General features: G+C 41.7%; 3 protein-coding genes across 6 annotated transcripts; 1 reads left to right on the forward strand and 2 right to left on the reverse strand.

Annotated features, from left to right (window-relative positions):
• Positions 1-4: 4 nt before the first annotated feature.
• On the reverse strand, positions 5-8,782 carry flii (FLII actin remodeling protein; the record flags this gene model as incomplete). The annotated part of the gene is made up of 24 exons (XM_062566211.1): positions 8,362-8,782; positions 7,296-7,406; positions 6,630-6,701; positions 6,395-6,475; positions 5,983-6,230; positions 5,717-5,820; positions 5,362-5,537; positions 4,970-5,127; positions 4,674-4,758; positions 4,285-4,432; positions 4,017-4,144; positions 3,819-3,926; positions 3,597-3,701; positions 3,313-3,492; positions 3,051-3,133; positions 2,741-2,815; positions 2,495-2,578; positions 2,230-2,401; positions 1,591-1,698; positions 1,301-1,492; positions 854-952; positions 589-678; positions 349-488; positions 5-185 (listed from the first exon to the last, which is right to left on the reverse strand). Coding segments are annotated over exons 1-24 (2,991 nt in total), but the record flags the coding sequence as incomplete, so codon positions are not given.
• A 173-nt stretch (positions 8,783-8,955) lies between these two features.
• On the forward strand, positions 8,956-14,161 carry LOC119220819 (desumoylating isopeptidase 1-like). The gene is made up of 6 exons (XM_037477073.2): positions 8,956-9,176; positions 9,512-9,533; positions 9,793-9,862; positions 10,675-10,784; positions 10,915-11,037; positions 11,439-14,161. Exons 1-6 carry the CDS (start codon positions 9,086-9,088, stop codon positions 11,527-11,529), a joined length of 507 nt encoding a protein of 168 aa, XP_037332970.1. The 5' UTR covers positions 8,956-9,085; the 3' UTR covers positions 11,530-14,161.
• An 18,190-nt stretch (positions 14,162-32,351) lies between these two features.
• LOC119219801 (protein shisa-8) lies at positions 32,352-109,409 on the reverse strand. 4 transcript variants are annotated; one of them, XM_062565830.1, is made up of 6 exons: positions 108,826-109,409; positions 98,188-98,313; positions 83,580-83,695; positions 72,378-72,500; positions 47,685-47,801; positions 32,352-38,122 (listed from the first exon to the last, which is right to left on the reverse strand). In XM_062565830.1, the coding sequence occupies exons 1-6, from the start codon at positions 109,392-109,394 to the stop codon at positions 37,626-37,628; spliced, it is 1,548 nt and encodes a 515-aa protein (XP_062421814.1). In that variant the 5' UTR covers positions 109,395-109,409; the 3' UTR covers positions 32,352-37,625. The 4 variants fall into 4 exon arrangements, with proteins under 4 accessions (XP_062421814.1, XP_062421815.1, XP_037331102.2 ...); XM_062565831.1 differs by lacking the exon at positions 98,188-98,313; XM_037475205.2 differs by lacking the exon at positions 72,378-72,500.
• Positions 109,410-110,241: the final 832 nt, after the last annotated feature.

The following is a 110,241-nucleotide window of genomic DNA, read 5'->3' on the forward strand; positions in this document are numbered from 1 at the left end:
AGAAAGTGAAGGTGAGCCAGCCCATGTTGGAGGCCTGCCTGCCTTGCCAGAAATAAACGACACACTGGAAGTCCTCTTCGGGCTGTTTGTCTTCGTCATCCTCTGCTGTTGATTTTCGTCCTTCACTGGCCCCACCCTCTTTCTTCTCCTTCTCCTCGTCTTCGTACTCCACAGGCACCCAGTATCTAGAAAAGCAGAGTGAGATTAATGCTAGAGACTCACTTTGAAAGTGCAGATCCAAGTCGGTGGAGCAGTGTCTGTGAATGTGTAAATGCAAATCTTTTTTTAAATTATTTTATTGAAAACGGTACACCCCTGTAGGATCGTGGAGAACATGCACCTCCCTACCTGCAGAGAAAGACGTAGCAGTCCTGGGTGTGGAAGTGGCCAAACTCCTCCTCGGGCAGGCGAGCAAACTTCTTTCCCTCCAACACAAATCCTTCCATGCCATCCAGATCCTCGTTCCATTCCTCCATCAGCTGTTCAGCCTACACACAAAAGATGAATATGCATGAAGTGAAGGTGTAGTTTGTTCACCGATCAATAATGACAACAAAAGGAAAACAATAACGCCGCATGGGTTGTTACCTCAGTAAGGGGCATGGCTGGCTGCCTCGGAAGGAAGAGGGCTGTGAGGTCAGCTTTCATCTGGTCTTTCTTCTCAGCGTCCTTCTTCACCTGAGAGGGAGCGATTACACGTATGTAGAGTGACACACACACACACACACCTTTCTGGTTCCTGGTCAGTGGATATTTGAAATTACTATTCTATGGGTCACTGGTAGCCATTAAATGACAATATCAACATTATTATCCTTTTTTTTAACTAAACCAAACTGACACACACACTGACCTTGCCCTGTAGGTTGTCGTTCTTATGCACAGTCTCGGCTGCTCTGGTATAGTCCACCTTCAACACATCATCCCAGTTCTTGAACTTGGATTTAAACACCTGTGGAAAAAGAAGAGCACCTAACATTAAATCATTACATACATGCATATACATGCAGAATATTAAACTTAATAAAAGCCTTTCACCGATGGATTTACCATTGTACTGGAACTAAAATACACAATAATAAAAATAATGATATGCAGGTTGTAGTTGATTCTATTCCTGGTCCCCTGCTGCTGAGTCTGGGACATCAAATACCTTCTTTTACAATTAGAAATCGGCACAATCGCACATTGAACTTTTAGCCCACATTTAACATTTGAAGAGCAACATTGAACTTGGCCAGTAAGGTTTTCTTCCTGCAGGTAAAGTGAGTGTCATGGATTTGAGGTGGTGGCATATTACCTGGCACTCGGTGCCCTCCAGGTTGCGGGTGACGCACGCGTGTTTGGGCCGGTGCAGCATGGAGCAGATCTCCTGACCCAGTTTTAAGGCCGCGGCTCGGACGAGACGTGGAGACTTCCTCCCGATCCAGATGAACACATCGGACCAGCAGTCCAGGATGTACACGCACTTGGTGTCCAGCAGAGATTGCACCTAAAGAGAGGCGTAAAAAGTGAGGTGGGAGAAATACTTTTTGTGGCATTAGTTTGTATAATAAAGCTTTCCAGGGAATATTTGGCTGATGAACGGACCAGTCTCATCTCGGGAGAAGTGTCCAGTTTGATCTTGTGGTCTTTGTGCTCGACCGACAGCTTGTAGTTAATCTGTGGCAGTTCCAGGTAGCCCAGACCCAAGCCCACCTACAGGACAACGATAAGGGGAGGAGCAGAGAATTGAGTTTAGGAATATCCTCTCCAGCAATAGCAGGGTGCTCCTGTCCACATGTCGCATGGACATTTTGATTTTGAATAACATGAGCATAGGTCAAAAGCAACACGGCCTGTTATCAACTCTGTTAAAGAGAAAACATTAAAAAGTATGATGAAAACACCACAACAAATGCATATTAATTGAATTTTTCTACCTTTTTCATCTTCACTTGAACTGTTAACTCTGACATAACAACTCTGACATAACAATAAAGAAAAGAACAAAATAGGATTCTATAACATGCAGATTCTACCAGTCTACTGTGAGTTTAGTCAGTTTCTCAGACAAGTTACTGTAGTGTCTAGGACACGGATGTGTGTGTGTGTGTAATTAGCCAAAACATTACACTGCATTATTATGTGGTTTCGTGATGAGTGCCTCTTATTGATCTTTTGTGGCAGCGTCTTGGGATTCCTGTCGCCAATGACAGGCTTAGGACTCAAAGCATTGAAAAGGCTTACCTTGTATAGTTTAGGTCTAACGGGAGTGAAGTCATCTGGTACGTGCTTCTTGATCTCCTCTGGTTGTCCTCCCAGTACCTCCCAGAAGCCCGGAGGCTCCTGGCCGTGCATGAGGGTGGTGATCTCTGCCTTTCCCTTACGCTCATTCTTATTGATCTTTTCTGCAAATAACCTGAAAGACAAAACCGAGTCAGGATAAGTACAATAAGTGTAACATTTACATGGAAACCAATAAGTCGGGGCTGCTTATGGCGTTTTGTCCTACCTCGCCTTAGTGGTGCTGCTCAGAGTAGCGTTGGCTCCTCTCCAGATGAAGATGTCCAGCCCTGTGTCCGACAGGAAGACATACCTGCCAAAAGGAAAAAGACAGGATGTCATAGACACAATAAAGCAGCAGAATAAACCACTAATTCTGAGGAAGGATGCAAAATATTACAAAGCAGTTAGCGGTAAACTATAAACGTGTACGCCATGTGGTGTAAAAAAGTCAGAAAGAAAGGTAGAGCGTTACCGCGGGTCGAGGGAGGAGGCCTTCACAGGTACAGACTCTAGTCGGATGTTTTTCTTACCATAAACTCTGTACAACCTGATGGACACACAAAGTGATTAAAACATGATCTAAAAGACATTTCCAGACAAACAGCATCTCATTCATGTGAAAGCTGATGATATTAATACAGACACAAAAATAAACTTGATTTGGATCAGCGTTTCAAAACAAAGTTGCAACCAAGATTGCAATAAATGGAAGCCAAAGAAAAATGATGATATACATTTGAGACAACCTAAAAAATAAAAAAATAAAAATCCTTCTAGCTTACTTGACAGTATAGTTTGTGTCCTCCACAGTGTAGAACCCGCTGGCTGTGCCCCCCTCGATGTAGGAGATCTCATTGTTGAACACCTGCACATGAGCCAAAATGCAATAGATTCACAACTAAATAGATGCACAGTTGTAAAGAAAATAAGGACTCATAGTTCGTTTAATTGTGAAAGATCGATGCTGAATTTGAATTGATCAGAAGTTTCTTGGTAGTTAGTTATTAATGTATAGCACTGCATGCACAGTATATTTATACATACAGCACTGAACTCCTCGCTCTCGTCTCCCATCTCCTCCCGTATCGTCCTGCACTCTGCGCCAAGGAAGTTTCTGAGGTTGACGGCGTGGATGGCAGAGCCCGCTTTCTTGTCGAGCGTGGCTTCCTGGCCGATCCAGTAATAGATATGCCAGTTCAACGCGCCGTTGTCATCCAGGAAAGTCTGCAAATTGCAAAGAGACGTCTGTGTTTAGTGATAATCAAAGTAATTATGGCCTGTTCAAACTATTGAGGTTGAGTTCAGTTTATCTTGTGTAAACGCGTTACCTTGAGGATGATGTAGCAATCGGCCTCATAGAACTTGCCGTTGAAAGCTTCGTCCACTTGCATTGGAACAAAGTTCTCTATCTGCCACACTGTTACACCTGGAACCTGTAGGATGGGGAAACAGTGACCATAAGTACACAGATATCCGTGGATACCATTGATATGGTATCCAATGAAAAGAGAAGAAATGAAAGAGCAATTTGGCCAATTTCGACAGATTACCTGCCCCACATCCTCCATATAGAACTCAGAGTAGTCCAGTTGAGGTTTCTCTAGGCTCTTGTCCCAGCGACGGACCTTTAAATCTCCATATTTTGAATCCCCGCTCTCCTGCTAAATTTGAAGATTTCTTTGTTGATGAAATGTAAATCCATATTGTGTCTTTTCTTTTTTAACATCCTTCTTTATCTTTTCCCTTACCTCCATGTTCTTGCCCTGAGCAACGTCACTCATGCCCTTTAGCACCTGCTTCGCCTGGTCGTCCTGAGAACTGTCCTTCCTCCTCCTCATTCTCATCTTCCTCGCCAGGGGATCTCGTGGGCTGGCTCCTGGACACATGTACACACATATAGAGATTCAAGCCATCCCGAATAAAATCTTGAGAGGGAGAAGGGGATAAAATGGCACCGATACTGTAAGCATTCATGGACCTACTTCAGGTACAGTCATATTGTGCATACACCCGTACCTCCTCCAGCAGCTGCTACAGTAGCAGGTGAGGCTCCGGCTAGTCGCAGCTGGTTCTGCAGGGAGAAGTCAATGTTGTACCACTCTGCTGCTCTGTCCACTGGTTTAGGAGGCATCACCAGGTTAGGGTTCTCCCGTACATCCAGAATCTACACAGAAAAAGATTAAGAGCTACATTTTTCTTGTAATCTTCTCTTCAAACAATGAGAATTAGTGCAGGTAATATTCAATTAAATAAATGTTTTAGACAACAACACATCTCTTCATCTAATGTACCAACAAAAAGTTTGACACTTTGTAATTAAGTCTGCATTAAATGGTTTATCCAACATAAATGCTGTTCAAGTAGCGTATTATTTGACCACTTTACAAGTGCCTTTAATACTGTACCTCTAAATCAGTCAAGAAGTGGATGGCCTCAGGCAGTGTTACCAGCCGGTTTTTATTCAGCACCAGCTTCTTCAGCTTGCCACACCTACACAACACAGAAAGATTCATTCACACAACTATCTGTTCAATTTTGAACTTTGAACTTAACTGAATGGTTCTTAATAAAAACTCAGCCTTTTAAGAAAACACATAAAAATTCCAAAATATTAAATTGAATTGTATCAATCAAACAAGATTGCATTATTCAACTGGAGGGTCATCAATCACAGCACCCTCAAACTTTGTGTTGAACTCACCTGCAAAGTCCCTCTGGGATTAGTTCCAGGTTGTTATTAGCGGCCATGAACTCGGTGAGACTGGACAGTTTGCCCACGCCTGGCGGAACTCCATCAAAGTCCAGTTTGTTGGAGTTTACGTACAGCTTCTTCAGTTTGGTCAGCTTACATATTGCAGACTGGAGGAAGACGCACAAGCAGACTTAAACAATTAAAACATTTTTACAAAAATGTTTTTAAAAAAGGCATTGCATATAGATTTTGAGATATTCATATCTCCCATTTCCACCACCCAAACGGAATAACATTCCAGTATAATGTTAAAAGAAACTCCAGCTACACAGCTTTTTAATCACTGGTAGTGAAAACAACATGGCTTCTAGAGAGAGGTGTATAATTGTTATTGTCCTTACGGGGAGGGAGGTGAGCTGGTTGCGGCTCAGGTTAAGAGTCTCCAGTTGAGTCCACTGGTCAATGCAGAGGGACAGTTCTGAAATCTGATTGCTGCTCAGGTTGAGTCTTTTCAAACTGCTCAATGAATAGAGGCACTCCGGCAACCGAGTCAGGTCGTTACACGACAGATCAACATCTGGGAGAGACAGGAGGAACACATACTCGTAAACACTACTTTTCTCTACACAAAAATATATGATGACCTCCACAAGCAACAGTTTTGTGAAAATAGGACCACATTGCACAGTCAACGCCCAAGTCCCTAAACAAGTGGAAGAAAGAATAGAGTGACAGTAGTGTGTGCATTTCTGATACCTGCTAGATGTGTCAGACCCTCCAGACTGGTTGGCATGTTGCTCTGAGTCCTCTGTGTGTTCCTCAGGTGGAGAGTCTGTAATGCTACCATGGCCGGCAGTTGGCTGCTCAGAAAAACAGAGTTAAGAAGAGCATCATTAATCAAATGCATATTTTGGTTTTCAAAATACATTTACCACTAAGATGTATACCCAAGATGGGGCCTACAAATTTAGCATAAGGGATAACAGTAACCCAAATAAAAAAATTAAAACATTTCCCCATACCGCAACTGTGCATGCATCAAGGGGTTGTTGTTCAGTGTGAGTGTCTGCAGATGAACCAGGCGTCTCATCTGTGGGGGAAGGCTGTCCAACTTGTTGTCGCTCAAGTCCAGATACAGCAAGTCCGTCAGGTTGATAAACAGCTGGTTGGGGATGGAGTCGATGCCGTTGTGACTCAGATTCAGCACCAGCATGTTCCTGCTGTTCTCAAGGTCTCTGGGGATCTCTGACAACTGATTGTAACTCAGATCCTGCAGGAAATGGATCGTTTTTTGTCATTAATTGACAAAAGAGAGAAGGTAATGTGTGTAAAGTTATGCTAGTGGACCAGAAATAAAGGAAAGGAAGACTGATGTTGGAAGACAATGCAAGTATTTGATAAGCAGAGAGAGTTGTGTGAGATATTATTATGTACCAGCACAGAGAGGTCATCTAGCTGAAAGATGTCATCGGGGACACCAGAGTTTTTCAGGTTGTTGGCTCTGGCTACGACCGCCTGCACATAGAGAGGGACATTTAAGCATGGATCAAACATACATATCGGTACAAGTAGAAACAGACCACAGTCAAAGATTGGAAGTGCTATAGCTAGTGGAAGAACTCAGCATGTGCTTAATGTGTATTTTCGCTGCATGTGTGGTGTTGGTTACCCGAAGGTTCGGTAGACTGGACAGTTCTCCATGCAAAGTGGTCAGGCTGTTGTGACTCACTGAAAGATGCTCCTAAAAAAATAAAAATAAGCAGAAGTTTTGTTTACAGAGTGCACTACAACAACAAAACATTATGTAAAAACGCATGGAAACGTTCTGCACTGTTGGGCAACAAACGGCGTTGGTGTCTCCAAATGTAATGATTTAAGAACAGGATCAAATCAAGGACTATAAACAAACCCCAGACACTGTGACTCCTAGCCTCGATAACAGACTAATCTTGTTTACCTCCACCTGGTAAGATCAAGCATGTAAGCATGGATTAACTTCTTTGGGCTGTTGATTGCAGCGTTGGTGGTTCAGATAAAATAATCCCATCAAATATATTGGGGATTAAATTATGGCTGTGTGTTCTAAAATCAGGAGAGGTTTTGCACCAAATCTGCTGATGTGATTTCCTTTGTTTCCCATACATCAAGTACAAAGGGTTTAAAAATAAGATAGTAATAAATAGTCCATCAAATCAGATGAATATAGATTGAGACCAAAACAACTAAACAATTAAACTAACCTTTGACAGATAACATACAACACGGTGACTAAAATATGGTCAAAGACTTATATATTTAGAGATGTCCGGATAAGCCAATGCGACAAATGCCTCACCAGCTTCTGCAGAGAGGCCAGCTCCTCTGGGAGGTAACACAGTCCTGTCCTGTTCAGCTTCAGCCATCGCAGACTGCTCATACACTTGACATGCTCTGGGAAGTAGCCGCCCTGTAACGACAGACAGGGGAGAGAAAGAGAGGTAGGGAAACGGACATGAAGAGGAGCAAGGATGACTGCTGACATCAGTAATACTGCTATTGACTGTATTTATGGATGAAATGTCCAACTGTGAAGGAGTTGATTATTATCCAGATGCATCAAACGCTGCCCTTATTATTTTCCATTGTCATTATGGAATCTGTTATGTTCTACAGTCAGGATAAGAATGCTGACAGTTGATGTTATCATGTGCACAACTTGTGTGAGGAAATTACGTTATTCTACACTTCCTGAAATTAGAAAGAACATCAACCCTTGACTAACCGAAGAAGAAGAAGTTATTCATACACCATATCTGTATTAGACGGTGCTTAGAACGGTACTGAACATGGGAAGGTTACAAATGTTTCAAACATATGCCGGATGATCCAAACCTTGACTCCGTCATCTGTCTACCAAACTGAGCAAGCGAATTGTGGCCAAACCTACAAATATGACGACATTGAGTCAAAGAGCTCGTTAGCTGACGTTGACGCTAATAACGATGACAGGTTACTCTTCTGATCCAGACATCGGGTTAGCCGACATTAAAGCTAACGTTAGATTAGGTCGCTTTCGTGACGTTGGAAACAGGAGCTGTGTTATCACAAACTACCTATAAGTATCTACCCGCTCGAAAAGTACAGAAGTGGCGTCATGTTGCCTTAAATAGACGCTTCTCTTAACAGAAATATGTAAACCACAGACACTCCTGGCAGAAACCAGACGACTATTTTGTAACGTTATTACATGTCAAAAATCTGACAACTGGCTAACGCCCAATGCTAGCAACGTTAAGCTAGGCAAGTATTTTAACAAGCTCACCCGTTACTCGTCGTGAGCTAACGTTAGCTAATTAAACGTGTTAGTTGTTCAACACCGATGGCTTTTTAAAAAAACAGCACATATTTCTCAGGAGCCTTACTTTGAAGTCGTTCCCACTGAGGTCTACCCCCCTGATGAAGGGAAGAACTCCGGTGGAAGCCATTTCTGGTTTGTGGGAGCTGCTCAGCCCTCTACTGTCTATTTTGGTCTCGTAGGGAGGCGTCTGAAAGTCCTCTTCTTCTTTGGATTATTAGCGGTGGTTGAATACAGCAGCCTAGCGTGCGTTACTGCCCCCCTGGGCTTCGGAACGTGTACCGTCGATTAGAATAAATTATGTTACGCGCCCTCCAGTGTTCATCGGAGGTTACAGCATATACGGGGTTGTGCGGGTGTCCCCAATTCTGTTACACCTGCTAGCTGTTCAATACACCATGTTATTTTACTTTTTCTGTCTTAACTGTAAGGAACACTGAGTTCGCGTATTTACTCGTCACAAGATCGTTGATTGTGTGACACAATGAAATCAATACCGCGGCCATATACAATTTAAATGTTAAGTCATTCAAGGGGGAAAGGGAGAAACCGGAATATATAAAAATGGATTTCAAAATAAAACGGCTTCCGCTAAAGCTTACAATGGTGTCACCGAGGACGCCTTTTAATAAAGCTTTGTTTTGAAAGCAGTGGAATGGGAAGTGCTTCACGTCGTCTTCAACGTGATGACATAATTCCGAAAACCTCACTGTCAGCTGTGCCATTCTCGTTGCTTAGCAAGCGAAGATAAAGATAGATAAGAATAAAATAGCTATTTGTAGGTTTACATTATGGACAAGAATGTCACGCGATACAATGTACAACTATATATTTATGATTTATCGAAAGGAATGGCTCGCAACCTCAGCCCCATCATGTTAGGTAAGTATACAGATAAAAAATCCGATGCAGCCAGGCCTTGGGGACTAATAAGTGATAAGAACACATAGAGATGCTTTTTAAGGCTTGTATGGTTACGTTGATTTTATGCCGTGCAGTGTAGCGGTCTTTGTTTGACTTATCAAGGTCTAAGGTAAGTTATTATCAATACATTTATTTTGAAAATACATTTCAAAGCGTGAGTGATTTATGTAGTTAGATCATAAGGAATGGTTCATGAGGGTCGAAGTCAAACTATACACTTGTGATCTACAGCTCCACGAAGCTGCTTGCTGAGAAGATCATCTACCTCACTACTTTTTCCCTTTTTGTTACAGGAAAGCAACTGGATGGTATATGGTACGCTTCTTCTTTCTTTTACTATGACAGCTGGCTTACGATCCTAAAAAGATGTTCTTCTCATGTAATGTGTGGAGCCATATACTAAGAACCCATTCTTTGATCCCAGAGCAGATATGCATTAAGACCCCTAATACAACCCTGCTAAAACCGCTACTGACAATATGTCTGATGATGCTCTCATTTTGATATAAAGTGATGCTTAAAGTTGAACTGATCTGAATTTAGTTCTGTGTTCATTTTTTGCTTTTTCTACCAGGCACACAGCCATAGTGGCATACGGAGATGAGTTCTTCTTTGGAGGGGAGGGGATCTCCAGCTGTCCTCCGGTAAGTCTGTAACAAGGGGATTAACTCCTTTTGTTTACGTTTGAGACGGGTAGGGACTAATGAGTGTTAATATAAGTTTTCTTCTGGTCTTAAAGCTCAAACACCCACTGTTTAATGGTTTTATCGAAAGCAATCTCCCTACCACCATACAGGTAGGCTGTTTATAATGCAGCACAGCTATATTGAACAAGTACACTACAAGTATAGGGAGTAGCAAGCCAGGTACAGCCTGGCAAAGCGATAGTGTTAATTCTTAATTGTTGCCTACAAATACCCCCAAAAGACAAACCTTAAATGGTTTATTGCCAATCAAGTTATTTTACTTCTGTTCATCAAATAGTAATTTCCTAACCAGTTGGGCAGTGTAGTTTTTATCAAACTGGGTGTGCATTAAGATACATTTGGATATTTTGGAGGATGCAGGATTGACTCAAAGTAAACTTCAGCTCCTAAAGGATTAATTCCTTCATTAATTGTTATTTTGTCACTCAGTGTGGCAGTATGGCTTATTGCTTTGGTTACAGACAATACTTCTTAGTAGGATAATCCATGTTTGGTTTTGGTCTTTACTTGAAAGACATAGAACAAAAAAAGATTAAAATAAATAAAATAGAGAAATGGAAAAAATCTCAAAGCCATTTAAACCTACCCTTGATTTAATCTATGTTTTAGCATTTATCAGAGAAACACCTCCTACACAAGAGTATATGTTCTTTTGACTGTTGGACAACGACTTTTTTTGTTGTTTATGACTTTCGACGACTGTCAATGTGTGAATGTGGTGAACCTTTTCCCTGCTGCGTGTTCTGCAGGGTGGGACGATGCTGGGCCCTCCAGACACAGTGGTTGAGCTGGGCGAGACAGAAGTGTCCGAGGAGATCTTCATGGATTATCTCTCTTCCCTGGGAGAAAACGCATACAGGTGGAGTTGCTGGAGTTTGCTAATGTGTGGCTAAATTCACAAGTGTAACCATACTTGTTTTTCGACAAGCTAAAAAGAAGGTAAGCTGTTATCTGTTGCATTAACTCTCTTCCATCCTCTCCTTGTTCAGAGGTGACCGCTATCGTCTTTTTGAGCACAACTGCAACACCTTCACCAATGAGGTGGCTCAGTTTATGACGGGCAGGTCCATCCCGTCATACATCACCGACCTTCCATCGGAAGTCCTCTCCACGTGAGTGTGCCACTCCGTCCGTCTTCAATCGATCATCTTTGCCTGTTTAAACATTTGTAATGCTGTCTTCCACTGAAAACTCACAGCTAAAATGTTCATATAATGCTACTTTACTCTCAGGGACATTGGGAACGAATTAATTATTGTGATGTGTGAAGCATTGACTCTGTATTTCTATGTCAATCTGGGGATGTGCAATCTCAAATGAAGTTGCACAAATTTTAAACTTGTTTACAGTGTAAAACACAAATTGCATTTCTAGGAAACAACCTGATACAGAACTCTGTTAACCAACACTGGCTTTAGTCTGTTAATATGCAGTGAGATATGAACAGGGTTGGTGGATTGGTAGGCTTATGTTTTAGTCTAAAATAATTCCAATCTTTTGCCCTAATCTCCAGACCGTTTGGCCAGATACTGCGGCCCATTCTGGACTCCATCCACATCGCCCCTCCAGGGGGTAACGTCATCAACGGCGGGAGAAACATGTAATCTGAGAGAGCAGCAGGGTTACCGAGTGCTCACCAGGTCACTTTTATAGTAGTCAGGCAGTAAAACTAATCATCTTTCTTTATTCTTACTTTTTTTCTGTAAATAAGATACACACTAGCATTAAAGCTAAGGGCCATTTGTAAGCTGTAACTGATAAATGACTATAAAATCCCAAAAAATCATCATATAATTTCCTCCATAAAACCAAGTGGGTGAGAGTTTTTTTCATGAGGATTTTTAAAACTCAATTAACCACAAAGTACTTACAAAACATGTGTTTAGGGTTAAGCTGGTACTTTCCAACAACAAACAAATTCTATAGAAAGTCAAATTTGCAATTAAGCTTTTTGGAAGTGAAATGTAATTAAATTTATTAAGATTTTTGGTACTGCCATCCTATTTAACAATTCTATTTTGGCTTCCTGGGATATTACATTTTCAATACATGGTTAATGAGGCCAAAATAATTAATGGTAACAATATTATCCCGTTATCTACAGTCCATTATAGATCTTCTAAGGAAAACTAAAATGATAATGTAAAATTGATCTTCGTTTGTTTCTGTATTTTTTGCCAAATGACCCTAACCCTCAAAATAAGTGTGTACTGAGTGTAAAGAGACTATAATATTTAATTATAATTCAAAGAGGTGCTGGATTATTAAGACAATATCATATTTCTATTGTTATATCAATATTTTAAATTCTAAATAGTATGGTTAACTTTAATGTATGTCATGACAAATCTAATTTACATTTCGCAACAATTTATACTTTTACTTGTCAATATAGGCATATTGCACTTTTTACACCACTGCTATATCTGATGGCTGTAATTTAACCACCTACAACATTAAAATACCTCTTGCACATTTGTGCATAATTCAGCTTATTTATCGCTTCAGCTTTTGTACTTAGTCACAAGGCACGGATCAATTTTGGTGTTGCAATCTTTATTTAATATAGAATAGATTTCTTTGTTTGATGAGTTACTTAAGTATTTTTTTCTTTTTTAAAAGATTACTAATACATTAGGTTCCCCCAAATCTGCAGTAAAAATTAATTCATTTGCTGTTGACTACAATGTAATTAAAGTGTGCACTTTTAGATACTTTTTACATATTTGGACGCTCGTTGATGAAAAATAAGAACATGTCAAACATAATTCAATTTTGCACCAATGTTTTTTTTTTGTTATTTGCTAACCTGTAGTTAAATTCCCATCAGTGATCCTTTTAATACCTGTAACATTTGTCTTAACTGTGTAATGTGACGTTGTCATTTCAATCGTCACATAATTTATTGATATGACATGAACAGGTGATTGATGCCTAACTGACCCTCGTGTTACAAGATTAGACGTAATGTAAACCATATATATGTATATATACCTATATATATAGTGTACAATCCTGTACAGTTTTCTCTGTCAGGAAAAGGCAAGAATGTACAAATGACATCTTCTCTCTGCTCCAACTGTAAGCGAAGTGCATCACAGCCCTGTTATATGACATACGTCCTGCCTCTCGGCCTCTCCACATGGAGATGCGGATCAGACATTTTCTTGTCGCCATGTGGTTAACACGTTTAGACAACTGCTCATTCACAGTTTTTATGTAGATAAGTATCAGGGAAATGTCCTGATTATCATCTTAAAAACCAACCTGCTCCTTTAACATCCACCAGAGTGTGTTGGATACACAATACACCTCTGTGCCTTCATTCCCCTGCTTGTCTACAGTCACACTGTTGGTAGATGGCATAGTTATCCCATAGCACAGATGGTAACTCGCTGTGCAGTCTGCCTTCAAATCTGCCAGTCAATTTATTGTGTGAAGGTCCAAATTATTCACAGTGAGGTATGAGCAGTTGAAAATATATAGATATAACCTCTGAATTGAGAAACTCTCACAGCCTAAAATCTCAGTGCATTAAGTACGTCACTCTGCCATCAGATGATCAATAGATGACATGTTTTTCAGGTTTATCTTGTTATGACAATGTTACACACATGGACCTCACAGGCCTGAGCTGAACAAAGAATCAAAGCACAGATAAACATGAAATCTCAAAGAATGACCAAACCAGCATCACTTCCATTGTGTTCTGCAATAAATGAACCTCACACACATTTCACTTTTAGAGCAGACACTATCACATTTCTCTCATGTTCCTGCGCCTAAATATCGGCTGTGCAATTTAAAACCGGTTTTTCAAACCCAATATTTTTAAGCATTTTGCTATTTTGTGTTCATTTCCCTTTTTAGAGGCTCTGGGGCTCAGGTGAATCGGGGTTATGTTATTTTTAATGTCTGCTGAACAACAAAGTGACATGCTAACCCGACCAGTGAAATGTATTATTGCACAAGTCACCCTTTGTTGCTCCAATAGCTTGTGGCGATGCTGGCTGCTACATGTAATGTGAATTTGCAAGCTTGTGATGGATAGTAATACCTATTTAAGTAAGTAAACCTACAGTAGATATGTTTATGCATATTGTTTTATTGTTTTGTGTATTTTTTTTCTACTTATAAAGCCGTTGACTGTAAATTCAACAATATCTGATGTTTTTGGCCATTTCTAATGTAATTTAATTTAAGGGATAAAATAAAACGGTTGGTTAGTTGTGTGCATACACTCTACATAACATAACATCAAGTAATTAAGGTATATTACATATAACATCACATAATCATCCAATTATAATCATATGGGTAAAAATATCTTTGTTTCAAGGAAAATTGGTCAATCCATACACACAATATTCAATAAAAATGTTAAACACTAAGTTCCATTCAGTAATACTTTAGTAGTCATAGTTAACAAGTTAAAAGGACTTGTCAGAAACTGTTATAAGTATTAATAGATTAAATCATAAAATTAGAAATACAGGCATATTCATATAGGCAGGTTATTTTCTATGTATACATATAGATCCAAGGGGGATACTAATAATATATATGTATGTATTATTAGTATCCCCCTTGGATCTATATGTATATAATATAATAAGCACCCTTGAGTGTGTATGCTTCGAACAAAAGTGTGGCTCATCATCTCAGGATAAAATTATATATATATATATATGTACTGTAATTTCAATAATAATTTCAAATCCAGTAGCAAATTTTTTTTGGTGGTGACAGCCGATTGTCAGGTCAGTCTAATAAACATGTGATCTTGCAGCACTGTATATGAAGAAAGCAACAGACCATTTTACTCAAGGTATTTGTTCAAAACACCACATGTTTTAGTCATGTTTTATTTAATCATTTCATTTCAACATTTCATCACACAAATATAGCAGATCTTGTCAACAATATTTTGTCAACTGAATTCTTAGGTGTCGACCATGATACCAGAGAAGGTAGGTGACTTTTCCAGATGGCAGACAGATGTGAAGCATACTTGGACCATGGCCTTTAATCAAAGATTGGATAATAGATGCAGACAGACTTCGCCTGTCCTTGCGCCCTGCAGCTGAGTTGCTGAATCAGCTCAGTTAGCAGCACAATAATGAGTGTGCACGTGACGTTTGACAAACATTAACCTTCTCTCCACTACAAGGGTACTGTCAAAGTGGCCAAAGCTGTAGTTGCTGCAGATAAACCCCAGTGAGTCACAGCGACCCCCCTGCTGGGGTCACAGATCCCTCCATGACACATAGGTGTGACTGGACCGTTCTTCCTATACGCGCCCATCAGCTCTGGGGTAAAGTTCATCTTACTTTTAAACCACTTGGAATATGAGTAACCTATACTGTCATAATCACCGTAGATTTACAAAAGTATCTTACAGCCAAGGAGCACATTACAGGCAAGGTTTCATGTGGTCTGTTTCATCACATCAGGCTTATTAAACTAGTAAAGCAGGCTTTAAATTGTAAAGTTACTCACCGATTAGAGTTTGAAGATGTAATGTTGGTTACTGTTGAGTATTCAATGTAATCATGCATGCTCACACTAGACTGTAATTACACTTGAACAATACTTGAATAATAATAGTGAGTGGAGGCTGTGTATGACCCGGAGCACATGAACATGTTGATAAAAAGGCTACACGCATTCTCAGGGTCACGTCCATACATGGGACTGGGGTGACAATGGCTCACACGCCAAACACCCTGAATATGCAGTGAACCTGTTGCTAAAGAACTGCACGCACTCTCAGGGTCAAATGTTGAAACAGAATATTGAGACTAACATGTCTCACACACAAAACATCTTAAGTATCTTAAGCATCTTAAGGAGTGAACTTGTGAACGGGAGATGTGATGATCTGACAGCCCGAAGGGATGGACATCCCTGTGCTCCAATGGGGCTCTCCTAAGGTCATAAACAAGGAGCTGCCTCCATCACAGTAAACCAATCAAAAATGCTCTTAAAGACTATATAATCCGAGTGCACTTTGTATTAAGCGCCCTTTCATTGTTGTTGCTAGACAGCTTTGAAACAGGTGCGTGCACGTATGACTGCAGGACGGAATACTTCTGTCACAAATAAACATTGTCATATTGCTTTGATTAAAGTCTCAAGTCTGGTCCTTGCTTTGCTCCTGCGACATTACCTGACTTTGTTGTTTTTTGTGCAATTTTAAAGCCGACCGTGAAACCAAAAAGCAGAAGGACTCTAATGTCTCTAATGTGTGTCTCTAAGACAATGAACCGTCGGCTCACGTCATGTGATTAGCGTCATGTAAGTTGCACTTACATGTGTAAAATGTGTATAATTATTCATTTTCCCTTCAAAAATGCAGTATCCCTTTAATTTTGGTGTCGATGTGTGTGAATGTGAAAGAAGAAAAGTTGTTTTCTTTGAACAGGTACATTTTTCCAAACCTGATTTTGATGGTTCGCCCATTGCTTAATGTTTCATTCAGCACTGGTATGCATAATTAAGGGATTCATGTACCATTTTTTATGGAAACCGTGTCACTTTGAGCATGGAATAATTACATTTTGCACTCTACGGTTAGCAGAAAATCTGCAATTTGTCATGTTTCCTTTCAGCTGATATTGCAGCAAGATATTTTTCAAATCTGTGTGCTGCGTGTGTATATATATTAACACACACAGACACATTTCTATATTAGCAGTATCTCATGTCTGTGGTATGTTGTGATTATGTTAAAGTCATCTGACACAAAGTGTACTGTCAAGCAGCCATGTGACTGGACATTAGTCCATAGTTGGTTTTTTGTACGTGTAAAACAAATTTGACGTCAAAGCCGTTGTATGTGGGTATTATAATGACAATGAACCAATGAGATTTCTTAATTTGTGCAACATATTTTAGAAACCCCTACTTCTTAAATTGTACTGAGGTTAAAATAATTTAAAAATGCATTGCTCACAAGAAATGACCACGGCAACCGCAATCTCTTTTAATTATGTTCAGTCTCATATGGGTCTGTAAATGTGATAATTATTCTTGTCCAATCACGCCTGCTCCAAAAAGGTTTTATCTCTGCTGTGGATGTCAGTTTGAATGACTGTCAATCCATCCCAGCAGTCTCTTTCAGCGTGTACAGAAAAAAAGACATCCTCCTTTGCCCCCTTTAACTCTCACTTTGTTCCGTGCTCCTCCACCTAACCTCATACGGCAATTTTCATCATCCCTTGGATCTTGTCCTCATGCTACCTCTTTAGCAGCACACTTTCTGCAATAAAAAAAGATATATGCTTACCCTCTCCTTTGATTTAACACTCATTTCACATGAATTTTTCTCTACTAATCTTTTCTCCTCTCATACCTTTCTCAACATCCTTAATTACCCAGGGAGTTTCTGCTTGGCTGCACTCCCTCCGCTTTCCAGGCCTCCTCTCATTTAGTTCCTTCCCTCCTCCTGAGACTTTCCCGACCTTGTTCCTTAACCCCTATCATTTGTGATCATCCATTTTGCTTTCTAGTTGTAATGAGCTTAGACTTTGCAGCTATCACAGAGCACTCCATTGTGTTTTACTTAAGCTAACTAAAATAAAAGTGTACTCGGACCAACTCCATCTCCATCTTCCATTATTTCTCCCTCAAACTTGTCAGCTCCCTCCACAGGCAACCGAGCCGGGACGGCCGACCAGCTGGACAGGTCACTCTTTTGGAATCGCTTGGGTCTACAGCTTGCTGTGTGCTCCTTGTCTGTGTCAGGCCAAGTCCAAGATGACTGCCTAATGCATAATCACATAGATGCATAAATACATGGAGAAATGTTAACTGTCCTCCAGACCTTCTGTCGCATCAGCCACCATTTGCTGCCGTTTCAAGGAATGCCCTTGGGTTGTTCCATCTGGACAATGTGTGTGTGCATCTGCATACATGTATGTGTGAAAGTGACAACTTATCCTGCCTGTTTGCCCATTCTATTTTGAAGTTTAAGAGGCCCCTTTGTGGGATCACTTTGGAACCGAATGACATCTTGGGAAATAAGCGTCTTTTCTTTTATTGGAGAGAACATACCATTTATCTGTTTAATATGAAGCTACCAATTGGCTTTAAGACTGACAACCGTGGGGATCCGGTTCCATTGTGTCGTCCAAAAGGTAACGAAATCCACCTACCAGTACCTCTAAAGCTCATGAATTATAACTCTTTGTTACAAAAACCAAAGCATTAAAACACAATATGTGTTATAAAGCGTTAATGCTACACTGCAAAAGCCCACAATAGACAATTAGTTACACTCTTAGTTTGGATAAGATTTTGTATATATTTCAATCAATCCAAAAGCTTATAACCATGTAGCCCTGGGTAGGAAATTGCCTTCGTACACACACACACACACGCACACACACACACCAATGTACTGTCCTAACCACTATAGAGCCAATGTTACAGTTGAATTGGGGCTGCAAACTCAGTTTGTCCCTCATTAGGAGAAGTGTGTAGTTGCAGTGCTGTGGTGTCTGAGTCTACAGGAACCTGATCTGGTGCCATTAGACCTGCAGGCGGAGAGGGAGAGACGGGGGGCAGAGAAGAAAAGTTATAAAGGAGGTTAAGGAAGAGTGAAAAGAGCAGAAGGTAGAGAAAAACCTATTACCTGAATACAAAGGGTTGAATGGTCCTTAATGGGCATATTGACTTTTCAACAATAAGGCCTTGCTGTTATATTTGATCACAGAAAGTCTCCCTGCACACGGGGCCACCCTCCTGAAAATAGCGGCACACGGAAACGTCATACATTGAGATTGTCTCAGTCATGTTGGCATGGTAGCAATTCAGAATGGGATGTAGCTCTCTAAAATTAGAACAAGCCTGAAGGCTTTAAATTCCTCAGTAGCAACAGAGCTGGTTTGTAATTTTGCATTACTCACATTTTCCACTTGATGGCACCAGCTCAGAACACATCCGACTAAAGTGATATGCGGCTGTTGTGATGGTCATTTCAGCTGAACGCGCTCGTTTTTCTGGCACATATGATAAGCCCCAAGGATTCTTTTTTTGAATCCTTGTTTTGGTTTTCTTAACATGAACCCGATGTAAACACAGTTCTACATAAGAAATAAGACATCAGCAAAGCTAGTTTCTGCTTCTTTTAATTAATGATGTGGAATCAAAATGCTCTTATTCCCACAATTTCCATTTACAATATATATATATATATATATAAATTATTTTGGGTTTCCAATTGTACACACACAGTGTATCCTTATTTCACTATAATTTGGACCTTCAGTTTATCAAAATTCGAGACAGCCTGAACACAATGTGTCCACTGATGTGGAGATGTGGAGGCTGTGAGAGCAATCCCTTTGCACTCATGAAACCTGTAACTAGGAGATGTCACTACGGATTTTAGACCATGAAAAGACGTGGCACTGGAGCGTCCACTTCAATGCTTCACATAAGTGCACACTGGAGTGTGAGCAGCGAAGATGCTTTATGTTTTAGGAGGACAGGCACACCGACGGAAGGAATAGGTCCAAAGCCCAGGGGAAAAACAAAAGAAAAAGCAGTTGCTAGTTAATAATGTTTGTATAATTTACAATCTGAAGCCATCTACTGAGTGCACATTCTTACAGGTAGATTAGGAATATTTTTTAATCTACCTAATCTATAAACTGATCAGATCTCTGACAGGAAGCTAGCAGAGGATGGACAGAATCCTCTGGGACAAGCCAGCTGGCAGTCCTTATAAAAGACAATTTTCCATGTCCCACAAATGTCTCCAAATAGAATCAGTATCCACAACGGCGACCTTTTGTCCTATGAGATCAACAAGGAACACGGGCTACCAAAACGATCCAATTCTGAGAGCTGCCAGGTCTGCTGGTTGTAATTATAGCACTTTGTTGGGTGAGAGGAGCCAGCATGAGCCCATTGGGGGAACAGCGCACAACCTTTTTAAACCTTTTTAGGAATAGAGTTGGATTGTATTCTGGTGGCTAATGCTAACCCTTTCGTTTTGGTATCAGCTGTGGAGACACAAGCCACTACAAAGATTTTGGTCGTTAAAATGCAGCTCTACTTTTTAAAATTAGGTCGCAGAATCTAAGGAGGCCAAATACACCGTAACACAGAGAATAATAATTAAAAAAAAAAAAGATACTGCAGCACATCTGTTGATAGATAGCACATCTGTTGATAAATGGAGCATGTTTGCTTTTTCCTTCCACATCTGCCGGGGACAGAATCATTTTTAAGGTGCACATATGCACCACACATTCGCTTATTAGCTTTTTGTGTCGTCATGAACAAAAACAAATTGCAGCAAATAACATTCCTAACGGAATCTGGCTCATATCTGCTAGTTCATTTCAAATAATTAACTGTCACATTAACAAACAACTAATTGGGATGTGCTGATCCAAAAGTATTGGCACTAGGGCAACACTGGCTGGCCTGGTGTCTAAACACTAAAACCTAACCTTAAATAGATCTTCACCTAAATTCTAATCTTAACTATGAAACAGTTTGACATTTGGGAAAGGAATTCCTTTCAAAACAACTGGTTTTTACTCTTTGTGTTTTGTTTGAATGAAAGAAAATATAACATTCTAAAGAATAAATTTGAGAAGTCTCTCTCTCTTTGACACACTCACACGAGTCACTATCGTGCAGTTTGAGAAAGGACTAAAAGGAAAGGGCTTGCATGGTCAGGTGTGCACTGGAGCGTTTTGGAGTCTGCCCATCGGTGAGACGAGAGTGGGACACACAACAGCATCCTGACACACTTGGTCTCACCTGGTTAATAGCGAAGCCTGCGGCAACCCAGCCCGGCGTGGGGTGAAGGTGAGATGCTCATCGATTGCTCACGTGTCCTGCCTACAAAGTGCATTATTTAAATGCCCAAACATGCTGTTATTTTAGCCTTTGAGATGTGATTATGTGAGTAAATTTGGTTGTCGTGCTGAAAAGCCTTTGGATAAAAATGTTGAGTTACACCTCAGGGAGACAGAAGCGACAAGTCCAGAAACAAACTATGAGGAGCACCAGGTGTCACACATGGGGACATTCACACATTTATTTTACAAAGTAAAAGTGCGTAGTCAGTTGAACATAAAAAAACAACTTTAAAAAAATGCATCCATCGACTGTCACATGTGATTAAGGAGCAGATAAAGAACAACAGCAACCAAGCAAAAAGGAAGAAACAGAGAAGCTTTAGTTTGCAGTGGTCTGGTGCACAGGTGAACATCTGTCCTCTTTGATAGTAAACACTGTTTTGCATAATCATTGTGATAAAATACAAATGATCCATAGGACATTATTTTAAATAGTCTCAAAAACACTTGCAAACATGAATGAGTGCTTATCTCACTGCGGTACAGAGACTAAGAGAGAGGCATGAAGAGAGACAAACGGAGACACAGAGAGAACATTCACAACAACTGATCTCTCTGGAGATATCTTCCTTCACCTCTGAAGAATATACTTCCAGGCACTCAGAGGTATGGCACCTTTTTAAACCGAAAAGAAAAACCTTTTACTGTGCAACTAAACGGTTCCATGCACAAGCCAGAAAACTAGCCCTCCACCAATGGCTTGCATTTTACAGTGATACTCTGTTTGATGCTGTCACGACACCACATGCACTACTGACAAACCCATCGCAGGGAAACCACCACAACTGGTGTGATTCCACTTTCTCTTTGTTGTGCATGCATTGACACAATGATACATAAGGGACAAATTGCTGCGTGTCAATTCTGCACAGATGGCTCCACATTAGATGTTTCCCTTCTAGTCTCTGATAGTTGAGAATGGGTATGTTCTTTGGTTAGAACATTTCACCTCTCAGGTGAAATGACCCACTGCCACATACTGCATATATGCAAGAATAACACTGGGTGAAACATGAAAATATCTCCCTACGTGATACATTCTTTCCATAATCCTCTAGCCAAGACGTTCTAGACGTTTCAGATGGTTTAAAAACTTGCGGGTCAACTACAAGACGCTCCTATGTGTTTCGACAATTCCTTTTTCAGGGAGGAGATTTGTCCAAAGGGACAATTCAAAAAGCAAAAGATAAACCCCCTCCCCACCCCCCCAAAAAAATCATTGTGCGTGAAATCATTCAAACTGTTGTGCAGCTGCTCAAGGTGGACCCAATTAAAAGGTGCGTCTATGGAAAGCTCAGATGTTTTTGGGCATTTGAGTAAAGAGGCGGAGCGCTGCAGGCAGCTGAGCCCTGCACTGTGTGGTTGACTTTACTGATGTGCAGGAACAAGTAGCCCTGAGCAACTAAGTGACGGCGGAACGAACAAAAGATATGAAGCCACAAAGAAAAGAAACAACAACAGAGGGCTGAGTCAAGAGAACGAGAGGAAGGGGACACAAACAGATTTAGATAGAGGAGACACAGCGAAACAGACCTGAGGGGAGGGACACACATGAATAAACACAGCCAGTATTGCAAAGATTAAGATCTTTATACTGTTATGCCAACTATCTGTCTGCATTCATGCTGCCATCCACACATTTTCCGGTGTGCTTTTAATTATTGCAAAATTTCACATCGCCTCGTCAAATTGATCTACTTCCTTTTTGCCATTTGTCACACCTTCACGAGGCCTTGCTAGGCCCCCTTTGCATATTTCAGATTTCACACAGTGTAAAAATTCATACCATTCTTTTATTTATACGAATCTTGCTTTCACTTGTTCTTTGTAGCCATGTGCGGCATTTTTCTCCCAACACACATAATGAAAGATTGATCTCATCACAGCAAGACAGAGCGGCGGCAAAGAAACGCAGAGACAGAATTGTTTAGAAGGAAGAATACAGGCCACTGAGCTGCAGTAGCTCTCACTTTGTGTTGTGCTGCTGTCTCGTGTGGTCGTTTTAATTGGAGCCAAACTCAGCACCACCCAGCAGTGAACCACAGATACTCACACAGAGGCACACAGCGATAGACAGACAGGACAGCAGAGAAGTAAAACGAGAAATTACGAGAATCAATGTTCATTCATTCAACGGACAACGAGAGTATGTCCATTTTGATCTGAGATCTTTATGAGCTCTGAGCTGAAAAGATGGTGTCTGATTTACATTATGTATTAGCTCTACTCTATATTACTGTCAATCTCAATTGATAGAGACCATGTTATTTTTGTTAATAGTTTCAAATATTGGAGTGATAAGTCCAAATACTCTGCATGGTTACATTCCTTAATCCTCCACTAGAGGAAACGGAATTAATTTCTCCTCTAAAACAATGTTGATTATGTGCTCATTTGCCTTGGCATTATTGTTTCTAATTCAGCAATCACAAGCAAAAGATATTTTGAGTTAAACTCTGGTGAGTGGGATCAAAATGTCTATTGTGGCACAGAAGTAGGGGCAGCCCAATTAACCGCAAGCTTGAGTGGAATATATTCATTCAGCTGCTTACTAATGTATTGTGGCTGATTAAAAAGGTGGGACACACATGGGCAATCAGAACAATGGGGCTTTCGCAAATCTAAATGTTGATCTAGTCTGACATATATTTAAATAAAAGAGACCATTTTTAATGAAAAAGGATGGAAATGGTTTACTATGAGCCTGCATGCCTAAACTCATTTTCCTTTTGACCAGTGTTTTGTATTCTTACTGGAAACATTGTAATTGACCTGCACCTCTTATCTATGCAGCCAAAGCTACTGTGCATCCCTCTCTAAGCTAATCATTGGGTACATTTCTCACAATGTTTGCCTTGCTCCAACTTAGTCGTCAGTCGGTTGATCTTGTATTTATGCATTCAAAATATTATCTTTATGCATATTTTTTGAGTAAAACGAGATTTGGGAGACAACCTCCAACAAAAGCTCAAAACAACAGTCCACCTGAAACAAGATCTAATCTAGTAAACAAAGAAATCTGCAGATGTGTGAGATGTTGGTTGAACTTGACATAATATGGATTTAACTTGTGAGAAACATTGAAAATGTCTTTACATCAGTGTCTGGGTTTTTGGCACTGTATAATATTTGTTTGGTTCTGTACTGTCTTTACCAGAAAAGAGCTGCTTGACTGAACTGCAATGGTAGAAAGGTTAGTTATTGTAGATGCAGAACATCAACGCTTTACATGAAGCAGATTAATGCAGAGTATTGAGTAGAAAAATGGGAGCTTATGCAATCATAAGAGACTGTACTCGTGTTGAAATAGATTTGTATAAAGTGTCAACGGGAGTATTGATGGAAAATGAGTGGATTCAATTATAACCACTGTTTGATTGCTTAATGATTTGTACTGCATATGGATTCTATGACTAACTCGGTATTAGGACACATCACACACGGATACAGAACTGATGTACATGTGTGGAGGGGGAAGTAGGATATTGGATACAATAAATTTGTTTTTCTTCATTACAGCTGACGGATGCATGGGAAATTTTGACAGTTCAGTGTCTCCCCAGTGCCTCTGAGGTTCTTTTTTTTCTCCTTGAGGCAAATTTTCGATTGAAAATTCACTGGAATCTTAACAAAAATTGAAATTGGTGGATTATATAACATTGAGTTTGATTAGTTAGTGGTAACAGGTAAGCAGCTGGGCGGGGAATGGTCATGTGACTATGATTGTAGAGAGAGAGGTTACTAAGCATGGGAAGGGCATGCATAAGGGAAGCATGGGCTGGAGTGGAATTGTCGGTTCCTGACAGACCCGGAAGTAGTGTAAGTGGCTGCCATGATAAGAGCTTTTCAAATTATCTAAATGTTAAGGAAAGGAGCTACAACGCTTCCCTACTTAGCGCTTTATCATAGAAACAACTTTACCATCCTTACTGAAGGAAAAGGAAATAATTCAGTCGCAGCAGCAACATTTAAATAGTGACGTGTCATTCAGTTGTTTACGAGAACTAATGATGCAGAACATGTAGGTAAGCTTTGGCATTGCTCATTTATATCACAGCCTTGTTAATGCTTGGACCTGGTTGTTTTATGTCGTCTGCATGACTCAGCACTATAACAACACATGGACGGAGGCATCGAAGATGCTTCTTAGTAGTCCATCTTCAGACAAATTGTAGTTTTGCTGCTGCACACTGACGTCACTAACATCCAAACTATGTAGCATCGTAAACATGGAGTCAGATTCCTTAAACACCGTGGTGGTCTTTTCCTAAATCCTCATGTATTCTCCTAACCATCTTTTCCTTGACCTTGAGGTCAAGGAGTAGTGGTTACAAATGAATGTCCCTCCAATCCCTCTCTCTGCAATTAGGATGATTATTTCCTGAAGCAACACGCTGACCTCAAAGCTGGTCGGTGGGCAACCGCAGCTAGGCTGTTAAGGAAGATGCTGCTGCAGGAGCAAACTCAGCAAATCTGCACTGGAGAACATTTGGGCGGCAACGTTCCCAGAAAACACTCACTGATTCATTGTGATTGATTTCTGGTCAGAAGGACTACTGTCTGATTCGCCTGCTACCTGATGAATGACTGATCTGCTCGATAGGAATGAGGTACTTCACTTCCAAATAGTTAATTTAAAAGTGCAAACACAAACACACTCAACGACATTTCATTTTCCTATTCACAAAACCCCCCTACTCTGTATCAATACCGCCCTCAACACACACACACACACACACACACACACACCGCACTCACAAGATCAAGCCAGCGTAATTATAGATGTGTCCAATCACCATGAATTTCCTTAAGTTTAATTAATTTTGTGCAGTAGATCTTGGCTTTATCTATCCATCAGGTTTTATGTGCTGTATGCCGCCCACCTCTCCATCTCGCATCATTTCCCCTTCAAAGCGCATGTATTGATTGAGCCTTGTCGTTGCTTTCTGAAGAAGGCTTGAGCGCTCTTCTCTGTTTTTCTTGTCTTCGTATCCCAGTTGTTCTGGTGCTGAAAGAAAGTGCCATTTCACTACCCGCAGTAATAAAAACGGCATTCCCTTGACATAAACTGTCAAATTTAGCTGTTATTTTAACAAAGCGCTGCAATGATATTGAAGATTCAAGAATCAAACAATGCTGGGAATTTGGATGAGCTTTATCTTTATCTCTAAGTCATCAAAAATGGGGAAAATAAAAGGTGTAAATGATCAATAAATAGAAGTCAAATGTAATCGCTTTTTATTGACTGTGACAACAGAGGCACTTTGTCCTGCTGTTCAGGGAAAGGGGGCAGAATTACTGGTACAAATGGTAGATTTCCTCCAGATTACAGGGGCAGGGATGGAGGGTGAGATTCGGACAGATAGATGGAGAAGGAGAGTTTTCCTCCTCAAGAGGGCTGCAGTTTAATTGAGTTTATGAAGCACTGGACAAATCAGATTGATGGATCATATCCATCTAATAGCACCAAGATGTCAGGGGACTCTCTTCTCTCTCGGTCTGCATCTTTCACCTGAGCTTTTTACTCCCTTTTCCTTTTTACTCTTACACTATTCATCTCACTTACTGTCACCTTTCTTTCCGTCTTCCTCCACTCTTTGTTCCTTGTATTTTTCTCCTCATTTATAGATCTTTCTTTCTGCACCCTTCTATTCACTATCACACACACAAACACACATACACACACAAACTTTCATACAGTATGGCCAGATCCTTCCCACACACATCCCCCCAATCTCATTTTATTTCTCATTTTGAACCTCTCCTTTCTTCATTTACATCTTTACCGCTTCCTTCTTAGGACATACTTCCTTCTCTGCTTTTGCCTGTATTGTTATTAGATCTCTCTACAACTTCCTATATTTCCTGATTATTTCTATATTTCAAAATAATGACTGCAGAAATCTGTCATCATTCTGCTTTGAATGTGCTTTTATCAGCAATGTGTTAGCATATGAAAAATATCCTGCAAATATACAGTTCTTTGCCGTTTTTGGAGTATGAAAGACACGTGACAAGTGTTTGTGGATTTTGATAAATGCCTCGATTAAATGCATTTTGTCTGAAAGCAATGAAAAATCATTTACAGTTAGGTCCGTATACACTTGTGTGTCGCTGAATGTGTGAGTTTTGAAAATGTGGTTTGAGTATTGAACAATGCTTGTTAGCAATTGAAAAAACGTGAAAGCTTAAAAGTAGAAGCCAGGAGACACCCTGATGTCAATGCTTCACTTCATGAGCAAAATCTTTTTGAAGGTCATGTAATTTGGAGATATATGGTCTCTATGGGATGGGAATATAAACATGTAAACATATTTTGGATGCAGAGCATAGTGAAAGATGTGAAATTATGATGCTAATGAATACACATGAATAAAACAGCAGAGCGTGAATATGAGTTTAAATGTGAGTGTGCACCAGTGTGTACTCTTCTTTCCATTTACAAATAAATAGTCTCTTTTAGTCCCTGATGACACCTTTTATTACAATCATACACATCTTAATGCCCCAATGGTTTTCATTTAACTCCAAATTAACCACTTCAGTTCCACCCACTGACTTCCTGCTTCTGCAATTTATTAACTAATCAAGGCTGCTTAGGCACAATTGGACAGAATACACCAATAATAGTAGTGACAACAATAGGGAATAGGTTTTTTAACCTCTCATGAGCCGTGGTGGGTTTTTCACATTAAGTCTCTTAGTTTGTCTGCTGTGCATCCTCCGTCTTTAATGAACAAGGTCAGTATTACGCTACCTACTGCAACCCACTGGCATGTATTGAATTGAATTACTTATCCAACCACTATGTTGACACTCAACCAAAAAAAAAAATAATGTTTTTTATTGACCAATTAAGTTACATTCACTGCATTGGGGCCATGGGAATGTTCAACCAAAGTAATGGAAAGATTTGACCAGATGGTGGCGCTAAATGAAAAGTCAAAAGTGCACTAAAGTAGTTACCACTCATTCCGAGGGGCCTCCAACGTCTGTAGCAGATTTCTGTGAAAATCCAATCAGTTGATACTGGGACGATTTATCCTCTGGGGACCATGAATGCCAATGCCAAATTCCACAGGAATCCATCAAGTCCGGACCAAATTCAGTCAGGACCTTGCCACCCCGAAAGCATTTAGCTTGGCTAACACCTAAGAAAAGCAAGGGTGTAGCGGCGTGTATTGGCTTCGCCCACTGGCCTCCGGTTGGAAATGGAAACCAGTAAAACCCACATGCTTTTAGTCCTCCTTGTCACTTAGCCCATTAAACCATCGGGCTAAGCACTTCCTCAGCTCTGCGTGTCCCAGTTTGCAGCTGCGAACTCTCCAGTCAACTCCAGCATTAGTTGGATTAACCTCCAGGCTCTTTCTCCTGCAGCACCAGACGTAAAGCTGCTGTCCTTTGGCTCTGCCTCTGCCCATCCAGCTCTCTTTCTCTCTTCACAGCTTATGTTAAATTCTGTTAGTTCTCGTTTCTCTCTCCATGTGATGCTGGAAATGTCATCTCCCTTTTCTCTCAGATTCCCTTTGTTCTTCCTTTCTTCTCTTGGTATTTTCTATCTCAGTCTCATTGTTACGATCGTTCTCTTATTGACAAGAGGGGATACTTGATCCCATTTTCCCTCGCCCCTCCTCCTCGTCTGGCTTTTTTGGGGTGTTTTTTTGTTTGTTCCTTGTCCATTTGAATGCCTTGTCATTATCCACTGCAGCGAGTCTTTGTGTGGCAGTTCCTGTCTTATCTGGTTCTGCCAGGTGTCGGTTGAAATCCATTCATGCCAATGAGGCCCAGAGGTGGGCTGGGAAAAGGACATTACTGCCTCCAAACTGCAATGGGATTGCAATTTATTAGCTGCACACTGTACAGCCCTCAAACTGTGTGGTATGAGGAAATTCAGAATTATTTTATTTCAAGAAATGTATTGAGAACATTCTAAAGTACAAAAGTACAATGTACAGACTGCTGTTAACTCTCATAAAACCAAGTGCAGATCTAAGCTCAACATTTAGCATGCTAAAAAAGTGCAAAAAAGCTGTTTTGAAAAGAGCAGGCTTATTGCAGCCACTAATATGGATAAAATGTGTTTAGTATCAGTATCAGATGACTCATACATATTATCACAATTTTTTTTTGTTATGCACACGCAGCACATTATTGTTGTTTTGAAAAGATATGCATTATAAAAGTCTTTATTGCCTATATTTGAAGAAAACAGGTTAACTACAGCAACAGTAAACTATTTTCTACTACTTTACGCACCAACCTACTTTTGTTTTGATTTTTTTTTTTAATGGAAAATAAATTATATTTTTGCCTAATATTTGCACAGATAGAACTTTATAATCAATTTTCTAACAAGATGGTTGGGACGTTTATTTGTTTTTTATGATGTAGTAATCTGGTTTACCTGAAAGTGATGTGTCTGGAAGACATGTGAGTCACAAAATGTTATTTCAATAAAAATGTACAATTTTGTTGCAGCGTAAACATTTTTCTTCCTCCAAAATGGATCGTCAGAGAAGGGTAAGCCAAGGTCCCAAGTCTTGCCCTCCAAACACCTGCTGATCAAATTGAAGGAGTCCTTAAATTTTAGATCGTTTGTTCCTGTTTAAAAAAAAGAAGTTATTTATCTTTGTCAATAGTTTGTTTTTTTTCGCCACTAAAGTAGTAAACTAGTATTAGCAAGATGGCTTAGTAATGGTAATGCAATATTACAGTATCCTCTGACCCGAATAACAACATTTATACACTGGTCCTTAGCCCCAGGATGCTCGCCATGAGGGAGAGAGGGAGAGAGAGCGTTTATTTTGTTGCTCTCTGTGATGGATTTGGTCCAAACCCTTGAGACACACAAATGAACTGTGACATTTATGACAGCTGGAGATGATGCCCACTGCCCTGCCTGCTCTCACACTCTCAAGCACACACACACACACACACACACACACACACACACACACACACACACACACACACACACACACACACACACACACACACACACACACACAAAGCCCAGTGTGTTGCAACCTTGGACAGCTGTTTCCAGTCCAAATGAAGCAAATTCTCTCCATTAAATTTAATGGATGTGCCATTTTTTCTATTATAATTTATATTATTGTATTGACCTTTTTCTGCAATAATAAAAAAGAATCGTTTCAATAAAGTGAAGCACTTGCATGACTCCTAGTGTGTGGGAGGGGTTTCTTTGTAGCTTGACTTGGAGCATGACAAAAGTCACTAAACTCAAGGTCCAAGTCAAGGTTTATTTCAGACGTGTTTCTAATGCATCATAAATTCGTGCTGTTGAACCTCTTGGCTCGTTTTTTTTATTGACACAACACTTTTTCCTTCGTAATTCTTCTGCAATGTGTGTTCATGTGAACATCTGTTACTCCTCTGCCTCTTACACGTTACTTACTTTGTGCACATTATTTATGCTTGTTTTGCTCTATTTCTTTCATGCATGTGCATAAAGGAGAGCATAAGCCATTCAAAGGCTTGTGCGTACAAAATAAAAACAACACAATAATATTTGTCTCCGACTCACCCCAAGTTGTAACAATTGTGCCACTTTCATTAAAAATATATGATTGCTGTTCCAAACTCTACCTCCTTTTGTTATATCCCTGACCTTGGAATGTATTCAACAACCTACTCTTCACTTCCCCCTTTCACCTACTTAAAACGTTATTCGTGGATAAAGTTCCAATTTTGCATTCCAAACAGCTCTCTTTATTCCCCTTGTCTTTGTCTACTTTGTCTGCACACTCAGAGTAGCAGTACAATTTCTAATTCACAGCATGTCTTCATTGCAGGACAAATGGGCAATCATATTAGTAATGTCAGAACCAATTAAATATCCCATCTTAAAGATGTTAAACGTGGGCTGCAGGTGGAAGATAAATGGAGTCAGATTGCTGTGCAGACATTTATAACTGAATTAGTCTATTGATCCAACCGTGAGGACGTCGCAGCAGTAGCAAGAAATAATTACTTACAGTCGCTCAATTAGATACGACGCCTGATAAAATGTGTATAGTCTCTCTCACTATCAGTATTTAAAAAACGGTTAAACTTTACCTCTGTTATGCTTGCAGAAGCTATTGGTCCTTTAACAGGCCGCAGGAAACAAGGGAATGCTAAATTATTTTTTAACATGCTTTCGGATGACATCACACACTTAGGGGCTCTAAAACACGCGCTGCCAGCTCGCCCAAAACCCAAGGGAAAGACATCTAGTCAAAACCTGATTATGTCAGAACAAATTAAGAGGACACACGACTCTTTGGGAAGATCCAGACTTTCAGCTCAGGGGTACAAGGACACAGGAGGAGAAAAAAAAGAAGAGAAATAAAGAGAGAGTTGTAATATTTCCCCTGTCCATCTGAATAAAGGTGATGTTAGAGGATTCCCTTCTCCTGGTTCCTCACATTCCAACCTTTTAGTTTTTCTTAAATGTGGTGACTTTCAGTACTTTCTGTTTCACTCTACAACACTTCACAGTGAACCTGGAGGCATATTGTGTAGGGCGTTCCACTTTGACACTCTCTAACTGGGTCGTATTAAAGCTTAAAGCACATGTTTTAGGCTGCATTTTGTAGGAGGCGGCATATCCCAATTTAGCACAACCACCAATGTTGTTGTCACAACCATTTCATTTAACCGATTATTTGGGGAAACCTTTATTCATGGATGGACCTGTGCTTGTTTGTATCATCAGTCTATAAGACAGGCATAGCTTTTGGGCGTGTCAACATTTATCCTCCTGTGAGATGTGTATTTTTCCGTATTTCCCTGGATGTTGTTTGACAACCTCCATGAAGCCTGAACATGGTGAATTTCAGATCAAGCTTTTACCTGAAATGTCATCAAAATATACTGTTGCTGTACTCATTTTTAAACATTTCAGGTGTTAGCCTTTTTTGTTGATGTCCTGAAAAAGTCTCAAAAACAGCAGCTGACTGGAATAAAGGGTATGTGCGGTCACAATAAATTACACAGCTGCGCACCTAGCTCGCTGTAATCATTTTTCTGAACACATGAGTTCATTTGTTTACTTTTACTGTCACTGTGTTTACTTATTTGGCCCCAGGTACTCTCTGGCTGCACTTTACCGCGGATTCGCGCTCAAAGTCGCGGCCACAGCTTTCCGTAGACGTCGCACAGCAGCTCGCCACAGGCCGCACTTCCCTTCTGCTCTGGTGGGCTTTCGGCACATAGTGTCTAGTGCCGGATCCCAATGTTGTGTACACACTTGGTTAAGCATGCCATTGTGAGTGCATAAGTGCGTTCACACTGTCATGTAAGGCAAAATGTGGTCCACAACGTGTACCTGGAGGGTGTAGTTTTAACAAAGAGTTGAGTGTGGACTCCTCTCACCATAATGGCTGCCATCCTGGCTTTCAATTTCCAACAGAAATAAGAAGTAGAATCTGTAAACAACCATATTACCCCCAAAATGTCAGAATGTACTTTTAATGATCTATTTAATGCTGTCACAAAAACCTGTCTGTCCTGAACAGAAAAAGCCACTATTAACAAATGAATGCTATATTTCTCGAAATATTTATTCAAACGGGACACATGGGCCAACATTGCATGTTTGCCTATAGACAATTTAGCTAGTTTGTCAGTCAAAACTTTATTTATGTAGCATTTTGTATGCATGGAAATTCTGTTCATATCCCGTCATCCCTAAAAAAAAAAAAACTCTATAGAGAAATTTGTCTTGAGTTACAGAGAGTGATTGCCCTGTCTGTTTTTATATCTATAAAAAGCCCTTATATAAGCTGAGTAGTCAACAAATTTCACAGCGGACAAGTGGTACAGCATACATATATACACAATTAGTACATAGCAATCCAAGGCAGCCTATTGCTGCCAATTACAAATTATCATGAAACATTGCATGATTTTTTTTTTGTCATTTTTCTCAGAAGCAAAAGCTGTACAAGAAATCACTGACGCTTCCTTTCATCTTTCAGCTAATGTGTTGGCAAAGCACTTGAATACAATGCAATATTTTTTAACATTAATACATGAGTGCATGTATACCATACAATGTAACTCAAAAAATCACAAGCTTCAAACATGACATCCTCTGCTGGTAAAGGAAGGTGAGCAGGGGGAGGGATGAAGGGTGCGCAGCCGTCTAACATCTGGAAGCACTTTTAACCTTCCATTGGTAAAATTTACTTATTTTTTTGTTTTTGACAGGAGTTTAATCCTTGAAAAAACACATTACAAAAAAATAAACTGACAGAGTACAAAGAAACAATTGAACCATACACCATAATCTATATATTGCTAGGGATCATGGAGCCAAAGTATGTTTACCAGGTTGCATTCGGATAACCCTTGGTAGAATACTTGCATTGTTTCTTTTATAGAGAGAAAGTTTTACAAACAACAGTCAGTTAGCTCTGAGATGAGCGAGTGACGCCATAGTCTGTCGTTAATCAGGAGAAATTGAGTAAGTGCACTCTAAGCTGATGATCCAAACAGTCTCATCATGTTCACTGTTCTGGATATTAAAGCATCAGTTAGGTGTACTCAGTTTCCCCTGATTCAAGGCTTTTGGTCCTGTTGCGTACCACAAAGTTGTGGACATTGTACAGAAGATATATAATTACTGTGGCTCTTGACTTTCGTTTTGTGTGTATGTATGTGCGTGTATGTTTTGCACGTGTTGCAGTATCTACATTGTCTACAACAGAGGAAAAACTGTGGCTCATCGAAAAAGCTGTTTCAGACGAATTTATTCAGCTTTACCAACTGCTTTTCCTGACAGTCTTTTGTCCATTCAGCATTGAGAAAAAAAATCACTGTTCCTGGATGCCTGGCAACAGGGAAATGAACATTAAAAAGTATTATCCAGCACATCAGCAAGATTGTGTCTTGGGATTGTGGCATGTCCGATGCACATCTCCCAAAGAGAAAGAAGATATTCAAGAATCTGCCATTTATAGTGCTTGCTGTTCAGACTCTGTCGGGAGAATCGTTGTCAGCAACGTCAGCCAGCAAAACTTGAGGAAAGTCGAAAAGAAGTTGTCAGAAGTTTGCTTTAGCCTGTCCCCAGGCTCTGTTTGTCCTCAAGGACTCACTGCACACTCCTGCTATTGTAAATCCTGGAGCAAGTGTTGCCATTGTGTTAAACCTACAGGGCTGTTTGTTAAGTCAGAGTATCGTCCGAGACCCAAACACAACTATGGCTGTGATGTTGAAATTGTGCAAGTCCGTATATATAAAAGACCAACATCCCATTTCAGGTACAGTCACACCATGCTCTGGAAAGCTGGTTGCTTGTATGCATCACAGAGATAAATCTCAGAAATTACGTTTTTTAGAGGATCCGAATAAATCCAAATCGGCCGTGTACCTGCAACACCGCTCAATCTTTCGCTCAGGTCTCCGATCGCTCGGGTTGAAAACCCAAACCCGCATAAGCAACCCAGCCATTGAACTCCGAGGAGGGCTCCAGACACACAGACTGAGAGAGATAAGGATAGGGGGGAGGACAGTTGGACGCTTATTGCTTTACCGACGCATATTGCTTGTTTACTCATTCCTCGTTTGATCTCCACATCTAATGCATTTTGAGTGATCCAGGACAGACACCTTATATTTATGGTAATGTGATATAATAATTTGGTAGGGCTGTTGGAGGCCAGAATACTTTTCATATGGAGTGACCCACTTAAAGTGTGGCGACCAATAAAAGTCAAAGTGAAATGGAAGCCAAGCAGGAGAGACTTGCTGCAACTTGGTTAATTACGTACAATGCGGTGATGGCGAGAGTATAAGCGCGGATGATGCATATTCACAACATGCATATCCCATTCATGCTTTTGTATTTATGCTCCACACTCTGCGCTGATCCCTTATTACAAAAGCATGGCAGTCGCTTTGAAGCTTGTAGCTGAAAGTGGAGAAGCCATTGCAGTATTACAAGTAAGCATTATATTGCTCAGTTATTCTTCCCTAGCTAAAGTTCTTTTCCATCGCTCGCTTTATTTTCTTGTGTACATTTACAGCTCTATTAGATTGAGATGCAAGATGCTTGGAAGGAAAATCATTGGAATCAAAAATTGGCACGAAAATCCACTTAGTGTGGTCATTCCTGCCGTTGTTTGGGGATGCTTGAGTTTACTTGTGCACGTGAGCACGAGGTTGCATAAGGGAGTAAATCGGAGGACCCAGTGAGAATACCATGCTTTACAACAGCCTGGAGCACCGGATAGCAAATAGCACACAAGCGCTTGCTGTCCATCGCTCAACTTTCCATGGACATGGCTGCACAGAGGGAGGTTGAGGGGAGTATAAAACTGTCAGGAAGGTTGTCAGGAAATGGAAAGAGAGAGAGAGAGAGAGCGAGAGAGAAAGCGGCGGAACGGAGACCAAAAGCGAGTCGGAGCTGGAGAAGTTGCTAAATAATGTGTGACTTCTGGTAAGCGCCGCTGTTTGATTAGGTTCCACCACCTGTCTGATGTGCTGCAGCATGCGGCAGGCATTTGCAGTGCGGCATAGCTGGTGTCCTCGCGATAACAAATGAAGGTGAATTCAATCAGTGAGTCAGAGTGCCTGTTGGGCTGTTCTGAATGGTGGAGGAGGGGAGGAGGAAATGTGGTGTAGAGGTACGAGATATTAAAGGCGGAAAAGCAGCTGAAGCCAGAAATGAACAGTTTCAACGGGTTGCTTGAAACATGTAATATAATGTCATGTATTACTGAGTGGAAAGCTAATAGCTTTACTAATTAAGTAAACAGTGACATTACTGAGATTTTCACATTGCATAGTGAGTCACGTGAGACTTTCACTATGGTGATACTGTATAGTAAACTCAAAAAGCTAAATGCAATGGAGAATATAGCATTGATGGGTGCTACCAATGCACTAGGTTGATATATAACAGAACTGTATATCAGAAACATATTTATTTTTTTATTTAACCTAGCAGAAATAGAATAATAGATGTTCAACAAAGAGCCTGCATAGAGTTTCGACGTTAGCGAGGCAGCAATGAAGACACAATATATGTTAATAGCATAAAAGCAAGAAACTAGTTGCGTTTACTGTGTTGGATTAAAAGTAGGAATTAAATGACCTGTTGTTCACTGAATGCAAAAGGATAGCATTAGAAAGACTGAAGTGCAATGCAGTGCACTTAAAAGTGGCCTCCGCCAATCAGAATATGTTAGCATTGCAGTAGGAAACACATGCGTCAAACAGCTGTGTTTAGGAATAGCCTTACTGCGAGAAGTAACGCATCATTGCTTCCTTCTTCCATAAACACTTCATGTTGTTAACCATGAAGTGTTTTATTATGAAACCATGTCCCTGCCAACCTGCTCCTCTGTCCGCTAAATGGAGTAAAAAGTAAAAATGGGTGTACATGATCTATATTCAGAGACCGTAGTTTCACTTTTTGGTACAACTCGCAGCATTGACTGACATTTCTCAAAAAAACAACTAGTGTGTAGAAGGATAAGAGGAGAGAACGCAATGACTTTACAATGACCTCTCCTACGTTTCTTTCGAGCTTAATATCCACAGCCACACAAAAAATGTTGACTGAAGTGAATCAGCTCAACGAAATATTACTAATACTAACATCGCGAAAGACGAGTGTGTGGAGAAACAAGTGTGTTTGACTGTCATTGGGAGGAGTCTGTAGTTTTTATGTGCTGTGTGTGTCTGTGTGTGTTTACGTGGTTCAGATCCTTCTCCTCTCATTTGCCCCTCAGATGAGATGAATAACCAACCCCCCCCCTCTCTCGCTTGGTATGAATTGCCAGGCTGATATCTCACTCCCTGGAGGTGCTGGAGGGCGTGGGGAGATGACAACACAATCGCATTGTCTCTGCTGATGGGGATCCAAAGTTTCATGGGAAACACCCCCCCCCCCCCTCCCCAACAGCCTCTCTGACAGCAGGCACTCTAAGGGGGGGACTCCCAAAATGACCAAAAGGCATCGGTTGACCTGACATCCCATTTCTCCATATCCTAGTAGCAGAACGATGCAGGGAGGCAGAGGGGTGGTCAAAGAGAAAATGTTTGTCTTGTTTGTCTGACTCATTGATCCTTCATCTCACTGAGGTCTGTGCAAGTTAGAATCCATGGCTCCGACGTTATGGCTCTGAAACATATCTGTGGCCTCCATCGGCCACAGCTGCACCCCATTCCAGCTGTGCCGAAGGCGCCGAAGCCGATTGTGGCCACTGTAGACTTGATTCGATTTCGTGAATCGACCTGACCAGCCTCGGTGGGTTTAGGAGGCGTTCCTGTGTGCACTGTGTGTTGTAGTGATGAATCCAGGGCGCTGTCCTTGGTGCTGAAGTAGCAGATGGGTGGCGTGCGTCTGGACTAGTTTGTGGGGTAAATAGTGGGTGTATGTGGCATTTGAACGTTTGTGCTGCAGAGCGGTTCAGAGTGTCATTGAGGTGCAAGGGGTTTGCAGAAGAAGGGGTGAGCTGTGCCAACACACTGAGAGGCCACTCTATTATTTAGGGGAGCGGCCAGGTTCAAAGAGTCACAGCCTGCCAATCCACCACCTTCAAGGTTAATCTTCTGCTGCTGTTTTGATCCAGTGTTCTTGAAAGAACACAACTATCACTCACATTATTATTATAATTATTATTATTGTCAACATCAATGAGGAAAATGTAAAAAACAAATCATAATCTGATTATACACGATATTTGCTTTCTCTCCTCCCGCCATTACGGCTGTGGATATAAAAGATATCTGAGCACTTCTTTGAAAGTTGCTTACAACTCCACTTGGATCTCCTCTTCTGTCCATTCGCCCGTTCGTCCCCATGTTCAGACGGTGACCTCCGTCTTGCTGTTGGTGGGAAGTCCCTTGTGCTTGGGGTGCACGTGCGGCGAGCGGCTGTAGCCCAGCGGCTGCGAGAAGAGCTCAGGCAGCGTCTCAATGCTGAACTGCCTTTTGTTGGAGTAGGCCAGGCGCCGGCTGTTCTGCTGGTGCAGCGGCTGGTGGTGCTGCTGCTGGATGGGGTGGTGCTGCTGCCCCTGGAGGACCATATGAGTGGCCACCGGGTGCTGCATGTGGCTCTTACTGGGGTCCCATGCTTTAAAGGCCGAGCTAGAGGTCAGAGGGTGGGTGTTTGTCTTGGAGATCTTGGGCTTGGGGATCTGGGAGGCGTTAATTGTGATGGCCAGTGGCGCGTGGATGTCCGGCGGCGGGAGGAAGGGCTTGTCCTTGGGGTGGAAGTTGATTGGCTGGAACGTTGGAGGGGACTGGCGGTGGGTGTAATCCACCATCGGGTAGCTCTTGTAGTAGTCCCTTGCAGTTGTGTCTGGGTGATAGGGGAGACAGTGGAGTAGAGACATGGTTAAATTATAATAATGAAAACCATGGTATGCAATAAACGCAATTAGTGGTCACCTTCATCTCACACCAATGTCTTGTGTATTTGTCATTTGAATTTGTGTATTTTGGGGCATTCATCCCATTCTGACCCTCAACATATTTGGACAGCTCATCTGGTTAAAGTCAGGTTAAATAGAACACATCACATATTGCACACACACACAGTGTCAGGTAAGCACATAACAAATAAATCCAACAGGGTGTATAGTATGTGTGAGTGTCCATAGAGATATTATGTATTTGATCTGATCCCTCTACACACAGAAAGAACTGAGAGCATGAGGAAGAAAGGAATAGTGGGAGCGAGACTGCTATCCAGAAAATAGTCCACAAAACAGAAAAAAGGGAGGATAAGGGAGTGAGTGTCGGACAAAAGCGTAGATTTGTTGGGAGTAAAAATAGAGTGGGTTCGGCGTGTCGAGTCAGATTAGTGTGATCTCCCTGAGAGGAACTCGACTCTGCTGTTCATCACCACTGCCCCCCACCCCCCCAACCACACACGCACACACACTGCCCTAAAGATACTAACAACCTTGTTTGCTCAGTTATGCTTTATTGGTCCGTTTATCCTGCAGAGGAACTAACACATTTGTCTCAACATTTATCTTTTTTGCATTGCATTGAATAATACTGCCTCTTAAATTTGGTATCTTTCAATTTCTCAACATCCGTCTTCCTCATGAGGTAACAGGACGCAGCTGCTATCAGCTTGTACTACATGTTTATGACAAAGTGCATCTGTCATTATTTTTAATCTGTGTGGCTGTGTGTCTTATCTTATCATTATTACACTCCATACAAGAACACAATAATACGATTGTGTCAGGTTCGTGTTGTGAAGATTTACGACCTGTTGAGTTCAATTTTTTGTAATGAATGTCAATGATTGTTGATTATTGTGCCTAGATATTAATACATTCATGAGAGAGAGAGAGAGAGCGAGAGAGAGAGAGAGAGAGAGAGAGAGAGAAAGAGACTTAACAGCAATTCCAAAAGACATAATCTGAAAGGATATTTGAGGTGCTGTATTTATTTGCACCACTGAATTGCTTGAGCTCTGAGTTTTCTGCTTACAGCTCCAAGCAAATAGAGCTTTGCACAGAGAGGCAATATTTGGACAATATTAATTTAATCAAAAGCCATGCATTGGCTTACTGAAGCGGATTGCAGATTTATGTTTTCGTGTATCTACTGTATTTGTTAGAAATCAAGAGTTCAGCAGAGCCCTGTGGTTTCCACTTAATTGCTCTTGAATCACTCCTCATAATTTACTTTAGTAAGAGACGACTGAGATCATCCATTCATATATTTGTATTTACAGAAATCACCTGGAGGATTAATCTTACATTCCCTCAAATTAAGAAACGGTCCAGTGATATGACTGTATGGTAATAGGTCATTACAGTTTTTTACAGTCGCTAGGACACATTTCTCAATAAATAGATCACTTTTTCAAAACTCTTCACACAGTTCTCCTAACCAACCTTCAGCTCGCCAGAGCAATTCATTTCACATTTAAAATGCACTAAAACTACCAAAACACTTCATTCATGTCTCAAATCAACTCATTCTTTCAGAACAATAGCAAAGGTTGACAGCCAACAAACACACTTTGTCACCCACAAAACAATGACCTAAAAGACACTAACAGCATTAAACAATGTTTTCTTGTGTAAAACTGTCAAATTCACTCAAACCAACAAAACACTTCATAAATGTGTCAAAAAAAGCTTGTTCCACCGATCACTGGAAGCAGATTCTCATTCAGTAAACATGCACGTCACTCATAACACACTGACCTAAAAAACACCAGCAACAGGGAGCATTACATCAATTATGAACTATTATTGAAAGTTTGAATGAATTTTCACATGAAAATGATTTCATTACAGACTAACCAATTTTTGATCTATTGAATGTACTAAAGCATACTTATGGAATAAGAATAAATACGAAAAAAAATGTTTTCCTGTACATTTGAAAAGTTTCAGCCTCTCCCTCCTCTCTAAGGCAACTGTAAAAGACAACAATTACTGTATTGTAATAGGTTTCAAAATGTAGACTATGTATCTTACTGTAACATGTATCATCTCACCTGTTGTTCTGCCTAATAAAATGTGTACTTTTGGCGCAACTATTGAGAGGTGCAGACTTGGCTGCAGCCTCAGACCCTGTTCACAACATTTAGTGTATTTCATCAGATATCACCACTCTTGGTCTTCCTCTCCTTTGTCCTCCACACACTCTCCCTCGTACTACTCCTCTTCTGTGATCTGTATTTCCAAACAAAATCAGTTCCAAGCCATCACCTTTTACTGAAACATGGTGACGAGAGTAAAGCAGGACACCTGGGTCGGCTTTGAGCTGAAATTAGCTTGGACTGACAATTCTTTGACTTTCTCCTAAGATTTTCTATATTTCAAAATAATTACTGCAGAAATGTTTGAAATTTGTCATCATTCTGATTTGAATGTGGTTTAATCAGTTTTGAAAGCAGTGTGTTAGCATGTGAAAAATATCCTGCAAATACACATTGTTTTGCAGTTTGTGGAGTATGAATGACCAAAGTGTTGGATTTTGAAAAATGTGGTGATTGAATGCATTTTGTCTGAAAGCAGTGAAATATTGTGTGTCTGTATACACTTGTGTGTCGCTGAATGTGTGAAGAGTTTTGAAAGTGTGGTTTCAGTATTGAATAATGCTTCTTAGCTTTTTATTCATTTTTTATTTTTTTGCACTGAGTGATATAAATATAAATAAGTATAATATATAAAATACTATCATTTGTATACATACCATCCACTGATACAATAGTAATGCTAATCTACTCGGTCTTCTCTATTTGGCCACAGGTTCTCATCCACATCAGATCTTATGTCATCTAGGGCAATACACCTACGAAAGAACCTCGTGGCCTGATCCATCCCTGGCAATCTTCTGCTGATTTGTCCAGGCATCCAGCATTCATTGCATCCAGGAGGGACATTTGATCATGCGGATGGTGGTCATAAACCTTCCACCTCCATGAGGAAAAGAATTCCTCTATGGGGTTGAGGAATTGAGAGTAAGGTGGAAAAGTGAAACCATTCTGGGATGGGCTGCAAACCACTCGGTGAAATGCCACATTGTCCCGTACAATTATAAATGTAGGCTGATTTCTTCTCTCTGCATCCCTTTCCTCACCCAGCACAATCCTTCCTTAGAGATCATGCAGGAACACAACGAGACGTTCAGTGTTGTATGGCCCAATTAGTGGTTTGTGTAAAAGCAGTCCATCAGTGGCTATTGCTGTGCACATTGTGATGTTGGCACATCACAATCTGGCCCGGGACATGCACTGTGGCTCTCTTCCCGATCACATTCCTTCCTCGTCGCCGTGATTTGGCCAAGTTGAAACCCGCCTCATCCACGAAGATGAAAATGTGGGGTCATTGCCTGCATTCAATCTCCATGACGCTCATAAGCTGTTACAGTAGTAAACATTACCTAAAAAGATGTCTTTGTGTGTGTTTGGTTTTGTTCAAAAACAGTTCTGTATTTTATTATGATTATGATTACGGAGGAGGAACAATTAATTAACAATGAGTGTTTCCTATGGTTTGTTTGTGCATAAATATGTTTTCTGGACTTTTATTGTCTCTCGGTTTTGCATCAGTTATGAGAATCGACTTGGTGAGTCTTGCGTTACTGCAACTAAATTAGATTTTTTTTTCATCATTGGACAAGCCACGAGAATTTGGGACGGCACAAAAACATGAATTAAACAGAGCCGTCCTTCTCGTGGTTCCACACATGTTGCGAGGACGAGCACCTGACAGCAAGGTCTGCTGTGACAGAATTGTGCGCTTTCCTCCATCTGTTCATTCTTTCCCTCACTCTCTTGTTATCCAATCTTTATTTCATTTATTTTGTACTCCTCAAAAACATCAGCTCCTCCTCTCCATCCAACAGCCGCCTAAAGCAAAGCCTGTGGGCACAATCTGGGAAACTGCATTATGAGTACAGATGGAGTTTGACAACAAATTGTAATGTATTTTTTTCCGACGGATCTCATCAATCCTCAAGCTTTTGCCTCAGCGGAGTGGTTTGACTATACAAAATACATTTGATTGAAATTAAAACCAGCCATATGTAGTATTGCACTGGTATTTGAACCCAAGATGCCAATGGTCTTCTGACTGCCCCAAAACCTCAAATAGAAACATTCATTGCAGATTTCTATATAATTCAAACTGACATATTGGGGCTGTAGTTTGAGATATCCATCCCATCTCAAAAAATATAGTGAAGAAAGTTAAAATGTTTCCTGATGTACAGGTACTCCACTGATCATTACTTGAAAAGACTGAAACGGACAATACATATAAAAAATAGTTTAAACCACTGACCACTTTCCTTCAACTTCAGAACTATCTTTTGAGGGATATAAGATCAGTCCAGGTCATGCAGCCATAAAAGAAATCTTGTTTTGACCAATCAGATGATGAATTTGAGTCACCAAGTAGGTCTATACACAGTTTATAGTTGTATATCCCTCTACCATGTTGTGTTTTCCTTTCTCCTTCATCGAGTCAACTGAATGGACCTATATGGATCACAGTATTTTCTCATATTCAGTAGGGCCAAACCAGAGCATCCACATTCTGCATTGTAACGTTGTCTCTCTCTCCTCTCGCTCTACTCTCCTTCTTTACTCTGCTTCTTTACTCTGCTGCTGTCCTCTCTCTCACTCTCTAACCAATCACATCTTCACCCAACATGTTTCTCCATCTTGCAGTCCACCTGTCCTGCTTTAATCAAGACTGAAATATAAAAGCTGCATGAGCCCGAGTCCTACTTTCACCTCTTGCGTCTTGCTTGTGTTTTAAAAAACAGACTTTTCAACCGCTGCATTAAGCGCCAATGGGTTAATAAAGTTTTGAAAGTAGCTTAGTCCAGGTGCCTTCTGTTTCAGCTGGCAAATGCTCAGCTATTCCACCCAAATCGTTGTGTGTCCTAGCCATGACTTTGTGCGCTCAGCCGGGATCCCTGGACCTGGTTCCTGGTTTATCACTCATCTAGGGAACGGATAAACATGAGTGAAAAGATGATTGGCCTGGGTGTGCATTACTACAGATAATGCAAAAAAAGAGTTACAGACTTACAACTAGCAATAATATAAATAAATATGCTGTAATGTTAGTACACAAAACCTTTTTAAAGCATTTTCATGCTCTGCTATAGATAATTTGATTGATAATCAAATATATTTTTCAGAGATGCCAAAGTAACAATGAAAAATATATATAACTGATTTTTTTAAATGTATTTTTACTCAAATTCAGAGTAAAGGACAAATCCCAATGTAGTGTCTGCGGGCTTCAACTGTAAACAACATTCTCCAAAAACCTCCAGCAAGAAGATCATGCAGACTGCATCAAATGTCTCTTTGTGTATCCAATGAAAAACAATGCTGGATTTGTGTGTGTGTGTGTGTGTGTGTGTGTGTGCTTGTTCTGTGTGTGCTGTGAGGTAAGTCATTCAGCGCATGTGGACCCACAGATTCAGAGGATCATTTTTCTGATAGCAGAAAACACAACACGCAAGAACTGTGTAGAGAGAGAGAGAGAGAGAGAGAGAGAGACCAAACTGAATCCAGAAATGTCAAAAGACGGGGTGGAAAGGAGCGTTGCACCTCAGCGTGTCAGGAATTTGTTATTCAGCGTAGTTTTTCATGAAATGTCGCTGACTTTTCACACTCATCACTGAGTGGTTGGGGGGAAGCTGCTGCTGCAATCGGCCTTTGTTTCTCACTCACTGAGCAGAATAATGAGATGACATTTGCCCTATTCTGCTTTTCTCTTCTATTCCATCACTTTCCACATCATTTTTCTTCCTACTGTCTTGACTAATTGGACAGCATAGGTTTATTGTGAAGAAGAATGAAAAGAGGAAACTTTTCATTAAAAATAATACTTTAAGAGATTTTAAGTGGCCCTCAAAAAGATCTTGAAAATAATCTTAAAATTGAAGCAGAATTGGAAAAATAACTAGATAATTAAACAGAATTACGTGTAACAAAAAAACTAAAAAAATTGGATTAGATAATAAAAGACATGCACATACAGGAGATTATACTCTGAGCAAACAAAATTATAAAGGTTTGAAACCAATTATATAATAGAGACGAGGCATTAATGAATGTGGAAAGATCATATGGATCAAACGTTTACATTTAGAAGTAAAAAAACGTGTTTTGATTGGTAAATAGAGGAAAAGGGTACCATCCAATACCATACGCTGGTTTTAATTTACAATTAAACTGCTGCCAATGTAGCTTTCTTCTCCTAATGTGGACGAGCACATTAAGAATGACTTGGGGATTGAAAAACTAAATAAACAAATCAATTGTGTTTAATAATGACTGAGCAGCCTGTTGAATCACACAACTAATGTCTCTTGTCTTGCCAGATACTGTGTAAACACTGGAATCATGTTGCAGCTCTGTGCATCCTCCAGACAGTCAAGTTGCAGTTTCTATCCATATCAAAAATGCCGTCACTTGATAGCCTAATTAGAGATGTGTTTATAATTGTCATAATTAGCATATTAAGTCTTGAACTATGGTCAAAAACATGTTTTGTGACTTCCCACGGACCTTGATCTTTGAACCTCTGAAATATAAGCAGATCATCCTTGAGTCCAAGTGGATGTTTGCAGCAAACAAGAAGTCCTTCCCTTCAGGCCCCTTGTGAGGCATAAAATGGCCTGTTTATGACTGCTCATCTGTGGGTGCTGGTTAGAAATCAGAAGCCAGCTTTGAGCACCACGTGGGAAGTCTAAGGAAAAGGATTGCTTAAAATGTTTTTCGCATGAACTGCATTATTTGCCTTTTTTTTAAAAAGCGGCAAAGGCTGGTTTCAATTAGCATACAGTGAACCGATGCTTTTCTCCTTAAAGGTGAAAATTCCACTTTGATTGAGTGCATCTACACGTTAATGTGGCTGTCTGCCATGTCTACCAACCCCCAAAAGCTTGTATGATTCTTGTAATGAATTCATACTAACAAATACAACAAATACAACCTACAAGCCCTCCCCCATCCACGTCCCCCCCACACTCCGAAGCACTCAACCCCAAAACTCGCTGTAGTCGGCTGCACAGTTCTGCACATTTCTCTACATGGCGTAGCGGGGCTTAGAAGGCACAACAACAAAATGGATTCATTTCATATATGAAGACCAAGTCCTGGCAAGAATTGGAAAAAAGCTGTGGGTTTGCACAAGTAATGTTGAAACGGACTGGTTTCTCAACCTAGGGGGGCTTAAAGAGCCAGGCGCTAAAACGTTTCAGACAGAAGTTGAAAACAGGGATATTTAAACCCAGTGGTTCCCAAAATGTTTCTGTTAGAGAAAGATTATATGCTTTTTTTTTAACATCAAAGCATGTGAACGAGGTGTAAACCCTAAATACAAGCAATGAGTCTCAATACTTTTCATGATATGTCTCCTTTAAAATCGCTCAACGGGTCACGCTCTTTGTTTCCCGTCTCCGCCCCTCTTCAGCGATGACAGGCGGTCCTGTCTCTGTTTGCATATTGTGTCAATGAACATGTGCCAAAACCGCCAATCCACATCATCATCAAAGTGCAGGGACCCGACGAACAATGCTGTATATTTGTGTGTGCGTTGGTTTATGGACGTGTTAGCAGTTTACATGATGTATACACACATGTGCATTTTCTTGCTCCCCCCAGTTTTGGAACAACGGTATGGAAGTAAATCTGTGCCATCGGGGGTTGAAATAAAAAGGCGATTGAATTTCTAAAGCCCCGTTATTATTGGACATGGCTACAACCTTTTTTTAGGTTGAATTTTTTCGCCGTGTTTTAATGTTGAAAAACATTCAGTACATCATTTCAATGCATAAATATTCAGTGCTAGAAATTCAATCACCTTTTTATTTCAACCCCCGATGACACAGATTTACTTCCATACAACGGCTTTATATTGAGAACCAGTTGAGCTACCAGTCCAGCATTAGTATGCCTTCATCAGCAGTGAATTTATACTATAATCACACACGTTTTTTTTCACAGCTTATTCACAGTAACCATCAACAGAAAGGCAAGTTGTCATTAACTATCAGCCTCATAGCGGCTGTGCTTTAGGCAGATGACCAACCAGCCCAAAACAAACAGCAGACACCAGGGATTTCTGTAATGAAATACAATTTTTGCTTCGTTCAATAAAAGGAATCCCCAGTTACTTTAAGTATTATTAAAGAGATTGTTCACTCAGCTAGAAACAATCATATAGATATACTGTGCATACATATTGTACATCGTGTACTGTACACACATTATATGTAGTTGTGTCTATTGGTTTATGCAGTCCATTGGTTTTAGTGCAAAAAGGAACAGCTGCCATGTTTTAGATATCCATCGACCTGCTCATCTGCTGCTCCGCAGTGAGAGCTTCTCAGTGAAGTGTGAGATGTTCATCTGCAGAAGACCATATAAGAGGTAGCATCGATTCTTCACCTCCGTGCTTCACTTAAGTATCTACACCTGCACTTGTGGTGTTTATTTCACCAAAGAGAGCTTTGCAAACATTTTTCCATTAATGCCTTGACTTATGACCTGATTATTTGTTCTCTATTTGCTCTGGCAGGTTTTTGTCACAGCATTAGTTTACGTAGTAGTTGTAAAGATATTCAAGATATTAAATATATTAAATACAGTATATTCTCATTGTTGCAAACAAAGATTTGTTCCACTATTGAAATTAGGTTGTAGTGGTTTCATGTGTCTGTGACCGTGATACCAGTGGCCCAAGTACTACGTGTGCAGCTAATGAAACGCAAACTATTTGCCAACTTCCCATTGTGCAGGTATGTTTAACACTTGTATGCACCTCTAGCTGGTTTGATAAGAAAAAAGAGACAACCAAATGGATGCTTCTTTAGAGGCAACGGAGATCTGGAATAAATATTCTGAATTTGAATATTTATCATAATAGTACATTTGTATTTGATTATGAAAAAACCTGCTGAGATTGATATCACACTCAAAAAGTCACCACAACAGAAGCTTGCAGGTGTTCACATGGAGATGCGAGAATTTAAGGCACATAATGTTCCATTTTGAAGCCCTAAAATCCTTGCAGAACAGACATGGACCTCCAATTGTAGCATGAATGAAACCACATGTTGAACACAGTCATATTTACATTACATTAATTAAACAAGCAGCCAGAAAACCGGTATGAGTCATGCGTCAGCATACATGGGAGTGAGACTCATTTCAAAACCATCAAGCTTAATTAGCGCTTTCCCTTCCCACTCAGTGTGTCCAGCAAATCAGGTCTGTTAATGCTGTAGAGTGTTTGACTTCATTGACCTGATGGATAAAATGTGTGCCGTTTGTCCTTCTAGATACGCGCCACTGGTTTTGTCCATTGTTTCTCCATGTAGTTTTTGCGTGTTTGTGTGCGTGAAGTCCTACTCACCCACGGCCTTGAGCGAGGTGTACTTGTTGAAGCCAATTCCCAGGTTGTTGTGAGGGTGAGACAACGCCATGGCAGGGCCCAGGGGAGACAAAGCTGCGTTGTTCAAATGGTTATGATCTGAGTGGGAGAGGAAAAGCAAATCCTTAGATGCTTCTTCTCTAACTATGAGAATTTTCTCAAGAAGGAGTAAAAACATCACAAGTCCTCTATAGCTCTGGTACATCGAAGGCTTTTTAGGACTGATTCTGGCTGAACATAACATTCATGTTTTTTTCCTCTAAACACAATGTTTGCACACATGTCTTTTTTTTTTTTAGAGAGCATAATGCTTAGCTGAGGGTGGACGACCATTTGCGCAATCTCTCAGCCTTCATTACACACTGTTTCTGCTTTCATGCATACAGGTTTTAATGAGCCCTTTAGCTGTGCAGGTTACACAGGACAGAGTTTATGTAGGCTCACTGTTACAACACACACACACACACACACACACACACACACACACACACAGCTGTGTTCTTTTTTTATTTTCATGGAAGTTCTGAATTGGTTCCCTTTGCCGCCCCAGAACATACATACAGTTTCAACACTGTTCTGCAAACTAAACCTAACTTATTTATTTTTTACTATTACATTAAATCCAGCGCATTTTCTGGAAGTTTATCAAGCGCAGGTTTTATCTTTTTTTATTAGATATTTTTAATTTTTCTGTTGTATATGTCACCATATGTGTTTTTATACTGCTCTTAAGATATGAAAAAGAAACACATTCAAAAATGATGTGCTTTAGATCATTGTTTCGGTTAGAAAATGTTACATTCAGTTCACTCTTCTAAAATGTGCCGCATGCCAAGCATAAAGAGTTAGTCACTAGCAGGTGAACGTTAAGGACGATTTAGAAGCATAAGAGCCTGATCCCCCCCCTTCCCCTCCCTGAGTGTCGGTGGAGACCAAAACAGAGCTACAAGCAAAAAGGAGAGTAAAAATCAATGAAGATTTCATGAAAAACAAATGAATAAATGGAAATATAAAAAGTTTCTGCAATAGAGCGGGAACATGTTGACACATAAAGTAAAAAAATAAAAACTCTTTCCCACTGGCTTTGAAAAAACCCCGTAGCATTCGCACAAACAAACCCACAAACATGACTCCCAAGCCCACCAGGCCCATGATGACGGAGCGAGGGGGGGTTCGGGGGGGGGGAGCAAGGCGCAGAGGGAGCGAGCGAGGCAGGGAGAAAGCCAGGGAGCGAGGGATGTGACACCAGCGCTGACTGATTGAATTAGAAATAGATCTTCACTTCCCCGTGTAATTGATACAGAGTGATGATACGCTTTGTGCGGCATGGTGCGCAGGGATGCATGACTGTGTATTGTAATTTAATGCGTGTGTAGCTGTGAGTGTGTGTGGGTGTGTGCGTTGTTATTGTCTTTTGTGAACTGCTGGTACCACACGCTCTCCTCCCTCATTCACCTGCCCACTCTTTGAAATAAAAATAAACGTAAAGGTCGAGTAATCAAACACAAACACATGCAATGTAAGCAATAATAAATCGTTTTTAGAATAATTTAATGTCTTCACTCAAAAGGGTTGAATTCCACATTCAGAGTTTGTCCAAAATGTTGGGGTATGGATCCCAACGCATTGGAGACAGGTGAGCTGGCTGCTCTCAGCAGACGTTGAAAACAGACACAAATGACGGCACCAGTATTGATAGAGCGAACACTGTTAACAGCAGGTGGGAATAAGTTTCCGTGACGACGCCGTGGGCTGTGCTGGCGTTACCGGAGCTACCTGCGCATGAGCTCAAGGCGACTACTGGTACTCCCATGCAGGTGGCGAGACCTTGTTCCCTACTCAGATTAATTCACTGTGTCTTTAGAAGGACTAAAGTTGATTGCAGCTAGATCGGGGTTCAGTAATGCAGAATTGTAGGATGTCCCTAGAAAAAAAAGGTAATCCCCCTCAATCACCACTTATACCCCACTAAGTGAGTGGGGGTTCTTATATCTAGACACCTCTGCTTAAACATTCTCTTTTCCTTCTAATATCTTTGCGAGTGGGTTGTTTCTTCACATCCACGCATTCAGACCACAAAACCCCCCAAAAAATTACGGCGAGTGGACAAAGTTTAAAACATTTAAAACATCAGCTTTTGCTCTTTAGGTGTCCTACTTTTTTGTTTTCAAGCGTTCTTGCACCAAGCCAACAACAGTGGAAATAATGAGACAGAGAGGGAGAGAGAGAGAGATAGAGAGAGAGAGAGCGAGAGAGAGAGAGAGTTGAAGGCAAATAAAATCAACTAATTGATGGAAAGCTCCCTGGCCGGTCTCCAGTTTGACCACAGGGCTGTTCCTGGCATTGTGTGTGTGTGTGTGTGTGTGTGTGCTTGTGCGCGTATGTGTGTGTGTGTGTGTCTGCGTGTGTGCTGGGGAGAGAGCGAGAGAGAGAGAGAAATGGTCTCATTATATGCGTTACATTTGATACCGAAGAGTAAGTGCAGACATTTTTTAGTTCCAAAAAGATGTAACCTGACTCAACTATAATTTCAAAACAACATAGTCTATTTATAATGGAATAGGTGATTAGAACCATGATGTGCATGTATGGGGAGGACGAGTGTAGTAGATTAGAAAAAATATATGTGCCCACAAAATTATTTTTCTCAAAAATAAAATTCATCATTATCACAAATAAAATGCAATTTTACCTGTTGCTTTATGAGTGATACGCATGAATTAGTAACACGCCTACAGTATTCCTAATTCAAATTAGGCACTTATTTTAAATAACTCCGCTTGGCGCTTGCCGCTTGGGTGCAGCAAAATTAGCTGTAAACACAACATCAGTTGATTATGTTTTATGTGTTAGCCAACAGTGGCCTACTTACCAAAAGCTATAGAGAAATATTAGCATTCATTTGAAGTCGTTTTTCTGTCCACCTGCTGAACATAAATCTAATTTTCACTCAACTTTTAGCTCTATTTTTTATCACTTCCAGCTTTTCATAGAAATATCAGCAGCCTGTTTTAAGTGATGCCTGTCTATTGTTCCTTAAGTAGTAGTGAATAGTTCAGTATTGGGTTGTCAAATGTAAGCAATGAACTTTGGCTTTTGTCACAATTATCTATGGGATTGTCACCTTTTGCCTTTTATAATACCATCTTACAATTCAAATATTACAGCTTCAGTACTTAAATTAGGTTCAGCAGACATGAGGAGCGCATTCAGGGCTGAAAATGTTTTTCTTTATATTATTTGGAAACTGTAATTCCAGAATCCCATCATTTTGCAACTGATTTAAATGTGTCTGTGAACAGTGTATTTCCATTTGAACACATCATATACATTTCATGACATGTCAGGTCAGTTGCCACTTTTTCATGTGTTATTAAGTAGGCCATCCTGCTTTAGTCACTTTTCTACTATTCGTACTGAAACAGCAACAGAGAGCAAATTGAAAGGGAATAAATTCTTCCCTGTACTCTGTATTCTTGAATAAATTCTCCATGAATGTCCTACATTTTCCCTGTGTGTGTGTGTGTGTGTGTTCATGACTGTTTCTGCATTCTTTGATGTACTATGGTATGGAGGCCTCAAAGGGGAGGCACTCATAAGAATTTAAATGTTTATTAAAGAAAAGCAGAAAAGGAAAGTATATAAATGTAGCTCACATGTGTGTGAGTAAGAATACTAACATTTTCATATGGTTTGAAGCATATTATTAAGGAATTGTGAGACCTGCATGGCTTATGCTTGTGTTGTTGTGTTGCTGTTTTGCATGTGCATGCATGCTACCAGCATCCATTTTTGTTGTTTGTTTGTTTGTGTGGGTGTGGGCGCGTGGTGTGTGCAGCAGGCAGCAGAGCACCGCTGGGTGATGGCCTAATTCAGCAGGGCTCAACATCAAAGAGGCAGACTGCTGCAAGGGCTTCAGCCAGCCTTACTCTGACATGACTACTGTCACACACACACACACACACAGAGAGGCAGAGATGGAAGGAAAGAAGAACACGAGGACATAGATGGAGGGAGTGGCATGGGTAGCAAACAGGGAGTAAGAGACGGGACTCCTGTGTTGTTTAATGCATCGTGCACAAAACTCACAGGGTGAGAGTTGGACTTTTTACCAGATTTGTAGGCTAAGACGAGTGCACTTATAGAAGTGTATAACACACTGGGTGAACAGCCAAGTGGCGTATATGTCACATCATTTCATGACAGTGTACCAGAGAAGGAGAGGGGCTGAGAAAAATAAGTAATGAGAGGGCCGACAGGTGGAACGAAGCTGTGAAGGACAACTTCTCTTGAAATGTTTCTCCATGGATTGCGCTAGTGACGGCACATTCTCTATAATACAATAATACAAAGAATGTTCCTAGAGTAATGAACCAGCTGTTTAGGCGACCGGCCTCCATGTGGGGCAATGTGCATGTGAAATTATTAGAGCAGAAGCTACAAAGTCACACACGAGTCCCCCTTCACGGCATTACTCTCATACATTTAAACTCATCAATTCTTGCAAACCTGAAGGTCTTGCTGCAAAAAGGAAAAGAAAGGAATTTTTCAATAATGTCGGCATTTAACCTTGTTTGCCAAGTGTTCGATGAGAAAATAAGTGACACTTATTCCGGTATGCTAAACATGAGGAAACATATAGTTAGCTTAGCATGACGGTTAATACATACTGTATGTATCTATTGAATCTACACAAAAACAGAAACATATACACATAATACAGATAATATATCAATTAAAGACACAAATTGTCACGGTTTGGTCCCTCTTCCTGTTTTAGTTTGAAGTTTCATGTTCCTTGTGGTCCTGGGTTAACTTCACTTCCTGCCTTGTCTTGTGGTCGCGTCATTGTCTATTGTCGGTCATCGTTGGTGCACGTCTTTGGTTTTGTTTGGATTAAAGAGCACTCGGTTCAAGAAACTCTGCGTTTGAGTCCTCCCTGCAGCCTGCACCAGCAACCATCGTGACACAAATCACAACATCTGATTCTGCCTAACTGACAACAAATGGAAAGATGAATAAATACAACATGGGTGCTGTTCAACTTGCAGTGAAACCCTATATACCAACTTGAATGAGGATAAAATAATTGGGACGTGCAGCTCTTTTAGATTTTCAAAATTTCCGCGGACAGAATTGAATGATAGTTGATCGAGTCGGTTCACGGTATCAACGATCTATCCGTGGGCCAGTGAGCCCAGTGCTGGAACACGCTCTCATGACGTCACCGTGTTGGTAAAGACCAGGTCGGATGGCCTTTAAAACCTTGATGGATTTTTTGGACAGTCCACCAGCCGATATGCCAAATGGTCAGTGCACCACTGTTTTCATTACAGTGAATGGTGTAATGATCACTCACCTAAAATGCCAACATATGTCTTTATATAAAGGCAATGTCTTTTGTCTCTAAATGTGTACATCAAATGTGATCTCTAAAACAACTTTGCTTTATGATCCCGCACCTCAAAAAATTCAACAATCGTTTACACCAAATTTTGTTTTTAGTTATAAGGGGATGAATTGTACATGCATTTATAGCAAATCTAGAATTACTTCAACAACCTTTAAAGCTGTAACTGTGTATTATATACACAATAAACTGTATACATACCCACTGTATATTGTCACCGTATATATTGTCAGTCTGCCCTGATGGCAATATGCAAGTATGTGTAACTATTTCATACATAATGGTTGTGACAGAATTGTATAATACTTCACTTTTCTATAACGACATCAACTATTTTATTTTAAATGGTGTCAGCTACTACAATATGTAAAACAATGGTGCATGTTAAATAACTGCGCTTTTTGCATGGTAACGCTGTCATTGAGTGGCGTGTGTGTAACATGTTTTCCTAGTGTGCTGTGACAATACACATGTAAAGTATATCGTGCTGCAGTTACTTTAAATCAGGCAAAGAAAACATCTACAGCGTATGAGCAGATGCTGCTTAGCTGAGTGCTTTTCTTGTTCCTCCTATTCTCTATCTGTGCGTCTTTTTATTTTCATCTCTCTTTTTGTGCATCACCTAGTTTTTCTGTTACATTTCCTGTCACATGCCGTTTCCGCTCATGTCTTTTCCTCCCTCCACGCTCCGTACCTTACTCACTCACTTGTTAATTCCATAACTCTTATCTTGCTCTTTTATTCACTCTCCCCGATTGTGAGGCGGGCCATCTGTTGTCTTGCAATGAAGCGATGAAAGCTTCGCGTGGGGCGCACTCATCCGCCTGTCATTTTTAAAACCTCTACCATTTTTCTCGTAATTAAAAGATGGACAAACAGGCAGTCTTTTTGATTCTGTGGTGTTTGCAGTGTATCTCTCAAAAATCAGCCGCGAGAGACTGACATTTTGTTTTTCTCAATTGCCACATTTAACAAGCAGTAGAATTTGCCATGCTGGCTGTCTTTGGTGAAGAAGGCTTTCAACTGTACAATGACAAATGTCACATGAAGACAGGGATGAAATAACTAGAAAGAGCTGTTGCACTGCTCACACACTCGTTCAATGCGTCTCTCCAACTTTCTTTCTTTCGTCTCACTTGTGTGGGTTAAATGGAGTAAATGGAGATATTTCAGTAGACTGAGTGTAATGAGGATGTCTCCGTCATCCCCCTGCCTTCTTCTTCCATCTCACACTCTATTTGCAGGGTAAACAAGGGCTTATCCCAGGATAACACCATTATTATCCGACTTCAGCCCTCACATTGGATGCATTGAACTCTGACTGTCAGTCTGCTCAGCACTTAGTTACGTAATGTAGTGGACCGCTTGGTACCTACACACGCAGAGGGACACACACACACGCACACACACAATGGAGGGGTTAGAAACATCGAGAAGGACTTTTACTTTGAACACCCTAGTTGGAGAGGGCAAAAACAGAGCTAGGATGAATGAAGTAAGGCAGAAATTAATAAAGTAGAATTACTACTATTACTATTAGTGGTAAAAGGCACATGGTGAACATATAACAGGCATTGAAATGACAGTTCCATATTTACACATGTACACATGTGTATTTGGTTGGTGAAATTTCTGGGCACCTGATGGACGTATTTAGAATATTCACTCTAGATGAGAACAGCAGTGAAACTAACCCAACAGAAAGCTACTAAAACCCTTCGCCGTGTTGAAGGTAAGGTAATGTAGTGTAGAGAGCTATATATATATATATATTATCTGTTGCTTTATCCACTGTTAATTCAAAAAAAAGATTTTGATTAATACAGCTTTGAGATAATTTATTGCTAAGGACGAAAGATAAATACATTTGGTAGATTAGAGTAAATAGTGTTAATGATAAATCACAAAAGTAGATAAGATGGGAGCCATAAAAGCTAATGAAGGGAGATAATCGAGTGATATGAGAGACATCGGAATACAAAATAGCTGAGGAGGTCCATCATTGTTTTAATAATTGCCAGAATATAGATTAGATGTTTTTAACACGGGGGAGCAATCAAGTGTCCCACTGAGATCTCAACTGGTTCTTTTCAGCACCACGGACAGAAGAATTTGCCTAAATTCCAAACCGCACCGCACCCATCACTCCTGGGACTTGAATGGACAATCTCAATTTTATACATTTTCTCCCTCGTCTTGCTTTTGTCCTGTTTCCTCCATTTAGTCCCTCACCTTTTTTCCTGCATCTCAAATGAACTGTCGCAGTTGCACTACATCTAAATTCACAGTCAGGAATATCTAAAAATGAAATATTAAGTTTCTTTTTACAGGCCAACTCTTTGTAGCTGTATGATAATGTGTGTTTGATAATGATTGCATGGAGGTGCTTTCATTATTTTGTGTTATGTAACATGAAGTAAAATGTGTGAGTAAATCTCGTTATTCCATTATTTCTTTTTCATTATCTACAAAGAGCTTCTGAGACTCTGACAAGCGTCTGAAGTCCCAGAGCCCTCCCTCCCACCCCTCTCGCAAAGTCACTATGACTCATTCTTTCTCCCCCCCTTGTCTCTTTCTCTCTATCCCCTCCCCCGTTTTCTCTATAATTGTTCTTCAAGGAACAACAAAGCAAACCCCTGGCCACTGCCTCTTAACTTCTGAGGATTCAATTATTCAAAAGAGGTAATTTTACTGCACAGTCATCTCAAACTCACTCGCTGACCCACAGACGCTAACTGATGTTCTTGTTTCTTTTATGCCTACGTTTGTAGGCAATCTTGCAACGTCATGCATCAAATATAAAATAAATATGCAGATGTTTGGAGAGGCAAACACATCTTAGTTATGAAACACGACTCAATTCTACATTAAGCCTATTTGCTTGAACTAATCTTTCATCAATTGCCCTCGGACTCTGCAGGGTTGTTGCACTGCAGAGGTCAAGTGAGGGTCATTTGTATCTCAGTTTACTGATGACATATCTAGAGCAGCCATTGTCTCTTTCTCATTTTCTGACACTTCTAGGGGTTTTGACCCATTTAACCCACTACACAGCAAATTTCAGAGAGTTAAATTGGCTCTGTGAGATTCAATTTGAACTCTAAGGTGTTTATTTTGTCCCAATCTGTGTTAAATCAACATGAAACGAAGTGTTAACAATTTAAGTGTCAAAATAAATCTGCTCAGTGTTGAATACAACATAACTTAGCTGATGCTTTTCTCAACGCAACTTGCATTTTTAACAAATGGTGTTTACATTTTAGCCCAGGGAGCAATACAGGGTTAGGTGTATTGCTCAGGGACACTTTGACATGGAACATGGGTAAGCCAGGGTTTAAACCAACAACCCTGTAGTTCCAGTCGCACCGTCACCAATCCATGTGCCACATTACATGGAGTTTAACCTGATACCAAGAAGTGTGACACTGTACAGTTGCATTTCAATCCTATCAAAGAGTTAATTTAACTCTACTAAGTGTTGCAAATTAATCTGATCTTGCCACTGGATAATGACTTTTCGTACAATTGACTCCGTAAGAGTTGAATATTTTTGTAGTGTGATTTCAACTCTGCACTTCAACACTATTGCTTAACACCAGAAAATTAACTCTAAGGATTTTGCGTGTAATGCATAGCATGATGGAAAAGTGGGCACAGTGAGCGCTTTGGTTCTTAATCTTGTTGTGAATTCTACTACTTAATTTGTCATTCATCCTTTAGCATTATTAGATTTTAACAAAATATTTTTTGAATCAGAAGCCAATTAATGTGCTTCATCGTGGGCGAAACTAACTAATGAATTAATCATCCTAACCGATCTGGTAGATCAGTGTTTGTGTAAGTACATCCTGTCTGTGCAGTGGGCACATACAGGTACCCTCTTTCCTGCTGTACTTAGAGAACCTGTGAATTATTGAGTTAATCTCAGTGATGAACATGCCCTTTCATCACAGGGACAAAGCCGCCCCCGCAGCTTTACTTCACACTCACAAACCTCTGAAACTCCTCTCAAAGACGTGCTTCAAGAGGGTCAGACCATTTCAAGTCGCAAGAGACGGGCCTTCTGCAGGGGTTTCAATTTTGTACTTAAGAAGTGAGGAAAGAAAGTAATTTATATATATATATATATATATACTGTATATATATTTCTCTCCAAATCTAATTTATTTTGTGTGTCTGTCATAGTGTAATTTCTTTTTTAACTGACTTTGTAGCTGTCCAAGGTCCATAAACACTGTTGAACCGAAGCTGCAGGTGGGAAACCAACATTATCAGCAATCGGAGGTGTGACCAGTGCAAACCAAGCAGGTGGGAATAATGAATCAGTCATAATACAGGCAGTTAGGCTTTGTTTAAAGAATAATTTGTTTTCACTTATTGTTTAAAGAGTACAAAGAATGAATACTTGCCGGCAGAAGAAAACAACAAATATTAAATCAGGATGCTAAAAAAATGACTTAAAGAATTTAAAAATCCAACCCAAATGTTCAAGGTCAATGTATAATACAACATATGGACACATTCTCTCACCTTCCTCGCCAATTGTTGCCAAGCTGTGTGAAAGGAGATAATCAAACATGGACTTAATTATGTATGCATGCATCCAGAGAGGAAGAAAGGGCACGGGGTGGGCATATTAGTCACTGCATGAAATATTAGTGAATCGATCTTTAATGCAGCCGAAGTGATGTAATAAAGGTGAGAGCAGAGGCGAAATAGAGGAAAATGGAGGAGAAAATAGAGGAGAAAGCGAGCATGGAAAGAAAGACTCAGTCAGCGGTATGATGGATAGTCCCAAAAGTTTGCTGGAAAAAAGTGTGGAAGAGTTTCAGTAAGAGAAAGTAAAGTGAAAGAAAAGGAAAACCGTTTCTGACGTGGTTACGAGGAATTGTAGCTGCAGGGAAAAGCGTGTGAGTGTGCATGGATGTTGTACATGCTACAAGGCTATCATTACGGAAGAGCTGCCCTCCATTAGTGTCACTTTAATAGTTTGGCCTCTGAATTGGGCCCAATCTCTTGTGTTGTAATTTGATGTATAATGGGGGATGACAGTGAAACCCAATGTGTGTGTTTGCGGCTATGTGCGAGTTCGTAAGCTCCTCGGCACGTTAGCGGGATTCTCCCGATTTACTGGACAACCATCCAAATGGATTCATTCACCCACGTACATCGGTGCCTGATATACAAATACGCACTCACCCACCCAATTTAACACTTTGAATGACTTGTTAGTAATTCGTGATAATAATAAATGCAGATTCAGCACCACGGTGACTGTTTTACATCTTAATTTTCAGAGGAAAAGAGAGAAATCAGAGTGAGAAAGAACATCTATAAACGTACACGAACACGTACACTGTGTTTTAACAAAAAAGTCAAAATACTGAGGTACATTAACTATATTTCAAATGGCACTCTACTTTTTCATAAAGTGGGTAAATCCCGCTTACATGGAAGAACTGAGGAAACAATTATCCACATTGTCATTTAGTTGATTGACAGAAGACAATAAAAGTAAACAACCCTTTTCAACAAATAATTGTTAAAACTGTCTTTTAAAAAGCTGCCGTGTCTAGGTGGGACCTTGCAGTGAGGTTGCAAATTGCAAGCAACTAAAACTGCTCACGTCTGTCAAGTGTTTTAAGAAGAACTACGACTGCCGAAGCAAAGAAGGTGAAAATGCCGATGGCCCTGCGTGGGGGTCTCTTAGTGAAATGAACTTCATCAAATGCAAATGCATTTCCCTCAAAGAAAAAAAACATTCCTGCAATTCATTTCCCGCTTTCTAACTTGAAATATATCTTTGGCTCTTAAACTGTTGGTTGGACCCAACCAGAATCTAAAGATGTCCCTTCCAGCTTGGTAAACATACTGTATCATATACGCTCTTTTTGACTGATTTAATAATCATTAATACAAATATATATGTATAAAATGAAAATTTTATTATCAAAATAATATAAAGTGCCCGTAAATGTAATTGTCATAGATGTTGTGTGGAACTGTGTGTGTTATAGAACCAGTTTCCATGTATGTGCATGAATTTAAATAAATGTGTGTGCATTCGTGTCCTGCTCGTTGACTCTGCGTCCTCTCAGCACTTTGCTATACTGGTGCTCCGTGGATAATTGTGGCAGGACTGTATGCGATGAGCCTCTCTCTCGGGTTCAGTCTTTTCATGAGTACTGTATGTGTGTGCATCTGGTGGGATAATCTCATACATATTCTCCAGGCAGAATGTAGTGGAAGTGAAATTGCTCAACTCACTTACTCTACGCAGAAACGTAAGATAAAAACAGCAGTCGGTAGGGCTTGTACTTTATTCTTTGTCTCCCACGACAATACCCAGCAAAGGGAGACTGATCAAAAATAACTGCAAATCTACGATGGAGGAAAAAGCTCATGCGGCCTCTTAGAATTTACCCATGAAGGTCACACAAAAAGAAAAGAGACAGATTTTCATCTTTTCATGTAGTGCTAAAATAGCTTTTTAAAATCCTCCACTGAGGCAATCATCAGAGCACAGCCATACCCAACATTTATGCTGCACACATGTTCCTGCAGCATTTGACCTTGGCAGTTATAGACGTAGCGTATTTCACCTAATTAAAACATCCAAGTAATATTTTCCCATTGGCCTCCCAAGAGCTTATAGGGGGAGCTAATAGTGGAGTAAACACTGCCTCAAAAAATATCACAGACAGGTTTGTATATGGGATGTCATTGAACCTTTATATCACTGCCAGGTAGACCGTTTATTCTCCGCTGTCTCTTTTTCCCCTTGCTTTGAAACCACTACTCCCTATGGCTCCTGTGCACAAACACACACTCACAGGAACCCTACAAGCATACAGTCTTTCACCTGCACAAATACACACACCCAACACCACCAGATCGGACATTTGCTTCTGTTTTTGGTCTTAATAAAGCTGTAATTTTCCCCAAGGTATTAAGTTCTGTCCTTTCTCACCTACCGTGTCTCTCTTCATTCATCATAAACAGTTCACATGATATATTTGCTATATGGCAGATGTAATACTTCATGAGAATTTGTCATGTCCACCATCATACGGAATCTAATTGTTGACCAGATGCCCAGTGTCTGATTGAGGGGGTGAATCCGAACAAAGGAAGTGCAAATAAAGGATGGAGGTAAAATTACAACACAGAAGTATCTTATGAATAATATTACAACTAAAACCTGAGAACAGGAAGCAACACAATGCAGACAGCTGAACTGTTTTGAGAGATGCTTTGCGCTTCAATGAGCTCCTTCTCATGCGGCTGGTTTTACCCTTCTGCCACTTCCTTCAGAAGAAACACACAAAAACACCTCGGTCACGTGGAGTGCCCATGGGGACTGACACACAATGTGCACTACAACAAACACACATCATGTGGTCACTCAGAAACACACATTGAGCTGGCCCTTCCCTCTGTCGCTTTGTCTTGTCGGATCAGGAGCCAGCTCCTCTCTGTCTTTCCTAAAGCGTGAATCTCTTGCTGGTGTGGCCACCCGCCGTGTCTAACAGTGATGGATGCTCCAAAGACACTCAGATAGGCCTGGTGTGTGAGCATGGGTGTATGTGCGTGCATGTGCATGTCTATTTTTTGACCTTCAAATCACCTTCCATTCAAAGAACCCACCAGCACCACTTCCCAACCCCCTTGTTGGGGCTTACATCTTGGTATGTTCTGTCCGATTCACATGGAAGACTGGTTCAGGGCTGCAAAGGCCACCTGAGGGGGGTGGGGGGGGGTTGCTTATCCTGCACTGACTGCTAATTGGCTGCTATATACCCTGGAGAGGGGGAGGAAAAAGTTGAAGGACATGATGGGCAGCAGCAAAGAGTAGAAGAAAGGAGAGGAAAAAAAGAAAGAGAGAGAGAGAGAGGGAGAGCACGTGGTGCATCTTGGGATATAGAGGTGTGGTGGGATGAGATGGGGGAGGCAGAAAAGATGAAGGGGAAGAGAAGCGTCTCATGAAGTGAAACAGAGGGAGCAGATGGCTTCCAAAGAGAAACGGATGATGTGAGAGTGACAGAGGAGCAGAATGCTTTATCACTCCATCCAGACTCTGCCCACTTTGTAATGTCGAACACATGTTTTCAGGAATGTCGCAAACTCGATCACTCATCCCAAATTAAAAAAACGGTCCTTGGATGATCATCGTTCCAACTGTTCTGACGTGTTTCGGACAATGTTCAATTTTTTCATCTTTTTATAAATACTCCCCTATCACTCAGCAATCTGCCCATACATCCCGACCTCCTCCCCCTGCCGCCGCCCCTCTTTCTGCTCCCTCAAGGCTGTGATTTGTGGATTCTGTCATACTCTGGCAGCTGGATCTCCTGCCTGTGCCCCCTTAGAGAAAGATGAGAAGGAGACGGAGACAGAGAGAAAAAGGGGAGGATGAGAGGAAATAAGGGTCCGGCCACCTCCGAATAATTACATGTCCTCTCTCTCCACTGTCATCCTTTAAACATGGTGAAATGTAGTCTACTAGACTAAAAATAATCTGGGCTGTTGAGATGGTTTCATCTCAATGACTCCCCCATTCTTAAAAAGATTGGATTCACTTCCAAACTCCCACACAGGGGAGTCGCTGATAAGACCTCCTCTTAGGATGAGGGTCTGCGGAGCTTTGTGCTGCGTTATTGTGTTGCCGTTCTGGATTCAGCAGATGATGGATTGACTTGTCTACTCATACCAAGGTTGCAGGTTGAAATTACATCAACGCCCGAGATACCTGACGATTGATTCAAATTTACAATAAGTAAAGCATAGGCTCACAATCTCTCTCATAAACCATCGCTTTTTTTTCAAAGAGGATGTTTAAATGTGTCACAGCGGGAAAAACCAAAAAGTGAACCATAGAATGAACAGATTCAGTGTCATTGTGAATGCTGGTTCACGTAGGCCCCCGACTCACTGGAATGGATGTGACACACCTATATAGTATAGAATGGGACCATAATTAATGTGATCAATTTCACCTGTTTACCTTGCTTATTGGGCAGTATTTGTGATTAAAGTGTGTTATCAAGCAGTCTCAAGGCCCATTTACTGCAGCTGTTCATAGTATTAAGGGATATTTACGTTTTTGGCCAGTGAGCAGTGCTAAGGAGCCAGTGTGCACAATAAGAAGTGGCGATTACACACTTTAAAGGATTGCTCTCATTTTAATGTTATTAATTAAACGTGCTGCGGAATGTCAAAATGTCCAAAAAAAGGTCATCCCATCCCCTAAAATTGGACCCGTCTGTGCACTTGCTAAAAATAATAAACCTTGATATATGGAAATTTCTCTGGCCCTCATTCTATTGGTTCCCCTGGTGCACCAGCAGAGGAAACAGGTACACGGCCGTGTCGTAGCCTATTGATCCTGCAATGGATGAGGCACTATGAGGCAGGTAGCTGTACTTTCTGGGCCGGGACTTCCTTCGCCCTCCGCTGCTCGTCTCTTACCGTCCGATAAGGCACTTGAGATGCGAGAATGTTATTGACCAATTTACAAGCAAGTAGATGCCGGATGCCAAGATTAGGTGGCCCCAACTGTATTGCCCACCCGTTTTGTTGCCACAGCAACATACTGTATATTTATATATTTACCTTTTTCTGAAGTAGAAATTTCCATTTTTAGTGCAATTATTTAGTTTCAACAAACCTGTTGACACGCAGCTTAAAATATTGTTGTCTAAGACCACATTTACAAGTTTGATGTAACACCTTTTACCCAAGCAGCTCATTCGTCATGTTTATCCACTTTAACAGACGATTTTCACGGCAAACTTTCTCAAAGCAGGAAAGTGCAATTAATAACATGAACACTGACACTTATGGCCCAATAAGCCAACCTGTTGATGCAGAATATGCACAAAATGAAGTAACTTAGTTTGGAAATATAGCCAAGTTCTTACCGGTAAAAACAGTTGTATTTGCCTCAATGCCAAACCGTGTCAACACAATCCAACCAGCATGCGACACAAATTGAGCCCAGCCGCCTGCGCCCGACATCGCTGGCCTTTTTGTAGCCTTTATTTGCCCTGGGATCATTTTTAACCATTTTGTCCACCGTTCTGCTCATTTTCATTCAAAGTGTTCTGCACCGCCACTCCGGAGAGCTGCTGGAGATCAGCTCCAATGGAAGAAGCAGAGGTTAAGTGACCCGGTTTTCTCCACAACATTTACTCAAGGTTTCTGATTCAAATCTTCTGTTCGCCCCGTCTGTCCTACACGTGAAACAAATACCACAATGAGTCAACGAGGAACAGATGTGACTGCATATGCCTTTGAAATGTGTAACTAGTGATTCAGCTTATTATTGATGGAGACAGGCTGGGTGAAGTGTACCACCTCAGGGTGTGTTATAAAAAACTCACACTGAGGTACATGGCGGAGCTAAGCTCACATGCAAACACAATAATATGTACATCAATGGAATACTGACTGATATCAATACATTTAAACAAGTAATGTTCGTATCATATCCTCTGTAGTCCATTTTCAATACCCAATGCCTGTATGCCTGTACACAACTGGTTCACAGACAAGCTTCTAATCTCATCTAATTAATTATACTGTGACACACACATACACACACAAGGCACTTCATATAGAACAAACATACGCACACATAGTGAAGTACGTCAGAGGTTTTACTATGCTTGATATTTGTGCAGACAGCATATGTAAGCGGTATTGTTGCATTACACAGCGGGCGGGGGGGGGTGGCTGGAGAAAAAAGGACAAAATAAAGAGGTAATTAAGGTATATAAATGAGTGCAAGGGAAACAGGAGAATGTTTTGAAAAGGTTCAAACTGGTTATATTACCAGGCACACAAAACATGTTATTCCTCACTGGATGCAGTCTTACCTCCCATCATCCTTCTCACTTTCTCCTTCTAGTTTCACTCCCCAAGTCCCACCGTGTTTCTCACCTAATCGTCACCCTATTGCCTCCATCTGTCACGCGTGCACGCACAAGCTGCCACATTGCACTTTCTCTCCAATACCTCTTTATTTTTTGCCACCTTGGCTTTGCCGTCCTCTCTGGTGCTCTAATTTGCTCCTGTACATTTTCTCATGCTCATTGCCCTCGCCTCCCCCCCTCTCCTCCGCCTGTATTGATCCTCCTCCTTTGTCTCTCCTGTGCCATGCTGAACGATTGAGATGCCAGAGCAAGAGACATGTTGTGATTGAAAATCCTGTTTAGCGCAGTGTGTTTCCTTCCCTTCTGTTTCTCCTCTCCTCACCGCCCCCTCTTCTCCTCCTCTCTCTCTCTCTCTCTCTCTCCTGCCCCTAAGGCGTGCGTATGTTCCAGCATGGTGGCCAGCACTGGCCTCCCTTTGATGCCCCATAATGCATTGTGATGGCAGTGTCAGCGCTCAGCCTGATCTCAAGCAACAAGCTAGGATCAATAGCGCCGTCTCACCAGGGGACCGTTGTCTCTGTTGGTCTCTTCGCCCTCTCAGTCTCTGTCTGATTATCTCATTCTCTCACCATACCTTCTTTTTTTTCTATATGTTACCTCTTCGTCACTTCTCACAACCTTTTCCACCCCGCACAGCGCTGCTATCTCGACAATGCTGCTTTTTGTGATTTATTTATTGTCGTTTTCTCTTTCTGCGGCCCACTCTCTTCCTGCTCCACACGCAGGAATGCCTCACTGCACATTAAATGTGGTTGTTTAATAAAAAGTTAACAAATCCTCTCAGTGGAAGGTTTTCAGAGTTAAATTTGCCCTCTGCGCTGGTGTTTGCCCCATATGTATATAAAAGATACCATAACCACATTTTATATACAAAGACAAAGGTTGGGGGACTTTTGATGCGGATGGCAATTACTTATATAGGCAAGACTGACATGAACCACTTCCTGCAATCAGACAATAATACATTGACACTGAGTGCCAGGACAAAAAATAGGCAAATGGAAAATGTAATAGTGGATATTAAAGTGTTTAATCATAAGGCCTTTTGCCTTCTCCTCATTGCAAGATATTGGTCAGGCTTAAAATAAGGGTCAGAGTAAGTCAGAATAAAAAAGGACAGACATTTTGGTTTGAATGGGAAAAATCTATTTAGCCACGGATAACTACTCAACAATGTCTTCATTTGAGGCTGCTGGAACAATCATTCATTTAGAATTACAATTCATCCTGAGGGGCGCATGGAAATCGGTATTTAAAGTTGTGTCGATCCAGTCAATTCAGTTTTTAGAAAACTACATAAAATTGTCGCATAGACCATGAAGCTGCATAACAAAGACAGCACTATGTTTTCTTAATCAGATAGCCAGACATTTATTTTTTTTAAACTTGGCCCACATCCCACGTAAGCCGAGATACTGTGTATAAGAATGCACATACTTTTTAACTTTACACAAAACAATAACCTATGCACGTTCATTTAAACATATTCTTTAATTACCTTAATTAGATAATGAAATAATCTTTTCTATTTCATGAGGATATGACATGTTTGTGTTTTAAAGTTCTGGGTTAGGGTTACTACTGCAATGACATCACCAAGACAGTAAAAGAAAATCACAATTGTCCGTGGATCATAAGAAAGGAGCCTGATGAGCGATAGCAGCCTTTGGGTTAAGAGTGACAGTTTGATGGTATTACAGAAAAAGGCCATTGTGCTGTGTTTCTGAGCAGCATTGACGTCTCTTCTACCAGACGAGCTCATATTAAAAGGACTTGTCAAGCCATCTTGCCTCAAGAGTATGAATTAATAATGAGTATTTATGAAAAATCCACCTCAGCGTGGCTACATTACAGCGTGTATATAAATATCAGGTGTGAATACAAGGACACTGTCGAATCAATGATTTTCCAGATCGAGTTCACGGTTTAATGTGAGTTATAAACGATGTGATGATGACGAATCAACACGTATTTCTTTCCTGTTGTAGATTGATAATTGGCAGCCAGGGATTGCAGCAGTATGTTTGGACATATGGTGAGAGGGTTGGGACCGGGATGTTCACCATGAGAGGGCGATCGCCATCGGGGGGGTGGGGGGTGGCGGTTGAATGGTATCCAATGTGGCATTGAATATATGTAAGGAGATTAATGAGTCAATTAAGAGAGATATTTGTGTGCGTATATAGTGTGTGTGTGTGTGAATGAAAAGGAGAGTGAGAGCGCACTTCTCTTGTTCCACAGCGGTTAGATAAATGATATCTGTCACTCACACTGTATTATACTGGAAGTGGTATATGGCTTCACTTTGATTTACGATGGTATCACCTTGTCTGTCATACACATGCACACACACACACCCACACAGTCAAGGTTTGTTTCTATTGGTTGCGGTGATGGATTGTAACTGGGCTCTTTAAAGCCTAAATTGTCTTCCTTTCATACTGATCATTAAACAGACTGTATTGAAACAGTTAGCTGGCCTCCTTGTTTGAACAAAATGGACAAAATCTAAAATGGGAAAAGAGTTTCTTCAAATAAATGATTTCTTCTTCAGGTCTCTTGTTAAACAAATCAATTTTAAACTAAATGACTAAATAACAGTACTTACTACCAGCAAGGTCAGCATGACCAATGCATCAGGTAGGTATTAGGCCGCTAATCCGAGATTTAAATGTCCTGTATTTGATCATTTTACAAATACAATGAATTACGACAATGCAGTTCTCCTTTCTGTGCTTACTTTATCCTTAAAGCGGATTATCATTGGTTGTCATGACCTCATACCAGTCCCTCTGTATTAAACATCAAACCAGTAAAATAGCTGTCCCAGAGATTTGCACCAATTAGATTATCAAAAATAATGAACAAAGCGCATCCCTTCCTAGTTGAGTGAAGAACTTTCCTTTTTAGTTTCCTTTTATTGGAAGACTGTCTATTATGGGACATTTGGCAACCTTCAGGGAGTAAAGGAGGCTCTGGGGTCTGTTTTTTAATTAAACTGCAACAGAGATGACTGTCTTCTTTCATTCAGACTCTCCTGCCTTGGTTTGTTGTCCTGCCACCATTATCATTACCACCACCGGTGAGCACTGAATCACAGCCACCACTGTTACAGTGAAGTAAATACATCCCAGGGAGATTTCATCGGACGACTCTAATCGGACGTGGAGCCGGATGTGTGTCCGCTCAGAGGGAAAGCAGACACGAATGAATCACAGAACTAGCCACTCATTTTGCCTTTCAGTCTTGTTTATTGTCTCTTAGTGCGTCCACATGTCCGCCTCTGCTGTTGTCCTGCACAGGTCGTCCTCTCGTGGGGTCTGAGGTGCGTGTGAGTATTGAGAGGTGCTGGGCAGTGCTCTCTCAACCCCGTGGCCGTCACCCAGCAGACCCGCTGTCACAACAAACCGGACTCTCCCTCTGAGGACCACGCATGGTTGAGTGGGATTAGGTGAAACACGTTGAAATGACATGATTTGATGAGGCGTTGGCGTGTGTTGGAGAGAAAGAGACATTTTTATGTGCAGTAATCAAATGTGTGTTTTGAGATTCTTGAGGTGTGTGCTGCTCGTTGTGGTTCCTTGTTCTTTTTTCGTGTGTGTGTGTGTGTGTGTGTATGTGTGTGCATGGGCCAAGGACTCCGGGGCTATTTACCCGGAGCTTGGACTTGCAGATGTGAGTCTGATTTCAATCAGCTATGTTACAGCATCATACACACATACAGTACGTTTACACACACGTATGCAAGCAGGGCTCAGCCACTGTTTCTTTTGTAATAACAGCATCAATTTAAGCTCCCAGCAGAGGGGCAACCTTTCCAGAGAGAAAGATATATCATTATTAAGGACATTTCCTCCACTGTTAACTCTGGTTGGTGTTACACATAAAGTGTGTCTATGAGTCAGGGATGTCTTGTAAAAACCTGTCAGCTTTTATCCTTCTACAACTTTTGTGACTTCAGTCCACTCATGGAAATAAAAGGCTCTCGAAGGACTCTTTTGGCTTCATGTGATGTGATGTTTACATTTATAATGGCGGGATTGAGCTTGAACAAGCTGGTTTAATGGTTGAACATGACTCTAGGTGAGCATGAAACATCACATGTAGTAAAAATAAAAAAATGACACCTATTGTTAGTGTTTATATTACATAACACCTGTGACTGTTCTAACATACCCAAGTACTTTCTACACTTCACAATTTGTTACGGACCATTAAAGGTGCTATTTAAGAAACTTGAAGGCCGTGGAAACGTTGCAGTGGCTGAGTTGCCTACAGCTCTAACTGTCATCAACTGTAACAAAGGGGAGCAGATCGAATGGGCAACTGAAGGGTTGGTTGCGACAAACTAACAATTAATTTATATCCATTTTTAGGGACAACTTAAGCTTCGTTTGAGAGTCACAGAGTCTAAATAAACCCCTTGGTACTATAAAGCTAAACCGATTCATTTGAAGTGTTAAATGTTAGAGATAAAATTGTATATTTAAATACCCATTATCACAAAAACTCAAATATTAGCAAGCAGTCGGTCTTTGTAGAAATGAAATGCTAATGAACAGTCGGTTTCATTCTGCAACCGTTCTTTTCTGCTGACAGATGATCTCCGTCGTCTCTGCTCTCTCTCTCTCTCTCTCCCACGCCCACCTCCTTCATCTCCCTGCCTGCTAGTCAGCACAAGTACTTTCCCCTGGTCTGATGCATTAACCAGGAAACCATTGAGCCCGCTATGAGAGGGGTTATGCCTCATTATGACAGAATAACAGAGTCAAAATGGAGCCCGATCCCTCCCAGCTGCTCCATAACAGTAATACTATCAGTGAGCCTGCAGCAGTCGAGGCTAATCCGGGCCATTTAATGTATAGCCACACACTGCACCTCACTCAGAGGCTCAACAGTGGCTCATATCAGTATCCAACAGACACACATATACACACACATTCACACACTTCACATCCATAGAAATCCAAGTTCTCCCTTTGAACTGCCACTCATTGCTTCTTACACCGAAAAATGTGTTCACCCCCTACTTGCACATACAGTGCTGCTTTTGCATGCAAAAACTCTTCCTCTTCAATGTGTCATAGAACTACCTAACAGGAATCACAGTGCTTCTTTTGCTTTTTGTCGCCTATTCTGATATATTTAACTCTTGGAGATCTTATTGTTCAGGAATAAAAACAAAAAAAGCAAACAGTACACAAAACAACTGTGAGTTTTGTTTTACCTCGGGGATGGTTGGAGGAAGAGGAGGTGACAACTACCCACAGCCAGTCAGCACCTCTTGCCAACTCCAAGGCACATAAAATGAACACATATGCATTTATGTGCGCAATACACAACCCCAATGAATCAAGGTACCACAATGACAACGCGTGGCGTCATTTGTCTCTATTGAGCGGTAATTTATGAAGTAGTCTGTCTCTGCTTTGCCTAATTGCGTCATTGCTGTGTGTCGTTGAGTGTGTATGTGTATATGTGTGTCTAAGGGGCCGTCATGACTGCTTGGCGCGTCGGTTCTGCTGAGTGGGGGCCTGACGTCCTTCAAATGACTGGGAGAAAACATCCCCCTCTCCTCATTGGATCAATTCATGCACACACAAACAGATGCACACACACACACAAGCATCCAAAAACACTCATTCAAAAGCATATTTTTTCTTCATGCACATCTAAATATAATAGCAGAACAGATATGCCTGAAGATACTCTGTTGTCCCTCATACATGCTGTATACATTATAAACACATCACCTATGAGTCCAAGGTATATTAAGTATATCAAAGTCACCCAGACCAGAGCACAGAGATTGTGATGCTGAATAAACCAGAAATGAATTGTCTAAATCCATGAAATTGAAATCAAAATAAGATAGTTATTTGACCAACTGCCTGGTGCTGTTCATCAATATTTCTCTGTATCTGCAATTGGATTTTTTCTTCTAATACTCCTCATGCAAAATAAAATAAATAAATAAAATCTTCCAGCCTGTTTCCATATGTGAAGGAAGTCTAACACTTGTAGCCGTGATACAAAAGAAGACCTACACACGCTGTTGATCAGCTAACACGTCATGTTATTCACTGACCTTCTGTCTCTGCGACTGTCTGGCAGTCAAAGCCATTCTTTTGGAAGCTCACTAAAGCCGTAATCTGTCGACGCCCTGGTTTATTAATAAGCCTATTCTGGATATTCCCCCTCTGTGAGTTGGTTGACTTTCAGCAGAGGCATTTTCAGAGAACTAGAATAAATAGAGCGGCACCATCTGTGTCTACTTCAGCTTCTTGAACCCTATATGCAATATAATATTTATTTTCCTTTTATTTAAATATACATCATCCTATTAATGAGCTTTTTAAACATTTTCAACCAGCTCTTTATTTGTTATCTTTGTTTTTCTTTGTATTTTTAGTATGTTGCCTCTAGATGTTCTCCCTGCAACCCCGAAAGTTTGCTTTCAACTCAGTTCAATTCAACTCTTGAACTCCTAAAAACACCAAAAGGAACATCGGGTCTATTTATTGTAGCTCTGTGATCATTTTGTGGTGACTTCAGAGTTCAGTCAGAAATTGAGGGATCAGACAGCTCAGTCTGCAGACACTTGGGCTATGAGGGAGAGGGAGAGGGAGAGAGAGACCTCAAAGGAAGCAGGGCTGTGAGCAGAAACAATGCAGAGGATGAGAGGAGGTTGGCGGTTAATGAGAGGACGCCGGAAAGGCTGAGATGGGAAAAGAGATAGTGGGAGCGCAAAGCAAGTGGTGCACCAGAGGATTATCAGTCAGATTTACACCTGATTTACCAACCCTAAAGGCGGGATCTAGTGGGAAGGCTTCACATGGGTTGTATCTTTTTCTGCCCCAAATGAGTCCGAGACAGATATATAACACTGAACATTTAAGATGGGAATGGCAGATTCGGAAATAAGAAATTCAATGCAAATAGATACATTTAAAAAACCTGCAAGTAAGAGAAATATTTTAACTGGAAAAAATGTAAAAAGAGGGTTTTTTTTTTAATATCCAGTTCTTTTTTTTGCTGCGTCAGTATGGTTTTGGTGGAAGGAGGGATATAGATAGTTTGGCCTGAGGGGGGAGAAAATATGTGAGAGAGATAGCGAAAAGTTAGTTGGTGTATAGAAGAGGAATGTGGACCGATATTTCTCCTCTCCAAGTCAACGATTGCAAGATTGAGAGAAAGATCCAGGCGACGTCATTCCAGAGGGCAAATAGGGAAATGACACACAAAGGTCAAGTGAGATCGGGAGAAGAGGATAATGGCTATTATGCAACTTCGTTTCAACTAGAAACATATGTACAGTGGACTTGTCTTACCAAATGCATCAACTACTGTCTTTAACAATCTTAAGTTAAGTCAGAAATTAGTTGTTGAAAACTGATATTTACAAATGGATCATTCAGAATGAAGTGTTTGTTGTGTATAAACAAGGCAATTTGTATAGCACATTTCAACAACACTTCATGTAAGTGCTTCATGTAAAACCCTTAAAAACACCCACACATAAATCAAGGAGATTTAAAAACAGTTGAGAACATTGAAAGATAAAGAAAAAAGGGTCATTTAAAAGATGAAAAAGACTAAAAATACAATAAAATTTGCAGTGTAGTAGATTACCGAAAGTCAGGAATGCAGAATTGGTCGATTAAAGGCAGCAGTAAATAGAAATGTCTTTTAAAAGCAGCTGAGGGACTCTGCAGATCTGCAGTTATGTAGAACAACCCGACTGAAAGAAAATGATCCCTCTGAAATACTGCCAGATAAGAATCAAATTAATCACCAGTCATTGGTAAAAGAAACAAGAAGGAAAATTTGAACAGCTTCTTTCATGGCAATGCGCAGGACATTGTTAAGATCATGGGAGTCTGAACCAAAGTGGTACTTCTAAAAATGATTTGACATCTATTGGTTGTGGTTTTCTGGTTGTTTGCAGCTGGAATAAGGAATGCATGCACCTTTATCTCAGGTTGATGTATTACAACTGAACAGTCTGGTAAAACACACTATTCTGTTTCGCAATATTTAATCTGGTTGTTTTAAGCCCCGGCAGCCAATACATGGTCAGCGTGGTCCGGATCATTCATTTCCGGCTGACAAGCGCATCCCTTCAGATGCTAATTAGGAGTACAAACACCCATAGAGCAGCAAACAGATTGGCAGGGAGACCTGGGGTCCTACAACCTTTATGCCATTCAGACATAATGGTGGGAATGTAACTGGATTAGAACACAAGTTGGCCACCTGATGGGCAAACTGTATGATACGTTCATGCATGAGAGCATGTTTTCATGCTTGAATGAACACACATATACTCACATATTCTTAAAGCATATTTGCTCTGTTTGACTCCCCTCCCTCCGTCTCTCTCTCTCTGTCTCTCTGGTGGGGTGTCGTTGACGAGCTCAGTGCGGATATAATTGGCACTGGCCCCATGTGGCACTGTAGTGAAGAAATCAAGGGCGCACAGATGTAAACAAACACTCTCTCCCTTTCTCACAGATGCTGGTACACTCCTGTACACACACACACACACACACACACACACCCCAGCCCTCTGCCTATAGTACGTATTTTCGCTTAGCACCCATCCTGCAGGCTCCCATGGTACTCATTTGCGTGTTTTGATTTCAATGTCACAGCGATCGTATGCCCCCCCCCCCTCCTCCTTCCCGGTCTCCTGCTCTCCATCTCTTCCTGCATCAAACAAACACCGCATATCTGGCCTTCTTCCCCTTGCACTACCTCCTCCCTCCCTCCCTCCATCTCCACCTCCCCCGTACCCCCCTCTCAACGATGTTTATATTTCCCTCTCTCGCAGGCCAGCAAACATGCAAATTATGCCCCACAAATGCAAATCCTTCCCCATCTCAGATGAAACCTCCGGTGGAGACGGGGAGTCCGCCCGGCTCACATACGCCCCACTCAAGTCTTTCCTTCCATAACCGAGGGGCGTCGGTTGTTTGAAGCTCACTCATCACAACTCCCAAGATGAAGCAGTTCATGTGATTATTGAGACAGTCCGTGGCATCATTTTTCAATGAGTTTTAAATGTATTATCGTTGTATATGTTTATGTGTAACTGTATGGGTATATAGCTAACATCAAAGACATTTCTATACGGCTATGCTAAGAAAAGGAGGAAGACAGCCAGCGTTTGATTAGTTTTTGGGAGGAACCGTCTCAAACCACAAGGAGGTCTGCAACTCAAAACCAAAGCGGGTTCCCACGACGGCGTGAGGATGCTACGTCATTGAATTCCACCAAAGGATTGTTGAAATGTCTACAATGCTTTCATTATAACCGAGAAAACTCTTTGGAGAATTTTCAAAAGAAATGCCTGTGAATTTTCAGCGCCTCGGAAAACACCCACAATCCTGTGTGCGCGATGCCTTTCTTGTCCCCCAATTTGGAAACATTTACATGCCCTCGCAAACTTTATTTTTTGAAACTTCGCTGTCCGCCAGATTTGTTTTCTAAGCAAAAGAAAACACAACAGTTATAACAAATCCCCCTGAAGGTAACACTAAATCTCATGTCAACGCATCCAACAGCTGCCGAGGCATGTGTAGTTGTGAACGTTTTGGGGGGAGTTTGATGGAAAGTCAGGGGATCACTAAAGTCACTAGAAGGTTCATGGCCAGAAAACCCTGAGGTCTAAACACTGAAGTTATGACTATTATTGTGTCTAATGCTGGAGTTAAATGCCCCCTATGCACTGTGCTTCATGCGTTGTTTACGCATTGTTCTCTGCTCTTTGCTGCAGTCGGAGCTACAATTAGAGGCCATGCTGGCATGGCTGACATTAGCTTAAGTGATCTGAGAGTGTTCCTGCGTTCTCCGCTTCCCGTCTTCCTTCCCGCTCTTCCTCCTGCCATCTGTTCTCCTCTTCCCTCGCCACGCTTTCTTATTTACATCCCACATGCCTCGTACCCGCTCCATCTCTCACTCTCATTTTTATATAATAAATCACGGTGTTACTTCTCTGCTTATGTTTTATTTTTTAACTCCCTTCTTCTGATTCGCAGTCCTCTGCTGCTCTCCCCTCTATCTCTTCCTTCCATCGGCCCTTTCTTTCACATCGTTATTTTTGTCTCCCCCATAATTTCTTTGCTGCGTTTCACAGCTCTTGTACCATCTCATTGAACCCCTGTAATCTCTATCTGCACAGTGGAACTCAACTAAATGTGTGCTGGACTGTGTAACCCAGTCTGTGTGTAATTTGTTTATGTGTACACATGCAACCTTCTGCATGTGTGTGTGTGTGTAGAGCAGGGTGACTGTCCCCAGGGCAGCTCTCCACACCAGAACAGAGCCGAGCAGCAGCTGACCAGCTGTCGCCCCCTCGCAGCTAGCAGCATGTTGTCTCTTCCATCCATTCTCTCCATCGCTCTCTCCATTCGTCCTCCCTGCCTCACGCTCTCTTTTTTTTCTTGTATCCAACTCTTTCTCGCACTCTCTTTTGTTTCCCCACAGTTAGACCCGAGCTCCGTCACACACGCTCCTTTTTTTTTTAAAGTTCCTCGCCACCCTTCCCCTCATCGCCCCCTCTCCTCCCTTCCTTCTTAGCAGGGTTATTTTTAAGATATGTCGATTTTAACCTTACATTGTTCTTCGACTTTGTCCAAGAACTTCTCTCCGTCTTTTTTTCAGCATCACATCAGCGGCCTTTTGTAACCACACAGAACAATTCTCCGTCCTCCTCTTTCACTGATTCGATAATTGTAACCGTTGCATGACCTCAATACTCCTTGTGTTTTCTGTTCCCCGCTCCTCTCTGTCTGTCTGTTATTTCGGTGTTAAACTTTATATCCTTACTCTTTTATTCCTTTGTCTTACATGACAGGTCATTCTTTTCTTAGAGAGTAAACATGAGGATTTCACTGCTGTCTTCATTAGGGAAAGAGCTCGGGACGTTTAATGTATTAAAATCCTATTTTCCTGTTTGCACTCCTACGATTGCAGTGAAGATCTATTGCGAGCCACAGTTCACTGATGCACTAACAGTGTGTTGTATACATGCATAGTGATAAGAACAGCAAACTGGTCAATCTTCTACATTGTTTCTTGCAGTGAGATTTACTTTTACTTTTGAAGAGAAATGCTTGTTTTTGATTCTCGTGGTTAGAAATGAGTTTTGAAAAGCTGCATGGACAGGCAATAAAGTGATCATAAAAGTTAAGGACCACTATTTTGTGAACCTCCAAAGTGAGAATAATTAAATGCCAATTAATAATTCAAAATGCACAGTAAGGAGACAAATGAATGACAGATGAGAGGTCTGATTCAAATTATTTACAGGTACATGGTGCGATATGTGATATGTGGTGCATCATTAAAATAAATAATTAAAACTACGTATAAAAGTCTATTTGTAAGACTGCACTTTAGATCAGCAATATAAAATAGACTAGACAGATAAAATACAGAAGCAAATTAAATACTAACATGATTTTTTGGCAGGTAATGTATTTACCTATTTTCTGTGTATTACATTAGTATGCTAACCAGAGGTAAACACAAAGTAAAATCAGAGTCAGATAGGATTTTGTCTTCGAGAAATTACTGAAATAAAAAAAAAACGACTGCAGAATCCATTTCAAGATAATATTTAAAGTGCCGTAGACATCCTTTTTCCATTAAAAGGCAATAACGTCATTATAAGTGTGCCATTTTGCAGAGGGTCCTTTAAAAAGTGGTACATTTTGTCATACTGCCTTTAAGTGTCGTGGATGAACCCTAGAATTCCCATCATGGAAAGGGAGAACAGCTTCGTTCCATCGCCAATTCCCTTTGAAGTACTTTCTTCCAACCTATGAAGGGATATGCATTTCATCTACACTGTCGTGGTGTGATTTTTGATACTTGTTGTTTTTTCTGTTCTTCCATTTTCCTGGCAGTAGGAGACGGCGGAGGGCGAGGTTGGTGCTGAACGAGACACACCTGGTTCCCGTCCCACTCAATCACTTGTGCCATAAAGACAGGCTCTGCTCGTCACTCCATTGCCAGAGTATCCCCGCTCGTACCCGCTGTAACTCGTGGCTCCCGGCTCTTTTCTCCCGTGCTCGACTCCAGCCCAGCCAGCTCAACCTCCGTCGTCTCCTCAGTTTCCAGCGCCTTGTGTTTTTTGTGTATCCTGCTGTGAGGATTAAACCTTTTGAAAACCATCTCGTCTCCTGTCTCTGCATTTTGGGGTCCACCGAGAACCGCACCGTGACAGAATACTCTGGCCAGTCATGGACCCCGCAGAGACTGACAAACTACGGCAGGCGTTATCCATGCAAGGCACCCGAGTTGGACAACACGAGCAAGTAATCCACGAAATCATGGAAACGCTCCAGAAACTCTCCTCCGGGGTCACCCAGCTCAGTAGTCGTCTGGATCAAGTAGTCACCCAGATCTCCTCGTTGGCCCCCACTGGAGATCCTCTGGTTTCGGCCGCGGCAGCAGCAGTGCCCTCAGCCCCGCTTCCCAGCCCTGTCCGTGAACCTCACATCCCCACCCCAGACAGATATTCGGGTGAGTTAGGGACATGCAGTCAGTTTTTACACCAGTGTTCTCTAGTCTTCGATCAACAATCTGTGACCTATGCTGCTGATAAATCTAAGATAGCTTTTATTATGAGCTTATTGTCTGGCCGGGCCTCTTCTTGGGCGCTAGCCATCTCAACCAGGGATTCTGCAGTTACAAACTCCTACCTGGCTTTTGTGTCTGAGATGCGCAAAGTATTCGATCACCCGGTGCAGGGTAAAGAAGCCGGTAACCGGCTCCTTTCCCTCCGCCAGGGTTCGGCGTCAGTCTCTCAGTACGCTATTGATTTCCGCATTTTAGCAGCGGAGAGTAATTGGGACGAGGCTGCACTACAAAGCGTTTTTCTAAAAGGTTTAACTGATAGTGTTAAGGACGAATTGGCCGCACGTGATGAGACCCAGTCTCTCGACGATTTGATCTCCTTAGCCATACGGCTGGATAATCGGCTACGAGAGAGACGTAGGGAGAGGCTAGGCAGACAGGGAAACCCCCTCCCCTCCTTGCTGAACTCACTGTCTCCGGCCGAATTCCTACAGCCATCTCCGGTCACCGTTCCTGCAGCAGCTCCAGGTCCCAGTTTTACTTCCACCCCCAGTCGTGAAGAACCCATGCAGTTGGGAAGGATGAAACTGTCCCTGGCCGAGCGGGAGCGCAGAGTCCGGAACAGGCTGTGCATCTACTGTGGGCAGCCCGGACACTTCCTCGCCACCTGCCCTCAGCTGCCAAAAGGGCAGGCCCATCAGCCACCGGAGGGGCGCTGGTGAGCCGAACCACATCCCCCTCCACACCCTCCAACCGCATTCTTCTCCCCGGCATTCTCCGGTACGCCCAGAACTCCTTGCCATTACAGGTTTTTGTCGATTGTGGGGCAGATGATAATTTTATTGACTCTGAACTATGTACTCAAGCTAACCTGCCAACGGAGACTCTCTCTGAGCCAAAAGACGTTTTTGCATTGAATGGTCAGTTACTCGCTCATGTTACTCACCGTACTGCTCCTATTTCCCTCCAGCTCTCTGGTAACCATCAGGAGATCATATTTTTTTTTGTCATTCCCTCGCCCACCTGCCCTCTGGTCCTAGGTCTCCCGTGGTTAAGGTTGCACAACCCCCATATTGACTGGTCTAACTCGACCATCACCAATTGGAGCATTTTCTGTCATTCCCATTGTCTACATTCGGCTATCCCTTTCCGTACCCCCTCACTGCCAAACCCGTCTGAGACCATTGATTTGTCCAACGTCCCCTCCGCTTATCACGACCTCCAGGAGGTGTTCAGCAAGGACCGTGCACTGTCTCTCCCTCCTCACCGTCCTTATGACTGCTCCATTGAGTTACTCCCCGGCTCCCCCCTTCCCTCCAGGAAACTGTACAATTTATCTAAACCCGAAAGAGAATCTATGGAGCAGTACATTACAGACTCATTAGCGTCGGGCCTTATTCGCCCCTCCGCCTTGCCGGTGGGGGCGGGTTTCTTTTTCGTGGAAAAGAAAGATAAGACCTTGCGGCCGTGTATTGACTTCAGGGGCCTAAATGACATTACGGTTAAAAACAAGTACCCGCTCCCCCTGATCGATTCCGCCTTTGGCCCCCTGCATCATGCTACAGTGTTCTCTAAGCTGGATCTTCGTAACGCATACCACCTCATCAGAATCAAGGAGGGGTACGAATGGAAAACTGCCTTTAACACACCACTCGGCCATTTTGAATATCTGGTCATGCCTTTTGGGCTGACCAATGCCCCCGCAGTTTTTCAAGCCCTCATCAACGATGTGCTTAGGGATATGCTCAATCGTCTCGTGTTTGTATACTTGGATGACATTTTGATTTTTTCCAGAGACCTGGAGGAACACGTGCAGCATGTAAGGCTGGTGTTGAGAAGACTGCTGGAAAACAGATTATTTGTAAAAGCCGAAAAGTGTGAGTTTCATGTCACCTCTGTCAGCTTCCTTGGTTTTGTGGTGGAAAAGGGACAGCTGAAGGCGGACCCTGCCAAGGTCCAAGCAGTGGCAGAGTGGCCACCCCCTTCCACCAGGAAGCAACTCCAGAGATTCCTGGGATTTGCTAATTTCTATAGGAGATTTATCCGTAACTACAGTCAGGTATCAGGACCACTTACCCAGCTGACGTCCTCCAAACTCCCCTTTGTGTGGTCACAGGCAGCCGAGACTGCATTTAGACGTCTTAAGAACATGTTTACCTCAGCTCCTGTGCTCTCTCACCCAGATCCCTCTCTTCAGTTCATCGTGGAGGTGGACGCGTCGGACACCGGTGTTGGAGCAGTGCTCTCCCAGCGATCCCCTGTTGATCAACGAACTCACCCCTGTGCCTTTTTCTCCCGTCGTCTGACCCCAGCCGAGAAGAACTATGACGTGGGTAACCGGGAGCTTCTGGCTGTTGTCCTCGCTCTCCAGGAGTGGAGGCATTGGCTGGAGGGTTCCACACACCCGTTCCTAGTATGGACCGATCACAGGAACCTCTCCTACCTACGCTCGGCCCGTCGTCTGAACTCGCGCCAGGCTCGGTGGGCCCTGTTCCTAGGCCGCTTCCAGTTCACCCTCTCCTACCGTCCTGGGTCGCGGAATATAAAACCAGACGCCTTATCCCGCCAGTTCTCCTCCCCTGTGGAAGACCTTCCCGTGGAGACCATCCTCCCTGCCTCCTGTGTGGTAGGAGCAGCTAGGTGGGAGGTCGAACAGGTGGTCCAGGAGGCACTACGTGACCAACCCGCCCCGGAGAACTGCCCCCAAGATCGGCTGTTTGTTCCGCCCACGGCCAGGTCCTCCGTGCTCCAGTGGGGACATGCTTCTAAGATCGCTTGTCATCCCGGTTCTCACCGGACCCTCACACTTCTCCGGCAGCGTTTCTGGTGGCCTACCATCGCAGCCGACACCAGGGAATTCGTCTCAGCCTGCTCCGTTTGTGCTCGCAGCAAATCCTCCCACCAAGCGCCCGCAGGTCTCCTTCGCCCACTGCCGATTCCCCACCGCCCCTGGTCCCACATTGCAGTAGACTTTGTTACTGGACTCCCACCTTCGGAGGGTAACACTGTTATCCTTACTATAGTTGATCGTTTCTCCAAGGCTGTGCACTTCGTCCCTCTGTCCAAACTCCCCTCGGCTCTAGAAACTGCCAACCTCCTCGTCCTACATGTGTTCAGACTCCATGGTATTCCTCTAGATATCGTGTCGGACCGGGGGCCTCAGTTCGCCTCTCGGGTCTGGAGAGCCTTTTGCCAAGCGTTGGGGGCGTCTGTCAGCCTTTCGTCTGGGTACCACCCTCAGACCAACGGCCAGACGGAGCGGGTCAATCAGGACCTCGGGTCAGCTCTCCGGTGTGTCTCTGCTAGACACCCTGCCTCTTGGTCCACCCATTTAAGCTGGGTTGAATACTCTCACAACTCCCTAGTCAGCTCCGCCACGGGCATGTCTCCTTTCATGGCTTCCCTGGGTTTCCAACCTCCCCTTTTCCCCATTCAGGAGACCGAAGTGGCAGTCCCCTCAGTCCAGGAACATCTCCGGCGAGCCCGCCGGGTACGGCGCGAGGCCGGTGCGGCCCTCAGACGTACTGCTGCTCGCAATCAGCGGTTGGCGGACCGACATCGCTCCCCAGCGCCCCCATATCAGCCTGGTCAGAAGGTGTGGCTCTCCTCTCGGGACATCCCGCTCCAGACCGTGAGTAAGAAACTGGATCCCAGATACATCGGCCCTTTTGAGATTGAGAGAGTGATCAATCCCAGTGTGATGAGACTCAAATTGCCTCCGGAATTACATATCCACCCTGCTTTTCATGTGTCCCTATTGAAACCTGTCTCCACCAGCGATCTGTGCCCTCCGGCCGAACCCCCGCCACCCCCCCGGCTTGTTGACGACCATCCTGCTTACTCGGTCCGGCGGCTGCTGGATGTCCGCAGGCGCGGCCGGGGGTATCAGTACCTCGTGGACTGGGAGGGGTACGGTCCTGAGGCGCGGTCGTGGGTGTCCCGCTCGCTCATTTTGGGGCCGGACTTGTTGAGGGACTTTTATCGGGAGTTCCCCGACAAGCCTGGTAGGCCGCCAGGAGGCGTCCGTTGAGGGGGGGGTACTGTCGTGGTGTGATTTTTGATACTTGTTGTTTTTTCTGTTCTTCCATTTTCCTGGCAGTAGGAGACGGCGGAGGGCGAGGTTGGTGCTGAACGAGACACACCTGGTTCCCGTCCCACTCAATCACTTGTGCCATAAAGACAGGCTCTGCTCGTCACTCCATTGCCAGAGTATCCCCGCTCGTACCCGCTGTAACTCGTGGCTCCCGGCTCTTTTCTCCCGTGCTCGACTCCAGCCCAGCCAGCTCAACCTCCGTCGTCTCCTCAGTTTCCAGCGCCTTGTGTTTTTTGTGTATCCTGCTGTGAGGATTAAACCTTTTGAAAACCATCTCGTCTCCTGTCTCTGCATTTTGGGGTCCACCGAGAACCGCACCGTGACATACACATTCCTACTGTACTCTTTCCCTTTCTATCTGTCTTAATTTTGCTCACTTTTCTCCATTTTTTTTCTCTCTCTAAGTGGCCTGAAGGATTAAATGTGTCTAATTAAGAAGTGATTATGTGTAGGCAGCAACAAAAAGGGATTGCATGTCTCCATTCCATCGCCCTACCGTCATCAGCCTGTGCCCTCATTCCACCCTTAAATTACACACACACCTCTTTATCCACCTTTTACACCTCTCACCTCTATACTTATTTTCTGGCTTTTCCTTACTTTTCTTTTTCTTAATAATTTTTTAATCTGCAGAATTAATTAATCTTTTGTCATTTTTGCTATCCAGAGTGGTATAGTACTTATGAATAATTATTTCCTCTTTTGATTTCTACGTACTGGCATTTTACACCATTCATTAAATTATCAAATCAAGCAGGTACAACATGGGCAGAGAGATGAGGAAAATAATAGTGTTTATTACATTGATAAACACAACAACAAGCTGTGTTAGAACTACATGTAGTATATTTTAGTTTAAAACGGAGCTCCATCTCAGATTCAGTTCTCTTTTTTTAAAGTGTGATTCCGCCTGAACCATCAGAGGTGATGAGCAATATTTAAAGGATAACTATCAGACCAATAAATCACAAGTCACACAAAAATGCTATCACATAGAGCCCATACTTTAGTATACTACCTGCTGTAGGTACAAAATGGTCTAAAGGATGATAAAAAAAATTATGTTGAGGACTACTAAAATTACCAAGGCAACATAATGTGAGAAAGCAGCTTTAAAAAGAGTAGATTTAATAGCAGGGGAAGAGCGCAATTGAAGAAGTGAGCCAACAGAAAAAGCACAGTGCTAATAAGCGCAGTGTGGGGTGAAAAAGAGGACAAAACCATGTTTATTGCAATGGTGGGAAGATGAAAGTTGGGGAGAAGCCTCTCCATTTTCTTTTGGTCTGTGCGAAAATATGGCATTTGCATTTGTGATAACGTGAAACAAGAAAACCTTAGGCCATAACAGTTCAAATACAAACCACAGCATGGGAAACATCTGATATTGCTGATTTGATCTGTGCATGCATTTTTGAGAAAGTACTTATCATGTTTATTGATGTCCACCAGACTTCAGGGCTGTACGATAAAGCACATCTACCTCATTAAAAATGGTCAGTCTGGAAAAAGGCTGGACCAAAATATGGCTCACATTATCATGGCGGCGCCTGATGACAAGGACGAAATAGTGAGGCAACAGGGACCTTTGTCCTTTAAAACGTGCCATCACTCTTGTCACAAATGAGCCCCCAGCAAGCATGGCCACTTATTTGAGTCTCAATGCACTAAAGAAGCTTGTATATGTGTGAGTGTGTGGTCAAAAGACAAAGAGGGAGGCAGATGGGTCACACAGTGTTCTCTCTCTCTCTCTCTCTCTCTCTCTCTCTCTCTCTCTCTCTCTCTCTCTCTCTGTGGGATCAGAGCTGGAACACAGCTAATTACATCTTAATTAAAAACCTCTGTCCCTCCTGCTTGCCCATAGAAGACACATGTGTGCTTATGTTTAAGACCGCAAGAGAGAGGGGGACTGGATATGTGCTTCAATACAAATGGGTACGAAGGGGGTGGGTTCTGGGGCAGAATTGTAATCACATGTATGCATTTGATGGGTCCATGGCGTCTTCACTTATCCCTGAGCACAGTGCTCCTGTGCCGTGTCTCATGGACGTTGAGGCTTTGTCCCAGTTCTCTGAATGAATCCATCCCCTTGTTTCTGAATTGCTCTCTACTTTGAAGGTCGCTCTAATAGCGTGTTCAAACAAAACACAGTCCTTGCTGAAACTATAAATGAGCCTAAACACAAAGCAGATTTCTGCCGGTTTATCACAGCGGTACAAAAGCAAAATAAACAGCTTTGATATGACTGCAAGAAGGATGACGAAGAACTACACGATGATTTAGTAAAGGCAAGTATTTGCGTCAGTAGCGTATTTGCAAAAGTTAAAGCGAGAAATGTGCATGACAGCACATGTTGTTGAACCAGAAATGATTGTAGCTCTGTGTGTGCATGCAGCGCTCTACACTACACCAAACCCTGTACAGAGAACAGACACAACTCTGTGAATAGAGAAATGTGTACCGTTAACAGTAACATATCAGTAACAGCCGTATTTTTGGCTGGGTGAGGTTATTTTGTGGTTTGATGAGGCAGCGATAATGTTCAATGCCCTTATCGATCCAGACTCCATTCAATAACCAAGCATCATAACAGAGACACAAACACGGACACAGCAGGACCGTTTCCTTCAGCTCGATTCAGGGAGATCCCACAAAAACATTACAAACGGATGAATGTGTGTTTGTGGCCTCCATGCAAACAATGGGTATTGATTAAAGTACAAAAACAAGGTATCAAATGAAGAACTTAATCGGTATCGCTATCATAATTGTGGGTGCCAGTGTTGTCATTATTTAAACGCCACTTAGCCCCAATGCAAACCCACACAGACTCACAGACACACACATGGAGGACTGACCGTTGTTGGAGCGCAGGGATCTGGCGGAGATGCCGTTGGTCCCTATAGGATGATGAACCCCGGTTCCATCCACCAATCCTGCCTCACCTGGCTGCTTCATGAGCTCGGTCAGAGTCCTGGAGGGAGGAAGACCAAACACACGTTTACTCACAAAATCATCCTGCACACACAGCAGAACAGTAAAAAAGCTCACGAATGAAAGACAGGGAGAAAGGAGAGAGAGGGCTGTCTGGCAGATGAGACACTGTGTGAGATTGAATGAGTGTTCGAAATGTGATGGAAAAGAATGAGAAAGATGTTAAAAGGTGGAAATAAATAAACACATGGAGTTAAATCTGCGGTTGACGGGCCATAATGTGAAAATCCATTAATAATAATACATCCAAACAGCTTATTAGCTCCACCTGAGGACAGACAGATTGTTCACATCTATGAAAACAAACCCAAACAGAAAACACTCAGTATCAAATACAAGAAAGTGGAATCGAGGATGAAAAGCACAAGTCTCTGGATGTTTGCCAACTGGGAGCATCAATCATTTATATCTAAAAAAAAAAAACTTCCCCTCTTGCCATCTTTTATTGTTTGATGCCTTTGAACAAGTTCTGTTGCGTCCTCAAAACTGGAGCAAAGGCAGGAAGCAGCCCTCCTACATGCAGATTTAACTCCTTCTGTGCTCGCACGGCGCGTTGTTTGTCACACTACGAGTAGTTGGAACGATTGTATTCTGGAAAATGCAAGGGGTTGGTTTCAGCAGTAAGTAATGTGATTTGTCAAAGTGCGTCTCATACAAAGCCTCATCACGATCACATGTGTGATTTCAGTTGAATTCTATGGGAAGTAAATCTGTGTCATCTGGTTTTGAAAGAAAAAGGTGATTGAATTTCTAGCACTGAATATTTACGCATTGAAATTATGTATCTGAATATTATTCAACATTAAAATACGTTTTTTTACGATGAGATTTTTTGCGGTTGAATTTTTTGCAGTTGAATTATTTGCGGTTGAATTTTTTTCGGTTGAATATTTTGCAGTATTTAAACATTGAAAAACATTCAGATACATCATTTCAATGCATAGATATTCTGTGCTAGAAATTCAATCACCTTTTACTTTCAAAACCAGATGACACAGATTTACTTCCATAGAATTGCTTCAGTGAACCACCCTGGTGGAAAATTAAGATATTACTTGCCCCATTAGAGAGGCAGATACAACATTTGCATTTGCCACTATTTGTTCATTATTAAAGCAAAGAAGAAAAAAAATAACTACCAAAAAAGCTTGCGTTAATTGGTTGTTCTTCTAAAAAGCTGTATTCCGTTTCCACTTCTTTGACCTCATTAATTAGTTTAAAAAAAACTTTCCAGTATTTGCTCACAGTAACGAGGTCTAAAAGGAGAAGACAGCGCTCAACATGCAGCCATTGACCAGGAAATTAAAGCGACATACTCAACGAATCAGCTGTGACCTGAGAGCTGCTATCAGGGGACCCATAACTATTTTCTCACTTTATTTTAATCTCACTGTTGAAACCTCCAACACAGCTTCCTACAACGCAGCCGAGTGTCTTGTCATTAGCCTGCTGTGAGATGATTGCCTGTGGTCATGGCAGCAGTACGCATAAACACTTCCACCCCTGCACTGTGTAATGTAATTCAACACAGTGCACTTGAAAAAAGGACCTTAGTAGAAGGTGCCAGAGTGAAGATTTTTTTTTGCATGTTTGTGTAATTTGATCCCAGATTAAAGAAACAAGGATAATCCAGGTCATGATTGAGTTCTTGGCGCATCTAGTTTAAACAGAACAAAAACTCAATGCTTTGTCTTTGTGGGATATTTGTCCACAGAATATGAGAAGAAATCAATTGTCGAGCGCCTGTAACAAATCCACCAGAGACGGAAACTAACAAATGAACCCACAGGGTAGAAATATGCTCTCCTTGGCACAGGCAATTAGACCTTCTAATTCCATTCATACTATAAACCAAAAGAGTGACTGCACAGCACAGCCCCCAATCAGAAGCATCAGGCAGGACAAATCAACAATTAAATATGTATTTCATTCCCACTCCCTCGACATGCTTTTCACTGCTAAAGGTGCCATTAAGCAACCCTCAGCTGCTCCAGTGGACTGTAGCTGTACTGGGCAGCTCCCTGGTGTTGATGGGAAAAAAACATCTGGTTCAGCAAAAAAATGCTTTGGATAAATTAATGTCAGGAATAGCTACCATAGCTGATGGGACTCTTCTGGCAAATACTGTGTGTATATACTGTATTTATGACATTGTGTATATATGTAGAGAGATATAGAGATATCTAAATTGTAAGCTTAGTAATGGAGTTTTTTCTAAACACCACAACATTTGAGGTTTAAAGGATACATTTTGACTTTAACGATTTCCATAGGGAAATTTGTGCATTAATAGTCATTAAATGTGCACTCATACTGTGGAAGATGGGCAGTAGGTGCCACAGCAACACATATACTGCATTTACCCATTCATCTCAATTGCTCGTTGCAGTTTCTGCTTGCCAGCCAATCCATTTTCTCTCCTCCATCTCATTAATATCTGTCCACTTACATTGCATTACTTCATGAAATGTTCAGGCTGCCCCTCGCGTCTCTCTCTCCTGCCCCGGCCGCTCGCTTTCTGGCTTCCGTCCCCTCGAGAATGCTTAAGAGCGCTATTGTTCAGTGCTTGTTGTTTTGTAGGCCCTCGATCTCCCTGGAAACATTTCTCTTCTTCTCCTCTTCTAATCCCGTCTGTTTTCTCTTCTCAACCTCCTGCGTCGGTCTCCATTTCCCTCCTCTTATCTCTGGCCCCCTTCTTCATCTTCGTTGGCACCTAAGAGCCTTTTTATCTCTCCCTGCATCGCCTCCTCGACCCTGCGTCTCTCTTTCATCTCCTCGTAGCCCTCAGATTCGGACTCTCTCTTGCAAGGCCACATACTGTAGTTGACTCTTGTCCGTCACACCCGAGGCCCAATTTCTATTTCCTCCCTCTGTGTCTCTTACCCATTCGTATTCCCAGCCCTTCCTCCATCATCGACCACCCCTCACAAACCGACCACCCTCGAGGAAGCTCACATAAACTATTTTAACTTGCAATATTAGCGTTCATAAAATAATCCTCAATGGGGTGAGGACATCAAAGGCCCCGTGTTGGTGCTCACACACACACAAACACGATAAATAAATGACTCCAGAAAACAATGAATAATAAAGTGAAGGCATGCATCTACCAACAGCTTTTATCTCCATCAGCTTTTCGCCACATCATTCCGACAAATGGCAAATCTGTACGGCTTAAGTTGAGGAGAGATTCAAACACTTTGCCAGCCCCAGACCAGAGAAGCATCCAGCACTTCATATAATCCACGCTTCCAGCCAAAGGCCCACACTCAACAAAGCATTCAGTGTATAACACAGGCCTTTTAAATTCTGGAAGAATCAAATGCTGAATTTCTTGCATAAAGCATGTTATAAGTTTCACTTCCTGTGGACCTGTAACTATGGGGTTTGAGTTGAGCTGATGTTACGTGCATTTTAGTTTTTGAAAACAGTTCGAGGACCATTTGACTCTGGGGGAGCTTTGTCAAGCTTTTGAAAATAACCTTGGAGATGCATCAGCCATTTCTAGGGATTTTCAAACTTGGGTTTGGAAACAAAAAAATATATAACCAAAATTTAGGATTTATCCTGTTGCAGCCAGTTAATGCTGCAGGAAAGAGTTATTAAAGTGTGTTTTTTTTGTACGTCTCGTTATTTGATGGTGAGGAGATTCTTTATAGCACACATTATATATTAGTACAGTGACTGATTCATGGACACTATGTTGTAGGAATGTATTGATTTCATGTCATTTTGCTCACCACATGTGTATTTTTAGTGTACGTGATTACTACAATTTAATTGTGCCCCACTCCAGGGTCTACCCTGCCTCTCACGCAGTGCATGCTGGGATTGTAGTTTCACATTGCAAAGTCAAACTACATTAATGTCATATTTTTATGAGTCAGTGTGTTATGTTTTCATTTTTTTAAAACGCCTGCTTTTACTTTCTGCTTATATTGGAATCGTTACTTTATTCACTTAAAAAATATTTTTTCTTTATACAGCAGTGAGACAAAAAATATTTTGCAAAAGATTTGTCATCTTATCATCTTCGCATGGGAAACATTCTAATAAAACATTTTATGGAATGTGGTTTTCAAGATCAAACCTTGTTAATCAAGTGCATGGTTTGCATACAAAGATTACCAGTTTCCTGTTAAATTACTTAAAAAGTCGTTCTCTGTAATGCACCCCAGGATATGAGTTGGGTAATGAACAGATGTAGAGAGAGTGTATTTTTCACAACTCGTAAACAAAAATAATTAAGCCATTGGCTGAAACAATCCACCACAGAGGGTTTTAATCCCCGGTGGTCTGGTGGAACTTCTGGAAAACTCCACTGACACATATCCGGGGAGTCGGAAGGAGCAAGTCTGCATGTTTTCTGTAGAAACAGTAGCTCGGGAGGATCTCAGAGTGGAACAAGAGGCAGATCTCTATCATCACACACAGCATTGTTTTCATCGCCAGTGTGGCTTCAAACCACAGGATAGACAGCAGTCTTCATACATGTCATTAAACTCAGGCAATTAGTTACTTTACACTTGAACTGATGCAATTGAATAATACATTAGCTGAGTTAGATAAGTGATAACAGAGTCTGCGTGTCAAAGTGCTTCATTACATACCATTATCAAAAGAACATGTGATCAAATTGTCTGAAAGCACATGTAAATGTAGTCTGTTCTCTCCTTGTGGTTGTGAATGTACCTTTGAACGCTGTTCTGTCACAGTGCGCTGTCTTTGTAAACTATAAAGGGGGGTGAAGGGTCCAGGATGAGTCAGATCTGCCCTTCTTTTTCAATTGAGTGAGTGGACTTTGAAATTCAATTCACAAGTAATAAAGAAACAAATTTGAAACACATTTCGCCAAACTCCAGGCGGGGTTTCTTTTCATAGTCAAATTGCAAATCAATGCGGCTGGGCACCATGAAAGCCGGACACTTGGGTGTTTGTCTGTCCTGCCCTGTCCTGGTTGTGTATCTAAATGTGCACTATTGCTTTCAAAAGTGTGTTCGTTCTAAAAATAGAGTGAGAGAAACACCCCGTGGTCATGTAATAAGACATTCAGTATTGTTCTGCACACAAACACATTTACTCCCCTGGGTCTGTAACACAGCATTTTGTAGCTGAATCACTCCTCACTGTCACAGCAGGTTAGTTTATATTACAAGGCCCCCTGCAGATGAATCCAGGGCCCCCAAAACCGTAGCATGGGGCCGAGCATGGAGATACACCCTCGCTGTTTTCAAACGGGGGGGGGGAGGTGTGCACTCGTTTGTGACGCTGTTCCCCATCCGACGCACAACACACGCACTCACACGCACGCTGAATAGAAGCTTCAGGAGAGATTTTGTCCTCACTCGGGGTGAACCTGAGGGGTTGCACTGGGAGCAAGTTGATTACTATGCGTGTTTGTGTTGGTCAACAATGACTTTGTGTTAAATCCTCTGAAGCCGTGCGAGGGAATTGTAAAATTAGCGAATGAGCACGCTGTGATGTGTGAGAGTTTATGACCATGTGGGGGCTGTGTTTCCTCTGTCCTGTATCTCCTGTTTCATTATTGATTCGATTTGTGGGGCCCCATAACACAATACAAATAAACTGAACAAATAAGGCCTTGGTCATTGTGACTGAGTGATCTAATTTTCCACCTACTTGTTGGAATATTACATACTGTGTGTTTTGTAATTGTACTTCAACAGCAATACGATGTAGTTGGTTGCAATGAGCAGTCTTTGTTATGCAAACTACGTTAAAGTTCATCATCGTGTTCCAAAAGTGTTGCCTCTAAATGGGCTGTTTGAACTGACAAATGGAGCCTTTTGTAGGTAAGAGGAGAGACAGAACCAGATATTAAAATGTAGCGCAGTGTGTGTGTGTGTCTGTTTGTCTTTCATCTTTCTCTTTGTCTCTTTGTCTTATGTTGTCATGAAGTGATGGAGCAAACTCTCATCAGTAATTCACTGCAATTTATTCCTCCACTGCTGTCAGAGAGAAACAACACACACACACACACACACACAGGCAGATTCCCACACACAAATAGAAGGCAGAACACTGCAGTGGCACAAGTGGAAGCATGTATTATCTCAAAGGGGGTCTGTTACACCAGTCCCTCTTACACTCAAATACTTCCATACTTGTACATGTACGTGCACGCACACGCACACACACACACACACACACACACACACACACTGTAAGACTCAGATATGCAGTGGCTGCCAGATAGTGCACCCTTGTAGGCTTGGTCCAGAGCCTGAATCCGTCTCCCACCCCGCTACACCCCTATTAGAGCTGACAGCTGCCAAATAATGTCCCTTGGCATGGCTGAGCGCTTGCAATGCCAGGGCCAGTTTGTGTTTATGCATTCGAGCCTCTCGTCCACTTTCATGAGTGTGTTTACGTGTGCATAACCTTACTATCGGACGAGCCTTTGAACCACAAGTAGTGCCTTAATATAAAAAAAAAAACAGGGAAATACCTCCTTAAATCAGAGTTAAGGCAAAGCGTTGAATTCAACTCTAGTTCAGAGGAATCATTTTCAACATATCAGCAAAGGAACAGCAAACATTTTTAGTGGACCAGTCAATCAAACAACGATGAAAGCAGTCACTTTTAGGACAGAGAACAATCATTATTATCCCCTGAAGGACGTTCTATACAAAAGCAGTTCTTACTTTGTTCGTCGTGCTGGACAAAGAGAAGCCTGAATTAAGGGTATTGTATGTTGTCTGTTTTACAAATCTGAGTGTCTGATAGAGATATTACAAAGCTTCTGGGCAACTTTAATTAAGAGGAATTTTGCTACATTCATTTATTGACCATGGCGCTGGGACTGAGAACTAAAACAGTAATAAATAAACAAATCCAGTGCCAACATGCTGGAAGCTGCATGAACCAGTAGCTGGCAGAAGCTCAGTGCAGAGGCTGTAGTGTTGCTGACGATGATGTCACAGAAAATACCATATGTCAACCTCTGAGTCACTGCCTGCACTCATTATTTTTGCGCTGTCTTTATTTTAGAAACAACAAAACACACACACACACACACACAAAAGATTCACCCTCCTCGAGGGATTTGTTCTCAAACATTCATCAGTGTGACGCACACATAACCTACGCATGAATACACCTACACACAGACACACATTTGTCAGCAGAATATTTATCATCCAGTGCAGGATGGTATTGGTGGTGCACAGGTACTCTGTCCGCTATGATCCCACCCTCATCCATCATCACCCTGCGATAGACACAATGTTATCGATCTGTTTTATCAGATATCTAACACTGTCTAAACCAGTCAATGGGAAAGCCCATAGAGGACGTCATTACATAAAATATATTTATATTTTAGAATAACTAACTAATCATTATTATTTTAACCAGAATGTTTCTGTTTTGACATTTTTTTGGTCACTTTCATGAGTGAATTTTTTTTAAATCTTTTCCATAAGTCACAGTGGTAGACTCGGCTTCTTGGGTTACATTCAGTGTATACCATTAATATACCAGCACCCCATTTGATTTAGTCAGTGACATCGACATCCCAACCATCCATCCTTTTAACACGGACAATGGGATCAATTCACCCTCTTAATGCCTGAAAAGGATGCACCCATGTGGGCATAACATATAACCTGTACAAATTGTTAATGGGGTGTTATGGTCAGGGCGGCATTGACGAATTAGCAACCCCGCCGCACTTTATCATCGCTGCACTGTCACGCGCTCTGGTAAATGGTGTTAGCGGTGCGTGAACTGCAGAGTTAAGTGACCTTGGATTACGGCCCGCGGGGAGCAGACACATGGCCAGAGCGGGGGTCGTTCCCTCGGGGAGCTCTTTGCTCGGTTCAGGAAGGTGAAACTCACGCACACTAGGCCACAATTTAAAAAAGAAGCTACGGGATGGATGGACAAGTGGGAGATGTGAACTCTGCTCATTTTGGAGGCAGCTTACGTGAGCATTAGCAGCTCTGCGTCTCCCTGATGGCTGCTATTAATGGACGAGGGGATGCAGCTGGTCAGCCGGCATTCGAATGGAGTGCAAACAGAATATGGAGTGAAAAGTCCCATAATGCATTCAGCCACCAGTGGGTGACTGATGTTTTAGCTCCACTTTGGGGGGGGGGGGCTGTCCTGTTGGCCATAGTTACACAGTATGTGGTTAAAACGCTGCATTATCTTTTCTTTATTGTCGCCCTTCGTCTCCAATGACGAAACTGTAGCTGTGTTGTTCACGCGGTGAAAAACACAAAACAACTAGGTGCTAATCCTTTTGACGCAGTACAATAAAATTGATGCAACGCAATATAATGCAATGCAACAGAAAGCCACACCATAAAAGCTTTGCAATGCAGCGCTACAGAAGTGTGAGCCAGGAGTCAACCTGTGTTTAGCTCATAACACACACGCGCTGGAGCAGAGATATTCCCTTCACACTGCATTCAGCTCAAAGTTCAGCCTTGACATCAAAGCTATGCGCAATATGTAGTTTGTCACACACACAGTCACACACACACACACACTCTTACAGAGAGTGCAAGGACACTGACAATGCGGTATAATACACTAATGGATAAGCAAGTCAAACAGCCAATGCTCCCTCCTCCATTGTCATTTAATCAAACACACTCACACAATAAGTTTGATCCCCTTGACATGAGTGAGTGTGTACCTGTGTGTGTGTGTGTGTGTGTGGGGAGGGGGGGGGGGGGGGTCATATCAATGACTTCAATCTATCAACCTATTTGACTTGACTGCTTTAATTCTCTGGCTGTGGAACTCTATCCATGCTTTCTGTGACCATGTGTCTTCTTCTGCACAGTCTTTTAGATTATAATTTTCCCACAGAATGGTTGAAGTGGTCCATTCTACTTCCACTTTTATTATTTAACTACATTCAGCCGGTGAACTATTATATCTGTCTTTATACTTTGAAAAAGTTCTTTGTCCTTTTTTCCCCCAACCTACATTTTACATCAAATTAGAAAACTTTCTAGGAAAGACTTTCGTGAGATCACTTAGCCTCACCTCTCCTGGGCTTGAAATGAAACACAAAAGGGCATTTCAAAGAGCACGAAGGAAATCAATGCATTTTTGATAGGTGCTTGCTGTAAATTTTGCAAACTCCAGAGTGTTGATCACGTTTCTTTTAGTATCTATCTTCACCACCTGACACTTTTCCTGTCTTGCTCTCCAATTGCTACATGTTTACTGTCAGCAGACAATAACCAAGATTTAAATTCACTTTAATGTTACTTCCATGTCCTCGAACAAATACGCATTCCTGGGAAATCAAAGAGAAAGCGCATGTGAACCAGGGAGGGATAGATTAATGGAGCGGTGGAAAAAAAGAACATCTCGCTTAGTGCACTCTTTTGATAAAATGTCAATTAAATAAAATATTTCACCGGTAAATCTCCACCTCTTTTCCAAAGCTTTCTATTTTGCTCAAATTCACTCTCTCTGGCTCCTGTTTGCGTTGCTCTGTATTCTGCTCGTTCCTCTTTTTAATAGCTCTCCAACTCTGACGACTATCTCCCATCCCTTTACATTTATTTCATGTCCATGGCTTTCCCACTCTTCCTCCACTCTTCTTTCCTCTATTCCTTTTTTTGTCTCTCCTTATCTGCGGTGCCTCCTGACTCTCTTTTCTCTCCCTCGTCCTGTCGTCTGTTACGTGTGCTGTTTAGCTGCGCTTAGCTTCACCTGTCAGCTCGGATCAAGGCTGTGGAGCAGCAACATGACAAACTGCCCTCTGATTCACTCACACACACACACACACACACACACAGGAGCGCACACACTTGTAGCGTCTTTTCAGAAGAAAAAAACCCCCAACCCCCCCTTTTCTCCCCCATCTCCCCCAGTGTCTTTTACCGGCTTATTGCTTAGAGTTACTGACATATATGGCTATAGCTTGCATTTACACACAGGTCTGTCTTTAACAAAGTTAAAGGAATATACTGTGTATTTATATTTTCCCATTTGGCCTATTGGTCAATGTATTTAAGGGTGAAAAGACACACTGCGATGTCTTCCTGGATCGCGTGTGCACAATGTTCAACTAGAAACGGCAGCAGACGTAGCTTGTGGGCACAGTGAGTGTTTCATCTCGGAGGATATATGATATGTGGCAAATCCGGCAAGATACCTTTTTTGTGTTTGTTTAGTAAAGTTGATATTAAGTCAGGACGTCTTGGCGGCTGCTTCTGTGAATTTGTCTCTGCACATTCTCTAAGTTCCTAAGAACATCGGAAAGTGGTTTACTATGTGTAGAGCGGTTAAGTGCATGTAAATAAAGCCTACTGGAGGACTCTCTGGGTTCACATAGTCACTCATGAGCACAACGAATGAGTATGTGGGACCCAAGAAACTGTCCAAAAACAATACTGGTAACATTCGGAGCAGTTATTCTTTCAGGCAATAACACACACACACACCATAGTCACCACTTCTTTATGTAAATTAACACATGCCTTGTGTCCGTATGCCTCAGGGTCGGGGAAGTTATTCTTTACTGTGGGCTGATATTTAAAGCTTATTAAGAAGTGAAAAACGCCCATATGTAAGCAGTTTGGTTATTATATTTGTAAGGCTTAGAATGAACTACAAAAGGAAGACCTCGCCTCAGGTTTCTGTTTGAAAGATGTTAGGTGTACTGTGGATTATTGTGTCTATATCCTTTACGTACAAGCAGTTTGACGCACAAATGGCTAAAAAAGGCACTAAATAACAGAGCTACCGGTGTTGAGATGAGGGGCATCGGAGCGTGGCTGCTACGCTTCTGTGAAGACGCCGTTTAGTCAGGACGGTTACCGTGTAAGCACAGTGCAGAGCAGAGGAGTTCTGACATGCACGCTCGCATGCATTAGTAGGCAATAACGTGCACGCTCACATGCATTAGTAGGCACTAACGTGCACGCTCACATGCATTAGTGGGCCATAACATGCACGCTCACGTGCATTAGTAGGCACTAACATGCAGTAGTAGGCACACAGCATACGTCAACAAAGCACAGAGTGTTATGTTAACGGCACACCAATATATCCTTAAAAAGACGATTATTTTGCTCGGAATTTCCAACAAAAAATGTAATTTAATGTGGATAAGAATCTAGACTGTGTTTGGAAACGTTGCTGGCACAAAAAAAAATGAAACAGGGAGGTATACAAGGAGAGAGAGAGAGCGTTGAATGTGGGTCCTATTGGTCTCGCAGGAAAGAAGGGTCATAAATCCACTTAATGGCTGAGAATATTAGCATGAGATAAGCTGGTGGGCTAGTCATCACTAAGAGGAAAGAGGAAAAAAGAGACGGATGGCGGGAGACGGTCGAACTAAGAGAGGATGAGAACATCGGAAAGTGGTTTATTATGTGTTGAGCGGTGATGTGCATGTAAATGAAGGCCTGTATACATATGTACACACACAGAAACACACACACGCACGTCAAAACACTCGTCTCCGAAGACAGTCTTTGACTAAATGTTAGTCCCCGACCAATTAAAATTCAGTTTTGAGGCATGTTAACTGTCAGATTTATTGGCAGCAAAACATTTTGCTGATCTAAAAGATTGTTGGGTTGCAGGTGCTATTGTACACACAAGGGAAAACATTGAGGTTAAAAGACTAAATATATCAATAAAGATAAGAAACCAAAACCGTTCATATATAATTCCATCTTTGATGATAGAGTATGATGTGTGAACAGATGTTTTTTCCAAATAAACAGACATATGTTTACTTCAGCAAAAAATCTTCCTCATAATAATAATAATAATTCAAATTCATGTTTTTTTAATCTGATTTTGAAAAAATGAAAAAATAACAATTTTGTTTTCATCTGTGTTTCTTTACTACATTACCAGAGGCAGCAGCCAATCGGTGTGTGAGTATCTGTGTTTGCAGCGACAGGTGCATGTATCAGGTGCATCAACTTGAACTTGTGATACACTTGCACATGACACACTGACTTGGAAACACACACACACACACACACACGCTTAATAACACGGCTTACACTCCTGGTGAGAAAGACAACAGAATGTAAAAAAGACATGTGAAAGCAAACAACAGGAAGGAGAAGGGGGGAAATAACCTAAAAAGCCATGTCGGTTTATGTTATGGGATGTCAGGGCTGTGCAATGACAGATTCCATTTTCTCATGGTTAACATAATCAAAATACTAACCATTAATGAATTACTAACACAATATTAATGCTATACAAAATGTATAAGACTTCATCAAATATGAGCTGGCAAACATTCTCTTGCACTTCTTGTCACAGCGTGATCTTGAACATTAGACACCACGAGTTTTGGTTGCGTAAGGTGGCGATCTCAGATGGCGGTGTTTACTACTGTTTTCTAACTGAAACCAGCGACCATCTGGTTTTCCAACTGCATGCCGTTGTGCCACAATATGTATGCAGCATACGTGGCGAATCCTCCCCCATGAAGATTGATCACGTCATTTGAACAAAAGCAGAGAAAACGGAAGCTGGTGGCTGGAATGTAAATTTTCCTTCAACATTCCACAGAGGTTCACACCGCTACACTCAAAGGAGGTGAGATTGATGAATAAGTGGACAAGGGAATGGATCAAGGAGGTACAAAAGAAGTTGGCTGAGGAGAAACGAAGGTTGTAAAAGAGGAAATGAGAGGAAAGAAGAAAGAGAGACCCAGGCTGGAAGAGAGTCACACAGTGTGAGAAGCAAAAGACACATGAGGTCTGGCTGCTCATCAAAAATAATGAGAGAACAGGGAGCAGAGGTCCCATATTCTCTTTTATTCTGTTCCTAATGTATAGAAAGACATGTTTTTACTATCACTTCCTAATGGCTGAAATGTGCAAGTCCTGCAGCTACTGGGAGTTCAAATCTGTCTATTGTGTAATTATAGCTTTGTGTTTGTCAAAACTCAAAAAAAATCTCAGCATTAGTGGGTTGTGTCTTTCATCATTTATCTTATAATACATTTACATCTGCACAAAAAGGAAATAACAGGAAGATTCCGCAGAGATCAAGCTGGTCGCATAGACAACATATGCATTATTTAAATCTTGTTGGAAAGACACGTAACAAAAGGTTGATTTGACCTTTAAATTGACTTAACTATAAACAGCCCATATAGCAAAGGGAAATGGAGGTAAAACACACTGAAAATAGATAGCAGTTAAGGCATGATGGGTCTTTGATCCTGGTGACAAAGTGTTGTCCCCATCTGGTTGTCACTGCTCGCTGTGCCTTAATGTGGATTTAACAAAGAGGCTCCAATGAAATTTTAGATGATATCTTCATCACTATCTATTTAATATTGTGGAATCTATTCAACGCGAAAGTAAAAACATTATCCTACTTCCTTTTTTCACTTATATTTGACAAATCTACCCCCTTTTTCTCACATTCTCTTTTGGTTATGTCTTCCACTTTGAAGCGTTCTGCCTCTATTCTCACAAAGTCTCTCACCTGTTTGCCCGTGTTATGTAACCAGGTTTCTGTGCCTCAGTGCTCCGCTTTGGGAAGGAATGCAAGGGCCCTGTATGTTTGGCACTGCAGCTGAGCACTGGGACTGAGTGCTGGGTTTATTGGTTTCGGGGACCAAGAGGTTGTTTCTTTCTTTTCGTTGAGGACAGAGTAGGAATGAACAGTGTACACAAAGTGACTTTGTTTCCCGGAGCAATAGATGAACTCATGCGTAATTGTTTCACATCGGCCACTGTGCAACTTGACTGAACAGTTGCAACATGAATGGCTCTTTTGATACCATTATACCTGAGTGAGCCTTCTTTAATGTGGTAACCACTGACAACGCTCCCATAATCAGTGCAGCATGTACTCAGGGGCTGAATCCTGACTAATGCATTCCTGCGTTGTGTTTTAGTTACTGTAAATGGAATTTAAAAAAGCAACAAAAAACTTGCAAGTAATTCATGTATAGAGGTTATACTTAAGGTCAAGACTCAAATCGTTTTTTGGGCTCTTATGGGCCAAAACAACAATGTAAAAACAAACACTGACATATCATCCCCTCATAAAGTTGCTCAGATGTGTTGTTGTTTGTTTGAAACGTTGTGCTAACTGGGTCACTGATACTTCCAAACATCATCACGTTCAACACAAGGCAACTTTAAGCTTACTGGGGGGGACATCATGCGGCGGATGTCTAGTATGTTAATAGCCATGTTAGCTTTTTGCTTGTGGCGGATACGCTTAAAAAAAAAATCTAAAAATGTTAATTTTAAATTTAAATTATCTTGCCAAACAAAACTTCTAAGCAGTGTTCCTGAGACTGGATCTAATTAATGAATTAATTAAGAGTCCAAGTGGACGCCAAATTTGAAAAAAATCCAACCTATCTCAAATGTAATGCTAACGGTGATATAAATATTTATAAGGCTCTTTCAAAATAGCAGATTAATACAAGATGATAACCAAGGTGTTCCCACACATGCACATGCAAAAAAACGTTCCCATTCTCACCAATTATTTTCAAATGGCCTAACACAGGGCTGACTCCATCCGAGACATGCTGGGGGTTTTCTGGAATTTTCTCCCTGTTTACTCTGTCCTCCAGTGTTGGCCTTTGGGATGTTAGCAGGACAGGATCTGCAGTAGAAAGAGCCTTTAATATCTCTGTCTGCCCCTAGTAGCGACCTGCCAGAGAGCATGAAGGCAACATAGTCGGACAAACGGTGGTCTCTCCAATAACCCTGGTCATCAATTACATTATCTGCATACAGCGGCTTGGACTATTTCATTTGAGCATTTAGACATGCATATGCTGAATATTTTGTACAACAAAACTTGACGTAAAGGCACCGGTAACGTTGGGCTGGAAACTACCAGGCAGGCTGGTTTATGAGGAAGATTGCATAGGAGAAAAGAGAAGGGAAAGGAGAGCAGGGAAGGAAGAGTAAAACAGGGATGAAGGTGATGGATTGAAACAGATAACTGAAGAAAAGGGGTGACGGATAAGATGAGTTGTATTTTTACCATCATTGCTGTCATGTAGCAAGAGGAGAAATCTCACCACCTCTGTCATTTTCTGTCGACTCTGTTATTTCACAGCGGCCTGTTGGGGATGCTGTATTGTTTTCCCTGCAGCTCAAGAAGAAATCAAAATCTATTTTCCTCTCTTGCTCTCTTGTCCACCTATTTGGCTTCTATTCTCTCCATCTGCCACTCATGTAACGTCAGTTTTGCATCACAAAGACTTTTAAAACGTTGATACAGCATCGGTATAATTAGAATACATATTGACTGTGTGACTGCTGCCAAATGTGATTGTGCGTATGCGTCTGTTTGCAGCGCAACTCGAATTCAAGCTAATTATTGAGCTAATGATTTGAGGATCTCAGATTTTTTTACCACTGCATCTGCAAGTTAAGCTACTTCTAAATAATATTTTGTCTCACTTATATTTGTTGTTATTAGTATTTAGTGCAATTTTTACACTACAAAATTGCATGATTCACTGGTTTAAAAAAACAACTATAAATGAAGATAGGACTTGGCCCACCAACAGTCATCGTGAGAGGCTGAAAAAAAATACAAAAATTGGAAACAGTTTAGAGAGTTTTAGAAAACCGGGCATATCTCCAGTGATGATGGGAGGCTTCCAAAATACTTAGAAAGATGCAGGTAAAATATTGAATTGAATATTTGCTGTTGACTCTACAGAGAGTGTCTCTTGTGTACTATGATGACAGGGTAATCATGCGTTGTAACTGCAGGCCTGAATCCTGATTGATTTTCATTATAGCTCAGTGTTTTTATTCCCTCTACTGCAAAGAGCAAACGCTGTGCTGCTCAGCACACAGCAGATATAAACTATGCTTCCGTAAAACCCACAGGCTTCAGTGGCATGTTTTAATATAAAAAATACTTCAAGTAGCGCCTCTTTTTTGGTTGAATACTCTGTACACTGATGCCTGTCCTAGTTTAATACGCGACACTATTAGATGGAAAAAGTGAAATGACAGATGGATTAAAATTATCAAGAAAGAGTGTATTTCCATGTCTGCGATGGGGGAGGTAATGGGAGTAATATGATACATCATTTCTCATCTTTTAGTCTGACTTGAACTATCTGCTGCCTGGTGTGTAACAGAAAACCTCTACTTTGAGTGAGCGAATGTTAAGCACAGCTGTGGGTTGTTATTGTGCGTGTTAGCATTAGAATGTGCATGTGTATGGGTACAAAGTGGCTGTTTCAAGGGAGGCGTTTAGACAAGAAAATGATATATTGGTGGTATCGACTGTAGACCCTGAACCCGCCACCCGCCATCAATCATGTGACACGTTACACACACACCAAACTACCAAAGTAAACCACAATTAGCTAGTGTGGAACACCAGTAACATTTTGTATGAAGGATTTCCAGCCAAACCCAGACACAAGTGGCATATTCATCTTCATTAGAAACAGTTACTGTAAATGAACTATTTATTAACTGGAAATGGGGAGAAAAGATTCAAAAGCAGGATGCTGTGTGGGAAACGCACTGTGATACATTCAGCTGTTCAAATTTTGCATTCCAGGTCAATTCTGAATGAGTACAACAACTAATGTGTTGTGGTTTGTTTCAGCAAAGCAGCTTGAATTTTGTACCACTATTTGTCATTTATCATGTCATGTGTACATATTTAGACAATGAAATAAAAAGTTAAAATATTCAAACCAATATAAGGAACGGCAGTGGAGGAGAAGTAAAAGTAGAGTAAAGTACACTCTTTAGTAAATGCCATGCATTTACAATTTAATTCAAAGGGAAATGGAATAGCATCAAAATAAGTCCCCTTAACGTTGCAGCTAGTAAATGTGATCGTATTATAATTTGACTTATACTGCAGAGTAGCTTGTCAATTTCCTACTTAAACCATTTGAGAAATTGTGAAGGAGGCTTCGAAAAGGGACACATTGTTGCAGAAATAGAAGTCTCCTTCACAAAAGGTAAACTTCAAAGTTAAAGTTTAAAACTTCATTCCAAAAACATCACAATTCAATCCGTCCCGTCTGTAAGTGATAGATGAATCCTTCCTAATTTGAGACAAAGTGCATTACAACTGAGAGGAGAAAACACCTGGAGGAACACGGAAAGATTGTTGTTTCAACTTAAATTAGTACTTAATTTAGTGCCTCTCTGTGTCCTTTTCCCTCCATCGTTCGCCTTCTATGAGAGGAAGATGAATAACTCGGCTTTATGGCCTGAAAGGTGACAAATGACTGTTGAGATTGGTCTCAACATAGATTGGCAGTGCACTCTGCAGCCTGTCGCTAAAGGTTCCTGTGCATTATCTTGAGTATACAGTAGATGCATTTATTGTGTTTGAGTGCTTGCTGGTGTAAGGAGAAGCAGAAGAGTTACGAGGACCAGGCCACATACGGACATTTCAAAACTCATTCATCTTATTATCAGACGATGGCTGCGTCGACGTTTCAATGCATCTTACTTGCCGCATACCGCGGCATAAAACTTTGGAAAAGAAACAGGGTTGAAGGGCGCAGATAAAGAACGGTGAGGCAGAGAGAGAGAGCGGGAAAAGAGAGAAACGGTGCATGTTAGAGAGCGAAAAGAGACCAACGGGGAATGAGACAAGCACAAGTATACAAATCTGAAACGCAAACAGAACATGAACGACGATGATGAGGAGAGATGAAAGCAGAGAGCAAAGTAAAGAAGTGAAATCCTCCTCGCATGCGCCATTCTGTCCCCCCTTCAGAGTTCCCTCTCTTGTTTCCTCTCTGTTCCCGCACAATGCTGAAGATGAATTATTTTTTGGGACGGTAAAGAAAAGGAACGGGTGGAGATGGGAGGATAGGGATGGATGGTGAAGGGGCAAGTTGAATGTCAAAGGGGATGGATCTCTTTCTCGTGTTTAATCTCTGTGTTTAAGTTTAAGCCTTCCTGTGGGTGCGATGGGGTGTAGAGATTAGAGCCGAGATGTGATTATTAAGGCAAAGAGCCACGATGGCTCGAGGATGAGAGGATGGGAAAGGGAGCAAGTGGCAGGACAACAACAACAACAGCACAGACATACTGTCACATGCAACAAGCAAGCAAATGGGTTTGGGTCCATTACTAATAACATCCTGTGTGAAAGGATTGTGCGCACTGTAATGAATGAGAGCTGCCTGATCTGCAGATGTGTGATGACACGATTCTACACAGGCTTTATGATAGTGATCTTCATTAGTTTTGAAGGCATCGACTTTTACATGTTTGATGTTTTGCATCAGAGTCTGTTGACTTCTTAAGTAATATATTAATCATTTTTCCCATCAGGTTCAACTTTAGGGAACCTCGACATCGGTGTCACTGACCGTTGTTGATAAAGCTAATGATATTCACTTAATGTAACCTCCTCTGCATGAAATGCTTCTTAAAGACACTTACATGATACAACATGCTGTCAGTTAGGGAGTTCTTTGGCCAGGGGATGGATGTATGCATTTACAAATCATTTCTAATTGAAACTTTCATATGCAATCTACACACAATGGTTACCAACCCTAATTCTCTTGTCCTTACACAATTTTAAACTTTCATACTTGCTTCAGCTAACAGGACTTCTACCTGAGAGAAATGGTTCAGTATTCTACTCTCCTCTGACTGAAAGATATTAAAAGATGAGAAAGAGACAGAAGGTTGAAGGGCAGAAGCAAAGAAATGAAGATATGCATAATATCGGAGAAAAGGGGATCGGCGATGAATAGAACTGATACGGACGGACAGACAGACATTCAGAGAGATTAGATAGAAAATGTTGAGTCATTGGTGAGACGGAGGAGAAGGAGAAAGAGAGACGACCAGCTACCGTGCATGGCGAGCGATGAGCTTGCTACTACGCGCGCTTCAGCAAACCGCTACACGTAAGCAGTTGATTTTCTGTCAAGGCCACTTGGAGCCAGCGTCAATTCACAATGGGACAAGACAATTACCAGGACCACTGGAGTGAAAATGGAGCCCATGTTGGACGGCCTGTTCCCAAACTCTATGTAGACTCTACACACAAATGTACACAGTCCCAGAGAGGTTCACAGTAACACACACACACACACACACAGCCTCCACTTCTGAGGGGATAGTGAAACCTTGTTCGACTGAATACACTTTCACAAGGGCCCTTCCCACAAACCTCCTACAGTGCTTTCAGATTAGAGAGTGAAAAAAGACACGGATCCATGTCAACATCCCAGCGGCCCTGATCAAAAATAAACATTTCAGTATGAAATGATCACACACTATTTATCTAAAATGTTTCATCTTTTAAAAAATAGTGACCTGGGGACATGTTAGGTATATGAATTTTGACCCAATTTCATCAGTTTTCTGTATTATGCCTGCTACATGTTTAATTCATGACGAGAGAAGGAGAGAAAGGAGAAAATACGGTTAAGAAATGGGAGGCGAAAATAAAAGGGTGCCGGACTTGGTAGTAAATTGGTAGACTGGAGGAGGGGGAAAGAGAGAGAAATGAACCACTTGCTCTGGAACGGGACAGAAAACGAGCCGTGAAGTCACTGCAGCAACAGTTGAGCTGAGGAACTTCAGGGCTCTGCAGCAATCTGTCTCCCTGAGCTCTGCTGCACTGAGGTGTGGTGTGGCGTTACAATCGCGACACGGCTGACACAGCAGCAACTATCGGACATGCGTGTGAAGTGACGTCTCGCAGAGGCACGCGTAGCGGGCAGACATCTGGTGGAGGCCGTATTGAGAGTGAGACGAAGCCTCGCATTCCCAATTTGACATAGTGGAAACACAGTCGAATAAGCAATCTGTCAGGGGTACAGTGGGTCTATTATTACTATTAGTTATGTTGGAAATGGTCATGAAAAGGCTAATTCTAACTACCTTATATAGTGTTGGGTAATTAAATGAACATACATTAAACTCTAAAAGGTAATTATGCAAAAATATTCATCAGCAAAGTGGCTGTGAGATAAGTACAGTTTCACAGTATAAATTTACATAAAATGAAGTACCTCCTCACACAGTTAATGCTTACAGTACCTTTAATTCCTGACGTAACATTACAATACAACTGCAAAACACTCATTAACATGGTTTTCTTATTTCTCTTTCAATATCGGAGCATTGCTAAACGAATAAAAAATAAGTCATTTTGCATCCAGATTAGGCATGGGGGAGGGGGAGGACGAGAGCTTAACAGGCCTCACTGCTGTTGCCAAAGAAAGAAAACTAGCTCTTTTTAATGCAAGGTTAGTAAATGGCTCGGACAACAGAGGTGATGTGAGCACCGAAGCCCGAAGACTCGCTTTCCATTAACAACTAGTTTCACTGTGAAGTCATTGAGAAGAAGTGTACGATCCGTTTGACATTTTCTATGATGTATTAATAGATGTGTTTTTTTTTGCTTCTGGTCTGGATTGGAAAGCAACTAAACCCGACATCATGGGTTTTATAACACCACACAGGCCTTTACTGAAGAAAAAAAAACTATTTGGGCGGAACACCTGACCACTGCTGTTTCAGAGAAGCACAGCCGCGTGCACGTGTTTATCTTTCGGCTTTAAACGCCCGTCAAAGCCTCTGCGGCTGAACAATAAAAGAAAGAGAAAGCGCTGTTGATGAAACCCAAATCAGCAGAGGAATAGAATGGCCGATGGAAAGGATTGTTCGGGTCCCCGGTGGGTCGTTCAGTCGCCTGTGCCCTCGAACACACTGCTTTTCAGTGGAATAACTTATAACAAGTAGTACAAGGTTATTAAAGGGAGTTAGTGTGTCTGTGTGTGTGTCGAAAACAATTATTTCTGCATTAACAGTTTCAATTGTTCCCCACAAACAAAAACACAAGAGGCAATTTAGCCGCGTAACGTTTGGCCACAAATCACTGTGACATTCTGGACCTGATCAGCTGCGTTAACGAGGTCAGCGATGGAGCAAACAGATGTTATGAGAAATCCTTCCTCGTCAGCACTTGTCAGTACATGACACATTATTACTTGATGCATTATTCATGTGACTTCATAAGAGTTTCTTCAATTAAGCAGAGCCGTTATCTACATCTACCATCATGCTGTGGTAAATCATTTTGTTTACAATGATGACAGACATGCATCACCATGGAGACAGAATGACCTATATTCAGTGGTGAATAGTAAAACATATATTCACTCAAGCACTGGACTTTAATACTAATTTAAGGTACTTTTACGTGACTTGAGCATTTCTATTTGAGGCAACTTTCTGCTTTTACTACCAAAATTGCCAAAATTGTACCTTTTACTCTTAAAATGACTTAAAATGACCAACATGAACATTTAAATATATTGCTGTGGTAATGCAATGACTTTATTGGCTTTAGGCACAACACAGAATAACTTTCAAAATCCTGCTAATAGTCCATAAAGCTCTTAATGGTTTGGGGCATTTGCTTGCTCACCGATTAAAACCCAATCGGACGTTTCAGGTCATCAGGCAGAGGTCTTTTAGTTAAACCCAGAATTAGATCCAGGTTCTGTGAGTTATTTCTCCTGTTCATCTGAGACGCAATGATCCGGATCGTCTCACAGAATATCACTAATTTGACTTTTGATAGTCAAGTGTAACTTGCTAAATCATTTCTACATACTTTTAGGCATGTTCAGTTTTAAAGGCAGACATTTTCTTGTCTTTTCCCCAGTGTGCTTTCCCTTAAGAGTAAGAAATGTCTTCTTCCACCACTGCCTAAATACTGTGTATGATGGTTGTATGTATTTTGAATATGCAGGAGACAGTCCATTTGGACATTTGGTGCTTGTAACACTTGGATTAATTTATGCCTGGCATTTAGATTATTTATGCAGTTGGAAGTTCAGTGTTTGTTTTATTGTCTTTGAAGGGCTTAATGCACCAGATGCAATGTTTTGATTGATGCACTACAAGGGTATTCTTTTATAGCTGGATTTTATGAAGGTTTACATTTTGTGCCAAATAGTTATCAGTTCCGCTGGAATTCTTCATTACAGCTAAAGATTGCATGTTGGTCTCACAACAGGACATTGCTGTTCTGGGCTTTTTGGCAACTTGTTAAAATGTGAGCTGAGCTTATTTTTTTTCCTCAATGATACAGTGTCAGCTTTGAACATTTGTCGTCATTTGACCTGTTTACTACTTGAAAGGGCCTTGTGCCCTCATATTTTCCTTCCTCTGTATTATTCACCGCTCACCTTCAATAAAGAAACAGTTCATAATATAATGAACTGATCTGTCCTTACTTAAAAACAGCTTGATCTGGCCTATTAATTCCCACAGCAAAATCAAGTATCAAAGGATATGATTCATTTTTAATTTAGCTTTGCAGCAGCAGACTGAGAGAAAAACACAAACACAAACAGCCGCTTGGGATGAGAAGCAGTGGGGGGGGGGGGGCAGTATTCTTATAATGAGAGGTTTGTGTGTGTGCGTGTGTGTTGTGTGTGTGTGTGTGTGTGTGTGTGTGTGTGTGTGTGTGTGTGTGTGTGTGTGTGTGTGTGTGTGTGTGTGTGTGTGTGTGTGTGCACGTGTCTGTGCGTGGGAGACTGTGCAGATGTGTGCATGCGTGTTTGGGGCAATACATCACTGCACTGCTGCCTGTTGTGATTTCCTGACCTACAGGGTTTCAGCACATTACCACCTTAACAGCTTTGTGACTAGATTTATTTGTTGAGTGCACACACGGCACAAACACACACACACTTAAGACATAAGTCTACACACAGAGGCACTATACTTTCTCACTCATATCTGAGTGGAAGGTCTCTTGCTTTCTAATGTATGCAGGTTGAAAATTCTTTTTTTAAGGAGAATTTAACATGTTCCTCATTGTCTGTTTTCCCAACATGGCCTTCTCAAACTTGACCATATATTCTTTCCTTCTAAAAGAGGTTTTCTAATCAGAGTGTTCAACTGTTATTTGTGATGGGGTTTTTTTAACCCTGATGCAAAAGCATTGATCTGACAATAAGGTTGTTCTTAATAGTACAACAGTGTCAGAATTTCAGCCAATACTCAAAATACAAGATGAGTGACAATTGTTCTCTGCAGGATTGTTACTCAACACACAGCATGATTTTAAGGAATAGAAATAATAATAGATTTTAATCAGCTATGTTCTTTCTTTTCTCGAGGGGAAAAAGCTGTTTCCATCCTGAAAGGTCACTGTAAACAGTCAATTGAGCAGAGTCTCCCGCTCCAGGAAGCGCCTGCCAACATCTGTCCTGCTGATTGGAGGCATTCACGTGTCACCTCTGAGGGACCTCGAGGAAAATGCCGAATATATTTTTTTTCAGACCTGCGTGTGGTGGAGACGGCCAAACGGATTCAAGAAATGTCTCACAAACAATCCCTTCTTTCAAGTACAGAGCGCTGCACGCCTTTGTTTGATTCAAGACATGCCAGCTGTGTTATGGGTGGCTCAGTAAAGTAAAACACTAATGGGCGCCGATATCAACCACTGTGCTCCTCTTCCTCTTCGTCATCCTCCCCTGGAACGATGAGAGGAGGTCTGGCCATGACAGGGTTTTAAAAGGAGCCCCTATGGCCCGGCTCTTAACACCCGATGGGCGGCTTGGTCACACCAAGCACACACTCCGTCTCCCTTTCTTCCTCCCCCCATCCAACACACAAACACACGCACATACACACACCAGCCCTGTTGTCTACACTAGAATTAGCCGTTGGCTGCACTCCAGTCAGATCCGCTCAATATTCCACCCTTCCAAAAAAACACCCTCTCACATCTCATTGTTCACTGGAGGCCACACATTGCCACAGTCATAGTTGTGTCACAGCAATCAATCGCCCATCAATGTGAAACCGCTACACTGATACAGAGAAAACACCATACAACTGCACAGTAGTTTTCCCCAAACTGCTCCCATACCCATTAGGTTACGTTATTCCATAGGAATCTATAGAGTAATGTCTATGTATGACCTTCAGACGGTCCTCTCTGTCTCTCTTTTCTTCTCCATCCCTCCCCATGGGTGAATAAAGACATTGCACCTTTATTATCACCTCTCTGTGATTCAGTCCCTGGATTCATCAGTCGGCTGGTGACCTCTTCACACATATGCAGAAACACAGAGGCTGAAGCCCAGATGTCCATTCACACATGCAGGGACTTAGTAACGTACAATAAACAGAGGAGATTAACTCATTATATATGCAACTGACGGTGATCTGTTACTCAGGAACTTTGGTTATTAACTACTGTACCTTTACTTGTTGCGTTCCAGCTGTATTACTTTGAAGAATAATCATCTTACTGGGAGTTTAGCAGTGAGGGAATATCTGTTTGGTCCCTGGATCAGCGTTGTCCGATGTCAGATAACTATTGAATTTGTAGGATGATTTTGCCCTCTTTCAGTTAGGCCCAAAAGGGCCATCATGTGTGATCATTTTCACAGCTCCGCGATGCTTACGATTAATGGTTAGTTCTAGTCCACTCCATCTCATTGGAGAAACTGGTGCAGAGGCTGCATTAAAAGAGAAGTGTGAGTGAATAGCTCCAAAGGTAAGCGGTCTTCTAGCTAAACCACATTGTCGCATTTTCTTTTTCCATTCCTACCGTTCGGTAATAACGAATCGCATCGCTTTGTCCAAAAGTGATATGTTACGTACATAGTGTAGCTAGATCAGACTGAAATCACCATTTGACTTTTGCTGGACCACTGGGCTGACCCTGAAGGCCAATCAGCTAGCTAGCCCATTGGAGAAGTTCTTGGTTCTAATTATGGTCTGTCCAAGCCTGAAGATCTATGGCTATGCTGAGTCACATGAAAGATTAATGGAACCTTACTCCCCTGTGCACAGGTAACCAAAGATACCAGGTGCTACTACTGTCTTTATTTTATAAATTAATATTTATTTTATAGTCTTTATTTTATCCCTTCATGCCAACAATGTGAACCTGGAAAATATGAATATATTGAGCAATTATACAAAATAAAGTGTGATTCTAGAAAATGATATGATGATATGTTTGTATTGAGTGAATAGAAAGATTCAGACATTTACAAAAATGTAAAGCTAATCATACACATGTTTAAATAAGCTGATTGACCCTTTTCCCATCAAGCGATCCCCCATCTACACATGGATCATCCATACATACAGCTTCCTCAGTTCATACCTTGAGTTGGTCATGTCCGTCTGTCCTCCCTGACTCTTCTCCAGGCCGAGCTTGGTGAAAATCCCGACCAACACCATGATGGCCACCACTCCGCAGATAATATACACGATCATGTGGGTCCGATCCTTGTCCGGTTCCTCTCGGACCTCTGTGACGGGTGCGGCCGGCTTCCCGGTGTTTGCCCACACCGGTGTGTCGTAGTTAGAACAGGAAGTCTGGTCCAAACTGTGGATTTTGAACTGACAGCAGAAGCGGTAGAAGCAGGAGCCACAGCAGAACAGGTAGATACCTACGTTACAGTTGAAAGGAGGGTCCCACTGGCCCATGACATCGTAGTAACCCCAGCAACGGTTACCGTTCATGGGGGCCGTTTTGTCCTCCGCATCCGGAGTGGTAGGGGTAGCCAGTGCGGACTCTGGTATTACGGAAGGTTCTGTCGTCTGGTTGTCGGACGAAACCTGGGCAGAAGCCTGACCTGAGGGCCAAGAGTTCAGTCCACCCAGCGAAGTCAAACCCAGCACAATGGCCAGGGAGAAGCTAACCAAGAGTGTATGCACGGATGTAGCCATCTTGGACTAACTTCAGTATCTAACTTCAGTATCTTGTGGTTGCTCAATGCCCAACTGTACGTTTCTATGATAGTAAAGCTTCTGGATTTAAAAAAAGAGTTATCTCATTCTTTTTATTCCAATCTTTTGGGTACGAGATACCATTAAGAAAGCAATTTCCTGCCGGTATGCATGCCTGGAAGAAGAAACGCATGCACTTAGTGCTGTGGGAGTTATTATTGCACACAGTTACAAAGAGCTAAATTGTCATCAAGGGGCAGAGGAACAAGTGAGGAAAAGAAATCTATCTCACATCTCAAAAACAGTTCCTTGTGAGCAGGCACTCACATGCGCATCGCCGTCACTGGCTGTTTGCAGTAAGTGTGTCAATCAAAGCAGATAAACATTCCAAAATTCAGGAAATGTCACCTTTCACAAAAGCCGTACGTCATCAGCAGCGGCACTAGCAGACAAATCCAAATCAGGGGGGGGGGTCTTGTTGAGGGCTTGTTACCCGTTCCTGCACTAAACTCCACCGCTGAGTGGTTGAATAATCCGTGAAAAGTGAGAACTCTTCGTTCCTGGCGGCGTTTGCAAGAAAGGGAGGCGGATTCCTTCTCAAACTTGCGGATGGTCACGGACTCCCGACATGAAAGGCTTTTTCCCCTGTGGAGACGGAGTCCTATTCCTGAGTGGATAAAAACGGTGATGCTTAACGCCGGAGTCAAATCAGTTCGGATGTCCTGGAAATACTGGAGGGAAGTGCAGGGTTTTCCTATCAGAGCTTAACTTGCATCTATCATTCCCCTACTTTCAATGTCACTGTTCAAAGGGAGCATTTTTATCTTTGTGGTGGGCATCTTTTTTG

The sequence above is a fragment of the Pungitius pungitius genome, chromosome 12, assembly GCF_949316345.1.
Source record: "Pungitius pungitius chromosome 12, fPunPun2.1, whole genome shotgun sequence".
Lineage (NCBI taxonomy): Eukaryota > Metazoa > Chordata > Actinopteri > Perciformes > Gasterosteidae > Pungitius > Pungitius pungitius.

Coding starts and splice junctions, on each gene's coding strand:
- LOC119220819 (XM_037477073.2), top strand. CDS start 9,086: ATGGACAAGAATGTCACGCGATACAATGTACAACTATATATTTATGAT. Junction 10,785..10,914: donor CTGGGAGAAAACGCATACAG/GTGGAGTTGCTG, acceptor CTCCTTGTTCAG/AGGTGACCGCTATCGTCTTT. Junction 11,038..11,438: donor CCATCGGAAGTCCTCTCCAC/GTGAGTGTGCCA, acceptor CCTAATCTCCAG/ACCGTTTGGCCAGATACTGC.
- LOC119219801 (XM_062565830.1), bottom strand. CDS start 109,394: ATGGCTACATCCGTGCATACACTCTTGGTTAGCTTCTCCCTGGCCATT. Junction 72,501..83,579: donor ATCCCTGCGCTCCAACAACG/GTCAGTCCTCCA, acceptor TCTTCACTACAG/TGCCACATGGGGCCAGTGCC. Junction 38,123..47,684: donor CACCTCGCTCAAGGCCGTGG/GTGAGTAGGACT, acceptor CCTATCACCCAG/ACACAACTGCAAGGGACTAC.